This window comes from Schistocerca americana, chromosome 2 (genome assembly GCF_021461395.2).
Source record: "Schistocerca americana isolate TAMUIC-IGC-003095 chromosome 2, iqSchAmer2.1, whole genome shotgun sequence".
In the NCBI taxonomy this organism is placed as follows: domain Eukaryota; kingdom Metazoa; phylum Arthropoda; class Insecta; order Orthoptera; family Acrididae; genus Schistocerca; species Schistocerca americana.
Genome location: NC_060120.1, coordinates 731006983 through 731151161, shown reverse-complemented (window position 1 = coordinate 731151161; position 144179 = coordinate 731006983). Strand labels below are relative to the sequence as shown.

At 42.5% G+C, this 144179-nt stretch overlaps 1 protein-coding gene across 2 annotated transcripts; it reads left to right on the top strand.

Moving 5' to 3' along the window:
• Positions 1–29035: 29035 nt before the first annotated feature.
• LOC124595808 (circadian clock-controlled protein daywake) lies at positions 29036–116179 on the top strand. 2 transcript variants are annotated; one of them, XM_047134703.1, is made up of 8 exons: positions 29036–29152; positions 53765–53868; positions 68523–68615; positions 87235–87382; positions 97704–97837; positions 99196–99345; positions 115652–115851; positions 115882–116179. In XM_047134703.1, exons 2-7 carry the CDS (start codon positions 53793–53795, stop codon positions 115819–115821), a joined length of 771 nt encoding a protein of 256 aa, XP_046990659.1. In that variant the 5' UTR covers positions 29036–29152; positions 53765–53792; the 3' UTR covers positions 115822–115851; positions 115882–116179. The 2 variants fall into 2 exon arrangements, with proteins under 2 accessions (XP_046990659.1, XP_046990658.1); XM_047134702.1 differs by having other exon boundaries at positions 115652–116179.
• Positions 116180–144179: the final 28000 nt, after the last annotated feature.

Sequence of the window (144179 nt, the reverse complement as noted above, 5' to 3'; positions counted from 1 at the left end):
ACGTGCTGTCATAGGAGTTGCCTGTGCAATAGGCGAAAGCGAAGACTCGAACCTGCATTGCCGCATCTCGCGTTATATATTTGACACCATCATGACCAATAATGTAATGCTATGTAGTCACCAAGTAAATGACAAAACAACTCTTTCAGTGTAACGTAATTTTTCTCAGTCTCTTATAATCTACAGTTTCCTCAGTATTTTCAGTAAGTTATCGAATGTTATCACTTTCCCCTGTTAGACTGTATTTACAAGATAAAGGTCTACATGCGTGAATTTTTTTAATAATAGGTACAGTTTAACAATAAAAAATACCATCACTTGTGCTCAGGAGTATGTGACGGTAGTTGCTAACAGATGAGGTAGTGTATAGTAGTTTGGTAACACCAAAGAAACAGACTCTTCAAAAGTGAACGATTGAGAACTGTTCGGAATGTGTAAATATTATACTGTTAAATCATTTCACTAAATATATAAAAGAGATTCAGATAATGATCGGAAAATATCAAATACGTTCGAAACTACGGCATTTTCAACTCAAATGTGAATGCATGTAAGACAGACAAACCAAGATACAATAAACAAACTCTTTTAGATATTCGTTCGTTCTGCGAATAGCATTCTGCTATGTGGTTTTCACTTTGAGTAAAAGTTCTTATCCCGGATCGTGCACATGATGGATAACTGGTTTATTCAGACGGTGCTCACATTCTGAGAACAAGTGAAATGCATAATTTTTACTTGAAAAATGTATGACACATTGCTGTCTTGTGATATTTATTATGACCGATTTCGGTCATTGACCATCCACCAAGTGAGAAAGTATTCAATCTTTCTTACTTGGGGGATGGTCAATGGCGGAAAGAAGTCACAATGAAAAAATATTACAACATTCTACCATACATTTTTCCAAGTATATAGGATGTAGCGGGTGTAGGTGTATATTTTTCTATTGGTGTCTGAGGACGGTGTATTGAACAACATTACATCAATATTTACGTCATTTGCAGGCTAAAAGTTGCAGCTATACTCGCATATTTTTAGGTTAGGTAGTACCTCCGAATACATGTAGCAAGAACAAGCCAGTGATGCTTATTTTCTCCCGGGCAGCAGGCGTTGAAGTTAGGATTTGTGGATAAAAAACAGGTAGTCTATACCGTCAGGCGTCGTTCACTTTGCAGCCCAGATACAGCCGTACAGAAAACATCATGTCGTGAAGTTTGTGACGTGTTTGTGGGAAACCTGTTCAACACATAGAAAATACAACCAAACACACAAATATCTGCATTCATACCTGTCACCTGAGAAAGAAATAATTTTAAGTTACGTAAATGACTGCAGTTTCGCCTCTTTCTTCAGTATACAGAAGACTCCCACAAGTTGGCACGTAAAAGTTTTCGTTTTGCATCACAATTAACATGGATCCGTTGCAAGATACAGCTTACAGCTGGTTGAATGAACCATTGTGACTCGAAACGAGTTATAGAGTTGTCAAGGGGAATTTTTTCTGCCACATGCTGTACGTTGCTTATCTTCTTCTTCTGCTACTTCTTCAATCACAATAATGTGCAATGATAGATCACTGAAAATTATGATAGATCATTTTCATAAATTGGTGACACAGTAAGTAACACATTAGATTCGTAGTGGACAACCAAAGAAACCCTATACTTAATTTAATATTTCGAACTATACCTTACGGTCAGCTTCTGAATGAGCCAACAGACGGAAGCTACAGCTCTCTTTCGGTCCTTTTAAGCCCGGCGACCTCGTCTCTGTGCATGTGGTCACAGATACACAGGCGCCATAAACATAGTTCAGCTGCAAATAATTATACGGTCCATGCACACTGGGATATCGTACTATGATTACCAGCTGCACTGTAGAAACTTCTTTATGAGTTTATCGAAGAAAGCGCCAGAGTTTATGTTCTGTCTAGGCTGAAGCCGCTATCTCTACGTACTAAATTCTTCGCCAAAGGAGTTTCGATTGCTTCTTTCTGAACCGATCCCAAGCAGTTGAAGTCGACGCTAGAATTTTAACTTTGTTACATTGTCACTTATTCACTTTTGTCGGCGGAGTGTCCTGTCACAGCCGGTTTATCGGCTGCAGGAGTCGGTAATAGGATTTTGTCCACAGTTTGTTATTTAAGAGACTATCTACAAATTTGTTATGACTTGTAGAGCACTCCGTCCGCATTGGATTCCTCATAAAGTAGGCATAGCAGCAGGTGTCGAACGATTCAGGGTGAAACGTCTCTGTGGAGTAGTTTCATAGACGCTTATCTCACTGGATTCTGTGCATCCTATTCTGTCCACCGCCTGATTGCGGTTTAATTTATTAACTCTCCCAGAAAGACTGAGCAATCTAAGTAAGGTATATTAATTGATATTAAGTTTGATTTTTTGCCTGAATGTATACGTCTATTTTTTTTTTTTTTTTTTTTTTTTTTTTTTTTTTTTTTTTTTTTTTTTTTTGAAATTTGCAAGGTGAAAAGCCTGTTGGGTAACGTCAAGGCATGGCAATGACGTTCCCTGCACAGTCTTTTTTCTTGGGGGGTGGGGGTGGGGGGGGAGGGTGTTCGGTGTGATGAAACGTCTCTGTGGAGTCATTTCATTTTTAAGTTAATCTGCTTGCTTGTGATGAACAAAAATGGGAGGAAAAAACAATATAATTAAACAAGCTCATTGATATACGACATACAATGCTGTTCATCTTGTTAGTGCCATTAAAAAATTGCATTCTTATAATTAAATTCTAGGTTCTACAGTCTGGAACCGCGCGACCACTACGGTCGCAGGTTCGAATCCTGCTTCGGGCTTGGATGTGTGTCATGTCCTGAGGTTAGTTAGGTTTAAGTAGTTCTAAGTTCTAGGGGACTGATGACCTCAGCAGTTAAGTCCTATAGTGTTCAGAGCCATTTTTTTGTTGAAGGTAACAATACATACAGACACAGTTTCTACACTTACAGCATAATCTACAAACTATATTGACGATATTGTCATGCCGATATTATAAGTGGAATGTCACCAACAGTTGTCTGAGGAGATACTTGCTGGTCAGACTACCTTAGGAGTACAGCTACGACATTCAAATATGTTTGGAAAAACAAAAGTGAGAATCAAACTAAAAGTCATATAATATGTTCAAAACTGTGAGCTGCTAGTGGAAAGCGCCTATGGATATGATACTCCAGAGTAACAAGTAGCATAGAAGATAAGTTGGATATTTTCATACATCAGTCGTACAACCACAATTATTTAAGACTAGCAGGTGTAGGACAGGAGCCAACATACAGCTGTATTTAATAAGATAATACAACAAAAACATAATTAGCAAATGATACAAAAGGTATACAGGACATCAGTATCATAGGTACTGCACAGCAGCAATTATTTAAGATTTTCAGCTTTGGATTATCAGAGGAACTAACATCCAGATGTATTTATTAAGAAAATCCGATGTAGGAGTGTGTCCCATGGATTAATACAGGAGCTAAATAAAAATAACCTGATTATGGTAGAGTGGAGATCCCTTTCGGAGTATTGCACTTTAAAATGCAACAGTAAGCAACAGTAATACAAAGGAAAACGCATATTAGTTGCTAGCGTTAGGTAAACTTAAAGTAAACATTCAGGCCTCTTCACTGGAATCTAGATTCCACTGAATATGACTTAACGAAAAAGGAGAATCGCATCCGGAAGAAGTAAAATTCACTGCAGCAAGAAAAGACAGCTTTTATTTACAAAACGAATATTTCTGCACATGCTGCGGATGATTAGATTTAACTGTTGCTTTACTGCCATCAGACATTCATGTTACTGAGCAAGTGACAATATGATACAATTCTAATCGTCTCTAGCACGAGATCGACCTATTTACAAGCGTCAACTCTGGGACGAAATCTACCTATTCACAAGCGCCTATCATTTCCAGGACACGGTCTATGCAATCGTATATTCATACTTATAGTTGTTTCTCTCCATACAAGACACTTCAGACGCAGATGTAAAAATCGCAGCATAGTCATCCAGTTGATACTGAATACTAATGTCCGCAACTTTAATATTTTTATGTTCTTACAAAACTATAGATGGGTCTCGCACATACAGATCAAACGAAATATGTTTTACTGGTGTTGATTGGTGCAGGATGCATGTGACGATCAGTTACCCAGGCGGGTCTTCCCGGCGCTTGTCATTGTATTTGAGTCATGTGTTAATGGATGGGGCTTTGAACGTTGCGACGCTGTTACTGCATCCCCTGAGCATATTACAAGTGATTATACATTGCAAAGTCTCGCCCCTGGCCACATCCTCTGATCAGAATCAGGTGTGCAGTGCTACACTGTGTCGACTGGAGTGGGGCCGACGCTACTGACTTCGCTGTCGACAGAACGTTAAACAGTAATTTATTTATTTTTTAAAACTGACATATTGTCAACTGGAAGTATGTAACCCATGTAATATTTGTATAATAATTTATTACGTCAACGATCCCTTACAGATATAAAAAATATTCACAACACTGGTTTCGGCAGATAATTGCCATCTTCAGATGCGCTTAATTCACAAAAAGCTTCGTACAGGCAAACAAATATAAACCGAGGGAAAAACAATGCAACGTGATAAAGGAGTTGTTCGTGATAAACCATTGCTAGGCATGTTTCTACATCTAAAAGATGACGTCTAATCAAATATCGCATCACCAGCATAAGAGTGGCGCTAGTAGCGCCAATATGAGATTTCAAATCAAGATTTTTTTTTAAACATACACTGTAACGGCCGTGAGCTTAGCTACCTGTGAGTTGATGTTACCCGTAGCGGTAGTATTTGACTAATATTACACGTACAAAACCTCCTCGTCTGGATTCATTTAAGCCGGCCTACCTGACTGGTAAGAGAGAGTTTTAGGAACCAGGTTTTAAATTATAAGACATTTCCAGGGGCAGATGTGGACTCTGACCACAATCTATTGGTTATGAACTGTAGATTAAAACTGAAGAAACTGCAAAAAGGTGGGAAATTAAGGAGATGGGACCTGCATAAACTGAATAAAGCAGAGGTTATACAGGGAGAGCATAAGGGAACAATTGACAGGAATGGGGGAAATAAATACAGTAGAAGAAGAATGGGTAGCTCTGAGGGATGGAGTAGTGAAGGCAGCAGAGGATCAGGTTGGTAAAAAGAAGAGGGCAAGTAGAAACCCCTGAGTAACAGAAGAAACATTGAATTTAATTGATGAAACGCGAAAATATAAAAATGCAGTAAATGAAACAGGCAAAAAGGAATACAAATGTCTCAAAAATGAGATCGACAGGAAGTGCAAAACGGCTAAGCAGGGATGGCTAGAGGACAAATGTAAGGATGTAGAGGCTTATCTGACTAGGGGTAAGATAGATACTGCCTACAGGAAAATTAAAGAGACCTTTGGAGAAAAGAGAGCCGCTTGTATGAATATCAAGACCTCAGATGGAAACCCAGTTTTAAGCAAAGAAGGGAAAGCAGTAATATGGAAGGAGTATATAGAGGGTCTATACAAGGGCGATGTACTTGAGGACAATATTATAGAAATGGAAGAGGTTGTAGATGAAATGGGAGATACGATACTGCGTGAAGAGTTTGACAGAGCACTGAAAGACCTGAGTCGAAACAAGGCCCCGGGAGTAGACAACATTCCATTAGAATTAGTGACGGCCTTGGGAGAGCCATTCCTGACAAAACTCTACCATCTGGTGAGCAAGATGTATGAGACAGGCGAAATACTCTCAGACTTCAAGAAGAATATAATAATTCCAATCCCAAAGAAAGCAGGTGTTGACAGATGTGAAAATTACCGAACTATCAGTTTAATAAGTCACAGCTGCAAAATACTAACGCAAATTATTTACAGACGAATGGAAAAACTGGTAGAAGCCGACCTTGGGGAAGATCAGTTTGGATTCTCATGAACTGTTGGAACACGTGAGCCAATACTGACCTTACGACTTATCTTAGAAGAGAGATTAAGGAAAGGCAAACCTATGTTTCTAGCATTTGTAGACTTAGAGAAAGCGTTTGACAATGTTGACTGGAATACTCTCTTTCAAATTGGGAAGGTGGCAGGGGTAAAATACAGGGAGCGAAAGGCTATTTACAATTTGTATAGAAACCAAATGGCAGTCATAAGAGTCGAGGGGCACGAAAGGGAAGCAGTGGTTGGGAAGGGAGTGAGACAGGGTTGTAGCCTCTCCCCGATGTTATTCAATCCGTATATCGAGCAAGCAGTAAAGTAAACAAAAGAAAAATTCGGAGTGGGAATTAAAATCCATGGAGAAGAAATAAAAACTTTGAGGTTCGCCGATGACATTGTAATTCTGTCAGACACAGCAAGGGACCTGGAAGAGTAGTTGAACGGAAAGGATAGTGTCTTGAAAGGAGGATATAAGATGAACATAAAAAAAACAAAACGAGGATAATCGAATGTAGTTTAATTAAATCAGGTGATGCTGAGGGAATTAGACTAGAAAATGAGACACTTAAAGTAGTAAAAGAATTTTGCTATTTGGGGAGCAAAATAACTGATGATGGTCGAGGTAGAGAAGATATAAAATGTAGACTGGCAATGGGAAGGAAAGCGTTTCTGAAGAGAAATTTGTTCACATCGAGTATAGATTTAAGTGTTAGGAAGTCATTTCTGAAAGTATTTGTATGGAGTGTAGCCATGTATGGAAGTGAAACACGGACGATAAATAGTTTGGTCAAGAAGAGAATAGAAGCTCTCGAAATGTGGTGCTACTGAAGAATGCTGAAGATTAGATAGGTAGATCACATAACTAATGACGAGGTATTGAATAGAATTGGGGAGAAGAGGAGTTTGTGGCATAACTTGACTGGAAGAGGTGATCGGTTGGTAGGACATGTTCTGAGGCATCAGGGGATCACACATTTAGCATTCGAGGGCAGTGTGGAGGGTAAAAATCGTAGAGGGAGACCAGGAGATGAATACACTAAGCAGATTCAGAAGGATGTAGGTTGCAGTAAGTACTGGGAGATGAAGAAGCTTGCACAGGATAGAGAAGTATGGAGATCTGCATCTAACCAGTCTCAGGCCTGAAGACCACAACAACAAAAACAACCTGGCTGGTGAAAACATTTGCAATTCCACGACTGCATCTGAAAAGTGAAATGTAGAGGCTCAATCTTGACATATTGTGGATCAGTGAAGTGAAATGGAAAGAAGAACAAAGGTAGAGAGTTTGTTACTGTGAACAGTTCAGTGCTGGGATGCGTTTCGTCATACTCCACAGCAAATCAATACCAACTACAATAAATCAGGTATAAACACCGATTCCGCAAGCATAAGACGAAGAAATGGAGAAAGTTTATGAGGATAGTGAATGGGTAACTCAGAATGTAAAGGGAGATGGTAATCTAATAGTCATGGGGGACTAGAATGCGGTTGTAGGAGTAAGAAAAGGTTACGGGAGAATATGGGATTTTTAATAGGAATGAAAAAACAGAAAGACTAAGTGAGCTATACAATACATTTAAGCTAGTAATAGCGAATACTCTGTTCAAGAATCATGAGAGGATGAGGTATACATGGTCCAGGCCCGGACACACTTAAAGATTCCAACTGAATCACGTCATGGTCAGACAGAGATTTGGAAATAAGATATTGTATTTGAGACGTACTTACGAGCAGTTGTAGACTCATATCACGATTCAGTAATATTAAAGAGTAAAGTGAAGCTTAAGAGAGTCTTGCCTAAGAAGCAGGAATTGGGATACAGAAGTAATGAGAATGATGAGACGCGTTTGAAGTTCGGTAAATGTGTGGATACTGGTATTAGGAGTATCACAGCAAGTAATTCAACTGAAGAGAAATGGGCATCTCAAAGAGCAGCAGTCATAGATGGTGGACATAGAAACATAGGTAGAAGGTAGATAACTGCGAAGAAATTTTGCATAGCGGAAGGAATCAGCTGATTGACGAAAGAAGGAAACAGAAAAATGCTCAGGGAAAGAGAGGAATATAGAAACAGAAATCAGTTAACAATGAATCAAATAGGAAGCGCAGGGAAGCCAAAGCGAAATGTCGGCGGGGAAAGTGTAAAGAAATCGGAAAGAACGATTATCGGAACGACTGATTCTGCATCGGCCTATAGAAAAGTAAAAACAACTTTCGGTGAAACGTATGGTGCCAACCTCGAGATTGCAATGGGAATCCCACTGCTAAACGCACAAAAAGCAGCGGATTGGAATACATTAAAGACCCATATAAGGAGGATGGAACGTCTGTAGACGTAACAGAACAAAAAATTCGAGTTTGTATGGAAAAAATAGGGGATGCACTATTAGAGTCATATCGCAACTGGGTTTTGGGATACTTGAGTTCAAATAAGGCAGAAGAGGTAAATAAAATTCCATCGGAATTTCAAAATTCACTGGAGGACGTGCTAGACAAACGACTATTCAGTTTGGTGCGTAAAATCTATGAGACAGGTGCTATACCGTCAGATTTGCGGAAAAGCACCATCCACACAATTCCGAAGATAGCAAAGGCAGATGAGTGCAAGAACTATAGCACAATCACTTAACAGCTGATGCATTCAAATTGCTGACAACAATAATGTACAGAATAACGGAAAGGAAAATTGAAGATCTCTTAGGTGGCAGTCAGTAAGGCTTTAGGAATGGTAAAGATGCCAGAGGTGCAGTCCTGGCATTTCAGTTGATAATGGGAACAAGACTGAAGAAAAGTCAAGACACATTCATAGTATCTGTTACCCTGCAAAGTGTAAAAGGGTGCAAGATGCTCGAAATTCAGAGGAAATAGAAGTACACTATAGGGAACGACAGGGAATATACGATATGTAAAAGAACCAAGAGGAAATAAGGAGACTGGAAGACCAAGAACGAAGTGCTCAGATAAAAATGATGTAAGACAGGAATGCAGTCTTTTGCCGCTGCTGTTTAATCTGTACAAAGTAGAAGCGATTACGGAAACAAAATATTTTCAAGAAGGGATTAAAATTCAGGGTGAAAAGATACCATGGATAAGATAAGCTGACGGCAATGCTAACCTCAGTGTGAAGAATAATCACAAAATCTGTTAAATGGAATAAAAAGTTTCATGTGTACAAAATATGCACTGAGAGTAAATTGAAGAAAGACGAAAGTAATGAGAAATAGCAGGAAGTAGAACAGCGAGAAACTCACCATCTGAATTGTAGTTCACGAGGTACACAAAGTTAGGGAATTCTCCTACTTTGGGAGCAAAGTAACCAGAAATGAGTGAAACAAAGAGGACATTAAAAGCAGACTAGCACAGCAAAGCGGGCGTTCCTGGCCAAGAGAAGTCCGCAAGTTTCAAACATAGGTAATAATTTGACGAAGAAATTTCTGGGAATGTACGTTTGAAGCACAGCGCTGTATGGTAGTGAATCATAGACTGTGGGAAAAAGAAAATACAAGAGAATCTAAGCGTTTGAAGTGTGGTGCTACGAAAGAACGTTGAAAAAGGTGGACTGTTAAAGTAAGGAATTAGCACGTCCTGTGCAGAAACGCTGACAAGAAGACCGGGCAGGATGACAGCACATGTGTTAAGACTTCAAGGAAATAACCTCAGTGGTACTGGAGGGGGCTGGACGGGGCTGCAGAGGGTAGAAACTGAAGAGGAAGATAGAAATTGGAATACATCCAGCAAATAACTGAGAACGTAGGTTGCAAGTGCCACTCTGAGATGAAGAGGTTGGCACAGAAGAGGAATTCGTGACGGACCGCATCAACCCAGACAGATGACTGATGACCAGAAAGACAAAGTGTTGAGATAATAAATGTAAACGACAATAATGGAAGGACTGTAGGTTGAATAGGGTCTGAAGGGAGTGGTGAATTGTGTAGCGGAGCGATGTTGCAAGAGTAATTGTTTAGAAAGTAGACGTAATGAGGTGTTCGGTAAGAAACGCACGCAGTGATAGGCGGCAGCAGCGTGCGACGTGAGCAGAGGAAGCGCGTCGGTCACGCTCCGCGACGGTGACGAGCCAGCAGGTGCAGGTAATGGTCAGCGGGCAGCGCATTGGGCAAGGCGGTGCGAGGGCCCCACTTTCTCCTGGTCCGCCCAGCCCGGTAGCAAGGCTGTTGTGCAACCGCCGGGCTCCCTACACACACCACCCACGCAATGTCCTCTGCTCGCAGCACTTGCACGGTTCTTCTGCCGTGTCCTGCTGGAGGAAAACAAGTAGGAACAGTTGTCATTACAATAACAACTGGCTACATTCAGCGTATGAGTTCGCAATAAACTTGCTCCGTATTGATGACCACCGCCGAGTACATCTGCCAAAAACCTTCGAATCGTTATACAGTGAGGTGAAAATAGTGATGGAATAGAGATATGCACATATGCAGATGACGGGAGTATCGTGTACTCAATGTATAAAAGGGATGTGCATTGGAGGACCTGTCATTTGTTCTCGGGTGATTCACGTGAAAAGATTTCCGACTTGATTATGGCTGCACGACGGGAATTAATAAGCTTTGAAAACATAATTCTTGTTGGAGGTAGACGCATGGGACTTTTCATTTCGGAAATCGTTAGGGAATTCAATATTCCATGATCCACCATGCCAAGAGAGTGCCTCTGCTGGGCTCGTTACCATATCTGGAGGACTGTAATCCGTGGCCTGGTTAGATGAGCCCCGATTTCAGTTGGTAAGAGCTGATGGTTTGGTACGAGTTTGGTGCACACTGAACGATGCCAGGGACCTAAGATGTCAATGGTGCACATTGAACGATGCCAGGGACCTAAGATGTCAACAATGTACTGTGCAAGCTGGTGGTGGCTCCATAGTGATGTGGGCTGTGTTTACATGGACTGGACTGGGTCCTCTGGTCCAAATGGGTCGATCACTGACAGGAAATGGTTATATTCGGATACTTGGAGACCAGTTGCAGCCATACGTGGACTATGTTCCCAAACAACGATGTCATGACGCCTGACCACAAGTGTTCGTGATTTGTTTGAAGAACATTCTGGACTTTTCGAGCGAAATACTTGGCCAACCAGATCGTCCGACATGAATCCTATCGAAGATTTATGGGACAGAATCGTGAACAAAATCTTGCACCAGCTACACTTTCGCAATCATGGACGGTTGTAGAGGCAGCAAGGCTCAATATTTCTGCAGAAGATTTCCAACGACATGTTGAGGACATGTCACGTCGAGTTCCTGCAGAACGCCTGTCAAAAGGAGGCGATATTAGGAACTACACCAAGCATTTGGTTACCTCAGTAAGGATGGAAGGAAGGAAGATTGGGTTTAACGTACCGCCAACATCGAGGTCGTTAAACACGGAGCACAAAATGGTTCAAATGGCTCTGAGCACTATGGGACTTAACATCTAAGGTCATCAGTCCCCTAGAACTTAAAACTACTTAAACCTAACTAACCTAAGGACATCACACACATCCATGCCCGAGGCAGGATTCGAACCCGCTACCGTAGCAGTAGCGCGGTTCCAGACTGAAGCGCCTAGAACCGTTCGGCCACACCAGCCGGCTGACGTAGCAAAAGCTCGGGTTGTGTGGCGTTTGAAAGGAACTATCCCGGCATTTGGCTGGAGCGTTATAGGGAACTCACGGACAACTTAAATCTTGATGCATGACGAGGGTTTGAACCGTAATCCTCCCGAACGCGAGTCCAGTGAACTAACCACTCGCTCGGTCCGCAGCAGTATACGTCCGTGCGGCTGTCACGAAATAAAGTAATCGATGCAGTTTTTAACAACTGTTAGTTGTATTGCCTTAACACATATTTTTCGGATGAGTCTGTTGTTTACTTGAGTGTTATTATACTTGAACGTTTGGTGCATATAAAAAATTACTGTCGTGCATTAGCTCCAGTGTGTGTGTGTGTGTGTGTGTGTGTGTGTGTGTGTGTGTGTGTGCGTGGTGTGTGCACGCGTGTGTATGTGCATTTGTTTGTGTTAATTGGGTTGAAGTCGTTTTTCCCATTACACGAGGTCGCCCTGAAAAGTAAAGCTTCCAAACGTGTTCTTAAACTTCTTAAATAATACAAGCGTTATTAACATTCTGCATCTTTATTCTTCACATCTACTTATTTCCAGCGCTCTGCCTCTAGAGGGCTCAGAACTTAGAGTGGCGTTGTCTGATGTAACTATGGCAGTGCGTGAGAAGCAGCGTGCTGTAATCGATTTTCGAGTTCGTCCACAGATGGAGCACTGTGTTCTTCAGAATGACAATACCAGACCACAGACGTGCGCTGTGGCATCTGAACAATCCGACGCCTTAGGTTTACTGTCATCCATCATACTGTATAGACTCACGACTTGGCCCCATCCGATTTTCATCAGTTTCCAAAACTTAAAGTACACCTTCATGGACTCTTTGGATAGCCATGAAGGAGTGCAGTCAGAGATGGTTTTCTGGCTCCGTCAAACAAAGTTAAACATTCTGCAATTACGATATCAACAAACTGATCTCTCGTTGGGGGGAAATGTGTTGCTCGCCAGGTTGACTACATTGAGGAACGAACATGTAGATATGGGGAATAAAGATGTAGGACGTTAATAACGTTTGTTTTACTGAAAAACATTTAAGTGTTTTCACATAAAAAATTTGGAGGCATTAGTTTTCGCCACCCACCCGTATATTAAGCTCTTATCCATCTGATCAGACTCGTCTCGATTTATGATGACTTAGTATTTAATCTCGTTAATGCTGACAAACAACTACTTTTTGTAACAATGATCCCTCTTCTCGCGTTTTGCTCTATGATATATATCTCCGTCCAGAGTTACATTGCAAACAAATTATGTGTGGTCGGTATTTGATATTTTCCTTCTATGTCGTAATTACTGAGTTACCTTCGGTTATATCATTAACTTTGCTATGGTTTAATGCACCCAACTGATTCTTCTTTACATATAGTATTCAGTCTCTGTCAGCCGGGTTTACTACTTTCCCTGTTAGTTTTATAATATTTCCCATTTTGTGTATCTACATTACATCAATTTAGACTGTTCAGCTGTTCAGTCGTGCACAGAATGATTAATGAAGATCATTGTGATATCTGTCTCGATGTTTACAGAAGCAAGTATCAAGTGGAGTACACAACCTTAGACAGTATAGACAGGTGAGCTGGCAATTAGTCAAAGTTACCGACCTTCACATCAAGGCAGCGGGGGCAATGACATCGAGAATCTTATGCACTGGTCACGTAAGACCCTGACCTCCGTACACCCCATGTTCATTCATACAGCACCTCGTCACATACGATGAATACATTTTAAAGTAGTCTTCTGCGTGATCTGATAGTATGGTGAACGTGTCCAGTATGAGGTTATCCTGGCATTTCCTTTTAACCCCTGCCAAAGGCTCCTGGAGGAACGGAAACGTACCCATTTATAAGTTATGACAACAGGATGTACACTACTAGTTTCAGGGGGTGTCAAAATTTGTGCTGGTGATATTAACATGTAAAAATATTCTCTCTTATCAAGCAGAAACGGAAATTTTTCTCCAGGCAAAATGGTTCAAATGGCTCTGAGAACTATGGGACTAAACATCTGTGGTCATCAGTCCCCTAGAACTTAGAACTACTTCAACAGAACTAACCTAAGGACATCACACACATCCATGCCCGAGGCAGGATTCGAACCTGCGACCGTAGCAGTCGCGCGGTTCCGGACTGAGCGCCTAGAACCGTGAGACCACCGCGGCCGGCTTTCTCCAGGCAAATGAGACGTTTTAGAAAGAAAACAACGGTCATAGCATGTAACACTTACGGCAACAACTGTTCTGTAATGAAATTGTGTTTCAAACTACAAGTTTATTAGACGTGAATATGCATCAAGTGGCTACAAGTTGCGAAGTGCTCATTCTGCAACGAAATGGACGTGGTCCTCGGAGCCATGTGACATTGTAAGGATATTGTACAGCTCTTGCTCGCTGTTTTAAGGATGCAGCAGCTGCAGTGTTAGCTGGTCTGTGGATGAAGTGACTCCAACTGTGGATGAAGTGACTTCATCACCACAGAACGCAGCAGAAGACGCCACTAAACTCAACGGTACAGAGTGGCCCTAGAACGTTCTTCTACGTGCAAACTGCTTTCAACTCTATTTTCACGTCTTACTTTGCGCTAATACTTTTTCGTCTTAATACCTACGTCGAAACATTCTCAACAGTCTTTCACTGCGCTTCCAATTTTCTCGTCAGCTGCTCCTTCGGTTTACTGTGGCATCTAATAATTCGTCTGTGACATTTCTTGCGAAGAGGGTTTTCCATGTATTTCATCTCTCGGCATTTATATCTGGAACCTACTCATTTTTTGCTTTACACTTACGCATAATGTTTAAATTCCCCGTTACTGCCGTGTTTGAAATGCATCTGTTTTCCGCTTGCTGGATGTTCTTACGCACCATGTTTTATATCCATACAATACTGTGCGCCAGAAATACAATTTCAGAAACAACGGCCTCACTCCATGCGAATATTTCATTTCTGGAGAGACTTTTGTTGAAAATTTTCTTCGCCTGACCGAATAGATTCTACTGACTTCCAGACGTCGACCCATCTCTGTGCTAAGTATACCAAGATTGTACTCAACAGTTCTAAGAGCTGCCTACTCATCGATGCCTCAAGAAGAGCCTCACAGGGCTCATCCACAAATCTTTGGCCCTGGGAACGTGGCTGACTATCAACAACATTTTTACAATGCGGTCCAACTACTGTAATTTCCGATAACGGCTCATAGTTAAACATTGTAAAAAATGAAACAAGAAAGCACGTTTTCGTTGCTACGCTCACACTTTTTATGTTACTTTAGCAACGTTTCCAGTTACGCGCCCATTCTCAAGTCGTGATCTTTGTTACAATAACACAAGGAAATCATGGTCGGCTATGAAACAAAGAATCACTAGATAAAGGGTTTGAACCCGAAACCTTAGACAATTAAAATAGACAAGTTTGTGAAATGTAGGCAAAAATATGTTTTGTGCAATTACGTTACACATATATTTTTGTTTTCCGTAAACCGCAACTTTCTATATCGCAATTTTCTTGAGATTGTAGCAACTATAATAACATGCAAATTCAAACAAAGGTTAATGCAATAGTAATAATAAAGAGAAGAGTTCGTTAGGCAAAATTGTAAGTATCTCAGTGTAAAGAAATTGATCAAATTTACAAAAATACTATTAAAAGACCATGAAATTTCATGGGAAAGCTTTATAAGCTTAACAGTAGACGAAACTGGAATGAAAATGATACCTTTTAAAATAATAAAATAATAAAAAAAAATAAAATAATGAAATCAGCAGGGGAATCGTTATTTATCAGCAATTTAGAAGGACCTTTGGTATGAAAAGTTAAAGCAAGTTCACAATTACTTAAATGAAAGGTGCCCTAAATCAGTGGAGGATCTGGATATCGCCGGCCGTTATAGCCGAGCGGTTCTAGGGGCCTGGAATCACGCTGCTGCTACGGTCGCAGGTTCGAATCCTGCCTCGGGCATGGATGTGTGTGATGTCCTTAGGTTAGTTAGGTTTAAGTAGTTCTAAGTCTAGGGGACTGATGACCTCAGATGTTAAGTCCCATATTGCTTAGAGACATTTGAACCTTTTTTTTTTTTTATCTGGATGTCGAAGAGCTGATGGCAGCCATGAATGCATTCATGCCAGAAAGTTGACGGGCGTAAATAATATAAACCATGAGCTTTTGAAATCCTGCAGTCTACTCTCACATCTCATGTTTGTACATTCATTTAACACGCGTTAGATAAATAACTTGTAGTGGCAACGGTTTGGCAACAGGCAGAAGTAATCTCCCTCGTCCTACGGCATTTACAGATTACTGGGAGAATCAGATGGACACTTCATTATAAATTGTGCGGTAAGCATCTTAGTAACAGTCCGAACACGATGTAGGAATATCTCTCTAAAATATGCGAATTTATGAAAAGGAAGCTGTATAGCAATCGCCACGTTTGTGTTAAAACAAATAATTGGTAAGCTTATTATAATATTAAAAGAAGCAATTTATGTAGTACAATGCAAAAAGAATCTGTCCATTATAATTCTTTGGTGGATTCTATGGGACCCCTGTAAAAATACTCCACTATAGTCCTAGATTTAAGTGCTAAATATACACAACCAACACTGATAAAGGAAGGGATCAAAATGAGTGATCCATGTTCATATCGCTTATCTGGGATATACAATACGAGAGTGAAACGTCCGATTTGTTGAACTCGTTACCTTAAACTGAGTCATATTCTACCGATGCCACAATTGACGTACAAAAAGGATTATCGGCGAAAATAAATTTACTCGTGGAAAGAAATTTCGTATAAATTGGAACAGGAAGAAGTAAAGCTTTAATTTGAAACAGAAAAGACTTCAAAAGAACGAAAGATATGGTTGAAAATAAAAGAATAAATCAAACACCTTAATGACCTGGGTTGTGACGTAACGTATAATTTAATACGAATACAGAAAGGAATTATCTAAGTAACGTATTTGCAACAATAACTAGCTCGCTGAATGATACAGGTAGAAAGATACAAGATTTCAATACGATAAGCTCGGGGCAGTTCCTGTATTATTGATGGGTGTGTGGTGGTGCATTGGCAAACGACACGAAGGTTGAATTCAGCATAGAGAAATGAGGTATAAAGGCGGTATAAGAGTAAACGGAATTGTGAATGATGATATGATGAATAAAATTAAGATTTACAAATTAAGAAATAAAACCCTCTAAAGTATTACAAAATGACGAGAGCGTATGTCATCAAGATATAAACCTGAAAGATGAAGGAGTCGGGGAAGACGGAGAAGAAATGGGTATAACAACGGATAAATGTTTAATGCTTAAGTCTGGAATGACAATGACAGTAATATTCTCTAACATTTTATGCGTCTAGCAAAACAAAACAATTTCGAAGTGAAGTCATTTGTTTTAAGACGGAAACCGCGTCCTGTTGTACTTTCCGAAGTAAAGGTTCCGAATTGCCTCGTCCTACGTGAAGTAAGAGCAACACTCAATGCACTAAGTGTGCTTGCCTTATGCGTTCTATGAACACAATCCGCCGAACAACCATATCTTGTATTCATAACCGAGCAGCGATCGTTAATATAATGCAGCCAACACAAAAGAATTGTGTAGATATTAAAATTAGTAACTTGTAAGTTAATACTTAAATGAGATTAGTTAACGGAGAAAACATACTTAGTTTTTATCTGTAAATGAGGCAAAAACAATTAAGAACACATAATTGCGATTACATAGCAAATACAACGTGACTAGTACATTTGTAAACAAAGTTGTTGACGTCTTTGAAAAAAAAAGCGTATTTTTATGCGTATGGACTGTTAGGAATGTATGGGGCATTTTTAAATGTACAGCAGTTGTTTCGTAATACTTTCACATGTTTCCAAATAACATTTTTGTACAACAACACTGAGGCAGGAGCATCACAATCAGTTGTATCTACCCAATTTTCTGTTATCAGTATAACTTCAAGATCAAATTCGGCGGCTTGAATTTTGTTCAACGAAACTCCTAGAATAAGCCGTCATTTAATAGGATTATCAGTCATAATACACAATAAATAACAGTCTCATACAGATCACACAGCACAACGAGTTTTTTACAGCCAACACGTTGTTGATACAACACGACAGCTGCTGACTTTCTCCGCTCCTCGCTGACATCACAGCTTCGAGTCCTCGCAGCTGTTCGTCCTTTCCATGTAAATGGTGTTGGTTCTAACTAGTTTAGTCACGAAACATTTACGATACTTCAGTTCTTTTTCTACTTTTATTCCCATGCCCTCGATTAACAATATATTTTGAAGTTAAATGGTGGATAATCCGGATAAGCAGCTGGACGTGTTAGGTGTTACAATTTATTCAAAAACAGGGGAGGCAGTCGTGGGAGGCGGCGGCAGGTGTCGGCAGCCAGGTGCAGACAGCATCCGTGGGCGTCACGCCAGAAACTGCGTGCCGCTCTCTCTTCCACGTTTCTTGCAGTGCCTCTCCCAACTTTCTTCTCCAACAGTAGTTAGTCAGTTGGGCGCCCGATTCTTTCTTCTCGGAAGGTCTGGGTCAGCGACACTTTCTTCGTAAGGCCGTCACTTTCCCACTCGCTCCGAACAGTGTCCGACATGCATACAATACTGAACAGTAACCTGGCAGTCCACATTGTGAGGACGCTGACTGGCGTTTTCCCTGAAAGGATCTCCCGGGTAGTTGGCACGGGCGCCACTTCAGACTCATGACTGCCGCATTTATCCTAGTAGTGCCATAATGGTCAGTCTTGTGCCTGCTAATGTTATCAGTGTATGTCAAAGTAGCGTTTTTTTTTATTTCGATAACCTCAGGTTTCACTGAAGTGGCAGGAATGAAGACTTGAATACGTTCACTGTCCAGATGGAAGCAAAACCTGGGCCTAAAATAAGTTGGGAAGAAGTTCCAAATAATTTTGGTAAATCAGAAGTTACGTTATCCTAAATTTCACGGACAATATTACCCTATTCTTATTGGCGGTACCCAAATATCACACCAGAAAAAAATGAAGAACTTGTCTACTTAAACTAGTTGGGAACACTGTCGCCACGTTCATGAAGTCTTCCACTTTTCCCTAAGACATCCCGAAACTTCGGATCACGTTTCCATAAGATTTGAAACAATAGCTGGTAAAGTCAATCGTTCCACCTATTCTCGCTGTTGTGAGCTGAAATGAAATGACTGTATGGCATATCGCCTTCGGGGTTCGGCCGCCGTACTTCAAGTCTTTTTAGTTGACGCCACTTCGGCAACTTGCATGTCAATGATGATTAAAATCTACATCTACATCTACACCCATACTCCACAAGCCACCTCACGGTGTGTGGCGGAGGGTACCTTTAGTACCCCTATCGGTTCTCCATTCTATTCCACTCTCGTATTGTTCGTGCAAAGAAAGATTGTCAGTTTGCCTCTCTGTGGGCTATAATCTCTCTGATTTTTCCTCATGGTCTCTTCATGAGATATATGTAGGAGGGAGCAATATACTGCTTGACTCCTCGGTGAAGGTATGTTCTCGAAACTTCAACAAAAGCCCGTACCGAGCTAATGAGCTCTCTCTTGCAGAGTCTTCCACTCGAGTTCATCTATCATCTCCGTAACGCTTTCGCGATTACTAAATGATCCTGTAACGAAGCGCGCTGCTCTCCGTTGGATCTTCTCTATCTCTTCTGTCAACCCTATCTGGTACGGATCCCACACCGGTGAGTAGTGTTCAAGCAGTGGGCGAATAAGTGTACTGTAACCTACTTCCTTTGCTTTCGGACCGCAGTTCCTTAAGATTCTTCCAATGAATCTCAGTCTGGCATCTGCTTTACCGACGATTAATTTATATGATCATTCCATTGTAAATCACTCCTAATGCCTACTCCCAGATAATTTATGGAATTAACTGCTTCCAGTTGCTGACCTGCTATATTGTAGCTAAATGATAAAAGATCTTTCTTTCTATGTATTCGCAGCACATTACACTTGTCTACATTGAGATTCAATTGCCAATCCCTGCACCAAGCGTCAATTCGTTGCAGATCCTCCTGCATTTCAGTACAATTTTCCATTGTTACAACCTCTCGATATACTATAGCATCATCCGCAAAAAGCCTCAGTGAACTTCCGATGTTATCCACAAGGTCATTTATATATATTGTGAAGAGCAACGGTCCTACGACACTCCCCTGCGGCACACCTGAAATCACTCTTACTTCGGAAGACGTCTCTCCTTTGAGAATGACATGCTGCGTTCTGTTATCTAGGAACTCTTCAATCCAATCACACGTTGGTGTGGTAGTCCATATGCTCTTACTTTGTTCATTAAACGACTGTGGGGAACTGTATCAAACGCCCTGCGGAAGTCAAGAAACACGGCATCTACCTGGGAACCCGCGTTTATGGCCCTCGGAGACCCGTGGACGAAAAGCCCAACGGAGGAGACACAATACCCAGTCGCCTGCCGGGAATCGAACCCGGGCTCCCTTGTGTGACAGGCGGTAACGCTACCGCAGAGCTACTTTTTTTTCGCTATACAAACTGGTATTGACGCAGTCGATGAAAGATTGTGGCAGAAGCGATGCAAACAGTAAAATATGCGAATCTAGAACTTCAAATTAGCACACGAATCTTGTACACGAGGTTTCACACAAAACAAAATTTCGAAATCGGATACACGTGGGTGTTGCACGGATTTTTCACTTTGGTGTTTCTGTGGACATTTCGACACTGGGGTGCTGAAGAAGAATACTGCAACGTGAGTTTGTCTCAATAAGATCACCAAAATATATAGCACCAACAAAGTACTTCTTCTGCCTGTTGCAGCTGACAATGACTTAAAGGGGAAAACCCTGTTAAGTGAAGAAGGCCAAAGAAATCCAGATGAAGCTGCATATCACGATTTTTCCTATGTCTATAAGGAGCGCATTAATGGAGATGTACAAATACAGGATGTTCCGATGTCAACCGGCGCGCTTGACATTGCATAACGTCACCAGCAGACGTCTTATTATCCTTTAAAAACGAATTGGCTACTACAGGGAAGGCACATGACAACACATTGCTAGAGATAATAAGTTATTAACTGATTGACTGCTTTCTTGCTTGTTTTCCAGAACGACTGTTGTATATTGTCAACAAATATAAAACAAAATGAAATTCATTGATTCTGTTGTATTACATTTAAAAGTCAGTAGAAGTATAATCAGTCAGGTTTTCTCCTAACCAACTGCGAAGGGACGCTAATGAGTAGGTAGAGGTTCTTTAAGGTGTTAAACTAGCTGCAATTAGGAGAAGAAAACTGCATCGGCCGAGAATCGAACCCGGGACGGCCATGTGGCAGGCGAGCATTCTACCAATTTTATTTCTTTTTACCTTTTTTCGTATTTCATGCTAAACTTTTAAAAAATATAACATCATTCTATGATTCGAACCCGTGTTGCTCTTGGCCGCAGTCACATGCCCTTTTTCTCCAAAGCACTTATTTAAGTCAATCAATTAAAATAAAACAAAAGAAGTCATTTCTAAAAAAAAAACAAAAGGGTTAATCAGAAAAACGTATGTGAAAGAATATAGCGTTAATTTTAACGTGTCCATACCTTCTTTCCTCCGACACTTCTACATAGTAGAATATTTTAAATACAAACAAGAGTGTCCACAAAAAAAGAGGGGGGGGGGGGGGGGATTTCAACTCATCCAACTCCTTGTCGATGAAAAACAAGATACAGCATATTAGAAAAAAGCTCACGATAACGTGGCATGCTGAGCCACGTCCAATGGGCTGTGGCTATAGGTTGCGAAAAGGTACACGGATCTGCTTTAGTATATCCACTCACCATCACATAATGGACATAATGTCCAACAAGCCGCGTGATGGTGCTTTTCTTCGATCGGGGAAAGAAGGTTGAATCGGGACGCACGAGAATCTCCCCTGAGATAGCCGCCTCCGACGTCCTGAGGAGAAAAGCCAGTTGTCGGCGAAGCCATCTCCAATGGCCATGACCGCCGATCAACCGATTATATAATGTATCAGTTTCACGGCAACGATTGCAACGATCCGTCACATTGAGGCCAATACGAAAAAGTCGCACGTTGGTAGGTACAATATCATGAACAACTTGGTACCACGAGGACGCCACTTCCATGGGGAAAATCTGGAGGCTAACGTTAGGCCAAACAATCTTCCAATTCCTTTCTGGCGACAGTGCTTCCACAGAGGGAATACTATGAGGAATTGGCCAGCGGCTTAACAGCATTTTTAAGGAGAGATTCGTTTGGGAAAGGATATTTACTCCTAAATAACTGACTTCAAGAATAAATTCCTTAACGTGCCGTAGTTTATAACTAATCCTACCAATATTAAAGTCGCCGGTCGGACACTGTCATGAAGGCGAGCTGTAAGTGACTGGCAGGCGCGTAGACATGTTAAAACGGTGCGACGGGTGAATAAGGCAGAAGCCTTAACCCGAATGTCAGGGAGACCCAACCTCCCAGCAGACGGGGGCGTGCCATGACCCCATAAACGCACGCGAAATATAGAGTTGCGCCAGATAAACCTACCAGTTAAATGAAATTACAACGAAATGAATACCCCTAGCTGCATACAGTCATTAATATTAGTCAACGAGGACAGTTGAAAATATGTGCCCCGATCGGGACTAGAAAACGGGAACTCTTTCTTACATGGCAGACGCTCTATCCATCTCTTTTTTTTTCCTTTTATCTCATTTTGTTCGCTTTAGTGCATTGCATCTGCTCGGGGCGGACGTCTTAAGATACCCTTTCAGTTCGTTGTTGATCGATTAACACATTTTTTTTTTTTATTACAAAGGGTAGCTAATCCTCTGACCGAACACGCTGAGCTACCGTGCCGGCTTCTGAGCCACATATATATACGGAAAGATTACATTTAAAAGTCAGTAGTAGAAAGATTTGTGCAATAAAATAAGCCTTACTTAACACATACGTTTCCATGGCCCGGTCCTTATGGAGAAGTGAGAGGGAGCGACGCTCGTGTTCAATGATTGCTCCCTGAATCTTATCAGTGACAGACTTCCAGCTTATCGTAGCCATCTTTAGCACACAACTGTCATTTATAGCACCTAACGATCGATATCGGGTAACCTTCAAAGCCCATGGAATTTCGACAGCGTCACATCATCGCAAACTGAGTAAGCGACAATTCTGATCATCAACCCGCGCTCTCGTAAGACAACAAAAGGCATCCAAATTGTCCTTCTGCAGTGGTATATCATCACGGGTACGAAGAAGAACGCTAACGTCATCAACATATGCACGAACGGTAAACCCTTCTCCCAACAGCGACCAGCCATCCAAACGAGGAGCTATAGATCGCAATAAGGGTTCCAGAAACAGCACGTAGAGCGACATAGATAATGGACTCCCTTGAAGGACGCCCTGACACACTGCGATGGGGGAAGTAAGAAGGCCATTTACGTCAATGGACTCCCGAATACCAGTAATTAGAGAGCTAAACAGCCATCGCGCAGCATTGTTAAAACCAACAGTCGTCAATACTCGCGTAAGGAATCCGTGATTAACGCAGTCGAACGCGTGGCGAAAATCAATGAAAAGCAAAGCGCTTGGCATGGGAATGGTGGAAGCAAGCGAAGTCAGATCACTACATTCAGCAACGAGACTCAGGAGAGTACGACCCGGAAGACAACTTTGATGGCTCGCGATGATGGTAGCCAACAATATCGATAGTCGGCTATTTACCGCCCGAGCCACTATTTTATAATCATGGTTGAAGATGGATGTCGGGCGGACCTGGTCCACAGGCAAACGTCCCGGATTTTTGGGGATCAGGTCAATTTTAGCAACCTTAAATCTGGGCAGGAGAAGGCCTCCGTGGAATACTTCGTTCAGTACAGAAGTTATCGTATCTCCTATCAGGGGCCAAAATCGAATATAAAATTCTTTGGGCAGGCGATCGCAGCCAGGCGATTTGTGGAAGGGAGAACGAGCCACAATATCCTGGAGAGTTGGAGTAACAACACTATCAAGGATGGAGGTAAAATCAACAGACGGTGGACCGTCTGAATCCACTTCAGTATAAAGTTCGGAAAAGTACTGGTGAAGTTCACGGGTGATATCAGATTGGGAGGACCAATCACGCCCATCTAGAGAACGAATGGTAGAAAGACACGTCCTTTGAGATCGCTTATGAAGCCGAAGAAGATGATAGAGAGAGGTTAACTCATCCTGTAGGATTGAACGAGGCTGGGAACGCAATGTGACACCATCCATTTGCCTACCTTCGAGTTGTAGAAGTTTTGCCTTCTCACGGTGGACGTCGACGACTCTCAAGTGGGCATCACGAGCATTATTGTAAAGATCGCTAAGGACAGCATAATAAAATTCCCTAGTTCGCCTTATTTCAGCCCCTTTTTCAGGGCTAAAATGCTTGAGTGTTTTTCGAATCCGGGGTTTATCAAAGGTAACCCACCATTATAGAAGTGAGGAATAGCGCTCGTGGGACTTGGTTGTCCGCCGCCATACGTCTGCGATGATGCCTTCCAGAGGCGTCCGTGAGATGTAGAGTGTTTGGCTTCCACAAAGGGCGCGAAAGATGGACCCGCTGCGAGACGTGGTTAAAAGTCATTGAAACAACACTGTGATCAGTAAAACTGATAGGAATCACATCAGTCAATAGAAGCTGACTACATATGGGGGCAGATAAATAAAAACGGTCCAGTCGGCTGCTTGAAGTAGCTGTAAGAAACGTAAACCGCATCAATGTAGGATATCTGCAAACCCAAGCGTCTTGGAGATTCAAGGACGTCACCATATCATTAAGTTCACGATAGTATGTATAATTGGGGGTCTGATCTACATCACGTAAGGCGCAGTTAAAATCGCCCCCCAACAAAACCTTCCGCGAGTGTCGTCTGTGTAAATAAACAACTTCCTCCTTATAAAACCTCACGCGATCGGATGAACGACCGGATCCAGACGGAGCGTAAAGAAAAATTAAGGTGGGGTCATAAAAAAACTACAGCCTATACCGCGACCATCATCTAGCGTTTCGAAGTCCGTCAGCGGGATTCCATCTCGATAAAGCAAAGCCATACCAGTAGAATTTTCAGGAGCGACATTGGAAAACATGGAGTATCCAGGAAGACAAAACACGTCAAATAATACCTCTTGCAAACAAACGATGAGCTTGAGAATCATAAGTAAACTGGTGTAACGCAGCAAGCCCTAATTGGGAACATATCCTACTAACATTGAGGGTTAGAAATGTATATACCTGCATCCATAGCACATGAAATGTCAATGAAACAGCACTAAGGAAAAAGCAAAGCACTCATCACGTCCTTCTCTCCACAACGTCCGGAGACGGGGGAAAGAAGGTATAATTCCAGTCCCCCCCCCCCCCACCCCGGAAGCCGAGGAATCCTCGTTTCTCCTTTTACGACGCGCCGCTGCGCGTGCATGTTGAAAACGCTGTTTCACAGCACTCCGTGGAAACATACACTCTTGGTGTGGAAAGGTTGGGGGCACGTCAAGCTCCGATTTGATAGAGGAACCAACGCACTCATCGGAAATCGGGGAACACAACTCAGAACGACTAACAGCAACATAAGGTACAGAAGAGACAGGTAATGCAGTGCCGGTGTCGGATGGCATCTCCTGATCATCAGGAAGTGAACCCGTAGAATCCTGTTGCTCCACCGTCTCAGCGGAGAGGAGAGGTGGTATTTCACTGGAACACTGTAAAGACTGGCCAGCAGGCAACGTCTCTGCCGGAACGTCTGAACGAACGGGAACCGTCGCGTCTACGAGTGAAGTGGGGGAGGCAGATTCAAGACACGTTTCATCATCAACAGAAGCAGCTACATCACTCTGTTATTACTGGAATCGCAATTAACGTCAGTGGACAGCTTATTACCGCCAGAAGGCACACCCTCTGTCAATGCCGTATCAGAAGAACGAGACTGGTGTGGGGGGTCCTCGAAATCTGTACCGTCCTCAGTCCGCCGGCGTTTGACTTGCGCTGCAGGAGCGGTCGTCCCCTCATGGATAGACAGAATCAAAGTAAGCAGTATCTATCTGATCAGGTGTAACGCGGATAAATCAGTCAACCAATTGTTAATTTCTAAAGTGCCAGGTTGAACATGACCCGTACTCTTGTCAAAACTGAAACGAACAGTAGCTCGAAGAGGAACAAACTTAGGAGACTCGACGGACACCACGGCGCGGGCAGAAAACACCGCCACCAAGAGAAAAACGACAACCAACTCCGCTACGCAAGTACTATGTGACTCAGGCCGATACAGCGACAAGACTAAGTAGCTTCGAGACAAGCGTCGCTGCGGCACAGGGCGGAAGTCAACGAAGACCTGCTCGCTGGACGCGCAAGGCGACACTGAACGCAACGGAGGCGGACTGTTCTGAGTTATTCCAATACGATTCGAGTAGTGAAAATTCTGGACGGACAGACCTAATTACGAAGCCTCGTGTATGTTCCTTTTTGACCATGTCAGAATATTTACGGCCAGAAAAGTTACATGAATAGTTGGGTTGTTTGGGGGAAGAGACCAAACTACGAGGTCATCGGTCTCGTCGGATTAGGGAAGGACGGGAAAGGAAGTCGGCCGTGCCCTTTCAAAGGAATCATCCCGGCATTTGCCTGGAGCAATTTTGGGAAATCACGGAAAACCTAAATCAGGATGGCCGGACCCGGAATTGAACCGTCATCCTTCAGAATGCGAGTCCAGTGGGCTAACCATTGCGCCACCTCGCTCCGTAGTTAACTGAATACCATATTCTCCGCGTTATCGGCTTCTCAACGTGGGCGCCCCTTAGTACCTTCAGTAGAATCATATTGCCACAATCTCAGCACAACATATAGACAAACACATAACATGGTCCGGCGAAACAGGTAGTAGACTGCTGAGGAAACAAAATATCTGTAGCAATAAGAGACACTATCTCTCTCTTTCCCAGCATTAATCCCGACTTGCGGGGTCTGCTGGTTAATCGGATGTGATTGTTAATTTTAAAGTGTGGCCGGATGCCCTTCCTGTGGCCACCCCGTACCCTCCCCCCCCCCCCCCCCCCCCCTGCCCCCAGGAAGGAATTAGTGTACCCCAACTGTCTGCATCTAGTGTAATCCATGGAATAGTGCGAATATGTTGGGTTGTCTGCGAACCGTGTAAATGAGGCGGAACGAGGGGGCCAGCCCGGCATTCACCTAGGGGAATGTGGAAAACCGCCTAAAAACCACATCCAGGCTGGTCGGCACACTGGCCTCTGGGCGGATTCGATCCGGGGCCGGCGCACCTACCCGAGTTCAGGAAACAGCGCGTTAGCGCTCTCGGTTACCTTGGCGGGTAGCAATAAGAGCACTGATCAACCAGAAGTACGACCACCGACCAACTATCGAATGGGGAAGGTGCGCGATCTATCTGAGTTTGACCGAGGGCAGATTGATGGCCCAGAGGCTCAGGACTAGCATTTCGGGAATTGCACGACTTCTCGGTTGTTCGAGGAGTGCTGTGGCGAGTATCTTCAGTACATGAAGAAACCAAGGTGAAGCCACGTCCAGACGTCGTGAGGTTGGGCGGCCACCACTCACTACAGATCTCGGACGTCGTAGGTTGGACAGATTGGTTAAACAGTAGAGGCGGCGAGCTGTGTCGCAACTGACATCTGACTTTAATGTTAGGAAGAGACAGAATGACACAGAAAAAAGTTTGTACAAACAACAGCTTTCTCAGAAATATGGCCTCATCGTCAATGAACAGTTATATCTACGTAACAAATGTTTTTTCAATGGTTTCAATCCACTGCTCGCTGAATTTTGATTCCTCTATTTTTATACTATATTTTCCCTGCTTCTGGTTTCCAAACATCACTTTCCTCTAATCTCGTAGGTATGTGCTACTGAAGTTACAGTAATGCAAATATTTTCTGGATTTTAGAACTGTTTGTAAAAAATTCTGTTCTTTAAGTAATAGTACTTTCTGTTAAGCCTGGCAGATGACTACATTATACTTAATCTGCTTGACTTCTTTGCCTTTCCAAAAAGACATTAAGCTCCCTTTATATTTTGTTTTTAAAATTAACTGCTATAATGTTTCAAACGAGCACATGCCAGAGACAGCTCCTGATGGGCGGCGCAACTTGTGTTGTTTTCGTGGCAGCACTGTAAGCCACTGGGCCGATGAGTCTGGTGTTGTTCGCAGCTGGGAATACGTGGGAAAGGCTAGAACTTTATATTTAACTTTTTATAGGAGCATAGCTGCTCGAAATTCTGACTATTGCTTTTTAACATCGTAATTTTACGTAAGTAACGTTTGCACGTCATAAATATTGTCATCTTGGTTAATACGTTTTTGGTTATACCTCATTTCCTATGTATCATTTTATAGGATCTAGCAACATTTATTCTGATGAAGACACCCCTAGTAGGTGTCGAAACATAGGTCAATGTACCTACAGTTTTGGAGCAACGGGTGGGCTGTTTAATCCCGTGTCGGCAGTAATGACACCCACGTTCAAAACTGTAATCATCGGACTTCGTTTGCTTTTGGTGATGTTCATTTTGTAATTAGCGTTCCCTATCTCAATCGGTAAAAACCGAAACCTTATAGTATCCCTTTTTGTTCGTGCGTCTGTCTGTTTCTCTCTACGTCCGTCTGTTAAGAAACCTTTTTCTGAGGAGGTCTATGGCCGCTTGCTGTGTAAAAAGCTTAGTACTATACGCAAATGCAATAAAAAAATATGGCCATTTACATCACGTATTTTGTTATCTGCCCACTATCGATATCGATAACAGGCAAAAATCGGCGAAATTTTCGATTCCAGAGATGGATGAACTATCTATAATAGTAATTAATTCTCGGTGCGCGAATGCTACTTGCACGTGTCCAGATTTTCTCCCTTCAAGACACTATCAATTTTGCTCCAGTGCTCTTTTATCTCTAACTCTTTTGTTCTGAAAGAAATGCATTCTCATCGGCAAACCTCGAAATACTATTTCTGCTCCCTGAACTTAAATTCCGTTTCGTAATTTCTCCTTGGTCCTCTTTACTGTTTGTCCAGTGTACAGGCTGAATATCATCGGGGACTGACCGTGGTGTTACGATATTCGTGCCACCTAGAACGGGTGAATTTCTGCCTGTTTAAACAATTACGAAACAGTATGAAAATTTGGAATAAAGGTAATGTATTGAAAAGTGGTTAGAAGACCCATCGTCTAGAATTTAACGAGTTTCCTTTTCCATGTGATGAAAACGAGAGTCTAGTGAACGAGAGTCTAGTGAATCAAATTGAGCATTACCAACCTTTGTATGTAGGCACATTTAGATTTAGTGCGTGAGAGGCCGGTGGTGCGCGGGTGGGGGAGCACCACTCGTATGTTTGTGCGGATGCTCGTTGAGCCGTGTCGGGGGGAGCGGGGCCCGTGGGAGAGTAGAGCGGCGGGCGGAGAGGGCTGCCGCGGGAGAGAGCTTAGGTCCGCAGTCGCCGCCGCACGCCCCTGCCTGCAGCACAGCACAGCACAGCACAGCAGCGCTCCTACACCACCAGCACAGGGCAGCCCGGCTCCTAGGCTCAGCTCAGCACGGCACACGGTGAGTGGTACCATCCCTTCTCGCTTACTGACTCTTGGCCCTCACAGGACACCTTCTCAGTGTTGAAATACTCAATCTGAGATCGCGGTGTGCCGATATAGGCGTTGGCTTACATGTCGTTTCACTGCCATCGATCGAACTGACAGTTCGTCAACTGAACTGACAGAGCGACGGTCAATAGGTGCATTTCAGCAATCGTGTTGACGAACTGCGCGGCAATATCCTCGTATTATAGGTTCTCGAAATTCAACCTGCGTCAGTCGTGGATTTTCTATCTTTTTTTTCAGAATCGGCTGGATTCTCTTCATAAGGAGCATGTTGTTGTTGTTGTTGTCTTCAGTCCTGAGACTGGTTTGATGAAGCTCTCTATGCTACTCTATCCTGTACAAGCTTCTTCAACACCCAGTACCTACTGCAACCTACATCCTTCTGAATCTGCTTGGTGTACTCATCTCTTGTTCTTCCTCTACGATTCTTATCCTCCACGCTGCCCTCCAATACTAAATTGGTGATCCCTTGATGCCTCAGAACATGTCCTACCAACCGATCCCTTCTTCTAGTCAAGTTGTGCCACAAACTTCTCCCCAATCCTATTCAACACCTCCTAATTAGTTATGTGATCTACCCATCTAATCTTCAGCATTCATCTGTAGCACCACATTTCGAAAGCTTCTATCCTCTTCTTGACCAAACTATTTATCGTCCATGTTTCACTTCCATACATGGCTACACTCCATACAAATACTTTCAGAAACGACTTCCTGACATTTAAATCTATATTCGATGTTAACAAATTTCTCTTCTTCAGAAACACTTTCCTTCCCATTGCCAGTCTACATTTGATATCCTCTCTACTTCGACAATCATCAGTTATTTTCCTCCCCTAATAGCATAACTCCTTTACTACTTTAAGTGTCTCATTTCATAATCTAATACCCTCAGCATCACCCGACTTAATTCGACTACATTCCATTATCCTCGTTTTGCTTTTGTTGATGTTCATCTTATATCCTCCTTTCGTGACACTATCCATTCCGATCAACTGCTCTTCCAAGTCCTTTGCTGTCTCTGACAGAATTAAAATGTCATCGGCGAACCTCAAAGTTTTTATTTCTTCTTCATGGATTTTAATACCTACTCCGAATTTTTCTTTTGTTTCCTTCACTGCTTGCTCAGTATACAGATTGAATAACATCGGGGAGAGGCTACAAACCTGTCTCACTCCCTTCCCAACCACTGCTTCCCTTTCATGGCCCTCGACTCTTATAACTGCCATTTGGTTTCTATACAAATTGTAAATAGCCTTTCGCTCCCTATATTTTACCCCTGCCACCTTCACAATTTGAAAGAGAGTATTCCAGTCAACATTGTCAAAAGCTTTCTCTAAGTCTACAAATGCTAGAAACGTAGGTTTGCCTTTCTTTAATCTATCTTCTAAGATAAGTCGTAGGGTCAGTATTGCCTCAAGTGTTCCAATATTTCTTCGGAATCCAAACTGATCTTTCCCAAGGTCGGCTTCTACGAGTTTTTCCATTCGTCTGCAAAGAATTCACGTTAGTATTTTGCAGCCGTCAGTTATGAAACTGATAGTTCGGTAATTTTCACATCTGTCAACACATGCTTCCTTTGGGATTGAAATTATTATGTTCTTCTTGAAGTCTGAGGGTATTTCGCCTGTCTCATACATCTTATTCACCAGTTGGTAGAGTTTTGTCAGGACTGGCTCTCCCAAGGCCGTCAGTAGTTCTAATGGAATATTGTCTACTCCCGGGGCCTTGTTTCGACTCAGGTCTTTCAGTGCTCTGTCAAACTCTTCGCGCAGTTTCATATCTCCCATTTCATCTTCATCTACATCCTCTTCCATTTCCATAATACTGTCCTCAAGTACATCACCCTTGTATAGACCCTCTATATACTCCTTCCACCTTTCTGCTTTTCCTTCTTTGCTTATAACTGGGTTTCCATCTGAGCTCTTGATATTCATACAAGTGGTTCTCTTTTCTCCAAAGGTCTCTTTAATTTTCCTGTAGGCAGTATGTATCTTACCCCTAGTCAGATAAGCTTCTACGTCCTTACATTTATCCTCTAGCCATACCTGCTTAGCCATTTTGCACTTCCTGTCGATCTCATTTTTGAGACGGTTGTATTTCTTTTTGCCTGCTTCATTTACTGCATTTTTATATTTTCTCCTTTCATCAATTAAATTGTATATTTCTTCTGTTACTCAAGGATTTCTAGTAGCCCTCGTCTTTTTACCTACTTGATCCTCTGCTGCCTTCACTACTTCATCCTTCAAAGCTACCAATTCTTCTTCTACTGTATTTCTTTTCCCCATTCCTGCCATTTGTTCCCTTACGCTCTCCCCCCTGAAACTCTGTACAACCTCTGGTTTAGTCAGTTTATCCAGGTCCCATCTTCTTAAATTCCCACCTTTTTGCAGTTTCTTCAGTTTTAATCTACAGTTCATAACCAGTAGATTGTGGTCAGAGTCCACATCTGCCCCTGGAAATGTCTTGCAGTTTAAAACCTGGTTCCTAAATCTCTATCTTACCAAGAAATCTCTGTCTTACCAATAAGGAGCATAGCTGTTAGCAATTTTCGCTCGTAATGAAGAATGGAGTTAGTCATCGACACACGCAGTCTAATACTCACGAGAAGCGGGGATCCAATTTTCAGTAAATATTCACTAGAGAAAGAGAAGCAGGGATCAAATTTTCAATAAATATTCACTGCAGGACTACTACAATGGAGTCCGCTCCATTACCTAGGTCGTCAAGGCGTCTGACAGACATGCAGTGGGCCCGGGTTCGATTCCCGGACGGGTTGGAGATATTCTCCGCTATGGGACTGGGTATTGTGTTATCTTCACCATTATTTCATCCTCATCAACATGCAAGTCATCCAGTGTACATTTACATTTACATTTATACTCCGCAAGCCACACAACGGCGTGTGGCGGAGGGCACTTTACGTGCCACTGTCATTACCTCCCTTTCCTGTTCCAGTCGCGTATGGTTCGCGGGAAGAACGACTGCCGGAAACCCTCCGTGCGCCCTCGAATCTCTCTAATTTTACATTCGTGATCTCCTCGGGAGATATAAGTAGGGGGAAGCAATATATTCTATACCTCATCCAGAAACGCACCCTCTCGAAACCTGGACATCAAGCTACACCGCGATGCAGAGCGCCTCTCTTGCAGGGTCTGCCACTTGAGTTTGCTAAACATCTCCGTAACGCTAAGACGGTTACCAAATAACCCTGTGACGAAACGCGCCGCTCTTCTTTGGATCTTCTCTATCTCCTTTGTCAACCCGATCTGGTACGGATCCCATACTGATGAGCAATACGAACGAGTGTTTTGTAAGCCACCTCCTTTGTCGATGGACTACATTTTCTGAGGACTCTCCCAATGAATATCAACCTGGTACCCGCCTTACCAGCAATTAATTTTATATGATCGTTCTCCTTCAAATCGTTCCGTACGCATACTCCCAGATATTTTACAGAAGTATCTGCTACCAGTGTTTGTTCCGCTATCATATAATCATACAACAAGGGATCCTTCTTTCTTTGTATTCGCAATACATTACATTTGTCTATGTTAAGGGTCAGTTACCACTCCCTGCACCAAGTGCCTATCCGCTGCAGATCTTCCTGCATTTCGCTGCAATTTTCTAATGCTGCAACTTCTCTGTATACTACAGCATCATCCGCGAAAAGCCGCATGGAACTTCCGACACTATCTACTATTTGTAGTGTCAACTGAAAGGACTAGCAGTTCGGTGGCCGAACGCCTCAGGTGGGACTCCCGGCCATCAAAGCCGTACGATCATTTCATTTCTCTACGAGGGAGGCTTTTTAAATTGTCGTGAACGGTGGCAGCAGTAAAGTCATCTCCTACCGAATTATAGGGCCGTCCATTTAGGACAGTCCAATAGAGCTGCCAGTTCCCCGACTCGTCTACTCTTACTCTGGGTAAAATGAAATCTCTCCTTGTTTTACACTGCCAGTATCCTGTCGTAGGACAGACACTAATTTTGAGCTGCTCAAATAGCGTATGTTCTACCAGGCACACCATCTCATATTAGGTAACTGCATTATTAGGCACAGCAAACACCTCAGTTACAAATCGTGTTGGTGTTTTGGTTCCTTCAATTTACCCTTTCAGTGTTATCTGTTAATTGCTTTATTCATTCCCGCTGGGAGTTTTCCAAGGTTTTCCTTTGCCAAATGAGTTAAACCACTTTCCTTCAATTTACTGTCTACACATACTGCTTTTATTGTTTACTCCTTCACTTTTGCAAACGCCATAACCTTATCTGAAAGTACTTGGTCTCGATAAACAGGCAACTTGTAAACACGGAGATGACTACACTGCGCCATCCCACACCCATCGATCACTTCTCTCTATAAGCAATTAGTTTCCTCTCGTTTCCTTGAGTTCTTCATTCGAGGCAGTAACTTTTGTAAAAATATGTTACCGAATGACTAAATAATTTTTCAAGCGACATGGAAACTGCAAACGGGAAAAGTTTAATTTCAATTCTTTTCGGATGTTGAGACAGTCTGACTGTTCAGATAAGTGAGTGCGTTCGGTAGTACTCCAAACTACCACCATTAGTCTGCCTATCTTGTATAATCAATAATGTGTCTTCATACTCGTAATAAGAAATTCGTGCCCAGTAACACTTTCTTCGCCAATACTATTTTTTCTGCCTGTTTGTGAGAACAGTTATGGAGCGTCACGTGTGCACTATATTGTGGCCGAAGACTGTGATGAGTACTTTCGCACTATGATGCCGTCCACATGCTTTGTAAGGGAGTGTTACATCGAGTTCGACGCACAGTTCGCTCCTCTTGTAGACCATTAAGGTGTTTGTGGAGCTCAAAGTCCCCCTATGGAGCATATGTTTGGCAGTTATCCTAAGAAAGGACACACATTCTGGTGACGAACAGCTTCATCTTGCGGGCCGTGACCAAGCACCAGGATTCCAGTGGGCAGTCATCCCGCAAGCAAGTGCTACTGATTTTGGATACGGAGACAGAAAACTAACAATAACGCCGTTAGAAACAGTATTATCGAACAGTTGCTTATAACTTTGATTCGTGTTATTTAACTAAGACTGGTCAGACTTCTAGTGCATCGAAGTATTAGACGAACTTTCTTGAATTACTTTGTCGAAAATTAATCAAATGCTGCTAACTAGGCTGAACTGGTATGACGTACAGACTATAAACAGACTTTAGGATTGGTAAGTCGGTTAACAAAACCTAAACATTAAAGGTGGACGTTTAATCTAGTGAATTAATTTTGGAATTCGTCGTCGATCTTTCCACGACAAACATATTAGGACTAACGCTTTGCATGTAGTTTGTACTAGAGTAAAGCTGCACATATAAGTCATACCGACCTTCCGTATACTGTTACGCCTCTCAGAGAACGGCAGCGCTGCAATCTAGCGGCTTTCTCCCGGTGAAATAAGAAGCGCAGCACAAAGTGCCGGCTTCCGCTGTGGAGCGGTGCTTTCTCTTCTTCGCGAAGCTGTACTGTTCGCGGCGCTCTTAATGACTTAGCTGTTTCAGAAAAGACGCAGACAGCACCTCGGTACCTAGTGTATGAACGTCGCAACAGCTTTCACTATGAAACAGTTTCCATTCCGACTGAATCTGTGATCACTGATATTGTGGTCGGTTCCTGATCGTTTTTGTTAGGTATTCTTGTATTTCTGGATCTAAAAATCATGCTCATGGGCATAAAGCGTTCTAACTGTGATAGGACCACTATTGTTTTCTATATACACTGAAGGAAAAAAGTCGTAACACCAAGAAATTATTAATGTAGAGTAATGAAATTTCTGGAATGCATTTGCCTAGGTAACATATTTAAATGATTAACATTGCAAGTTCACAGGTTAATGGTAGCGAAAGATAAGCCATTGCAAATGATGAAATGCTGGCACATTAATAACCAGTGTAACTGCTAGAATATTGAATACAAGCCTGCGAATGTGCTTGCAGTGTGATGTTAAAGTTCCGGATGTTGGTATGTGTGATGCAGTTCCATGCCTGTTGCGCTTGGTCGATCAGTGTAGGAACGGTTAATGCCGTTAGTGGGTATTGATGGAGTTGTCCGATTATGTCCCATATGTGCTCGATTGGAGACAGATCTGATGAGCGAGCAGGCCAAAGCTACATGTCGACACGCAATAGAGCATGTTGGGTTAAAACAGTGATATGTGAGCGAACGTTATTCTGTTGGAAAACACCCATAGGAATGCTGTTCATGAATGACACCACAACAGGCTGAATCACCAGACTGACGTACAAATTTGCAGTCAGGCTGCGTAGGATAACCAGGATGCACAGCATAACCACGACAGTGCTCCTGCTGGCATACGAAATAGCCCCCCCCCCCCCCCGGTCATTACTCAAGTGTGTCTAGCAGACAGGTAGGTTCGTTGCGGACCTCCAACTGGCCTCCTTCTAACCACCACACCACCATCACTAGCACCGAAGCAGAACGAATTCTCATCAGAAAACACAACAGAGCTCCACTCTGCCCTCACTTGACACCACTTAAGCTGTAAATGACAATGGTTTGGGGTCAGAAGAGTGAACGTTATGAAGTGTCTGGCTGGGAGCTACCCCTGAAGTGACCGATTTGTAAGAGTTCGTTGTGTCACTGTGGTACCAACTGCTGCTCAGATTGCTGCAGCAGATGCAGTACGATGCGCCAGAGTCATACGCCAATCACGGCGCTCACGGTAGCGCCACATAGCTGTCCGAAACTCGGTCTTCTTGCGACCGTACATTATCGTGACCACCTCTGCCAACTGTCATGCGCAATGTCTGCATTCCTGCCAAGGATTTATGGAGTATCGCAGAAGAAACATCCAGCTTCTCGCATCCCTGTTACACGAACTCGTTCAAACTTGGTGAGGTGTTGATAAAGGCCTCTTCATAGTCTTAAAGGCATCCTTAAACTAACATCAACTCACGACGTCCAATCTCAAAGATAACTATCGCTCACGACCGTCACAGCGGGTATTTAAAGCGAACCTGACTTGCATCCTCATAGTGGTGCTGCTGGCACCACTTTTGCGAGACTGGCGCGAAATTTGAATATACATCATGCTTCAAATGTAGAAACATGCCGACCAACTTTCGTATGTCCTTCTTAGTGTCGCGATTTCTTTCTCCTTACGTGTAAATAAATGATCTGGCGGACAGAGTGGCCAGCAGTCTGACGTTTTTTGCTGATGGCGTTGTGGTGTACGGGAAGGTGTCGAAGACGACTGATTGTAGTATGACACAAGACGGCGTATACAAAATTTCTCGTTGGCGTGATGGATGGCAGCTGGCTCTCAATGTTGAAAAACGCAAGTTAATGGGGATGATTGGAAAAAATAAATCGATATTGTTTTCATAAGTTGCTAGTAGCGTCTTGGCTAGCAAAGTGACGCCGTTTAAAGATTTTGCCGTAACGTAGCAAAGCGATATGAAATGGAACGAGCACGTAGGGTTTGCGGTAGGAAAAGCGAATTCTCGACTTCGATTTATTAGGGGAATTTTAGGAAAGTGTGGTTTATCTGGAAAGGAGACCGCACATAGGATGCTTGTGTGACCTGTTTTTGGGTGCTACTTGAGTGTTTGGGATCCACTACACGTCGGGTCAAAGGAAAATATCGAAACAGTTCAGAGGCGCGCTGCTAGCTTTATTACCGGTACGTTCGGAACACACGCAAGTCAGGAGTCGAACCGCTGCTGAGTGGGAAAAAGAAAATGCTTCCAGCGCCCAAACTATCTTGACCTATAGCCTGAGGTGACATATGCTGTGCGACAGCAAACACAACAGTTTAGATTTATCCAAGCCTTGAAGAATTCGTTCTGCTACTACGCTGTACAGTCACATTAATCTGAGCATCTGCAAAAAGCCTGAGTAACCACCTTTTGAAGAGCAGTCTGCGGTGTGACGTGCCCAGAGTCATTGAGATTCTGGAAGGTACTGTCAGAGATATGGAGCTATGTCAACTCCTGTACCGTGGCCACCTGCCCTAGGTTTCTCTGTTAAGGTTCAATAACGCGATCAGCTCGATCGATTTGGTTGCGCAGATTCTCGATTGAGTTAAAATCCGGAGAGTTTGGTGGCAAGAAGAGTACGGTAAACTCATCCCGGTGCTCGCCGAATCACGCACGTCCACTGCGAACTGTATGACATGTCGCATTGTCCTGCTAATAGATGCAATCCTGCAGAAGAAAACCTAACTGTATGTGAGGATAGGCGTGGTGCATACCTGCGTTTATCCATTGTGACCTCCAGAATGACGTGATCACCCAGGGAATGCCACTAGAACATTTCTCAGACTATAAAGCTTCCCCCTCCCGCCTCGACCCTTCGGACAGTTGTTGCAGACGTCATCTGACATCTGAAAAGGTCACCTGTCGCCACTCAGTGGTCGTCCCGTGCATTGGCGAGCACATTCCAGCGTTCGTCGCCGATGAACGGCACTCAACATGAGTGCGCCAACCAGGCGCCTGCTGTGGAGGTCCATACGCAGCAACATTCGCTTAATGACCTTTCAAGAGGTGCTGTTGGAAGCCTCTTGTTTCATCTGGACTGACAGTTGCTCAGTAGTTGTACGTCTTTCGTCCGCACACCGTCATTCATCCTTGTCACCTATGGCCCGTGGTGCACCACATCTGTCTCCGCGTCGGATATGGATATGAGATAAATCTCTCCATTTCCGCAACATGATGACAACTGTGATGTTTTGCGCCACTGCTAGTGATGCCACCTGCCGTTGGACCGTGTATCTTGCTCGTTAACTAAAATGTGTGTCAAGGATGTTAGCTGTCGTGCTCGAGATGAACTTTCTCACGAACTCAAATTATTGATGTATCATACGGGAAAACTGCGTACTTCAGGAAATACTTCCAGATCAACTTCTCATTTTCTCCATTATTTAACGGAAAATCGGAAATGCATGTCTTAATTGTCGTGTTGGTTGCTTGACATGAACAGTTGTGATTGTTGTTCCTGAAAACTAGCCCAAATGAAGTATGATCGTTTATGAGAACTTTCACTCGCTCGATCAGGAAGGAGCTTCCCTGCAGTGTTGTGTTGGAAAAATACAAAATGGTTACAATGGCTCTGAGCATTATGGGACATAACTTCTTAGGTCATCAGTCCCCTAGAACTTAGAACTACTAAAACCTAACTAACCTAAGGACATCACACACATCCATGCCCGAGGCAGGATTCGAACCGGAGACGGCAACTGTCGTGCGGCTCCAGACTGTAGCGTCTAGAACCGCTCGGCTAATCTGGCCGGCTATTCACGTATGTCCTGATTTTGTTTGAATAAAATGTTCACCTCAACACAAATTCTCAGAACATTTACGTAAAGAGTCAAAAAAATTTGCTGTCGTAAATAATACTAAACTGAAAACTGAGCGCACCTCTTCTAGAAGACAATGAATTAACTTTCAGGTTACGCGTGGGATCAACGCCGAAGGCCCACTCGTATACCTCGATGACTGCACGCTACAAAGCCTTACGCCTCACCTGGGCCCATCAACACCGACGTTGTTGTGTTGATGACTGAAAATATGTTTCCTGGTCGGACGAGACTCGTTTCAAATTGTACAGAGCGGATGGACGTGTACGGATATGAAGACACCCTCATGAATCCATTGATCCTGCAAGCCAGCAGGGAGTTGTTCAGGCTGGTGAACGCTCTGTAATGGTATCGGCGTGTGAAATTGGAGTGATATAGGCCCCTTGATACACCTAGTAACGACTCTGACAGGCGACACGTACGTAAGCATTCTGTCTGATTACCTGCGTCCAATAATGTCCATTGTACATTCCGACGGACTTGGGCAAAATGCGACACCCCACACCTGCAGAACTGCTAAAGAGTGGCTCCAGAAACACTCTTCTGAGTTTGAACACTTCCGCTGGCTACCAGACTCTCTTGACATGAATATTATTGAGCATTTCTGGGATGCCTTGCTACGTGCTTTTCAGGAGAGGTCTCCTCGCCCTCGTACTCTTACGGATTTATGGACGCCCACGCAGGATTCATGGTGTCAGTGGCCTACAGAGCTACCTCATACTTTAGTTGAATCCAGGCCACGTCATGTTGCGGCCCTTCTGCGTGCTCGCAGGAGCTCTACAAGATATTAGGAGGGAGTAGCAGATTCTTTGTTTCTTTAGTGTAGTAGGGTACATTCGAGCCAATTGTCAGCACAGCGAAAAGATCTCAGAGCTGTAAGCTAAGGGGCCTGGGGTCGAGTCCGGATGAAGATTTTTTTTTTTTTATTTTCTGCTTGCAGCAGTGCCCACTGCTATACAGGACGTTTAATATCTGCCACACGAAGTGACTGGCCCTGTGCCTTGTTGGTATTCATAACGAAAGCAAGCCATATGGGAAACTGCAACCTCCTTAAATAGAGGGGCATATTTAAATCACTGGGTATGAGCGGACTGCGAGAACTGAATACGTCTTCACCTGCGCCAAACCACGTGATGATAATGGCCTGTGTCACTCTCAGCAATAGGTTCTTCTCGGGCAGCTTTGTTGCATTGGATATAACGGTAACTAATCAATATACAATAGCTAGCAGTCATGTTTCTGTCAAATTCTCGAGCTTCCGCTCGTCCCGCTATCTAGTGATTTGTTATGGTACTATCTTCAAGACGGCAATTGCCACAGTCATGTCCACAGGCACTTTGCAGCGTAATTCGGAATGGCACAGGCACCGCAGTACCGCACTCTTGAAATGGTGCAGCGCAATCTACCTACCAGCACACGGCGACTTTCTGCACGTATCAGCGTCCCACCAACAGGCGTATGGCGAACATTAGATGCTAAAAACTTGTGCTCATTCCACATACAGCGTCTGCAAAATCTTCACATTTTCGGTAATGCCACACGAACTGATTTTGTCAGTCATCAAGTGACAATGGTCATTGGCATCCATTAAGATTACTCACTGATAAAGTCACACTTACACGGTATGAAATCAACAACACACTAAATAATCATCAGGGGTCGCAGCGAAATCTGCACGCTACAGTGGAAACTCCGATCAATGTTTGGTGCAACACTATCGGAAACGCCACATCTTCATAGGCTCAGTCATTTTATAAGAGCGAACAACGAGACAGAACTACCCACATGTTTTGGAAAATACGTTTGTTGAACACCTTAAGGATGGTCATGCGTACTGCAATGTACTTCCAGCATGACGGAACCACTCCACATTTTACCAGATGTGTGAAGAAACATTTCAACTTCAGTTATAATAATCACTGGATTCGTCACGGTATTGGCCACCAACATCGCCCCCATTATATTTTTGATTATGCGGTAGGACGAAGTCTGAGGCGTACAAACGAAAGGTGAAAATGAGAAGTGAGCGCCTTTATTGCATTACGGACGCTGCTGCCCTCGTTAGGGATTGCGTAAGGGCACACAGGCAAGCAACACAACATGATCTCCCATGAGTGCACAAATGCACTGAAGTTGACGGTGAGATATTCGAATATTTATTGTGAACTCTATGACAACTGTATTGTGACGTGTACGACAATGCTTAGAGACGAATGTTCTAACAAACGTATTTTTCAGTCATTACTATGTAAAACGCATGTTGTAATGTTTACGAGCTATTGTACACGTGTACATGTGTAAACTGGTATTGAATAATACAGAAAAAATAACTACGTAAATTAAATGTGTTCGGAATACGGCATATGTCCATATGAAGTTCCTTGCTTCACACGATTTTTGTGTCATATCCCTGAATATTGACCATTCTGTTGTGATAGTTAGGTGCATGTTATGATAAATCTGTTAATCAAAAAATAGTCCTCAACAGTATTAGTGTCGCCATGAATGTCTTAGAATGGCAACGAACTTAGTAGTTCATAATTTCGGACAATATGGTCCAGAGGAGTAACAGCGATCTGCTAATACAGCTGAGTTAAAACAGCAATACAGATCGCAATAATACTTTATTAAGGACCGGTTTCCACTTCATGCAGAAGTCATCTTGACAAAATGAACAAATATAGTTGCTGTTGGCGGCTCCTCGTTTGCTCTCGCAACAACATCATTATTGCGATCTATGCTGTTGTCTTAACCCAATTTAGAAGTATCTCAAAAGCAGCTGTCGTCGCCTGTAAGCTGTTGTTTCGAGTTACTGTAACTGTAATGTGTACATGCTTTGCGAGAGGCGTTTTAGTTTTATGATGACTCAGTTACGGGAGACATCAATGATTCAGTGGTCATTCGCTAGTTGTATTATAAGGACTTTTACTTTTCAACAGCTAAGGCACCAATGACCAAACGGAAAATGATATCGTTCTTGTTTGCTTGTTCCTGTGGTTGTATTCTACTAAATAAGCTAATGAACTGTTCGTATTGTGGAATGCGACCAATAATTGATGAGGCATCTAAATTAAAGTGGAGCCCTAACAGAACCCACACTGTGGATTAGTCGCCAGTGTTACAGTACACCAAGCAGTTTTTGTTGCCCTATTCCATTACAAAAACTTAATACGAAGCAATTATACACAGAATACAACGTACGTAGTCTCACTTCCATGACATACGACTATCTTTTTTTTTTTTTTTTTACTATGCTAATGGTATCAAAATGCCGACAAGATCATCGGAGATAGAAATCGATAGAGGATGTTTACATGATGCGTACCTCGCAGTTCAGTGAGGATACTGCTAACAACAAAACATACACGTTATATAACCACGCAAGTGGGTGGCGGTTCATTTACCCCTGTGTACACTGAAGTTTTCTTGGGGTCTACAAGTAAATCGAAATACTGCTTGAAAATAGAGGATTTTTCGCACAGAAACAGCAGCCATCCGAGTCGTAATTTCTATCTTGTTCTGACTAGTTTCCCTATTTCTTAACCCAATACTGTTAGGACAGATTCGAACAGCTTTACTCGTAGTGGAATAATGAGACATACAAGTAGCATTTAAGTGTTACATGTGTATAATTTCGTATGTTTCTACAAAAGAAATGGTCATATTAATGTTCTGTAGCTTTAGCCTCGATCATTCTTACGAAAAATAGGAGAAGAGGAACGTGGCGCTGATCGATTCTGTCTGCTGTTGCTGCTAGAAGTGCAGTGACCTATTACTCTCCTTGCAATACACGCCCTTTGTTTGTGAAGTACACTTAGGCAGTACATAAACTTATGGGGACAAAATGAAGCTACTGATCAGAAAAAGAAAATGCGTCGTGTTGACATAGTTCTGTTGAATACAAACGTCCTTAGCACTATTACAGCAAATATTTGTACGACACAAGGAGAGATTCCGTTCTCTTCAGTTCCCGGTACATGCGTGAGCAACACCACAAAAACATTAAACTCTGCAGAAAACGATGCTTGCCGTCCTATCGTACAAACGTTTGTTGTAATAGTGCTAAGGACTTTTCTCGGAAAGGGAAAAGGTCATTTAGCAAATCTAGGAAAAGCGCGGCCACGTTCACGGCTCATTGCACAAATAAGTAAATACACGGATCTGGCTAAATATGCACAACCATAGAACTGCACTCGCACGACCCTTATGCTGAAACACAAGGTTTCGGATAATGCCCGGACAGTTGCTGGGCTACATTATCGTGTAGAGTAAGAATAAAAATCAGTGTTTTTACTCTTTTTTTACTAGTGCAGTGAGGTGACAGAAGTAGTGGGATATCACCTAATGTTGCGCCGCGCCTCATTTTGCCCGGCGCATTGCGGCAGTTCGACGTGACATGGATTCAACAAGTTGTTGGAAGTCCCCTACATAAATGTTGAGCCATGTTTTTCCTATAGCCGTCCATAATTACGGAATTGTTACCGCTGCAGGATTTTTTGCACGAACTGAGCTCTCCATTACGTAACATAAATGTTCTATGGGATCCATGTCGCGCGATCTGGTTCGGCAAATCACTGACTCGAATTGTCCAGAATGTTCTTGAAACCAATCGCGAACAGTTCAAGCCCAGTGACACGGTGCATCGTCATCCATAAAAATTTCGCAGTTGTTTGGGAACATAAAATCCATGAATGGCTGCAGATGATCTCCAACTAACCGAATATAACCGTTTAAAATCTATGATTGGTTTAGTTGGAGCAGAGGACCCAGTCCATGCCATGTAAACACAGTCCACACCATTATGGAGTCAGCACCAGCTTGCACAGTGCCTCGGTGGTGGTGGTGGTGGGTAGTGTTTAACGTCCCATCGACAACGAGGTCATTAGAGACGGAGCGCAAGCTCGGGTTAGGGAAGGATTGGGAAGGAAAGCGGCCGTGCCCTTTCAAAGGAACCATCCCGGCATTTGCCTGAAACGATTTAGGGAAATCACGGAAAACCTAAATCAGGATGGCCGGAGACGGGATTGAACCGTCGTCCTCCCGAATGCGAGTCCAGTGTGCTAACCACTGCGCCACCTCGCTCGGTACACAGTGCCTCGTTGACAATTTCTATCCACGGCTTCGTAAGGCCTGCTTCACATTCGAATCCTACCATCAGCTCTTACCAACTAAAATCAGGACTCATGTCACCAGGCCACGGTTTTCCAGTCGTCTAGAGTCCAACTGATTCGGTCACGAGCCCAGTAGAGGCTCTGCTGGCGACGTCGTGCTGTTAGCAAGAGTGCCCTGTACGCGATACTACCGCGTTCTATGTATGTGAATGTCGCTATCTAATGGCTTTAGTCATCTCAGTATACCTTTTGGCACTTCAGGTAGTCATCATAAGCAAATGTTCACGTATTATCAATTAGTGGAGAGTTACTGTCATAGGTGTATACTAATTTGTGTATAAATAAGTGGAATCAGAACACGAACCCAGTGATGCAATGGTACCAAACGAGTGCAGATTTATCCATATGCTGTACTGGTTGTACATTGAGTTGGTGATAACAGAGTAATACATCATACATCTATGGACAATATGTCATGCCAAACTCTTTTAGTATCTAGTCCAGCCTTCTCTACGTACAATAAACCTCTGGAGACATCTAAAAACTCTTAGAATTATGATATGTCGGAAGCTAATGTTTCACATTACTTTTAGTTACTGTCGTAACTGATGGAGGTTTCTTAAGTGTAATGCAGATCATAGCCTTCATATTCCGCACATTCTTAATGACGGCGGCTAAGGTCAATAGGATGACTTCTCCAGCGTCACAATCACGAGCACAAGCACTGGACTGCAGAACGATACATCATCTGACGTTGTACAGCACTAGTTCAGTATGTCACAAATTGAGTTCGCAAAGCAAAAGTTATACATATCGGGTTTCAAATGTACTCATTTGAATGTGGCGTCCAAAGTAATACGCCGTTTGCCTTCGAGATAGCAAAATATTGACACATGATCAACGCGTCAATGAATTCGAAAGCATTCTCATACCGTTCAGGATATCTGGTGTCAAAGCGGTACACTAGTATACTTTTTAAATTCCACCTGTTATCCCTTGGCGTAACTAAATATTATTAGTTGTTTTTCCGAACAGTTTTTCCTTATTTACTCATAATACATCACCATATGTGCAATCAGTTCTTCGAAGGAAGGACTTGGGATAAGAATTCACGACTTTCAAGAACTAATGGCACGATATGCCAATATAGCTTATTTTTTAGAGATGCATATGGGGCGTGAAGATGGCATAACAGAATGCCGAAACTGGTAGCAAAAATAAAATAAAATAACATCTCGCCTGCACGGCTATTGGCGAATTTCATCGTTAAATTTCATACAATGTTTATACAATTTTCTCAAGTTCCATTCAGAACAACATTAAGAAGTTTCGTTTATGTGTTTGTAATGCATGTTCGAAGTTATGCAGCGATAAATGGTTAGGACTCTGTGTGAGGTATTTATCGTGCAACAACTGTTGCGGCGAAACAAACAGGTTTCACGACATAGCATACCAATACCGTTTCTCTCCAGACTGGTAGAAACAGGCTGTTAATCACGACAGGGACGAATGGAATGAAATGACCATGCATCATATGCAATGCTGAGAAAAGAGAAACTTCTAGTGATCTTTAAGGCGGGTCACACATCAAGTTTATTAGTGATTTTTACTAAATCCTTGATGGCCATTTACTGTGTCTCACGAAGCCTTAAATTACACTTAGTGCGACTGCAAATATCGAATCTACTTGAAGGTATCTGAATATTCTAGAAATAGAAGCACGAATGTGAAGAACTAGAAATAGGTCTCGCATTTATGTTTCCAGGAGTGGTCTTTCATTATAAAGAAGTTCTCCCCCTCTGACTGTGACTCTGTCGAGCGCCACATCTGATACCATTAGCTTAATATTATTAGTTTTATCTTCAGTTTACGTCGTAGGTGCGGTTGCAAGTTTCATCAGCATTCGATATATTCTTCCCTAAACCTGTGACTCTACAACACTAGCCACCGCGCTACCATTTAGGCTTATGTTATCGCGTGCTGAATGGCACCTAAAGCACCTCGGAAACTTTGACTGCCGTTCTCTCAGAAACGGTAGAGTATCTACGGATTGAAACTGTAAACCGTTTAATCCCTGCTGTGGAATGTGATAATTAACGACAACGATTACCTTCGCAGCCACTCCTCCAGTCCTTAAGGTGAATAATACTAGAACGTAATCTCATCCAAAAATTCGGTTGCTTATAACGGCAGACAGAAGCGAAGGGCAGAATTTGCAAGTTAGAAATGGTGCCCAAGGCTGCCTGTGAGTCGCGACCGCCGGGGCTGTGCCGGTTGCCTCATCGCCTCCACTGTACGCGACGCTCACGCGCCGTGTTGAAACGGCCATCAGCCTTACGGCGCGTCGCCGTTTCCCCACAGCACTGTCGCTCATTGTCAACCGTTTGTTTTCTCCCGCTGGTGCATCGTCGTCGGTTCAGGCTGTTGGCTAACGTGAAAGGCGTAACTCCTTCTCTAGCAACCCAGTACGACTACCGCTATTCTCGGGTGGGTAAGGCCTCTTGTGTTGTGAGGCCTTGGCCCGAAGCTCACGTGCCTCAGTTGCAACCGAGCATTCAGCAGGTGGCGTAATCTGTCTGTTGTTTCCTCACAGTGTTTCCCGCACTCACTGTTATTCCACGAGTCATTTTGAACAACTGTCTTGAGCACAAATTCCAACGCCAGAGTTTCAGGAATTTTGTCGGGATCGGTTGCTGAATATCTTGAAGTAAAAAAATCTGGTGTAGGTAAAGCCGAGACGAATAGATTTATATAGGATAGTCTATCAAGCCGGGAAAAATCTCAGACTGGCGTAAGCTATAACGCAGGCGAGCTAGCTGCCAGAGCTTTTGGCTGATATGACCATTCAATATTAAAAACTCCTTGTCCTAGCACTTACAAAATGTATAATTGACGGTTGCGTAAATATTACCTCAAAATATTGTGAACTAAATCGTTTAGTATGTCGATACTACTGTGCTTGTAAGGGTCTAGTATAGATCGAATTGTAAACATGGGTCTTTTTACGTAACTTTTACATTTTTTTTTTCCTTTTGTTACATTCACCAGAAAGTTGAAATCAATAATGTTAACGAAATAGCCGACTAAGTCGGTGACATAACAGAGCGAAAGAATATTGAAAATCTCACGTGACGCGCATGCGCTGTAGCTTAGGTGATTTTTGTAAGAATATTTTGAAATTATTTCCCGTCCGCAAGTGGCAACAAGTGTCCTATATCAAACTGTTCCCCATGACCACCGCTGTGGTACATTGTAAACAGTTGTCGTTTACACCCTATATATACCTTGCGAATGCAGTGTACCTGTTCACTAGTGCACTAGTGCAGAGAGACGATACATATTTCATGAGTCATATTTAAGTCTTATTTCTTTTGACTTATGGTATTCACTGTGGATGACGCTGTCAAGACACCTTTGGTCTCCATTCTCAGATTTCAGCTGTGAACTGCTCTGTTCTTTCTCGGATTTTGGTTCCAAAAAATGGTTCAAATGGCTCTGAGCACTATGGGACTCAACATCTTAGGTCATAAGTCCCCTAGAACTTAGAACTACTTAAACCTAACTAACCTAAGGACATCACACACACCCATGCCCGAGGCAGGATTCGAACCTGCGACCGTAGCAGTCCCGCGGTTCCGGACTGCAGCGCCAGAACCGCTAGACCACCGCGGCCGGCAGGATTTTGGTTCCGTAAGTGGTAATTGTATGTAAGCAGTGTTATAGTTTACGCACGTTTACGCATGCGGAGATAACCACTGTACAGCGCTTGTGTGTGTTACATAGAGTTCAATGGATACAACCTTCCAATAAGAAGCGTGACGAAATGTACCCATCCGATATTGAAAAGTATATCGTAAACAATGCCGTAGCCGGTGCAATGTACGCGATATGAACATTACGTGTAATATTTTTTTGAGAATCTTACATGAACGGCACCTGAACTCGAGTCGTCAGCTGAAGGGGCAAGCATTGCTACCAAAGAGCTTTCCACGTGGAATATAATTCGAAATTGCTTCTTACAGCATCCTTCCGTCATTTTTCAGTTTACATATTTTATTCAGATTGGGTCACGTATGCAACAGTAGTAACAGTCACGTGTAGGATGATGAAACCCCGTACATATTGACAATTTTTCAATTATTCTTTTTTCTACATTCATCCCAACAGAATTGACAAAGTCCTCTACAAAACATATCATGAGAGTTACCTTCCTGGGATGTTAGAAGATGTGAACTAATAACTCGTCGGCTTTGGTGATTTAAAAATGACGGGCTGCCGACGTGTGGGTACAATATGAACAATGATGTGGCGATACTGTTTCATGACCGTATTCTTTAAAAGACGTGGTGCCGATGGACCTCTCGGTGATGAACCATGTTAACAACTTCGACAGTTCAGTCGCATGGTTATGGTTGCCACGAACCTCGCTGCAACTGAAGATTACGAACTTCAAGAATTCTTCATCGCGTACGTAGTCACCACACAACCTGTTGTGAAAATTGCGGCCGACATATTGAGCATCTTCTGTAAGAAAATAACACTATGTTATTGTATAACATACTTTTTAAATTATTCAACTTTTTTACGTTTCAGGTAGCTGAACCTGAACATATGATAACGTTCCATAATCCACAGTTCAAGCCTAAGGGAATTATAAGTTTGCTGTTAACAACGAGTACTCCTAATTTTATTTATAAACGCAATATACGTTCAATGTTAAACTAATCTGCACCGATGTGCCGGTTTCGTCAGTTGTTGTTGTTGTTGTTGTGGTCTTCAGTCCTGAGAATGGTTTGATGCAGCTCTCCATGCTACTCTATCCTGTGCAGGCTTCTTCATCTCCCAGTACTTACTGCAACAGTACCAGTCAATAATGTAATTTGAGTAAATATTTATTAATATTCATCATGTAATGAGTCGCTGGATACCGAGGACTCATCGTATCTAAACATTAATCAGGCAGCGGTGACAAACTTTGTAAGTTCATCGTCAGCACTGGAGCAGATCCTATACACACTCTAAGGTAAATTGAAGTGCTTATAAAAGAGTAATATGACAGAGAACGACACTACTACATTACAAACAAATGAGCAGAAAAGAGTGAAATCTGCTAACTCTCCGCACATGACTAATAGTAGCGTAAGTATAGACTACTACATAATTTGCAGTAACTAAAAAGTCCTTCTCTCATCCATCCCAATATGCACTTATAAATTTCGCATATGATAGTACGAATTTTATTGTGTTTATCTAGTTCATTCCCACATGCTGTAATTCTGATACGGAAATCTGCAGGAAACACTGAAGTTAACTGTAAACAGGCATTTTTCCATGACTTAAGCATCACTTATTAACTGTTGAGAATTTCGATGCGGCCATGACACACCGTATTATCACGCCTGCATTTCATCTAATAAAAAGGCTCGCAAGTGTACGTTGAAGCTTAGGAATCACGTGAAGCGTATTACACAGCAATTACGGGAAAAGTTATGTAATATTTGACCGACAATGCGATTTAAAAATATGTATGGGGATATAATTCCAAATTTTCGACGTCACAGACTACAATGTAGACAAGAAAGATAAGATACAGATCTTTTTCATAATATATAACGACGACGTTTTCTTGCCTGCATTGTAGTCTGAGGCTTTGACTATCCAGGATGTATCGTGGTAAATTTGCTCAAATGTGGTACATGCGTCACGCTGTAGGTAATCATTGCTTCTCGACACCGCCCGAGATGCTTCAAACCTCCGTGATGTCGAGAGCGCTACAGTAGAAGATCTGACATTTATCTACCTTTCGGCCATTTACGTCACTTGCTGAACATGTACGTCTTATGGCAGTTCGCAAATGCCGTAAGAGGGTGCACAAGCTCGGATAGTTTTCGGAATGGAGAAGAAAATTGGCTGTATCCTTTCGAAGAAGCCTTCCCGGGATTTCCCTGGAGTGATCTAGGGAAATCACGGAAAACATAAATCTGTATGATGGAACGCAGATGTGAGCCTAGTTTGCTAACCACTGCGCCACATCACTCGGTAAATCAGTATCAAGGAGCTGAACACAGACATTCCGACGCAGTTTTTAAAATACATCAGACATTTCTTTATGAGAAGTTCGAAGCCTCAAGAGCGTAGTTTTTCACATTTCTGTTGGTGGTAAGATTTTGTATCGGTAAAACGACCAAAACGGAGTGAAACTAATCGTTTATGTAATCCAACACTGAGCTGTGGTGGCATATTACACATAATTTTCTGACGATGTATTTTGCCAGAGACAGACTTTTTACAGATATGCTGTACATCTGCTGAAGTTTCAGGCACAGAGTGACAGTGAAAATTTGGGTGTGTTCTGTCGTCCACTTTCGTACTACAATGACGTGGTTAAACGGCTTTGCAACAGTTTAAGAAATCGGAGTACACACGTGCTGACTAAATAGGGCAATTCGCTATTTGTTATATAATCATTAGTTCTCGTCAGCCGCCTGCCGAGTCAGCAAGTTCAATCTTTTCACAGCAACCCAGGAGAGTTCAGAAACCAATAGTCAACGACATTGCCATTGTCTGAGCGCTTTCAGAACTTTCCGTCTGCTTCAGCCCCTAAACACTAAGCTAAACTGATGAATGAACATCAGGTATATTTCACTGAGGTGACAACAATCATGGAATAGCGATTTGCCCATACAGGGTGTTTCCGTGTGACTGTGCAAAAATTTAACAGGACATAGACATGCTCCACTGAACAATTTGAGGTAGGAAACCTGCGCTCGGAGAAGCCAGCTTAAGGAAATAACTTGAAGAAAATCCCATTACTCTGTACCTTTTTATTTACATTAGTTTTAGTGAACTGCAAAAACCATCATTCACACAATAAGTGTATCATTTATTTACTGTATCTTACAAAATGTACTGAAACTGTCGGCGATCAACCTCACTGCAACGATAACATCGCCGAACAAGATTCAGACGCATCATGACAAATATCCCTGGTGTATTTCGAATCACATCACGGGCAGCTACAATTATGTCATTCGTCAATCGAGAGAAATAAACACTCGTCGTAACGGATGATGCCTGTTAGGAAGTTGTTCAATGTACAGCCTTTCAGCAACGAGAGCATTGAAATGTACTTCCCCATACACAAGGTTCGTGTCAGTGAGTTCTGCGAAACTGTACTGGTACTGCTCTATCGTACTGTACTGTATGTCTCTGAATAGCACCGAGTAATGAATAGGTCTGTCGTTGATTCATAGCACTTTATGTCATGTGCCAATATAAATACAACAGGGCCATCTTATGGACAAGTAAAGTAGACAAAATCTGCATGAAGACTTCCAAGCACTCAGGCTCGTTCTCCTTGTTTCCTTGAAGGAAATAAAGAATGTACATGTAAATAAACAGTACGTGTAAACTCCTTCGCATGATAGTTGTAAATACGTTGGAAAATAGCAACGCTAGACAGAGCGGTAGAGAAGTTTACTTCCATATCTCCTTCAGCTAGCTTCTCCGACCTCAGGTTCCCTACCTCAAACTGGAAAATTAGGAAATTTGTGGTAAGGTCTTATGGGACCGAACGGCTGAGGTCATCTGTCCTTAAGCTTACACACTACCTAACCTAACTTATACTAAGGACAATACATTCACCCATGCCCGAGGGAGGACTCAAACCTCCGACGGGGGATAGCCACGCGAACCGTACAAGGCGCCTAAGACCGCTCGGCTACCCCACGCATCACCTCAAATTGTTCAGTGGAGCATTCTCCAAGTCAGGTTACACTTTTGCACGTTCTTACGGAAACACCATGCATACAGATGGCGATAGTATTGCGTACACAAGACATAAAAAATGGCTCTGAACACTATGGGACTTAACTTCTGAGGTCATCAGTCCCCTAGGACTTAGAACTACTTTAACTTAACTAACCTAAGAACATCACACACATCCATGTTCGAGGCAGGATTCGAACCTGCGACCGTAGCGGTCGCGCGGTTCCAGACGGTAGCGCCTAGAACCGCTCGGACACTCTGGCCGGGTGGTTAGACACTGGACTCGCATTCGGGAGGACGACGGTTCAATCCCGCGTCCGGCCATCCTGATTTAGGTTTTCCGTGATTTCCCTAAATCACTCCAGGCAAATGCCGGGATGGTTCCTCTGAAAGGGCACGGCCGACTTCCTTCCCAATCCTTCCCTAATCCGATGAGACCGATGACCACGCTGTCTGGTCTTCTTCCCCAAACAACCAACCGACCAACCAACTCTGGCCGGCAAGACATAAAAGGTCAGTGCACTGGCAGAGCTGTCATTTTTGGTCGGGTGATTCGTGTGAAACGGTTTCCGACGTGATTATGGCCGCACGACGGGAATTAACAGACTATTAACGCGGAATGATAGTGGAGTAGACATATGGGACATTCCATTTCGGAAATCTTTAGGGCATTCAGTATGCCGAGATCCACGTTGTCAAGCATAAGGATACCAAATTTCAGGCATTACCTGTCACCATGGAAAACGCAATGGCCGATAACTTTCACTTAACGACCGAGTGCAGCTACCTTTATGTAGAGATATCAGTGCTAACAGACAAGCAACTCTGCTTGAAATAATGGCAGAAATCAATGTGGGACTTACCACGAACTTATGCGTTAGGACAGTATGCGGGAAATTTGGCGTTAATGGGCTATGGCAGCACACGAACGACGCAGTGCTTTACTAATGGCACGACGTCGCCCGCGGCACCTCTCCGGAGGTCGTGACCACAAAGGTTGGTCCATAGACGACTGGAAAACCGTGGCCTGGTTAGATGAGTCTCGATTTTGAGTCCAAATTGCAATCGGTAAGAGCTTATGGTAGGGTTCGAGAGTGGCGCATACCCCGCGAAGTTGACATCAAGACACTGTAGAAGCTGGTGATGGCTCCATAATGGTGTGGACTGTGTTTACATGGAATGGACTGGGTCGTCTTGTCCAATGAAATTGATCATTGACTGTAAATGGTTATGCTCGGCTACTTGGAGACCACTTGCAGCCATTCATGACTTCATGTTCCACTAACAACTATGTCACGTCACTGGGCCACAACGATTCGCGATGGTCTGAACAACATTCTGGTTAATTTGATCGAACGATTTGTACACCAAGAACGCCAGACATTAACCCAATCGAACATTTATGGGACATAATCTAGAAGTCGGTTAGTGCAAAAAATCCTGTACCGGCAACACTGTCGCTTTTATCGGCGTCTATAGAGGCAGCATGGCTCAATATTTCTGCAGGGGCTTCCAAGGACTTGTTGAGTCCATGCCACGTCGAGTCGCTGCACTACGCCTGGAAAGAGGAGGTCCGACCCGATATTAGCAGGTAGACCATGACTTCTGTCATCTCAGTGTGTAATCGGTTTTCGTTAATATTTCATTATTTTTCTTACAGATTCTTCGAATTGTGGTTCTGTGTGTAGAAGGAAGTTCTAACGAACATTACAGAATCTTGTCATCGAATGCCATGAAGTATCATGTTTAAGGAAATGAAGAGCTGCACGTTTATGGACAGTGCCACAGAAAAGCTGCGCACTCGCATGATACAGCCTTATCAGCACCTGATATAGACGTGTACGTAACTCTGAGAGCAGTCTAAACGTTATGTCCCACTTTTTACACATTGAGAAGGTATTTCCATTTTCATGTAGTTCACAAAGAGGAGAATTTTATATGAAATTAATTAATTCATTGGTAATATGATCACACTGTAAATAATTCATGTAGCTGTTCCTTCTAAACGAAGCACATTGGTCGCAAAATGCAGGGAAAAGTGCTAGTTGTGAAATAAGCGAAGGAGAGTCGTATCTTTGGAAACGCCGTGCTCTCTCTGTGTCTGGGAGGCAACGCCTCTCGCGGAATGTCTTTGGGCGAGTTTGGCATACTCTTCTTCGCACGTATCTGATATTTATTGTCAAAATCAATCAAGAAGTACCCTTCACAATTCGTGTCCTGATGCATGTGCACAACTCCTTGTTCTCCACCAAATTGTTTTCGAACGTAGTTCCTATTAACAAAACAAAAAAGGATCCAGTCGTATAAATGATTGATAAAGTTTCGTCCTGTTTCAGGAACAGAAAACCGCATAAGCTGGTCACGATGGAAGCGATATTTCTGCTGTTATCTGCACTGCTGCTTCTAGTAGATGTTCAGTCTGCACCCAGCAACAACATCCGTGAGTACAATTCCAATTCACTCTTTTCAGTGATTGTCTTCGTATTTTTTTTTATTTTTTATTTCAAAGAATGTAGAATTTGTCCACCATTGTTTTAAGCCGTATATATTCCAGCCCTGAGCTTATACGAAGACTACTGTTTGCGAGTACGTAGAAGCGTTCTACGCAACATTTGTACTATTGACAATGTGGTTAACTAGCAACGTTCCATAATATCCCCTCTGCGGTGGTGGTATACGGAACCTGAAGCTCGTTCAACTTCACGGTATGGTTGAAGATAAATTTCGTCTTTAATCGTTTTTTACAGTTAGCATACGAGAAACTACGACCCACTGAATGAACGTGAGAGTAGCAGGACAACAGATTTGTTGTAAGACACGATTGGCCGTACTCTGTTCCTGTCCTCATCACTCGTCATAAGCTATGCTTCTCGAATCTAGTCAGCTCGGCATCGTAGACCTTCACAGCCGGTCTACAAGCCAGGTTTCCCTCATCTGGCATGTCAACAGCTAGAGTGAAGCACGTGTCCCATAGGTAGTGACACCATCTCTGATTTTGTTCACACCTGAATGACAGGGTTACAGCTAGTGTCTTATCCCTGACGTAGTGGGACCTTATTTGGAGTACATTACAGTCTTCGGCGTATTATGGTTTGCGTTTTTGCTGCGTAAATGCAGGAAGATGCCGAAAGGCTCATATGTGACCGAGTATCATGAGATAAAGTGTGAGCAGCCGTACCGGACGTGGTATTGCTATCCATGAATATCTAGGACAGAGTATGAGCTGCTGTCCAAGTCGCCTTGCCATGGTCCACTGGTTCTCTCTAGCAGAAAATCTGATCAAGAAAGCTTTGAAGTACGGGGATATGTACTTCCTCTGCAAGGGTGCCCATACATGGCGTCAAAGGCCCCCACCCCCCGAAACTTAAGGGAATGGAAAAAATATAGTGCAGCCGGGTGACTTTCTTTCAAGAAAATGATTTAAAATTTGGTATTACACAGGTTATAGCAATGCTGAAACTCTTTTATGGATGCTTACAAGTCGCCGTTCATCTTTAAAAATACACTCCTGGAAATGGAAAAAAGAACACATTGACACCGGTGTGTCAGACCCACCATACTTGCTCCCGACACTGCGAGAGGGCTGTACAAGCAATGATCACACGCACGGCACAGCGGACACACCAGGAACCGCGGTGTTGGCCGTCGAATGGCGCTAGCTGCGCAGCATTTGTGCACCGCCGCCGTCAGTGTCAGCCAGTTTGCCGTGGCATACGGAGCTCCATCGCAGTCTTTAACACTGGTAGCATGCCGCGGCAGCGTGGACGTGAACCGTATGTGCAGCTGACGGACTTTGAGCGAGGGCGTATAGTGGGCATGCGGGAGGCCGGGTGGACGTACCGCCGAATTGCTCAACACGTGGGGCGTGAGGTCTCCACAGTACATCGATGTTGTCGCCAGTGGTCGGCGGAAGGTGCACGTGCCCGTCGACCTGGGACCGGACCGCAGCGACGCACGGATGCACGCCAAGACCGTAGGATCCTACGCAGTGACGTAGGGGACCGCGCCGCCACATCCCAGCAAATTAGGGACACTGTTGCTCCTGGGGTATCGGCGAGGACCATTCGCAACCGTCTCCATGAAGCTGGGCTACGGTCCCGCACACCGTTAGGCCGTCTTCCGCTCACGCCCCAACATCGTGCAGCCCGCCTCCAGTGGTGTCGCGACAGGCGTGAATGGAGGGACGAATGGAGACGTGTCGTCTTCAGCGATGACAGTCGCTTCTGCCTTGGTGCCAATGATGGTCGATTGCGTGTTTGGCGCCGTGCAGGTGAACGCCACAATCAGGACTGCATACGACCGAGGCACACAGGGCCAACACCCGGCATCATGGTGTGGGGAACTTGCTGTTCCAACAGGACAATGCACGTCCGCATGTATCCCGTGCCACTCAACGTGCTCTAGAAGGTGTAAGTCAACTACCCTGGCCAGCAAGATCTCCGGATCTGTCCCCCATTGAGCATGTTTGGGACTGGATGAAGCGTCGTCTCACGCGGTCTGCACGTCCAGCACGAACGCTGGTCCAACTGAGGCGCCAGGTGGAAATGGCATGGCAAGCCGTTCCACAGGACTACATCCAGCATCTCTACGATCGTCTCCATGGGAGAATAGCAGCCTGCATTGCTGCGAAAGGTGGATATACACTGTACTAGTGCCGACATTGTGCATGCTCTGTTGCCTGTGTCTATGTGCCTGTGGGTCTGTCAGTGTGATCATGTGATGTATCTGACCCCAGGAATGTGTCAATAAAGTTTCCCCTTCCTGGGACAATGAATTCACGGTGTTCTTATTTCAATTTCCAGTAGTGTATTTCGTATCCCCAGCCCTTGCCCTCTCCCCTTACGAACTGGGCCCCAGCGATGATCCTTTATGGCCTCTCATCACACATTATCAGAGAGGGAATCCAGTTGCCTCATGCCATAAATTGTCAATGATTCCTTCAAAAAAGTTGTGTAGCAGCCCAGGATGTGTGTCTCTTGTTACAATATGTTCCACACAGTTGTCTTAACTCATTCATAATCTTTTCACTGGGATATCCATGTGGGAAGTGAGGAGAGATTTAGATATATTGAATCTGGTGACTTCCTAACGCTTGTTCAAACTTGTTAGCTAATCACTTCGGACCGTCAAGAGATAGGATACACTTTGATTGCCCTCTATGAACAAAACCGTCTTTGACCAGTTTATCGCCGGCCGAAGTGGCCGTGCGGTTATAGGCGCTGCAGTCTGGAACCGCAAGACCGGTACGGTCGCAGGTTCGAATCCTGCCTTGGGCATGGATGTTTGTGATGTCCTTAGGTTAGTTAGGTTTAACTAGTTCTAAGTTCTAGGGGACTAATGACCTCAGCAGTTGAGTCCCATAGTGCTCAGAGCCATTTGAACCATTTGAACCGGTTTATCTATTACTACTGTTGTTGCTGATACGACACAGCTTCGTATTTACATTATCTATATAACCCAACAGACTGCCTCCATAGCCATATGGTTCATGTTACTGCCTTTGGAACTGGGTTTAAATGATTCAAATGGCTCTGAGCGCTAAGGGACTTAACTTCTGAGGTCATCAGTCCCCTAGAACTTAGAACTACTTAAACCTAACTAACCTAAGCACATCACACACATCCATGCCCGAGGCAGGATTCGGACCTGCGACCGTAGCGGTCAGGCGGTTCCAGATTGCAGCGCCTAGAACCGCTCGGCTACCCCGGCCGGCGATCTGGGTTTAATTCCCGATATCTTCCCAGAGTTTCTTTCTTAATTAGGGAATCTGTAATGAGATATACTCAGCGTTGTGAGGCTAAACGAGAAGCTGCTTGAATAAAGAAGTTGCAGCAACATCAGGATTCATCTACCGGCAGTAAAGTCTGGAAGGATTGGCAAAATGGAGTTCACACCTCCCACGATAATAAATCATTCCCTGTACTGCCTAACGCGCCAGTTTGACAGAATTTGGCACGATTTTCCTCAGGAGGACATCCAATAATCAGTCAATCCCAAGCCCTTTAACTGCTTGCATAAGGGACAGTGTTGAATCAGCGTGTTGTTGACTTGTTCAATTTGTGAAGCTCTTTCTCTTAAATGTCTCATCCAATTTTCCTAAAATTATAACGTTTATCTGCACATTACATCACATCTACCGATTTTCGTTCCATTCGGGTAAGTCCTCCGCGGTTCTTTGTTTTTTTTTCTTATTTCTTTTTTAGTTTTTATTTTTGTATTTATTTGCCTTAGAGCGTATCAAAGTTGCGGTTAAAATGCTCGCAGTTGTCTTTGTGCCCCACGCTGTTGGGTCCCAGCCAGTCCGTGTTTAACTGCCGTGTGTCTTGGTATGTCCTGCTGGCGAGACGAGCCAAGGCGCGCGGCCACCTCGTGCCTGCCCGTGAATCCCGAGACGGACGCCGTTGAAATTCTAACGCATTGCTCTTTATCGAGAGTCGAGGTCGGCCGACTCGTTTACTCTGAACAAATTAGAGTGCTTAAAGCAGGAGAGCCCGCGTGAATTCTGCGTGCATGGAATAATGGAATACGACCTCTGTTCTATTGTGTTGGTTTTAACAGGGCTGGCAGAGGCTTTCGTATTGCGACGTCAGAGGTGAAATTCTTGCATCGTCGCTGCACGAACTGAAGCTAAATAATTTATTCGTTGGTCAAGAACGAATGTTAGAGGTTCGAAGGCGATCAGATATCGCCCTAGTACTAACCACAAACGATGCCTGCCAGTTCAAATGGTTCAAATGGCTCTGAGCACTATGGGACTTAACATCTGTGGTCATTAGTCCCCTAGAACTTACAACTACTTAAATCTAACTAATCTAGGGACATCACACACATCCATGCCCGAGGCAGGATTCGAACCTGCAACCGTAGCGGTCACGCGGTTCCAGACTGAAGCGCCTAGAACCGCTCGACCACACCGGCCGGCTGCCTGCCAGTGATCCGCCGCAGTTTCTCCGATGATTCGGCTGGCGGCTTCCGAGAAACCAACACCTTTTGGTTCCGAGGGAAGTTTTGTTGCAAAGCTGAAACTGGTTTCAGCGGTAAATACTTGGAAAGGGGGGGCTATCTGGGGTGAAAAGTCAACTTACCCAGCGAGTGTTCCTCTTGTAGCTCGTCGCTACGTATTGCTTCATTACTATACTCTCTTCTACTATCGCTCTGGGGATTGTCATTGAATATGACCTCGTAAATTTCCTCATTTTGCACCGCCATTAGTTGGTCCAGTAGTAAGGAGTAGTAACCTCCGGCTGACGTTCCGAACTTGCGGAGTAAATCTGAAAGCAGCACAAAAGTATGGAACTGGTTTTTTTTTTCTTCCAGCCACTGCTACGGTTGGACTCTGGAGTGTAAACACAACCCTTGTTTCATCAACATTTATGAAACTTTAAGGAGAAATTCACTAGATATGCGTTCGGAGAAATGTATGCATCTCCAAGTGAAGCTCGCTGGCCATAACCAGTCTGCATATTTGTAATGTCAGCAAACTTCTGTACTTGTAATGAAACGGGGGAAGGGAGGGGGGGGGGGGGCAGAGATAGGGACGACCCAAGCAGCGCCCTCAAGTTTCGCGGGGCAGACAGCAGGCAGCCACAGGTCAGCGACCTGGCGCCAGCACTTTCTCCGCGTGGCCTCCGCCGTAGAAAGCGAAGCCGCCAGCTGGCTGCGCGGCCTGCCGTGCCGCCTCCACGGCAGAGACAGCGCGAGACCTTTACAGGGAAAGCAAAGCGTCCGCAGCATCTCCTTGGAGCACTTGTGGGAGGTTCACGGCTTGGAGCGTTGGACTTACAGCTGAATGCACGTATACCAACTGAATTTGTCTTGAAATATGTAAAAGCAATACACCTTTTAGTGCTGTATACAAGTCCACAAAATTTGTGCATTATGTACTTGCGGCGACATCTATTTACGAAATTTCAATCACCAACTTTCTCTTCCGAATGCGAAAATATTTTGTTGACACCCACCTACGTAGGGAGAATAGATCATCATAATAAAATGAGAGAAATCAGAGCTCCAGCGGAATGATTTAGGTGCTCCTTTTTCCCGCGCGCCATTCGAGAGTGGAATGGTAGAGAAGTAGTATGAAAATGGTTCGATGAACCCTCTGCCAGGCACTTAAGTGTGAATTGCAGAGTAACCGTGTAGATGTAGATGTAGGTGTAAATGATATGTGAACCGTTATCCCCATGGCACATAGTCCACTTCGCCCTACACTCGCTCACAAAGTCTCCTCATTGACATCAGTCACAGTTGTCCAGTTATGTTCGTCTTTACAAAGACATCGTGTTTCCGTAAACTTCTGTACCCACTCTAACCATGTTAGAGGTGGTCCTGAGTTTACGACGCACTGCATTTGTGGACTCGGTGTTGCTAAACTCCATCACGGGAAACGCTTTCCCGGTTTGTCTGGAATCTATGTTGCTGGAAATCACTGTAACCAAAAAAACTTCTTGAGTTACTGTATCCATACAGGTAATCATATAATAACTCAACTAAATACAAACGTTTTTTACTGTTACTTGAACATGTGTAGAACATTTGAATAACCCTGTATTTTATTCAACCACGCCATTCAGTGCTATGTTAGACATTCCAGTAAGCCAAACTTCTTCTGGCACCGGTACTATTTTTTCAGTAGCCTGACGAGAGAGGTCCGCAGTGGTTCAACAATGCCTCGATCGAACCTACTGTGGCCTTCCTCCATTTTTACTGAAGTGAAAAATAGCTCCACCGCTGACGGTCTCATGTCGACGTAGAGTTATACTGTAATTTTCTCTCCATAAACCACAGAATCACGTGCTCTCGTATTCTCCCTAGCAGCCTTTCAGCAATTTTTGATCTGTCCACTTACATTCCTCAATAACTTATGAACAGATAACTACGACAATGTTACATGTATAAGAGCAGATTTTATTGGAACTATGTATGACTAACCCATTTGACGCTTACTGTACAGCCCACACGAAGCAACAAGAACGCCAGTAGTGCATTAAAATTTTTTATTTGAGAATAATTTACGAGTGAGAGTTACCAAAGTAATGTGGTGTATTTGATCGGCTTATTGCTGATTATGTATTGTATCCAATTACTGATTTCGAGCGGATGTTTTAATGAAATAAGTTAACGCATGTCGATGGTGCGTCTTACTTTGAATACTGTTTGTACTTACTTGGTATAATGGCATGTCCACATTCAATGCAAACTAAATTGCCACTTGATACTTTCGCACGTCAAAACTATTGAAAGTAACTACGTTCACATTTGAAAAATGCCACAAATAAAGTCAAAGGTGTGATGTAACTAACATTTTTTTGAAATTTAATTTTTGCGAGGTCGACAGCGTCAGCGTGTTTTGAGAATGAAAACGTAGGCTGTAATCTTTTAGTTATCTGTGCGATTGGCCTGTTTCAAGCTTTGGTAATTTTCAAGCTCGTACCTTAAGCTACCAGCTTCATTTTACATTTTAATACATCGCTGATGCATGTAATAACATTTTTACACAGACCACCAGAACCATACAATAAAATATTATTGTCATACAGGTAGTCTCCAGTATTTCGTTAACATCTTGCTGACACGGATAAATACTTATAAAAACACTCAATGTTTCTGAAGGAAAGAAGATGTACAGGGTGTTTAAAAAAGTGTCACGTATTCATACAAAAGTTTGTGGAGGTCAAAACCAGAAAAAAGTTCCTGTAATTATATTTGCGGAAACCAGTGCCTGTAGAGATATGGGAAAATCTGTCCTCTCATTTCCATCAGTCTGTTACGTAGAAGTAGACACTATTGGCAGGGCTGCATCCTGACACGTCCTTCAGCCCTTCTTCGCAGTGAATCACGCACTCTTTACAAATACACCTGGCTCCATTCGGACTGAGTCATATAAATTGAGGACACGGTCTTCTAACGTCTGCACATTGTCGATAAACAGGTGCTGCGTACCACAGACGTATGCGCTACTGGAGAAAGTTGGCCTTCCAGCAAGAGACAACGACTGTAGTTTATGCACGACGGGGCACCTTCCCATTTTCTGCGGACCATGTGACGGTACTCACGACAACTTTTCATGGACGATGGATTGATCGAGGAGGTCCAGTAGCATGACCTCCTAGTTCACCGGACCCAAATCCGTGAGATTTCTGGCAATGGCGGCATATAAGGTAATGGTGTATTACTATCCCATTAAAATATACATACATTACAGGGGCACGTGTCCTATTAATGTGAAACAGTCCGAATGGAACCGCACTTATTCGAAAGAGTGCGTGATTCACTGAGAAGATGGGCGGGAGGATGTGTCAGGATGCGCCATAGTCATACGCAGCACCTCGATAGCGTCCTGCTTAACAGACAGATGGGAATGAGGGTACAGACTGACGCATGTCTCAACCGGTATTTTCTTCCGGCCTATCATTACTTGAACTTTTCTTCTATTTCTGACAAATCCTACCCCCTTTGGGAATATGGTTCAAATGGCTCTGAGCGCTATGGGACTTAACATCTGAGGTCATCAGTCCCCTAGACTTAGAACTACTTAAACCTAACTAACCTAAGAACATCAGACACATCCATGCCCGAGGCAGGATTCGAACCTGCGACCGTAGCAGCAGCACGGTTCCGAACTGAAGCGCCTAGAACCGCTCGGCCACAGTGGCTGGCTAGGGATATGTGACAACTTTTTAAACATACTGTATAATACTATAATCGTGGTATAATGTTAGGTACATTCTTTTAAGCGCAGAATATACACTTCCAAGTGACGATGAATTGGAACTACTTTTAATAAAATAAGTTTTCCCAACGCTAAGGAGCACAACTTAAATTACATTTTTTTCTTTTTTGGTTCTTTTAACAAAGCTTGACCGTCTGAGTGCAGCTACCACTCATAGGCCATATCAAGTCATCAACTTCAATTAAGAATATGGCCCACATCACAACTATTAAAAAAAAAATTGAGTGCCTTTCTCATCTCGTCTCTTCTCTGCTAATCTGAGATAAAACATTATCAGATCTGAGGCAGGCCAATTTTTCTCATTCACTCTTACGTTTATCATTTCTGCTGAACGTCCCACTATCAGAGGTTTATTTCTACATTGTATCTACCATGACTACACTCAATTTCGACGTAGTGGCGAAGAGACACATAAACAGACGTTTTATGCAAAGCATAAGCTGTTAAAATTTATTATATCGGTAGCCATACCGTGCAAAAACAGCGAGGGAGCTATCATTCGAGATATAAAAGATTTGTCGTTTGCTGAAAGACATTTAAATATACACTGATGACCCATAAACATTATGAGCGAGACTGAATGCAGCTTGGTGGCGTTGCAGAAGTGTGCCTCGGTAAGGAACGTACAGGTATATGAGCGCAGCAGAGAGGAATAGCGTATCGTTCTAGCGACGATATGGTGAGTAGATGGGGAAATTTATTGACATAGCGACATTGGCAAAAGGTCGTTAGGGCCGGGCGCCTGGCAACGATATCGCGGAAACGACGACGCTGGTCGGCTGTTCACGTGCTGCTGTCGCGAGCATCTATAGAAAATGGTTGAAGGACACTGCAATCCACAAGATGTTGGACGTCTGCGCCTCATCACAGAACGTGGAGTTCCGACGGTTGTCCGTCTGTCTGTGGGAGAGGCGCTGATCTGTGGAAGATCTGACGACAAGGTACAGTGCCAGCGCAAGCACAAGCGTTACGAAACACGACGTTCAGCATACGTTCTTGTACATGGGGCTTGGCAGCTGGCGGCCTCTAAGTGTTTCCATGTGGACCCAAAGAGCTCGTCAATTATGGCTGCAATGGGCACGGAAAAATAGAGAGTGGATCGTGAATCAATAAAGCTTGTTGCCTGGTCGGATGCATTGAGTTCCTCGTTGTCCCAGGTCAATGGTCCTGCCCGGATACGCTGCCATCTAGGCGTACCACTGCTCGAAACATGCACCGCGCCTCGGACGCAGGCCTTTGAGTGCACTGTTATGGTACCGCGGACATTCAACTGGGCTTACATGACAGTAGCAACTGAAGCTTTCATAACAGTTGTGGACTACGTGAACACTGTTGCAGGCCACCTGCATCCGTTCATGGTATACGTTTTTCCTGACGGTTCCAGTGATGGCAAGTTCCAGTGGATAACTGTCCGTGTCACGAGGCTACACTCGTGCTACGGTGGTTTGAGGATCATTATAGTGATATCATGTTTATGTTAGCCACCTAACTTGTTTAATCTGAAACCGATGTAACACGTCTTGGACGCTATCTGGTGACAGCTCCGCAGCGACAAGCCACCACCTCGTAATTGTGTGATCCGTGCGTAAATACCTCCAGAAACCTATTGAGGACTTTTCGAATCTATGTCGCTTAGGATCGCTGCTGTTTTGCGTTCCAGTGTTCTTTCAAAATGATATTAAGCATGTGGTCGTAATGTTTTGGCCCATCAGTATATACACTGACGAAAAAAATCGCAACACCAAAAAATAATAAACGTAGAGTTCTGAAATTTCGTCAATACATTTGCCATGGTAACATATTTAAGTGATTAACCGTGCAAGTGCACAGGTTAATGTAACCGCTAGGTAAACCACTGCAAATGTGGAATGTTGGCACGCTAATAAGCGGTCGCCAGAATGTTGAATACAAGTATGAAAACGTACACGCTATGTGTTGTACATATTTCGGATGTCAGTTTGTTGGATGAAATTGCATGCCTGTTCTACTTGGCCGATCAATACAGGAACGGTTAGTGCTTCTTCTGGATGACACTGGAGTTGTCGTCCGATCATGTCCCATATGTGCTCTATTGGAGACATATCTGGTGATCGAGCAGGCCAAGACATCAGGTCGATACCCTGTACAGCATTATCGGTTACAACAGCGGTATGCGAGTAAGAGTAATCCAATTGGAAAACATCCCGTGGAATGCTCTTCATGAATGGGAGCACAGCAGGTCGAATTACCAGACTGACGTACAAATTGGCAGTCAGGGTGCGTGTGGGACCACCACGAGAGTGCTCCTGCTGTCATATAAAAACGCAACACTCTGCTATCCAATGACTCTCGCTTGATGACACCATCAAAGTCGCGAACGAGGTCAGTGAAACGCAGTGCTCGGAGCTGTCCTTGAAGCAACCGATTTGTAACAGTTCGTTGTGTCACTGTGGTGCCAACTGCTGCTCGAATTGCTGTTACGGATGCAGTACGATGAGCCAGAGCCGTACGTCGAACACGATGGTGTTCCCTCTCGGTAGTGTCACATGGCCGGGCGGAGCCTGGTCTTCTTACGATCATACATTCTGGTGACAACCGCTGCTAGCAATCATATACAGTGGCTACATTCCAGCCAGGTCTTTCTGCAGTATCACAGAAGAAACATCCAGCTTGTCGTACCCCTATTACACGATCTCGTTCAAACTCAGTGAGATGTTGAAAATGGCGCCCTTGTCGCCACAAAGGCATTTTTGAATAACATCAAATCACCATGTTCGATCACAAAGAGAACTAACGCTCACGACCAATACAGCGTGTATTTAAAACAAACCTGATTTGCGTCCTCATAGTGGCGTTACTAGCGCCACTGTTATGCGAGTGGCGCGATTTTGGATAGACATCATGTTTCAGATGCAGAAACACGCCTACCAACTTTCGTTTATGTTGCCATTTTTTCCGTCAGTGTGTATCTATGAAAATATTACAGCGGAAAGTTGCTAATTGAAGTCACGACGATGTTATGTCAGTCATTTTTGGAATGGAGGATGTAAAGGCGGTCGCCAGTTACAATAAAAGTTACCCCAGGAAGAGATTTCCAGGACATTGGTGGGAACGATGCAAAAACAGTTCTGGGTGTATTACGGTTGTGAACCCCTACAAAGTATTAAAAAAAGTATCTGTCTGTTTCTTACTCTCCTGTGAAACTCTGTTGCAGATTTATAAAGTGGGCTTCAGCCACTTCAGTTATTGTGGCGCCCACAAAACAAAATGTACAGGACATCACTGCATTAAACACGGAGTCCAACGTGAAGCAATGTTGCTTTTGTCGACTGATTAAATGCATTACATCACCGAATGTTTTGCATGTTTATACCTTATTCTACGATGGTATGCCAGTGAAGTAAAGGTAAATCTCACAATGCAAAGACTGCTTCAAAATAATGTTGCAACTGTGATAATTTGGAGTGGCACATATCCATGATGATGGCAAACTTTTGATTATTCGAGTGCATATTGTGTAAATCTGGTTCACGATACGTAGTCTTAGCGATTTGAACAGGGCCACATACATTTAACATAAGGATAACGTTGGGACACGGAATCTTGCAAGAGACGGCCGACCACCGTTATATGATAGTGTAGTACTGTAGTGGAGCTGAATAGCTCTCTTAAAAAAATGTCATATGGTCAGTGAAAAATCACTTACTCAAAGAGTTCTCTTGACGCGTCTCGTATTTATTTTCATAATCAGATATCCAAGAGCACAGAAAGTCGCAGGATACGAGCGTTACTAAATGAACGTGTCACATAACTGACAAACCAGCAGCTTTAGCTGTCTGTCAGCTTATGTTACATGTAAATTTATCAACGCTCGTATCCTGTAACCTTTTGCGCAGTTGGATACCTGATGATGGAAATAAATCCAAAACGCGTCGAGTGAGCTATTTGAGTAATAAAGTCATTTTTCAGTGCGTGTACGACTTTTTTGAGTGAGATATTCAGCTCCAATAGAGCACTATACAATAATTTTGTATAACGTTTGTATCGATCCTTTGCATCCGAGCAGCTAGCGAACTGGTGTTTGTTTATCTGCGACCACGTGGGATAGTTTCTTCGTAGATACGCCCCATTCTAAACACCGTTGAAGTGTACTGGAATTCAGGAAATCAAAGGTCTGCTGGGATAACAAGTTGGGATTTAGGTCTCTACGCGTCGATGGCAAGCTACTGTTGGAAATTACCTGCTCCAGTTGCTTTCGGTGACGTTTTCGAAAGAATGCTTCTGAAGAATGAACATATACCTGCACCACTTTGCATATCGTTTTCCACAATGTGTACAAAAGAACCAAACTCATCTAAGAGGCTGTGTTCTAGCTATTCCAGACAGACTGTGTCTCAAGTACCCAGAGCAAAGGCTAGCAGCGAGCACTGATGGTCAGGTGGCCGTGATAGTGAGCACACTGATTTGCAGCTAAGCCACTGGAGGAACCGGTGTGCGCATAAACCAATGTTACTTCGCAAGTGCGCGCTACAGTACGATACATTAATTATTACCTAAACATTTCCACTAATCCGTTCCAGAATGTCTTACGTAACGCTCACAACTTACATACAGGTTTGGTATAATCGCTCAAGTACATCAGCCTTGCATGAAATAAGAGTATGTTATAGGATCACTCTCTCAAGCCGTGAACAATCGTCTCTTCGCCTAGAACACTCCCGTGGACATGTGAAATTTTTGCAAGCCAGTGCACCAGCCCGAAATGTAGTGTAATTCTGTCGTCTTCAGAATGGTGGCCCAGTACTCTAAGATTCTTCACCCCTACTGCACTGAGCACAATGGGATTACTGTCGCGGTGTTGATGTGATGAAAACCACTGTGAGTAACAGATGGTAAACAAGCTTTAGTGAATCAGCTTGGTTTCCAAGAAAATTCCTGTGCCTTGTGGAGCAAACGTGGCTCTCGATAATGGTGAAAATTATTGCAGCCGTCCGGTTCACGCTGAAAAAACATCTTACAGCGCCAGGTATCGGTGTGGACAACTGTGAAAAGCTGGCCCGTAAGCAGCGGCTCTGAACCAGTTTAGAAAGTTTTCCACCTTATTGCTCAATCAAAACGAATGAAACCAAGCATTCATTAACTTACCTCGCCTTATAGGCTTTTAGCTTCACTTCTTTCTCAACGTTCAGAGGACAGATGCTCATCACCAAAGTGTGGGTGATTGTAGGGAGGAGAAGTTTCGGTGAAACCTGCAACACTGAAGCACCTTGCACAAAGTAACAGGGGTCATAAATTCCCTACACGAGAATACCACAGTGATGGGGAAAACCTAATATTCGCCTGTAGTCTCTGGAAAGTGAAAAAACGTGTGTCTCCAGTTCAATTTAGATTTTATTTTCCTGTGTCGGTATCTAAGGAAACTGCATAGTTAATATTTTATGTACCCAGTGAAATGAGATGCCTGAGTACACAGCAAATATGATACCCTACGGCAACATCCACTGCTGCGTCTTAATGGTACCAACAATTTACTTCACGTCACATTTCAGTAGTTGCTAAGTACTGTGTGGAAGAGCATGGTTCAAGTGCATTAGTTTATTTGGTATGGATGTCAGAGGAGAAACACGTTCAGTGATCGCTAGAGTCTGACATAAGATATACGCAAGCCTACGCACCTGCGAGGGGAGCAATCCACGTAATTCGAGTACCTACAAAAACTATCCGGATTGAAATGGATGGCTGCCTTTCTGTAACAAAATTTTAACGGTGAAAAAGCTTATGTACCAATGAGTAACATTCAGCTCATTCGCACTTGCTGTTTTCCATCTAAACAGGAATGAACCCACAATGCTTTACTTGAAAAAAAAAAAAACACAAATTTCCACAATCTCTTGCTGTTCCTCAAGTGACCCTGAGCTCAACGTAACTGAGAAAACACATGACCTAATCTCCCGGAATAAGCGTTAGAAGTCGACGTTGTGAAATAATAATAAGAATAACAATAATAATGATGGCAAAATGATCAATACTTTTATATGCACGCTATACTTGTTCTAAAATTAAATCTTCTCTATGTTGTAAAAAGCACTATTTGCAAACAGCTATTATAGCACAAAAGAGCCTGGTGTGCGAGAGAAATCGCTGTAAGTTAGAAAAAAAACCTAGGAGTTTTTTAGTTATTGTTTCTATGATACATACACTATGATGTATCAAGTGAGATCATAAAGTATTACTTCTACCAATTTTTCTTGGGGACTGTTACTAAACAACACTAATATTTCTAACAGTGAAGTTCCTAAAATTGTGGTACTTACGTATGAGACACTTGCTGACTGTAAATCAAGGCTTATACAGTATAATACTAATTGCTTTTTTTGTTTCAGCTCCATATGTCAAACAATGCCGGATGGGTGACCCGAAGATCATAGACTGCTTCATCGAGGCCTTGCACCACACGAGGCCGTATCTGGCGAAAGGTAAATAGAGAACATCATACGTTTCAAATAAACGCCGTCAGGAGCCACAGTGAGATCAAACTTTACATACGAATCTAAAACAACCATAATAAGGCAACCCCTTCTCCAAACGTGGAATGTAAACACCCAATTTATGCCTCTTTAGACACTAAAATATCTAACTTCCTTTGGTGCCGGGCGAGACTAGTACACTTCGAGTTTCTACTATTACCTAAGTAATTAAGTAACAGTTAAAAATAAATGTCACATATCTTGTATCAAAAAGTGATCGACTTGTAATCTGTAACTTTCTAATCGACCTATGTCTTTTGGTAGTATAACCCAGACAGGGCATGGAGGAATGCATCTGGAAGTTGCATGTGGCCTCCAACACATTACGCTGAACAATTTCATTTGATATAGTTGTGTAAGCGTGCCAATCAGAAACCGATAAACAGAAAATATGTTGAAACTGGCTCAAAGTTTCCAGGTGTAAATGAAACTGTTGATTTTGCATTACGCTCTAAGTGGCAGATGTTTGCAGTCAACAGATCTCTGAGTTTGAAATCGGACGAATAGGGGTGTATCAAGGACAATTTTAACATTCTTTCTGACTGACTGACTGACGTGCAGAAGGCTACATGTGTGAAATTGGTAGGACTTACAATAAACTTTCTTGAGACTGAGAAGCTTAAGTGCAGGAATCACAATGGTTTTAGAAGGCATGGTTCGTACGAAACTCAGCTTGCCCTTTTCTCACATGATATACTGCGAACTATCGATGAAGGGCAACGACTTGTGAAAAGCATTTGACATGGTGCCCCATTGCAGGCTATTAACGAAGGTATATGGAATAAGTTCACACATATGTGAGTGCCTCGAAGGCTTCATAAGTAATGGAATCCAGTATGTTGTCCTCGACGGCGAGTGTTCATTGGAGACAAGGATATCGTCAGGAGTGCGCCAGGGAAGTGTGATAGGACCGCTTTTGTTCTGTGTATACATAAATGATTTGGCGGACGGTGGGCAGTAATCTGCGGCTGTTTCCTGATGATGCCGTGGTGTACGGTAAGGTTTCGAAGTTGAGTAACTGTAGGAAGATACAAGGCGACTTAGACAAAATTTCCAGTTGGTGTGATGAATGGCAGTTAGGCCTAAATGTGGAAAAATGTACGTTAATGCGGATGAATAGGAAGAAGAAACCTGTAATATTTGGATAGAGTATTAGTAGTGTCCTGCTGGTGCGACATATTCTTGACTACTGCTCGATTGTTTGGGATCCGTACCAGGTCGAATTGAAGGTGAAGGAAGGCATTGAAGCAGTTCAGAGGCGGGCTGCTCTATTTGTTACCGGTACGTTTGAACAACGCGTAAGTCTAACGGAGATGCTTCGGGAAGTGAAATGGGAAGGGGACGTTCTTCGCGAGAAACACTGGTGAGAAAATTTAGAAAACCGATATTTGAAGCTGACTGCCGAACGATTCGACTGCCGCCAACATATATTGCGCATAACGACCACGAAGATAAGATACAAGAAATTTGGGCTCATACGGAGGCATATAGACAGTCGTTTTCCCCTCTGTCTATTTGCGAGAGGAACAAGAAAGGAAATGATTAGCAGTGGTACAGAGCCACGTACCGTGCGGTGGCTTGCAGAGTATCTATGTAGATATAGATGTAGATATTTCAGTTCTTCCGCCGGCCGAAGTGGCCGTGCGGTTAAAGGCGCTGCAGTCTGGAACCGCAAGACCGCTACGGTCGCAGGTTCGAATCCTGCCTCGGGCATGGATGTTTGTGAAGTCCTTAGGTTAGTTAGGTTTAACTAGTTCTAAGTTCTAGGGGACTAATGACCTCAGCAGTTGAGTCCCATAGTGCTCAGAGCCATTTGAACCATTTTTTATTTCAGTTCTATCGCTGACCGACATGATTCTACAGAACGTTATCGCAAGGGATGACTCTTGAGTCATCACTTCCATTGCGAGCACGACAGGTAGCACCACTGTCACAGTGCATAACTAAATCAAATTTGGTTTGGACAAACGTCTAATGAGGTGTGGCACCAGTGCTTCAATGGATTGAAGAAAAAAGCCTCTGCTGCTAGTTTTACAAAGGCTGATAAAAGGATAATGTGGCATTTGTGGAACATAACGAACAATAAGTTTAATAAGTAATGGTTGCAAAATACCGGTAAGGTTTATTTACAGAAACTGATAGAAAGTGAGCTCTCGGAAGATCAGTTTGTGTTAAGGGGAAATGTAGAAACGCGTGAGGCCATAGTGACCTTAAGACTACCTTAGAACATAGGCTGAAGAAAGGCAAACCTATGTTTACAACATTTTGAGATTTAGAAGTAGTTTTTGACCATGTTGTGCAGAGTTAAGTCTTTGAAATTCTGAAGGTAGCATGGATAAAATACGTAAATGTTGTACAGAAATCAAACTGCACTTGCAAGATTTGAAGGCCATGAAAGGGGAGCAGAAGTTGAGAAGAGAGTGAGACGGGGTTACAGCGTCTCCTCGATGTTATTCTGTGTCTGCATTCAGCAAGCAATAAGGGAAAATAAGGAGAAATATCAGACGAGACAGATAAGAAAGAAGAAATAAAAACTTTTCCGTATGCCGATAACATTGTAATTGTCACAGGTGACAAAGGCCTTGGAAGAGCAGTTGAACATAATCAACAGTGTCTTGACAAGAGCTTATGAGATAATCATCAACAAAAGTAAAACAAGGGTAGTGCAATGTTGTAGAAATAAATCAAGTGATGGTGACAGGATTAGCTTAGCAAATAAGACACTAAAAACAGTAGTTGAGTTTTTCTATTTTGGTAGCAAAATAATAGGTGGACTGCAATCTCAAAGGGTGCATGGCACATACAGGACGCGCTTGGATCAAGGAACAGTCGGAATTGTAGTTGTAAATTGTTGTAGTTGTGCTGCGAAAGTCCCTGAGCTTCAAGCGCTAATAGAACGCACAGAAGCTGAAATCGTTATAGGTACAGAAAGCTGGCTAAAGCCCGAAATAAGTTCTGCAGAATTTTTTACGAAGTCTCAGACGGTGTTCAGGAAAGATAGATTAGGCAGAATTGGTAGTGGAGTGTTTGTGTCTGTCAGTAGTGGTTTATCTTGTAGTGAAGTCGAAGTAGATACTCCGTGCGAATTGGTATGGGTGGAGATTATGCTTAACAGCCGAACTAAGTTAATAATTGACTCCTTCTACCGACCCCCAGACACCGATGATATACACTCCTGGAAATTGAAATAAGAACACCGCGAATTCATTGTCCCAGGAAGGGGAAACTTTATTGACACATTCCTGGGGTCAGATACATCACATGATCACACTGACAGAACCACAGGCACATAGACACAGGCAACAGAGCATGCACAATGTCGGCACTAGTACAGTGTATATCCACCTTTCGCAGCAATGCAGGCTGCTATTCTCCCATGGAGACGATCGTAGAGATGCTGGATGTAGTCCTGTGGAACGGCTTGCCATGCCATTTCCACCTGGCGCCTCAGTTGGACCAGCGTTCGTGCTGGACGTGCAGACCGCGTGAGACGACGCTTCATCCAGTCCCAAACATGCTCAATGGGGGACAGATCCGGAGATCTTGCTGGCCAGGGTAGTTGACTTACACCTTCTAGAGCACGTTGGGTGGCACGGGATACATGCGGACGTGCATTGTCCTGTTGGAACAGCAAGTTCCCTTGCCGGTCTAGGAATGGTAGGACGATGGGTTCGATGACGGTTTGGATGTACCGTGCACTATTCAGTGTCCCCTCGACGATCACCAGTGGTGTACGGCCAGTGTAGGAGATCGCTCCCCACACCATGATGCCGGGTGTTGGCCCTGTGTGCCTCGGTCGTATGCAGTCCTGATTGTGGCGCTCACCTGCACGGCGCCAAACACGCATACGACCGTCATTGGCACCAAGGCAGAAGCGACTCTTATCGCTGAAGACGACACGTCTCCATTCGTCCCTCCATTCACGCCTGTCGCGACACCACTGGAGGCGGGCTGCACGATGTTTGGGCGTGAGCGGAAGACGGCCTAACGGTGTGCGGGACCGTAGCCCAGCTTCATGGAGACGGTTGCGAATGGTCCTCGCCGATACCCCAGGAGCAACAGTGTCCCTAATTTGCTGGGAAGTGGCGGTGCGGTCCCCTACGGCACTGCGTAGGATTCTACGGTCTTGGCGTGCATCCGTGCGTCGCTGCGGTCCGGTCCCAGGTCGACGGGCACGTGCACCTTCCGCCGACCACTGGCGACAACATCGATGTACTGTGGAGACCTCACGCCCCACGTGTTGAGCAATTCGGCGGTACGTCCACCCGGCCTCCCGCAGCCCACTATACGCCCTCCCTCAAAGTCCGTCAACTGCACATACGGTTCACGTCCACGCTGTCGCGGCATGCTACCAGTGTTAAAGACTGCGATGGAGCTCCGTATGCCACGGCAAACTGGCTGACACTGACGGCGGCGGTGCACAAATGCTGCGCAGCTAGCGCCATTCGACGGCCAACACCGCGGTTCCTGGTGTGTCCGCTGTGCCGTGTGTGTGATCATTGCTTGTACAGCCCTCTCGCAGTGTCCGGAGCAAGTATGGTGGGTCTGACACACCGGTGTCAATGTGTTCTTTTTTCCATTTCCAGGAGTGTAGTTGCTGAACAGTTCTGAGAAAATTTGATTCTCGTAACAAATAAATACCCCACTCATACGGTTATAGTTGGTGGGGACTTCAACCTTCCCTCGATATGTTGGCAAAAATACTTGTTCAAAACCGGTGGTAGGCAGAAAACATCTTCCGAGATTGTCCTAAATGCTGTCTCCGAAAATTATTTCTAGCAGTTAGTCCACGAATCCATGCGAATTGTAAATGGTTGTGAAAACACACTTGACCTCTTAGCCAGAAACAATACAGAGCTAATAGAGAGCATCATGACTGATACAGGGATTAGTGATCACAAGGTCGTTGTAGCTAGGCTCAATACCGTTTCTTCGAAATCCACCAGAAACCAACGCAAAATAATTTTATTTAAAAAAGCGGATGAAGTGTCACTAGAAGCCTTCCTAAGAGAAGAGACAATCTCCATTCCTTCCGAACTGACTATGCAAATGTAGACGAGATGTAGCTCAAATTCAAAGCTTTAGTAGCAATAGCAATTGAGAGATTCATACCTCATAAATTGGTAAGAGAAGGAACTGATCCCCCATGGTACACAAAACAGGTCCGAACGCTGTTGCAGAGGCAACGGAAAAAGGATGCGAAGTTCAGGAGAACGCGAAATCCCGAAGATTGGCTAAAATTTACAGACGCGCGAAATTTGGCACGGACTTCAATGCGAGATGCCTTTAATAGGTTCCACAACGAGACATTGTCTCGAAATTTGGTAGAAAATCCGAAGAAATTCTGGTCGTATGTAAAGTACACAAGCGGCAAGACGCAGTCAATACCTTCGCTGCGCAGTGCCGATGGTACTGTTACCGACGACTGTGCCACTAAAGCGGAGTTATTGAACGCAGTTTTCCGAAATTCCTTCACCAGGGATGACGAATGGAATATTCCAGAATGCTTTCATGAGTTTCTTAGAAGTAGATACCTTAGGGGTTGCGAAGCAACTCAAAGCGCTTGATACGGGCAAGTCTTCAGGTCCAGATTGTATACCGATTAGGTTCCTTTCAGATTACGCTGATACAATAGCTCCCTACTTAGCAATCATATACAACAGTTCGCTCACCGATAGATCTGTACCTACAGATTGGAAAATTGCGCAGTTCGCGCCAGTGTTTAAGAAGGGCAGTAGGAGTAATCCATCGAACTACAGACCTATATCATTGACTTCGGTTTGCAGTAGAGTTTTGGAGCATATACTGTATTCAAACATTATGAATCACCTCGAAGGGAACGATCTATGGATACGTAATCAGCATGGTTTCAGAAAACTTCGTTCTTGTGCAACGCAGCTAGCTCTTTATTCGCACGAAGTAATGGCCGCTATCGACAGGGGATCTCAAGTTGATTCCGTATTTCTAGATTTCCGGACAGCTTTTGACACCGTTCCTCACAAGCGACTTCTAATCAAGCTGCGGGCCTATGGGGTATCGTCTCAGTTGTGTGACTGGATTCGTGATTTCCTGTCAGGAAGGAAGCAGTTCGTAGTAATAGACGGAAAATCATCGAGTAAAACTGAAGTGATATCAGGTGTTCCCCAGGGAAGCGTCATGGGACCTTTGCTGTTCCTGATCTATATAAATGACCTGGGTGACAATCTGAGCAGTTATCTTAGGTTGTTCGCAGATGATGCTGTAATTTACCGTCTAGTATGGTCATCCGAAGACCAGTATCAGTTGCAAAGCGATTTAGAAAAGATCGCTGTATGGTGTGGCAAGTGGCATTTGACGCTAAATAACGAAAAGTGTGAGGTGATCCACATAAGTTCCAAAAGAAATCCGTTGGAATTCGATTACTCGATAAATAGTACAATTCTCAAGGTTGTCAATTCAACTAAGTGCCTGGGAGTAAAAATTACGAACAACTTCAGTTGGAAAGACCACATAGATGATATTGTGGAGGAGGCGAGCCAAAGGTTGCGTTTCATTGGCAGGACACTTAGAAGATGCAACAAGTCCACTAAAGAGACAGCTTACACTACACTGGTTCATCCTCTGTTAGAATATTGCTGCGCGGTGTGGGATCCTTACCAGGTGGGATTGACGGAGGACATCGAAAGGGTGCAAAAAAGGGCAGCTCGTTTTGTATTATCAAGTAATATGGGAGAGAGTGTGGCAGGTATGATACGCGAGTTGACCGAGCGAGGTGGCGCATTGGTTAGACACTGGACTCGCATTCGGGAGGACGACGGTTCAATTCCGCGTCCGGCCATCCTGATTTAGGTTTTCCGTGATTTCCCTAAATCACTCCAGGTAAATGCCGGGATGGTTCTTCTGAAAGGGCACGGCCTACTTCCTTCCCCATCCTTCCATTATCCGATGAGACCGATAACCACGCTGTCTGGTCTCCTTCCCCAAAACCAACCAACCAATACGCGAGTTGGGATGGACGTCATTAAAGCAAAGACGTTTTTCGTCGCGGCGAGATCTTCTTACGAAGTTTCAGTCACCAACTTTCTCTTCCGAATGCGAAAATATTTTGTTGAGCCCAACCTACATAGGTAGGAATGATCATCAAAATAAAATAAGAGAAATCAGAGCTCGAACAGAAAGGTTTAGGTGCTCGTTTTTCCCGCGCGCTGTTCGGGAGTGGAATAGTAGGGAGATAGTATTTTTCTGGTTCGATGAACCCTCTGCCAAGCACTTAAATGTGAATTGCAGAGTAATCATGTAGATGTAGATGTAGATGTAACTGACTTGTCCGAAGTACAGCGGATCTAAAACGCAAACTGGCAATATTGAGAAAATAATTACTGAAGATGATAAATTTGTTAAGGCCAAATATAAATTTAAATCTGATATAAATTTAAGATCTAGGATATCTTTTTTGGTGGTATTTGCCTGGAGTACAGCCTCGGACAGAGGTGAAACACGGGCGATAATTAGTTCACTCAAGAAGAGAATAGAAACTTTGGAAATGTGTGACTACAAAAGAACATTGAAACTTAGATGGGTACATCGAATAATTAATGAGGAGGCACTAAATCGAAGTACGGAAAAACCCACCCTTACGAATGAAGTAGACGCAGCGCTTAATGAAACTGCAACGGCAATTGCTAGATGTCTAAAACCAACTCCTGTTTTGATAAATGGTACTGCATGGCAGACAATACCTCACCTGTGAATCGTTGCAAAGTAGCCACAATGCTAAAAGAAGAAAGTCGAAGAAAATGAGTTACACCTTGTGCATGGACATGATACTCTATGATCCACGTTAAAATGTAGGAATACCATTTTACAGTCAACATCTGAACCAAATACTCCATCAGGAAAGACAACGAAAAACCGTGGGAAGTCAAAGTGAGTCATCTTAAAGCAGGGGTAAAGCCATCAGAATGCATATCAGCCAGATACCACTTGGACTGGACATGGATATTAGTGAACAAATTTCGAATGGGTATTGGGAAATCTAAGGACAGTATAATGAAGTAGGGGATTTTAAAAAAGACCAGCGCGTTGTTATACAGAAAAGGAAACATTTGTGTCAGTATTCATGTTTTCCTGAGTCTTGCAGCGAAGAGGAGTTGTTCAAGGCACAAGAGAATGCTGCAGCAGTTGCTCATTTCTGGGAAAATATTGATTTCAGCTTTATTAGTAAATACGGGAGGCGTTCAATAAGCAATGCAGTACGAGGGGCATTTGAAAAGTCCGTGCAAAGTCCGAGAGATGGCACCACCGGTGCGTATCGAGGACTTGTTTACTTAGTAGCATCTTTAGAAAGAACGCACACCAAGTTTCAGCCACATTGGTCTATTTCTTTGTGTTTGGCATTCATGTGAATAAAGGCAGTGGAGTGATTGTCAAAAAATGGACGAAAAAGAATTTCATGTGGTGATTAAACATTACTTTATGAAAGACAAAACGCCTCAGGAAAACTAAAGAGAAGCTTGATAAACATTTTGGTGACTCTACACCTTCGATTAGAACAGTTGGTAAGTAGTTTCAAAATTTTCGGATTTGCCATATGGGCACAAATGATGCTGAACGTTCTGGACGCCCTGTGGAGGTTACGACTCCAGATATCATTGATAAAATCCATGATATGGTGATGGTTAACAGAAGAGTTAAGGTGTATGAGATTGCTAGCGCTGTGGGCATCTTGAATGAACGGGTAGATAATATTTTGTATAAACATTTAGACATGAGAAATCTATCTGCAAGATGGGTTCCGCGATTGCTCACGCTTGACCAAAACGAAATTGTGTGAAGTGTTGCAGGGATGCTTTGCAGCTGCTCAGGAAGAATTCGCAGGACTTGAAGCGTCGTTTCGTCACTGTGGATGAAACATGGATACATTAATATACGCCTGAGACCAAACAACTATCTAAACAATGGGTTACCAAGGGAGAATCTGCACCAAAAAAGGCGAAGACCATTCGTTCGGCCGGAAAGGTTATGGCGACTGTCTTTTGAGATTCGCAAGGGATAATCCTCATCGACTATCTGGAAAAGGGTAAAACTATTACAGATGCATGTTATTCATTGTTATTGAACCGTTTGAAAACCGAGCTGCAAAAAAACGCCGGCGATTGGACCGCAAAAAAGTCCTTTTCTATCACGACAATACACCAGTACACACCTCAGCAACTGTAGTCGCAAATGTAACGGAAACAGGATTCCAACTCGTTTCTCATCCCCGCTGCTCTTCAGACATAGCTCCCTCGGACGACTATTTGTTCCCTAATTTGAAGAAATGGCTGGTGGGACAAAGATTTTATTCAAACGAGGAGGTGATTGCAGCAAGTAATAGGTATTTTGCACACTTGGACAATTCCTATTATTCGGAAGGGATCAACAAATTAGAACAGCGATGGACGAAGTGTATAAGTCTCAAAGGAGACTAATTCGAAAAATAAAAAAAAAATGGTTTACCCCAAACACGTAAGTAGTTTTTATTTTTGCACGGACTTTTCAAATGCCCCTCGTACATTTCCTTCCTCGGCTACTTTCGGCTCAAAGAACTCGGAATTTGTTGTGAGATATCGTGGAATATTCCCACTTCAGCAACTGTAGCATCATGTAGCCTACAAAATGGTGTCTGCAACAAAGGTGCCTTCCAAGCAGAAAGTTGTCATTCACTTTCTTTTGGCGGAAAAAGAGAGCAATGCAGATATTCATAGCTGCTTGCTCAGTGTCAACGTATACATGGCAGTGAGCAAAAGTACGATGAGTCGTCGGGCGATGCATCTCTTACCAACTCAAGATGGTCGCGCAGACCTGTCCGACCTCCAGAGTGCCGGCCGGTCGCACACGGTTGTGACTTCCACAACGTTGGAACGTGCGGACACTAATTCGAGGTGATCGACGGATCACAATCAAACACCTCGTCTGCACAAATGGACGTATGTTGTTAGTGTTGATACACTCGTCATCCAATTGGGCTACTCAAAGGTGTGTGTACGATCTTCCGACTTCCACTGTCTGGCCTAATGAAGGATGCACACCGTGGCAAGCAGTACGTGGATGAGGGAGAGGATATTGATGCATCACAGCGTTGGCTCCGACGTTTGCATTTAGAGTCGTACCATGTGTGCATATAAGACCTCCCATAAAGCTCGCATAAGGCCGTCACACTGAACGGAGACTATGTTGAAAAATAGGATTTTGTAGCCAAACGAGTGGGAAATAATACGGTGTATTTGAATCCTGCATAAACCCAGCCCGCTTTCAGAAAAAAAAATGTGTTGCATTGTGCCCATCGTATATGTATAAATTCATTCCATTTCCTTACCTGACATTTGTCTTGATATACGAACACAATTCACAGAAAGTTTAGGACGTTTTCATTGCGCACGAATGTCGAGAGTCAAACCCCAGGCCATCTGTCTTCTAAGCCTACTGTGAAAGGACAAGTGAAACCGACATTACTCGCAGTCTTCATTACGCGAGTGAGCTTGCTGCAGGGTCTCCTCCTGCGAGATGTCGACACGTCACTCGCAGATGCAGGCGCGCAGGGGGCAATGACTCCCCCTGCAGCAGCGCACTGCTCTTACCTTACGCAACGCCGTTTTATGTAACTGCTGACCACCGCGGCTTGCAAGCATATAAAAACGCTTCAGCTCAGCGGCACAGTGAAAGCACGTGTTAGCTGTTTTGCAGACTACTGCAAAACGAAATGCTGACCTTTTGCAGCGCAACATACTTACCGCACTGTATGTATCCATATTTGGCTTTGCTCTGAGAACGGGTACGACCTGTACTTATTAAATACCTGTAGAGGCAGGAAGTTCACGATTAGAACCGCACAGAGAGATCAAGTTCCGGCCGCTTCCACTTCCTGCTCTTGTTGATCTTCGCCATCTAAGACAACACTTCGGCTTTCACTTTCGACTCTGATGTAATCGTTATTTCGTCGAGTCGCTAACAAAAGATCGTAAGAAGTGCAAATGCGGATACTGAAGGGCTATGGCTAAGAATGTTTTATGAGTACTTCAAAATTCGTGTTATATCAATTAAGTTCACTACATACACTAAAACTCTTTGAAATTCTATTCGTTAATGTCAGTTATTGTTAAAAACCATTAGCGATAGAGCGACTGGCCGCAGTTTTTTACTCGAAGCGCAAATGTAGAAATATTTCGACTATTCCATAATACGGTCTACTCTGGTAGCTCATCTAGACGATATGCATGTTTGTCTTGTTCTTTTAATCAGAATATCATTTGATTCTTCTACACCACAGTTTCACAAATTTGAATTCACCTCAAAGACTACTCCACAAATCATTTTCAGATTTCTATTTAATTAAATAAAACATCATACGAGGAGCGCTCAATTTTCTGAAAGCAGGTTGGTTTTAATCAGGATTGCAACACACCATGGTGTTCCTCAATCTTCTGTCTACAAACCCGTATTTTTAAACGTAATCTGTGTTCAATTCGACGGCCCTGCGACACCTTAGTGGGAGGATCTGTGTACTCTCATGGTACCACTCTACTGGCCGACGTTGGAGGCAACATCTTGCTGCATCAAACTTCCTCATCATGCATGTACTGCTTCTCGCAGAGTGCGTCTTTCACTGGGCCAAACAGATGGAAGGCGAAAGGCGCAAGGTCCGGACGATAGGGTGGATGAGGTAGAAGAGGAAAATGAAGTTTTGTGAGTTCCTCTCGGAGGCGCAGACTTGTGTGGGGCTTCGTTGGCATGGGGAAGGAGACGTTCATTTGCATTTTTGTGGTGACGAACACGCTGAAGTCGTTTCTTCAGTTTCCTGAGGGTAGCACAATACACTTCAGAGTTGATCGTTGCATTATGAGGGAGGACATTAAAGAGAACAATCCCTTCAGAGTCCCAGAGGAAGATTGCCGTAATTTTATCAACTGAGGGTGCGGCTTTGAAATTTTTCTTGGAAGGAGAGGTTGTGTGGCGATGCTCCATGCACTACCGTTTTGTTTTGGATCCATGTGACGATGTTCGACCAAAAACTGTCACATAGAAACTCATAACCTACAACCAGTTCCGCCAGATAGTCCTTCGTTGTCATTCATGGTTTTCGTTTGTGCGCCGAGGAACCCAGCACGCCAGATAGTCCTTCGTTGTCATTCATGGTTTTCGTTTGTGCGCCGAGGAACCCAGCAGGCACACGCCATTCGAGTATTACAACTATTAGATGAGGGTGTCAGCATTACCAAGAGAGAGCAACAGTTAGCCAGAGTGGTGTTTGCTTGTGATACGTCGATCACCTCGAATGAGAGTGTTTTCATGTTCCAACATTGCAGAATCCACAGTTGTGTGCGGCCAGCCGGCATGCGGAAAATCGGACAGGTTTGAGCTGTCATCTTGAGATGATGAGAGGCGTCTCGCCCAACGACTCAACGCGCTTTTGTTCACTGCCATGTTTTCATTCTGCAAACGCCTATAAGAATTTGCAATGCTCTTGTTTTCCGGCAAATAAACTCAATGACAGCTCTCTGCTTAGAAGTCTCTTCTATTACAGACGCCATTTTGAATGCTACTTACAGCTCCATCACCTGTGGGAACGTCACGATACAACAGTTGCTGAAGTGGGAATATTCCACAACATATTAGAAGAAATTTCGCATTTTTTGAACTGAAACTGCCCGAGAAAGAAAATGTGTTGCATTATTTATTGAACGGTCCTCGTAATCTGATGTAAAGAAAATCTCAACAATAAGGAAAGTTCCCATAGGAGTAATATAAAATATTTAACGCAGTTAGAAATTCTAAGCACAGCTCTTTCTGTCGGGTGCCGAGATTGTTAAGCAATATGACCAATACGACAAGACAGTTCCAATAGCGAGCAACCAATTCCGCTAAAGCGCATCACTAATGTTAGAAAATAAATAAATAAGACCTGAAAATGGTTCTATCGCGTAGTCGTACGATGAAAATGAAGAAACAGAGGATGAGAGTGGGTGGCGGTGCATGTAGCACGACGGCGAGCCGCACACTTTCTCACGCATGATTTCGGGTAGCCTTTTTCTGTCCTACAGGAGAATATCACGATGCATTAGGCGTGCAGGTTCTTGGCTCTAGCAGATTCACCGGCGTTCCAAATCGTTGATAATTTTACCACGGAATCATAGGGTCCTGTAAAGCACGACCTATTGAGGGCGTACTCAGTGTCAGGTGCGGCTGCGTCTCGCCGGTGAAGAGACATCTATCTCAAACAATGTTCCCTATCTTCATTTTATTCTCTTCTCAAAACAAAAATTGGCCAGGTGCAAGTAGAACTCGCACTGTGGGGGTACTGTACGAACTTAATTGTGTATACAGACAGTAGAATCGAGAATCACGATGATTTTACTTGTTATCAACGTTGATACTGGCAAGATACCCGTCCCAAGGATTCCAAGAGTTTAGAGAGATTTTTTAATTTCAACTTTGAAATTGGATTATAAAGGAGAAAAGAAATTTTTTTTCTTCTAATATAATTTCAGATTAGTAATTTTCAGATATTTTTCCCTTTACTTTTACTGTGAAACTTTCCTTCTTTCCAAATTTCATGATTCTACGTCAAGGGGACGTACCCTGTAGGTTTTAATGAGTGAGTTTGCGAGTATCAAAACATGTGAAATGAATGATCGTACCTTTTGATTGCATTGACTTGGATTCTCATATTTATACCGCCAAGGAACTATAGACTTTAATATGTCACATATATTTCAACTTAATGCGTCTACCCGTTCCTGAGAATACGGAACAGCCAGACACACAGACACATAGAGAAACAGACAGGCAGACAGATGGACAACGAAGTGACCCTGTAAGGGTTCCATTTCTACCGTTTCAGCTGTAGAACCCTAAAAATCATGAAATATGTCCACACTGTAACACCACCGCGTGCTGAATGCGCAACGGCGCCCGCGGCCTGTGCTGCGTACGTGGTCAAATTTCGTTGCCCGGTGGGGGCAAGTGTAGCGGCTAAGTGGACTGAATGGAAAACTACGGCCAGCGCAAAATTATCGGACGGTGAGATCTAGTTATCTAATTAGCCTGAATGATGGTTTAGGGCCCAAGATATAACTGAATAATTTCGATATTTTAATAGGCACCGAACTCAAAAGACGATATGTATCTAAGCGTAGGGACTCTCATGACCACCCTTTCGTTTTCCCTTAGCGTGTTCTCAAGATCTGTTTACGGAATTAATTTGTGACATTTGATTTAGACTTAGATGTAGTCTTGAGCTTACTAGAACAGATGGAACGGTTCGTCCTACGATATGCGTCTTCTGCCCTGATTTTCTAGACTGATCGATATAATGCAGCGATTAAGAAGCTGTATTCGCATTTTGGAGGAGCGGGCTTCCAGTTCGGCTCTTTTCTACGAAAAGAGTATAGTCAATCGACACAACACTTACTGCTCTAACGATAGTGTCGAGACATGTGGTGTGCTTCTGTTTTGCAAGTTAAGGATTAACATATATTTTAAGTAACCTCTTTTTTTTTTAACTTTACGTAAGAAGACTACTGTAGCCCTTGTCATTTACTTTAGAAGGTGCGAATATGGTACGAATACAATTAGGCGACAGTTTTATACCTTGCAATACTCTCAGACTATCCCTCTAACCAGCTCCGTAACAGAAGTTTAATATACACAGACGGAAATAATCACAACACCAGGAAGGAGTTGTCGACATAAACTAAAATTGGTAGGCATGTTTACACATCTGAAAGACGATGACTTTTCATATTTTACGCCAGTCGCATAATAGTGGAGCTGGTACCGCCATTATTGAGGGTGAAAATCAGTTTTGCTTTAATTTACGCTCTATAACGGTCGTGAATGTTTCTTACCTTTGGGATAGGATGTGGTAAGTTGATGTTAGTCAATAATGCCTTTAAGGCAACAAAGGTGCTATTAACATTACCTCACTGAGTTTGAAGTGAGCCATGTATTAGGGTTACGAAAAGCTAGATGTTCCTTCTGCGTTACTGCATAGATCCTTGGCTTGGATGTAGCCACCTTATCTGATTGCTGCCAGCGGTGGTCACGAGAGTGTACGCTCAGAAGAAGATAGGGTTTCTGACGGCCACGTGGCCCTACAGAGAGAGAACAACATCATGTTCGACGTGTGGCTCTGTTGCATGGCACTGCTTCTGCAGGAGCAATTTGAGCAGCAGCTAGCACCACAGTGATACAATGAACTGTTATAAATCGTTTACTTTAATGACTACTCCGAGTGAGACGCCCTGTAACGTGCATTCCACTCTGACCCCCAAGCACCTCCACTTGCGACTGCAGTGGTGTCAAGCCAGAGCTCATTAGATGGTAGGGTGGAGGTCTGTTGAGTTTTCTCATGAAAGCTGTTTCTGCCTCAGTGCCAGTGAGGGCCGTGTGTTGCTTAGAAGCAGGCCAGCCGAGGGCTTGCAACCAACCTGCCTGCGTGCTAGACACTCTGGACCATCACCTGGAGTTATGGTCTGGAGTGCGACTTCGTCCAACAGCAGGAGCACTCTCGCCGTTATCCCAAGTAGCCTAATTCCAAATCTGTACGTAAATCCGGTTATTCGATTCGTTGTGCTGCCATTCATGAACAGCGTTTCAGGACGTGTTTCACAACTGGATAATGTCCACCCACAAGCCGTTGTTCTAACTCAACATGCTCTACAAATATTGGCATGTTGCCTTGGTGTGCTCGATCACCAGCTCTGTCTCCAATCGAGCACATATGGGACGTCATTGGACGGCAAATGCAGCATCGTCCACAAACACCATTGACCGTGTTTGCATTGTCCGACCAAGTGCAACAGGCATAGAACTCCATCCCACAAACTGACATCCGGCACATGTACAACACACGGCGTGCACATTTGGATGCTTGTATTCAACATTCTGCCGGTTACACCGGTTATTAACGTGTCAACATTTCACATTTGCAATGGTTTACGTAATGCTTACATTAACTTGTAATCTTGCAATGTTAATCACTTAAATATGTTATCTTGACAAATTTATTCACAAAATTTCAGTACTCTACCTTAAATATTTTTTGGTGCTGTGATATTTTTCGTCAGGGTGTTTTCTCATTTCATTTTTAAATGATAGATTTCACTTTATGTATGCTGTCTTTTTCTGAAATTACGAAACTTTCTCTTCAAATGCAATGTTTCTCTAAATGTGAAACAATATTCCAAGGTACAATACAGTCACGTACCTGGGAACAAACATTCTGTTGAAATTTAAAAATGTTTCAGTCGAGAAAATCTTGTCTGTGCTGTATTTAATAGCTTATCTGTTGCTTTGCTACTGTACTACATGCTATTAATCAGTAAGTGAAAGCAAATTAAGTAGACGTGTTATTAAAGAACTAATTATAAGTGGACAACGCGTCGTAATAGACGCTATGGAAAACCAACACAAATTTCCATATTCAAGACAGGTAAAATTTGTAAGACATTAAAGAAAATCAGGTCATTTGCATGTATCCCATAATCCATGGCAGAAAACGTTCTTCCCTTTCAGTGTACGCGATTGTACAAAACCGACGAAGTATGGCTTAGCAGTCCATACGTTATATAACTAGTTTTAAAACTACATACAGCCGCGCGGGATTAGCCGAGCGGTCTCAGGTGCTGCAGTCATGGACTGCGCAGCTGGTCCCGGCGGAGTTTCGAGTCCTCCCTCGGGCATGGGTGTGTGTGTTTCTCCTTAGGATACTTTAGGTTAAGTAGTCTGTAAGCTTAGCGACTGATGACCTTAGCATTTAAGTCCCATAAGATTTCACACACATTTGAACAAAACTACATACAGTTTTGCTCACTACAAATTCTATAACTAAAGGATTAACAAAACCTTCCAAATAGTTTTGATATATTAAATGTGTAAAACTAAAAATACTTAGAAGTGGTGCGCAAAACACAACCTCAGGTCCCATTACAACAAAAACAGCAGAAAATGCCGGAAACTGCTTATGACGGTTAGTACTGGACACTCTTTCATGTGAGTCGAAATTAGGTTATTGATTAGACCGCCGACCGCGAAATATCACGTATTTCTAGATACACCATGGTGCAGGTACAGCACTCTCCCCTACGTACGACCTGCTTTTCATGTTGTTATAATTTTAATTACCAAGGTGTATGATTCATCCATGTGATACGACAGCCATAATTTACGCGACACAAAACATCACAGACAGTAAAGTAACATCAGATTTGAATCTTCTTAGCAGATTAAACGGGTCTACTGAACTGGGCCACGAACAAGACTCTTCCCATTCAGAAAATGCACTTACAGATTGTGATTCCAGGCATGCTGTATGGCACGTTAGGTCTTAAGCTATCAGTACTTCAGTTTTACTTTCCTGAATGGCTCTCAGACTATTGAATTCCTTTGTTTCATTTAATCTAAAAGATCATTTAAACGTAAACCGTGCAGCGTTGATAAATTCAATCTGCAATGAGATATATCTTCAGTAATTGAGGAGCTGATGATTTTGAGGCCTTGCACAACTTACGATTTCACTTCGAAGAGGTCATTAGAGGCTGATCACAAGTTGAGTAGGACAGAGATGAGGAAAGCTAATGGACGCGTATCTACTCAAGTTTTGGAATGTGGTGATGTAGGGGACGCACTGAAAAATTGAATTAGAATGGTCAGGCTGCAATTTGAACGCCAGAGTACATGTTTTCTGTGTTAACCGCGACGCCACCTATTCATCAGTTTTTCGGCACTAACAGAGTCGTAAAACTACCGTAGGCTATCATAAGTAAGCGTGGACTACGTAGTTTTCCTAGTAGCTTAGGCCAGTTAAGGTTGTACCCGCATTACCTGTACCTTAGGAGTGTTGCATACGTATCGATCATTAGCTCATAACGATTGCATTCTTTACATATGCAATCAGTGTCTTACTAGGTTCCCATAAAAATCGGAAGCGATGAACCGTCCAAAAAGTAAGTGAGGATATATATCTAAAGGGCTTGTTCTATATAGTCATCCTCCTGTCTGTTACATAAAAGTAGACAGTATTTATAACAAATTTGAAAGTGACATTGTTTAATTCAGGTATTGTTTATATGTAACGTGAAAAAAAGGATGTTATAGTAAATCATATATATAATGTTCGAACATCTAAACTCTAATTATATATATAATGTTTGAACGCCTAAACTCTAATTGCATCAAAAGTAATTGCTTTGGTTACATAAAAGTACAGAAGTTATACGATCATCGAAGTTTTAACACTTATAAGGTGAGGTTTATATTCTGTGACGATATAAAATACACAATGGACTAACACTGAATGATGTATGGTTCTAATTATGTGCTACACAAACAACTAAACAAGCAAAACAAAGAGTTCGTTGCTCCCAGTGTCTGTTTCACACATTCATTTACGTTTCTTTCCCTACCAATGCTACCAATACTGCTGGTAATCCTACCATTTACTACGTGATTTATGTAGCGTACCCAAACTACCGAATCGTAGTTTTGGTAGAGCGCAACTCTAGGCAGACTAACTACTAGTCGTGTGACCAGTGTGTTTTCCTGTGGCCAGGTATCCCGGAGATAGAGATGCCATCCGTGGAGCCGTTCCGCATGGACGAGCTGTCGCTGTCGCTGACGACTGGCCCCAACGGCTACCGCGTCACCCTGCGTGACGTCGACATCTATGGCGCCAGCAACTTCTCCGTCGACAGGCTCAGGTGAGCAGTCAGCAGACGTCGCACGTCGCACAACACCAGATGGACCTCGGCAAAGACGTCTGGTTTGATCAATCGGCCTCCTAGAGGAGATCGTTATAATTATGCTGTTTTCGCTCTGAAAACTTTCTGTCTTGGTTTAAAGAAGTTTCATCTTAATCAGTCCTGTGAGACAGATACTCACAATCTTCATTACACACATATAACTGGACTTTGTTTTCTTGGCTGTAGAGTTACTTATTTCCTACATCTTTATTATAGACATTAACTGTACAGATCTCTAGAGGATGCTGTTTCTCAACGACATGACAGCCCACCATAAGATTAGTACTAAACGGTCGGGGTAGGTATTCTGACGGATTTAGAAATTACTGTTTCTACGCCTATTCGATGTTTTTGTGGTGAAAAAACAAATTGAGAGTTGTGCTGTTGAGAAATACATAGCACTGTGCTGTACTGTATTTCTTATGTATTACTAACAGTTTAGGTCCTCGACCATCATCCACTTAACTCTGTCAACGTTGCTGTTGTGAACGTCAATCTGAAGACCGGTCTGATGCTGCTTTTGATGCTGCTCTGTCCTAGGCAAGCCTCTTCATCTCCCAATAATTACTGCAACTTACATTCCTCTGAATCTGCTTATTGTATACATTTATTAGACTCTCTATGATTTTTAGCCCCGACGCTCCCCTCCAGTACTAAACTGGTATTCCCTTGATGTCTCATAATCTATGCTATCAACCGATCTCTTCTTATAGTCAGGTTGTGCCACAAATTTCTTTTCTCCCCAGTTCTATTCAGTACCTCCAAGTTAGTTACTTAATTTGCCCACCTAATCTTCAACATTCTACTGTACCACATTTCAAAAGCTTCTGTTTTCTTCTTGTCTAAACTGTGTATCGTCCATGTTTCAGTTCCATACATGCCTACATGCCACATAAATACTTTCAAAAAAGATTTACTAACACCTAAAACTATGCTCTATAGTAACAAATTTCTTGTATTCAGAAACGATTTTCTTTCCATTGCCAGTCTACATTATATATTCTAAGAATTTTTATCATTTTGCAGCCCTGTCAGCAACTGTGATAAATTAATACGTCAAAGCTCTGCCTCAGTTGCGAAAAGTTACTGGTCTTTACCCAGGTTTCAGCTAGAGTAATCTAGCCTCCTTGAGAAGTATAAAATAAACTAATGAAAGCCAGAATAAGGCACGGTCAACTCAGCGTCCGCACCTAACCGACCGCTTTCCATGAAGTGGGGCCGGGGCTATTCATCAGCAAAATAACGTAGCTTGACATAGTATCACGGTACTTCAGCTTTTTATGTTTGACCGTTCCTTATTCTGGCATGTATTAGTTTATTTTATCCTTCTGGAGAAGGCTAGATTACTCTAGCTGAAACCTGGGTAAAGACCAGTAACTTTTCGCAACTGAGGCGGATCTTTGACGTATTATATATTCTCTTTACTTCGGCCATCATCAGTTATTTTACAGGCCAAATAACAAAACCCATATATAACCTTTAGTGTCTTGTTTCTTAACGTAATTCCCTTAGCACCACCTGATTTAATTCTGGTACATTCCATTATCCTTGTCACGCTTTTGTTAATATTTATCTGATATCCTCCTGAAAGGAGAACATTGTCCATTCCGTTCGACTGCTCTGCCACTCTAAATGTCTTACGACTTAAAATCTGGTTCTGAAATCTCTGAACTACCATTGTATAATCAATCTGAAATCTTCCGTTGTCTCCAGCTCTCTTCGTCGTGCACAATCTTCTTTCATTATTCTTAAACCATGTGTTAGAGATGATTAAATTGTATCCTGTGTAAAGTTCTACCAGGCGCCTTCCTCTTTCATTTCTTTCCCCCAGTCCATATTTATTCATTTTTTTTGTCTTACTTTTTCTACTGCCAAGTTTCATTCCCCCATAACTTTTAAATTTTCGTTTCCTTTATCTCTCTGAATAGCTTTTCTATCTCTGAACGTAAAGCATGGAAAACAATTCAGAAACACCAAATAACAAGATTTCATACAGCCAACTAACCATTTCATGTTACTTGCGAAAGAAAACAATAAAGACCACATGTCATACATAATTCCACACAAGAGGAACTTCTTGCGTATAGTTAGACTTTCAGTATAGTGTACAACGGAAAGAACAAAGTATTCAGAAGTGAATATTCGTGACCCATTCACTGCAGAGGAATAACTCGATACTAAGTCGCCGGACTGGAGCAAATCAAGTGTGAGAGATACATGACCAAAAGAGTTACATATTATAGACACAAAGAAGCAGTTAACATATCGATGTAGGCCCTGTCATAAAATAAAACATTTATAACCTAATACAACAGAGAAGCCCCACATGTTGCGACAACCACAGCAAAACGGCAAACTAACATAAATTAACATAATTTTACCCATTTTTGGATTAACGTCATTGTTCATGTCTATTGTTTGAAGTACAATAGTTTTATTATGTGATCCTACTTATTTCGAATTTTGTATTTTGTATTTCTTTAGTCATGAGTCTCGCACATCTTTTTTGTCGGCTTTAGAATCCTAGCATGTAGTTATTCCTCTGCCACTGAGCGGGGAACGGCATTTTCTTTTTGGCTGTTTTGTTCGTAAGCACGAAGTTTCTCTTTTATCGAGTTCCGTACGATATGTGAAGTTTTTATTGTTTCCTTTCGCAAGCGACACAAAACGATTAGTTGATTATATGTGACCTTGTTATTCGCCGTTTCTACACTGTGTTTTCCTTTGATTTGCGCTGATAGAGTTACCTGGATGATATTCGAGGACCGATACCGATGGCAATAAACAATAAATTCGACACAACACTGTGTTATTCATATCTCAAATTATATTTCTGTTATTGATTACACCTTGAAAAAAGTGACTGACGGTTATTTCTTTGTGATAAAATTTACTATCTTAATCTATATTTCACCAGCTGTCGTTTAGCAGATTCACAGCTGACAAACATGAAGACTGATGCACAAAATTCCTCGTGCATTTAATCACTGACTCACGTGGTTAAGCCTATCGTTCAGAATGCACCATCGCAGAGAAGCAGATTGTATCATCTATATGAGTCCAAATTGAAAACGGTCTTTAAATCTTTCGTTCTGACAAAAATCATTAGTTAAATTTTTACGTTATATCTCTGAATCTCTCATTACTAACTTATTGTAGAATGAGGACACCGGTACGAATTCACGAACATACCTTCCTTCTTACCTTGACGTTTTACCGAAGTGCTGAACATATGATGATGTTCTGCTATAGCTGCTGGTCTTCATTCTCTGTGAAACACAGTATTTCATTTGCCACACATCTTGAAGTGAACCATCGAGAATGTAGCAGAACTTATACCTTGAATAAAGCTTTCAACAAGTGCTAAATTTCTTCCCCCTGTCTTCTTACCTTCGGCCACTTTAAGTAACAGGCCGACCAGACAATATTCTCATGAATACCGAAATTTGTCCCTAAAACTTAATCCACACGTCAACAGTATTAAGCTAATACGTCTTTTGGATAACTAATCTTTATATGAGACCACATCAGTCCTAAATTTTTGCAAAACGCCATTTTAGTTGGTCACACCAGGAAAAATATCACGTCAAGCGCGATTAAATACCGCATAGTAAGACTTATTAATTTTTACTTTACGTAGTTCCTTTCACATTTAAATTTCGTTTGTGCTAACGTGCTAAATGATTAGATTGAGCTTCATCTAAAAACAGAATTTAACAATATAAATAACAAAATTAAAACGTTAAGTCCGCTGTTGAACAAGTAAAATCAAAAAGCAAGAAGATCAGCGTTTGCGTGAACTAATATCACGTAAATAATTATGTAAACTGTCCCATATGCTGTACTGCACATGGCTGCAGTACGTGCAATATACAAATCTGTGCGAAACTTATCGATCTTTGTTTTCAGATTCACCTCGCAGTAAGTGAACTTCTTATTTCGATTCAATAGCCATATCATCTAGTTCACGAGCGTCACACAAGCTGGTCAAATCTGATTCAAATTCTGATGATGAAAAATCAAGTTTTCTGTTGTTATTTGTACGGTTTTTCTTAGCATGACATGCTTTCTTCTTCGTAATTTGTTGTTCCTTCCTGATCTCCACGATACCACCCACTGTGCATGGCGCAGCCGTTAAAATTGTGGAGTACTGCGTTTCAGTATTTGATTACAAATTCAGAAAAACTGTATGGTTTATTAAAGAGAAAGCGCTACACTAATTCAGCAAGTCAGTAACACGTTGTTCCAACTTTCTCCCTCATGCAAGCAGTTATTTGGCTTGGCATTATAAAATCTCTAGATGGCTGGAGGGCCCTACCCATAATGCTCACTTGGGTAGCGATCCGGCGACCCTGCTAGCCAAGGTAGGGTTTGGCAAGCACGAAGACAAGCAGCATAAACTCGCCGTGAGCGAATGGCATTATCTTGGTGAAATGTAATCCCATGATGGCTTGTCATGAAGGGCATCAAAAATGGGCGTACAATATCTTCCACGTACCGCTGTGCTGTAAGTGTGTCGCGGATGACACCCAAAGTGGTCCTGCTATGAAAAGAAATGGCATCCCATACCTTTACTCCTGGTTGTCGGGTCGTATGGCAGGCGAGAGTTAGGTTGATATCCCATCGCTGTTCTCGGTATCTCCAGGCAATTCTTCGGCATGAAATCTTACTGACTGGAGTAGTACTGTCTTCAGTTATGTGTTTCGCTTCGAACTGAGTCCCGGTAACCAGAAAAGGGCACTCCAGCCACCTCGTGATTTGGACAATCCAATACGCTAATTGGACAGAATTTGGTACGATATCACTCAGGAGGACATCCAATAATTCCATTCGTCAATGCAAAGCCAAATAACTGTAACTATGAAAGTGAACCGAGATTTCAGGTCTGACTTACATTAAGCCGAATAACTGCTTGTATAAGGCGCAGAGTTGGACGAGCGAGTTATTGAATTGCTGAATTTGTATATTTCTTTCTCTTAAATAAACCACCCAATTTTTGTGAAACTGTAATCATTTGCTTGTCTGTATATGCACATCACGTCTACCGATTTCCGTTACATTTGGATAATTCATTCGTGTTGAGTCTTTTTTTTTCTTCCTTTTTTATTTTTGTCTTATAGTGTACATTTGTTAATATATTTGCAAACGTACAGTTATAATAACAAAGAAACAAGTAACACTGTGGGGCTGTAGGACGCAGCTAGCCATTGTGCGCCATTTCAGCTCGGCATTGACTAAATAGTTGCAATAAATAAGCATCAAATGCAGTGTATTAAGTATTCTATCTTCGGATGTAGAACCACATGACGATTATCCCTGTTGTACATGAATTTAATAATAACTTGCCTACTTGGTCTTGCCTTTTAAAATTCACGCTTGAAAAACTGCAACGAAGGGTGAAAAAACGTACATCATTTCATGCATCAACTGTACTGACTTCTTCATCCCACCGAACGAATAGTTTCAAAAATCACTAGCATCCTTCAGGATCTTACTGGTTTAAAAATGACAAAATAGAGAGATGCGTCGTATTCTATTTACAAAGTTGTACTGCTGCGTACGGGAACCAAGACCCACTCTTACATGCACAATGATACAGGCCTTTCGAGGGAAAAAAAATACAGATTACCGTCAATATTCTACCAAAGTTTGTGGACCAGGTTTTGACTTCCAACCACGGAAACTGGACCGCTGGTGGACCTGCAGAGGGCAGGCGGTGTCCATCGAGGGTCGGCAGCATACAGCGGCGTCATAGTGGAGCAGATGTCCGTTTGTAGCTCTGGCTCGACGTGATCTCGCTCTGCACGGCGGTGCGAGGGTCTAAAATACTTTCGCGCTTCAGGATATCAAAGGAACTATTCTAGGTCTCGGATGCAAATAGATTTCCCCCCCGCCTGCGTCCCCTGGTGACACTCCTAGGGCCACCTACAGGAACTGCTGCAGAACAGTGGCGGAGAGCGATAGTGTGGCATTTAGGCAACCCGCGGCATTTCTATGCCAGATTGGTTGCCGGCCGTACAGACGGAACGCTGCAACATGTCAGTCCTCTAAGGGAAACGAACTGGAGACATACGAAAAATAGTGACTTGCCTCAAGGCAGACATGAACTGCGTGAGAGGAAGAAAACACGTGAGTAAGGAAATATTTAAGGACGTAACGAGCTTCGTGGCATATTCATTACTCGGTAACTGATGCTCGGAATGTTGATCACCGTTGATCGTCACGAAACATATTTCCGTCATTGATTGTTTCACTTGATTATTTCATTACAGGATTGGTGATGGATTTTGTTTCCAGTATTTCACATAATTACTGACCCAATTACAAAATTTAAAATGCTGTTCAACATATTAATTTCTTGTTTACCAGTTTTGGTTTTGAATTTATAATTAGTGAATAATACGAAACGAATAAAACCGACGTAATAGAATTTTATGTCTTAAACATAAAGGTTTTACATGCTTAATGCCAAACATTTACTCATTTGTAAGGTTTCAGTTGTCTGAAGCTTTTCTACCACGGGAGTTCGATTCTTTAAAGAATCTTTACTGGTTGTTTACTAACCCACTAAGGTACTTGAAAGAGAAAATAACTGTTTCAGCAACTGAAAAGTATTTAGGCTTGGACTGATACATGATCCATCCGCAAACGGCTCTTTGAATCGTTCTCTTTTCTTCCATTTGTCAGTGTCTCACTCAAATATGGCTCTTCGATCTTTCTTCCTTGCTTGTGTATAATTCTTATTTTTCGTTTGTGCCTTGTAGGACTTCTACTGAGTACTGTCGAAATAAATTTTTGTTGCAGTGTCCCTGACCTATAACTACTTTGTTGGCAGTATTTCGCGACTACGTTGAGACGCCGTGGTTGTCAACTTGCAAAGCGCTGGAGAGCTCACCCATAGGACCGTTGAGACCAACAATTCCACAAGACTGTGCTTATTGTTGGACCGGAACAACGCAGAATTCTTTTAAATGCTTCATGTGGATAGGGTAAAAACTCATGAGATTAAATTTTTTCAGTAGTTTCATCTCTGCAGTCGCCCACCTATGGCGAATGTGACAAAGGCTGACACCAGACATAGAGTCTCACGTCACATTTATTCTTTTTATTAATGTTGACTACCTATGTGTTTTCAGCACCTACGACCATTTCAAAACGACATAATTTCCAAACTGCAATAGTGGATGGATTAATAAATAATGCAGTCGATGGCGGATATGAGGCCTTGTAAAAAAGATTTGCTCCTCTATCCTCACCGACATGTCTGCACAGTTTATAAATCCAATACCATACTCGTCACTATACGTCATTATTTCAGCAATTTTACGATCTCTGGGTGTTCACTCCGCTTCCTGTTCCGACTTCAAAATGGCGCTTTTAATGATATTGTTCATATCCCCCTGAAAGACATAAGTCGAAAAAGGCCTCGGGAGTAGACAACATTTTCTCAGCCGTGGGAGAGCCAGCCATGACAAAACTCTTCGTCTGGTGTGTAAGATATATGAGACAGGCGTAATGCTATTAAAATATCGTAGTAATTCCAACTCCAAAGAAAGGAGGTGCTGACAGGAGTGATTGTTACCGAACTATCAGTTTAGTAACACAAGATGGCAAGATACTAACACGAATTCCTTACAGGAGAATGGAAAACTGGTAGAAGCCGACTTCGAGAAAGATCAGTTTGGATTCCAAAGGAATGCAGGAGCACGCGAAGCAATACCGACTGTAAGATCCATCTTGGAAGATAGGTTAGGGAAAGACATTCTACGTTTTTAGTGTTTGTAGACTAAGAGAAAGCATTTGAGGATGTTGACTGGAATACTTTTTTTGGAATTATGAAGGGAGCAGGGGTAAAATGCTGACTTCGAAAGACTATTTATGGCTTTTACAGGAACAGTTATAAGAGTCGAGGTGCATTAAACTGAAGCAGTTGTTGAGAAGGGAGTGAGACAGTGTCATAGCCCATCCCCAGTTTTATTAAATCTGTGCATTGAGGAAGCAGTAAAGAAAATAAAAGAAAAATTTGGAATAATAGTTAAAGTTAAGGAAGAAGAAATAAAAACTTTGACATTTGGCGATGACGTAATTCTGTCACAAACAGCAAAGGATTTGGGAGAGCAGTTGACCGGAATGGAAAATGTAGTCCTTTCAGGAGGATATCACATAAACATCAACAAAAGCGGGACAAGGATAATGGAATGTTGTTGTTGTTGTTGTCTTCAGTCCTGAGACTGGTTTGATGCAGTTCTCCATGCTACCCTATACTGTGCAAGCTTCTTCATCTCCCAGTGCTTACTGCAACCTGCATCCTTCTGAATCTGCTTAGTGTATTCATATCTTGGTCTCCCTCTACGATTTTTACCCTCCACGCTACCCTCCAATGCTAAATTTGCGATCCCTTGATGCCTCAGAACATGTCCTACCAACCGGTCCCTTCTTCTTGTCAAGTTGTGCCACAAACTCCTCTTCTCCCCATTTCTATTCAATACCTCCTCATTAGTTATGTGATCTACCCATCTAATCTTCAGTATTCTTCTGTAGCACCACATTTCAAAAGCTTCTATTGTCTTCTTGTCCAAACTAGTTATCGTCCATGTTTCACTTCCATACATGGCTACACTCCATACAAATACTTTCAGAAACGACTTCCTGACACTTAAATCTATTCTCGATGTTAACAAATTTCTCTTCTTCAGAAACGCTTTCCTTGCCATTGCCAGTCTACATTTTATATCCTCTCTTCTTCGACCATCATCAGTTATTTTGCTCCCCAAATAGCAAAACTCATTTACTGCTTTAAGTGTCTCATTTCCTAATCTAATTCCCTCAGCATCACCCGACTTAATTCGACTACATTCCATTATCCTCGTTTTGCTCTTGTTGCTGTTCATCTTATATCCTCCTTTCAAGACACTGTCCATTCCGTTCAACTGCTCTTCCAAGTCCTTTGCTGTCTCTGACAGAATTACAATGTCATCGGCGAACCTCAAAGTTTTTATTTCTTCTCCATGGATTTTAATACTTACTCCGAATTTTTCTTTTGTTTCCTTTACTGCTTGCTCAATATACAGATTGAACAACATCGGCGAGAGGCTACAACACTGTCTCAGTCCCTTCCCAACCACTGCTTCCCTTTGATGTCCCTCGACTCTTATAACTGCAATCTGGTTTCTGTAAAAATTGTAAATAGCCTTTCGCTCCCTGTATTTTACCCCTGCCACCTTTAGTATTTATAAGAGAGTATTCCAGTCAACATTGTCAAAAGCTTTCTCTAAGTCTACAAATGCTAGAAATGTAGGTTTGCCTTTCCTTAATCTATTTTCTAAGATAAGATAAGATAAGAATGTATCAGAATTAAATCACGTGGTGCTAAGAGAATTAAATTAGGAAACAAAACGCTGATGAAGAGCAAAGTAAAGTGGATATAAATTGTAGAGTGGCAATGACAAGAAAATTGTTTCTGAAGAAGAGAAATTTGTTAATATCGAATATGGTTTTACGTGTTAGAAAACATTTTTGTATGGAGTGTAGTCATGTATGGAAGTGAAACAAGGACGAAAAACAATTTAGAAAGAAGAGGATAGAAACTTTTGATATGTAGTGTTACAGAAGTATGCTGAAGATTAGAAGCATACATCACGTAACTAATGAGGAGGTACTGAATAGAACTGGGAAGGAATAAATTTGTGGCACAACCTGATAGAAGGTAGATAGAAGGGATACGTTGACAGGACACGTTTTTAGACATCAAGGGATCAGCAGTTTAGTACTGAAGGAAAGGGGGGAGATAAAAATTTTTGGGGGAGGCCAAGAAATGAAAGCAGTAAGCACAGTCTGTAGGATCTTAGGTGTAGTATTTATTAGGTAATCAAAATGCTATTTGGCTCTGAGCACTATGTGAATTAACATCTGAGATCATCAGTCCCTTAGAACTTAGAACTAGTTAACCTAACTAACCTAAGGACATCACACACATCCAAGCCCGAAGCAGGATTCAAACCTGCGACCGTACCGGTGGCACGGTTCTAGACTGAAGCGCCTAGAACCGCTCGGTCACATCGGCAGATCAAAAGGCTTGCACGGGATAATCGTGGAAAGCCGCATCAAACCAATCTTCGGACTGAAGACCACAACAACGACACATCCCTCTATCAGTGTTCCTTGCGCTTGTACCTTACGTCTCTGGGCATTTTTTATTTTCCACTCGTATAATGTACAGTTTTGTAATGAACGGAGCCCAGTCAGATTCTTGAGCTGCGACAACTGTGGTGTTCCGCAGGCTGGGCAAGAACGGCGCGCCCTTCGAGAGCCGCATCCGCATCCCACAGCTGCGCATCAACGCGCGCTACACCAGCAGCGGCGTCCTCATCATCCTGCCAGCCTCCGGCAACGGCACCTTCCAGTCCACGCTCGGTGAGTACCGCACTCTACCGGCAAACACTGCGTCAGGGGCTACCGAAACCTGCGCCCACTTCTTCATGCTAGTTATTACCAGAACATACGTGATTGTCTGATACAATTAAGTGTCTTTGGTATGCTACGTGGCCTAACTTGTACGTATTTTCTTCAGACTGTACACCACATGTGTTTACAAAGTTTCGATGTGTTTCTCTACCTCCCAAATACGCAGCACCCAGTTTCCACACTTTTTGCACAAAAACCCTTCACTAAATTAATCTCGCTAAAAGATGACTTTGTCGTTTTAGGATAGCTAGCTTATCGCCGAGTATAGGGCAACCATTATAAATAATAAACCATTTTTGCTATCTTTGGTCTGTAAGAAGATTAAAAAAAATTTATTACTCGTATTGTCACAAGAGTGATAGATAGAATGAGATCACGGGTTACGTCAATAGAATACTAAGAGCGTACCCAGTGAATGGCATGGGAGGACAGTTGCCCACCCTCCTGTAGAAGGGGGAAAAGAAACGACTTGGCAATGCGAACGCGCTTCCCGCCCTGTCAAACAGACGGAAGGAAATGGAGGATAAGTAATGGATACCCACAGCCATTTGCCGTGAAATCTCAGACGTTCTTCGTCATTCACCATTACACTTACATGATTCCCTCTCCCGCCCCCCCCCCTTCTTACATACACACACACACACACACACACACACACACTCACACACACACACACACACACACTCTTTTATAGGTCGTGTCCCGAGTACTATGTTACGTTACACCCAGATATTCAGAACGTGGAAGCTGATGAATTTTTTAAAAAAACGGTCAACTGCTTTGTGAAATGATTTGTCCAAAAGTAACAAATTAGAAAAATATTTCACAAGCTTTTACGTTCTCCGTCGGCACCTCACGTGCTGTACGTAATTTCAAGCATCATTTAAAGGCCCGATAAATGTTTCTCTGATCTGTTTTATGCCTTACTTTGAGACAAATCATTTCACAAAGCAAATGACGGATTTTTTCCAATTTTTATTTTGTTTTATAGTTTTGTTCAGAAGCCATGAAATACAATCCATTTTAAAAATCCATGGTTATTATTATTAAGAGTATACATACCAACAAAAGCAGAGAAATTTCAATTTGTGACGATGAAATTTCGGCCAAAATTCCGTTACTTAATATCTAGGGAGTCTTTTTTGTGCTCCACTAAAACATTTGACCTCCTTGTGCTCACCCACACATATGTGCTAGATGATAAGAGAACAAAGCTATGAAGCTCATTGGTGAGGCGGTGGATGTGGGAGACAGAGTGAGCAGCGCCTACTCATGCCGTTTGTGTGTTTGTGTTTGTGTGCCTTCAGGCGACATCGTGGCAGTGGTGCGCGGCAAGGTGAGCACGCCGACGCGCGACGGCCGGCAGTACCTGCACGTCGATACGCTGGACGTTGACCTCAGCATCAAGACGGTGCGCATGGCCGTCAAGAAGGTCTTCAACAACAACCGCATACTCAGTGAGTACAACAACAGCAAGCGATTATTCCAGACAAGCTGTGTCTCATAGGCTCTCACGTCTTCCTTCTGACACTTCCTCAGTTTCTCTAACAATATCGACTGGAAACACTGAAAACTACTACATTATCGTTAATTATCTCCTTCTACATGTATCAGCGTCCTATGACCTCCATCACTGAGTGAAGAAGTCTGGGGAAGCAAATAAATATCTTAACTCTTCTGCCTCCTTGCAGCCTGTTAACATGTTACCGACTCTACGATTCTTGTTTTTAGTCAGAGACTAGTTTGATGCAGCTCTCCATGCTACTCTACACTGTGCAAGCTTCTTCATCTCCGAGTAACTACTGCAACCAACATCCCTCTGAATCCGTTTAGTGTGTTCTACATCTACATCTACATCTACATCCATACTCCGCAAGCCACCTGACGGTGTGTGGCAGGGGGTTACCTTGAGTACCTCTATCGGTTCTCCCTTCTATTCCTGTCTCGTATTCTTCGTGGAAAGAAGGATTGTCGGTATGCTTCTGTGTGGGCTATAATCTCTCTGATTTTATCCTCATGGTCTCTTCGCGAGATATACGTAGGAGGGAGCAATATACTGCTTGACTCCTCGGTGAAGGTATGTTCTCGAAACTTCAACAAAAGCCCGTACCGAGCAACTGAGCGTCTCTCCTGCAGAGTCTTCCACTAGAGTTTATCTATCATCTCCGTAACGCTTTTGGCGTTTACTAAATGATCCTCTAACGAAGCGCGCTGCTCTCCGTTGGATCTTCTCTATCTCTTCTGTCAACCCCATCTGGTACGAATCCTACACCGCTGAGCAGTATTCAAGCAGTGGGCGAACAAGCATACTGTAAACTACTTCCTTTGCTTTCGGATTGCATTTCCTTAGGATTCTTCCAATGAATCTCAGTCTGGCATCTGCTTTACCAACGATCAGCTTTATATCATCATTCCATTTTAAATCACTCCTAATGCGTACTCCCAGATAATTTATGGAATTAACTGATCCAGTTGCTGACATGCTATATTGTAGCTAAATGATAAGTGATCTTTCTTTCTATGTATTCGCAGCACATTACACTTGTCTACATTGAGATTCAATTGCCATTCCCTGCACCATGCGTCAATTCGCTGCAGATCCTCCTGCATTACAGTACAATTTTCCATTGTTCCAACCTCTCGATATACCACAGCATCATCCGCAAAAAGCCTCAGTGAACTTCCGATGTCATCCACAAGGTCATTTATGTATATTGTGAATAGCAACGGTCCTACGACACTCCCCTGCGGCACACCTGAAATCACTCTTACTTCGGAAGACTTCTCTCCTTTGAGAATGACACGCTGCGTTCTGTTATCTAGGACCTCTTCAATCCAATCACATAATTGGTCTGATAGTCCATATGCTCTTACTTTGTTCATTAAACGACTGTGGGGAACTGTGTTCATCTCTTGGTCTCCCTCTACGATTTTTACCCTCCGCACTTCCCTCCAATTCTAAACTGATAATCCCTTGGTGCCTCAGACGGTGTCCTACCAACTGATCCCTTCTTCTAGTCAAGTTATGCCATAAATTCCTCTTCTCCCCAATTCTATTCAGTACCTCCTCATTAATTAAGTGATCTACCCATCTAATCTTCAGCATTCTTCTGCAGCACAGCATTTCGAGAGCTTCCATTCTCTTCTTGTCTAAACTATTTACTGTCCACGTTTCACATCCATATGTAGCTACACTCAATGCGAATACTTTTAGAGAAGACTTCCTGTCACTTAAATCTATACTCGATGTTAACAAATTTCTCTTCTTCAGAAACGCTTTTCTTCCCACTGCTAGATTACATTTTATATCCCCTCTATTTCGACCATCATCATTTATTTTCCTCCCCAAATAGCAAAACTCATCCACTACTTTAAGTGTCCCATTTCCTAATCTAATTCCCTGAGCATCACCTTATTGAATTCGACTACATTCCATTATCCTTGTTTTGCGTTTGTTGATGTTCATCTTACATCCTCCTTTCAAGACACTGTCCATTCTGTTCAACTGCTCTTCCAAGTCCATTGATGTCTCTTACAGATTTACATGTCTTCGGCAAACCTCAAAGTTTTGACTTCTTCTCCGTGTAATTTAATTTCTATTCCTAATTTTTCTTCTGTTTCCTTTACTGCTTGCTCAATATACAGATTGAATAACATCGGAGATGGACTATCACCCTGTCTCACTCCATTCCCAACCACTGCTTCCCTTTCGTGCCCCTTGACTCTTATAACTGCTGTCTGGTTTCTGTACAAATTGTAAATAGCCTTTCGATCCTTGTATTTTACCCCTGCCTGCTTCAGAATTTGAAAGTGAGTATTCCAGTCAACATTGTCAAAAGCTTTCTCCAAATCTACGAATGCTAGAAACGTAGGTTTGCCTTTCCTTAATCTATTTTCTAAGATAAGTCGTAAGGTCAGTATTGCCTCATGTGTTCCAACATTTCTACAGAATCCAAACCGATCTTCCCCGAGGTTGGTTTCTTCACAGGTTTTCCATTCGCCTGTAAAGAATTCATGTTAGTATATTGCGGCCGTGAGTTATTACACTGATTTTCGCACCTATCAACACCTGCTTTCTTTGGTATTGGAATTATTATATTCTTCTTGAAGTCTGAGGGTATTTCGCCTGTCTCATACATCTTGTTCACCAGATGGTAGAGTTTCATCAGGGCTGGCTCTCCCCTGGCTAGCAGTAGTTACAATGGAATGTTGTCTACTCCTGGGGCTTTGTTTCGACTTAGGTCTTTCAGTGCTCTCTCAAATTCTTCACACGGTATCGTATCCCCCATCTCATCTTCATCTACATCCTCTGCCATTTCAAAAATATTGCCCTCAAGTACGTCGCCATTCTATAGACCCTCTACATACTCCTTCCACCTTCCTGCCTACCATTCTTCGCTTAGAACTGGTTTTCGATCTAAGCTCTTAATATTGATACAAGTGGTTCTCTTTTTTCCAAAGGGCTCTTTAATTTTCCTGTAGGCAGTATCTACCTTACCGCTAGTGATATATGCCTCTACATCCTTACATTTGTCCTGTAGCCATCCCTGCTTAGCCATTTTTCACTTCCTGTCGATCACATTTTTGAGACGTTTGTATTCCTTTTTGCCTGTTTCATTTACTGCACTATTATATTTTCTCCTTTCATAAATCAAATTCAATAACTCTTCTGTAAGCCAAGGGTTTCTACTAACCCTAGTCTTTTTACTACTTGATCCTCTGCTGCCTTTAGTATTTCATCCCTCAAAGTTACCCATTCTTCTTCTAATGTATTTCTTTCCTCCGTTCTTGTCAATTGTTTCCTAATGCTCTCTCTGAAACTCTCTACAGCTTCTGGTTCTTTCAATTTATGGAGGTCCCATCTCCTTAAATACCCACATTATTTTTATTTTTGTTCTTTGAGTAGCCGCGCGGTCTAGGGTGTCTTGTAGCGGTTCGCGCGGCTCTCCCCGTCGGAGGTTCGAGTCCTTCCACGGGCATGGGTGTGTGTGTTGTCCTTAGTGTAAGTTAGTTTAAGTTAGATTAAGTAGTGTGTAAGGTTAGGGACCGATTACCTCAGCTGTTTGGTCCCATAACATCTTACCACAAATTTACAAAATTTTCCCACCTTTTTGCAGTTTTTTCAGTTTTAATCTACAATTCATAACCAATAGATTGTAGTCAGAGTCCACATCTGGCCCTGGAAATGTCTTACAACTTAAAACCTGTTTCTTAAATCTCTGTCTTACCATCATATAGCCCATCTGAAACCTTCCAGTGTCTCTAGGTCTCTTCCACGGATACATGTTGCAAAGAATTATGTAATAGATTTACTGTGTAGGAAGTTCGTCCTCCATTCCCGTTTGCCTGGAAATCGTTTTCTTTATTCACTGTTTTATTATACAATGTAACATTAAATTTCCTGTTTTTATTGTTACCTGTGTATTTCTTCCAGAATGAAGCGGCGTGTGCGTTGATAGGAAATTTCCTGTCAGATTAAAATTGTGTGCCCAACCGAGACCCGAACTCAGGACATTTGCCTTTCGCGCACAAGGGTTCTACCATCGAGTTACCCGAGCTCGTTTCACGACAAGTCCACACAGCTTTAAATCCGCGAGTACCTCGTCTCCTAACTTCCAAACTTCAGAGAAGCTCTCCTGCAGATCTTGCAGAATAAGCACTCCTGGAAGAAAGGATGTTCAGGGACATGGCTTAGGCACAGCCTGGGAATGTTTTCAGAATAAAATTTTCACTCTGCGGCGGAGCGTGCGCTGATATGAAACTTCCTGGTAGATTAAAACTGTATGCCGGATGCAGATTCGAACTCGGGACATTCGCCTTTCCCCGGCAAGTGCTCTACCATCTGAGCTCGTGAGGAGAGCCATGTCTCCGGAATATCCTTTCTTCCAGGAGTGCTAGTTCTGCAAGGTCTGTAGGAGAGCTTCTGTGAAATTTTTAATGTAGGAGACGAGGCACTGGTGGAATAAAAGCTGTGCGGACGAGTTGTGAGAGGTACTTGGGTAGTTCAGATGGCAGAGCACTTACCCGCGAAAGGCGAAGGTTTCGAGTTCTAATTTCGGTCCGGAAAACAGCAGGAGAGCTTCTGTGAAGTTTGTAATGCCGGAAACGAGGTACTGGTGGAATTAAAGCTGTGAGTAGTGTTTGGATAACTCAGGTGGTAGAGCACTTGCCCCCGAAAAGCAAAGGTCCCGAGTTCGAGTATCTGTGCGGCACACAGTTTTAATCGGCCAGGAAGTTTTATGTATTTCTTAGTAACCTCCAGTTTCGCATTACAGTACGTATGATATGCGATAACAGCGGAGCATAATGGAAGGCGTGCAGGATGATTCCGTGATGATGTCACAGGGATGATGGAGAGGAGTCAATGTATCAGTTAGAGGTAAGGGACCCTTGTCAGGAAACAATTGAATCGAAAGCTAGAAGCAAAAATCGTTCTGAAACTTCTGATAGTCCACCTCTTCTGTTGACGACTCTCCGCTTTCCACATTTCGGGAGAAGCTAGTATAGACGAAAACGAGAAAAAATGGCTACCAAACATTGGTTATAAAATGCATACCTTAAGGGATATAAGCATTTCTTCTCTAGAAGAGATTTGTTTCACAGTAGGAAAGATGAACAAGAGCTCATAGCTGTGAAGATATACGCTTTGGATCCTATTTTGTCATGTTTTGGTGCATTTCATCTCTTTCCAAAATATGCAATGCAAAGATTTTGAGGTCCAGATGTAGCAAAACGATTTTCGCTCTTAACTTTCGACTCGGTCGTTTCGGGATCAGGGCCCTAACCTCAAATTGATACATTTATCCTTCTCCATCAACCCTAAAAAATTGTATCATCGTCACACTCTGTACTGAAGTGACCAGTAATATGTCATTCGCCCTCTTTCCTGTTTTGCTCTCTATTTTTTGTGTGGGTGTGAAAATAGTGATAGGGGAGGAATTTTCTGATTTTGTTTTCCCGTGTTTTCTAGGAAAACATCAATTTTCTATTTTGAATTATTAAATGTTTTAATATCATCTTCAAGAAGAATATTAATACAATTCTATTTCCTTTAGCCCATAACGTTAAAATCTTCGGTTAGTCTGCTAACAGTCACGTTTGTGCCATACCAGTAGGACATGACACTACATTTTCGGATTACGTGTGAAAATTTTGAGGATTAGAGAAGTGCTCTTTGGAATTATTTCGTTTGTAGCTCCCATTATCCATCTTCTATATCCTAGGATCTTCCTACCATTTTCCCTTCAATCTTTTGGTTCTCTTCTTGGCGTTCCATTACACTGCCCAGCACAGAGTATTGGCGATGTATTTTTATGTTTTTACTACGCCATTGTATCAGACGCAGGCGATTAAATTTTCTTGCGGGTATCGTAGGATAGAAGTATCGTCATCTCTCTGTCGTCTTCCTTTTTCATGTGTATGTTATGGGGACTGAGGTGATCTACACTGTATGCAATTTTAGTCCACCGGTTGGTTATCTATAAGGTGTAGTCTCCTTTCTTCGTAATTTCTCCCAAAACATTTGGTTCATGTCTACTTTGGTAGCCGAATGTTTATCGTCGCTGTTTTTAGTGCGGAAAGATCCGAGTTCGATTTGCGGTACCTCCTCGGATTTTTCTGAGTTAGGGAGATGTGGACCGTGGTCACCTCAGCCTCTTGGGTCCAAAGGAGGCATCACCAGGATTCATTTACCGGAAATGGTGGTTGGAGGAATTGTCGACATGTGACCGCAAGTCCCACGATCATAGATCGTACTCATACTGCCTAACAGGGAGCAGGCAGCAAGTGGAACGGGCCTAAGGCTTAGTCCGTGTGTTATGTTTACGTTTACATTTTGTTTAATCGTGTCTGAATTGTAAGCGGCAGTCAAATGAAAACGGCACGGATGGCGAAAAGTAAGTAAGCTGTTTATTATTTAGAAACTAATCTCCTTAACTGTTAAAACGTTTATCCCAATGTGAGACAAGATAGTCAGTGCCTTCATAGAAAAAGGTTTGCGTTTACCTAAGGAAACATGATCGTACCCAGGCGTAATTCTCTCCGTCCTAAGCAAATCCACTGCAAGGATGTCTTTCTGCAAGGCTCCAAAAACCTGGACATCGTGAGGGTGTGGATTGGGATTGCATGGAAGATATATAAAGGCTTTCCAGTCTCGCTTCTGCAGCGTAGTCGAAATAAACTTGCCAACATGTGGGAGGGCATTTTATTGGTAAGGTGATCCGGCTAAGCTGCAGAAGTTTTGCTAGGATGCCTTTACATCTCCTCCACACAATCTCCATCTATCTCCATGCGACTTCCATATTTCCGGAGCCCTGAAGAAAGACATCCGTCACCACTGATTTGCTTAGGATGAAGCGGTGCACGCCTGGGTACAGTCATGCTTCCGTAGGCACAAACATTTTCCCATGAAGGGCTTGGCCATCTTGTCTCACAGTGCGACAGACGTGTTAATTGTTATGGTGATTACTATCGAAATAATAAACAGTAACAGTAACATGCTACATTTTCAATTTATTGTTCGTGAGGAATAACTTCAAAATACCTACATAATGACTTGTAGTTACTGCTGGTTCAATTTTCTTTTCAAAATGTTATTAATTATTTGACCGCTGATTTCCTGACTTTTTGGTACGAGGGCAGTTCAATAAGTAATGCAACACATTTTTTTTCTCGGCCAATTTTGGTTGAAAATACCGGAAATTTCTTGTGGAATATTTTCAAACATTCCCGCTTCGTCTCGTATAGTTTCATTGACTTCCGACAGGTGGCAGCGCTGTACGGAGCTGTTAAAATGGCGTCTGTAATGGATGTGCGTTGCAAACAACGGGCAGTGATCGAGTTTCTTTTGGCGGAAAACCAGGGCATCTCAGATATTCATAGGCGCTTGCAGAGTGTCTACGGTGATCTGGCAGTGGACAAAAGCACGGTAAGTCGTTGGGCAAAGCGTGTGTCATCATCGCCGCAAGGTCAAGCAAGACTGATCTCCCGCGTGCGGGCCGGCCTTGCACACACTCGTCCAAGATGATCGACGGATCACCATCAAACAACTCAGTGCTCAACTTGACATCTCTGTCGGTAGTGCTGTCACAATTGTTCAGCAGTTGGGATATTCAAAGGTTTGTTCCCGCTGGGTCCCTCGTTGTCTAACCGAACACCATAAAGAGCAAAGGAGAACCATCTGTGCGGAATTGCTTGCTCGTCATGTGGCTGAGGGTGGCAATTTCTTGTCAAAGATTGTTACAGGCGATGAAACATGGGTTCATCACTTCTAAACTGAAACAAAACGGCAATTGATGGAGTGGCGCCACACCCACTCCCCTACCACGAAAAAGTTTAAAGCCATACCCTCAGCCGGTAAAGTCATGGTTACAGTCATCTGGGACGCTGAAGGGGTTATTCTGTTCGATGTCCTTCCCCATGGTCAAACGATCAACTCTGAAGTGTATTGTGCTACTCTTCAGAAATTGAAGAAACGACTTCAGCGTGTTCGTAGGCACAAAAATCTGAACGAACTTCTCCTTCTTCATGACAACGCAAGACCTCACACAAGTCTTCGCACCCGAGAGGAGCTCACAAAACTTCAGTGGACTGTTCTTCCTCATGCACCCTACAGCCCCGATCTCGCACCGTCGGATTTCCATATGTTTGGCCCAATGAAGGACGCAATCCGTGGGAGGCACTACGCGGATGATGAAGAAGTTATTGATGCAGTACGACGTTGGCTCCGACATCGACCAGTGGAATGGTACCGTGCAGGCATACAGGCCCTCATCTCAAGGTGGCGTAAGGCCGTAGCATTGAATGGAGATTACGTTGAAAAATAGTGTTGTGTAGCTAAAAGATTGGGGAATAACCTGGTGTATTTCAATGCTGAATAAAACAACCCCTGTTTCAGAAAAAAATGTGTTGCATTACTTATTGAACTGCCCTCGTAGTTTTAATATTTTTAAGTACCATTTCTTTCACGCTGGAATTGTGATGTGGAAATTTATTGCCTTGTGCGTTCTGATATCTGTGCTTCAAGTGTCCAATGCAAAATAATTATCGTCATGTGTTTCAGTGACTCTTCTTTAAGTAATAGGAATAATTCGCACGTTAAATGGTACCTCATGCTTTTGACCACTTCCTCCGTCATCATCGTCTGCAGTTGAACCGTCATAACTACTGCCGTGCAGGTAGTTTAACTGGCGCTGTGTTCATATTTGTGTGAAACGGACTACCGAAATACGTCGTGGTGACTTCAAGCAGAGACGAAGATGTGTTGCGGGTCATTCTGTCTAAGGAAGCCATCGACCCCGTTCGAAAGTAGTGCCTGAGTGTTGAAAATAGTTGCACGCCAGTCGTGGTACAGGTCTGATACATCTGTCCCTGGAGGTCACGAGAGCGGAAGCATCCTCTCCCTCCCCTCTCTGCCCTTCCCTCCTGCCCCTTCCCTGCTTCGTTCTAGTAAGGAGGGCACCGACATAGTGGCTCGTGGGACACGTTCCGATCCACAGGAGGCGTGGAGGGAGAAGTGGCTCGGGAAGTGGGAAATTACGTTTGCTTTCGCTCTCAGCGCAGCGAAAGTGGTGGACGACCTGTTAGCAGTTGCTTTTTCCTTGCCTTTCACTCTCCCAAAAGGCAAAGGTGACTTACAGCTGTCTCGGCGCGGATATATTTTGTGAGATCATTTTACATTAAGCTAATAAGTATCTATAAATCGTGGGATTAAGAAAGCTGTTTACAAGCAAGTCAAGAACACGCAATTGCCTCTAGGTGCTCTACCTCATTTAATCATTGTGAGGCGACCCAAGCGGAGGTATAATATATACTCGTAAATGTATTTTTCTTGTAATAATATAAAAAAATATAATTCTTGAAGGTCATTCTCAAGCACATAACGCACGTCTGCTCTTCTGAAATCTGAGAATTCTGTTAGGTCTAAGAATATAATCTTCTTCTAATTTACCTTACTAACAACAGTTATTTACCCTACTTATGATTTGTTGTGACGATGTTCACCTAGCATAAAATGAGAGAGGCTGTAGCGGATGTCACTTTACAGAACTACCACAAATGCTAAGTTTGTTTCTTAGCCTTGAGTTTTCGAGTTTTCTGTTGAAAGCTCACGTAGTTGCAAGAAGTTTCAGCACGAGAAAGGCCGCTTCAACGCACCCGAAAAGTCGTTTTTTTAACATTTTATTTTATATGATGATGCGGTATTCACACAGAAAGATTTGATGAGGTTTTGAGTTTATTCCTTTAGTGAATAAATTAAATTTTTCGAATAAGGAAGCATGCGGAGTAAATGTTCCTGGAAGGGTTTTGTTCCCCAGCATCAAAACGAACACATGTGTTTTCATTTTAAGTCCCCCATAACAGTGAAATATTGGTAAGCCTCCTGTACACTAGACTACACGGACAACATTGTTGAGTTTCATCGCCTATATTGGATCTTCACAGTTGTGGTAGAGAACCGGCAGAATTACTTCTAGGCATTCGAGTCTTCGTCGTCATCATATATATTGCGACCGTCATTTATGAAATTATAACAGGTATAGCGTGCAACTTTTTTCATTAGACCGGAAACAAAACATTCCTGCCGGTTGGGTGGCCGAGAGGTTCTAGGCGCTTCAGTCTGGAACCGCGCGACCGCTACGGTCGCAGGTTCGAATCCTGCCTCGGGCATGGATGTGTGTGATGTCCTTAGGTTAGTTAGGTTTAAGTATTTCTAACTTCTAGGGGACTGATGACCTTAGATGTTAAGTCCCATAGTGCTCAGAACCTTTAGAACCAAAACATTTCTACGTTTATTGGTACAAGTACTGAACGTAGCGTGTGGTGATAATTGTCACACTACAAGCAGTAATTTTCTTCTCTTGTTTTCCATACAGTATTCGTTAGATGGGATAACACGTTATGTTTATCGATGTAACAATTATCATTACAACACAGGAAAGTTAGTTTACACTTCAAATGTGGCATAAGCACTCCTAACGTTTAGAAGGAACACTACATAATTAAAATCCTTCCGTTCAAGAAAATTATAATGCAAAACCTCGTTTTCCACATATAGTATGTTGCCTGCTGGTCGCGTAATAGTGCAGTCAGTCACAAACAGTTACGGCGCGTTTACGCTGCCAGCTCGCTACTCGCTGGCATGGCCCGGCGATGATCGAACAGGCCTCTGAGTCCTACTGTGGCATTTAATCTGCACTATTACTGCTACCTACGAACCTCGCCAGGCGATGCTGTCAAGTTGGTTCCGTGTTTCTTGCCTCCACCGTCACCAAGTTTCCTGAAACTAGAGCCGTAATTGCTACTTGAAGGCCACACTACCATTTCCATGTTTGACTGTTCCTGAGTAGCGAGGCTCCGGCATAAACATACCCTTCGAACTCACATGACGTGGCGGCACCTGCAGTGTTTTATTGTTTACTCATACACCCTCACCATACACTTCTGAGAGGATTGTTTCACTCCGACAGTTTTTTTACTTCAGTAAATCAACTTACATTTTAACGCTTGAGCAACTGCATAGAATTCCGTGTTTTTGAAAACCATAACGATGAAAAAATCTTTGGAAGATATCCTTTATAACACAAAAAAGGATTAAAAAACTAAGATGTATTAGTTGTGTAAAATCGACCACAAGCTATCCCTATATTATTCCTCACTCCGTGGTCTAAATCTACATGCTTCTATAATGGTAAATTACAACGTACCCTGTACATAAACACTGTAGCTAAACATTCCAGCATTATGAAAACACACAACGTTGTTGACAGCAGAAGTCTTCTCGGTAAATTATGCTGCATCGGCAAATTATGCACATGCAGCCAGCGCACTAAGGCTTCCCCGCACTTGGGCAGCTGTTTGCGCTTAGTCTCCTGCATCAGCCACGCTAACACACGTCCACCAGCCATACTTTTGCGAGTGGCGGGTCGCATACAATCAAGGGGTTCGCGTGAACCAACAACGCTAACTACTCTAAACCCACTGATCCGTTTTAGCTACCAGCTACAGTACCCTAAGTATGCTTTATTGTTTCGAAGTTGTAAATCTGATTCGATTCTGCAATAACGGTTCTCAACGATCGTTGATCCCAATACCGAAATAATGTTTGTGACTATATCGTATTACAGTTTCCAAATTAATGTACTTCGAGCTGTTTCATTTCAGATGGTTATCTTGGCTGAATCTAGATAATATACAAAGATATTTTTTGCGAGATTATCGTCGTTATGATGTTTTGTATTGCGGATGTTATGCAATTCAACGCTGTCGATTGCGGGTCAGCGATACATCATTTCAGCCGCAGTAGGCAAAACACAGTCCGGTATCTGATTTCTAAGGCAAATTTCTGAAATTATGCACCGGCGGCAGTTGCTTAACCAGTACTAAGTGTGCAGTACATGTTTTTGTATCGCCTTATAGTATATATATATAATTTTCTTCGACACGGACTGGCAAGATGCTTAGTGAGCTGATTCATAACTTTCTACACTAGCGTTATCTTGGTCGAATATTGTGGCGTCTCTATACAGTACTTAGCTACGAATCTCGATAAATGTAATTGTTAGTTGTTAAATTTAGTAATTCATGTACAGTAATTAAAGTGACACCACAAATCCACTTTAAGAATTTGAAATGCCAGTATTTACCGAATATTCGTACTTTTTATGATATTTACGTGAGCGTGCTCTGAAGACGTCACATTTTTTCGAGCTCATGATATGAGCCTAGACGATTCTCAAGTTGTACGGAACATCATAAATAAGTAGCACTAAAATCGTTCGTCACGATATCGATCCTGTCAACTCTCCTACCATACACTTCGTTAAAGTTCAAAACATCCCCAGGTATTAAAAAACCACATCGAAATTTCGAAATGTGTCTTTCTGAAAACATAATGGTTGTGTGTAACGTGAACATTCTGTAAGACAAGACAGCTGAATGGACGTTACTTCCTCACTCATTGTGATCAACTCATAGCTCTGGAACTTGTGAAAGGTAATTTCTGCGGAAGAAGGAATACCCTTTGTAATAAAAGTTAAACACGCGGATAAGTGGTTTGTCGCTTTCAGAAGATCTTCGACTGATTAGTCATTGTCCAGGTTAAAGAATTAAAATCCCAAACCTCAAAATAGATGGATTCTTAAACAGTGGGAAGAAGACAAGCTGACATACAGTGGTACAAACCAACATACCTATCAATTAATGTTGAAGCGTATCACTCTCCTGGATATCTTTAGCAGAAAATTTCTAGTTCTCGTACATCTTTTTCAACTTCTGTGAACCACGTCCATTTAGTTTTCTTATCTTGAAAGGAGTAGTCTTTTAGTCATCCTTGTTGGGCTGATTCGTGAGACGTGGCCATACAATACTAACCTGTTGCGAATGGTGCCATCTACCTTCTCAGCGTACGTATGCAGTTCGTGGGTGTGACGTCTTCTATACTCCGTATTTACTTCGATGCAACCCTAGATTTTTCTCAAAATCGTTCTTTCTTTGGCTTTAAGTTTCTCTATTAGACCTTTCATGTTCGTTGTAAGAGTGTCTTCCGCATACAGAGCTTCCGGTCGAATAACCGTTCAGTGGTGTCTAATTTTGGCGTTTATGGATATCGATCTTACATGGCTTCAATTAGTTTCCATTTCGTTATTGCGTGATACTATGGCATCCTCCTCCGGTAGGTTATACCTATCCGTTCACCTAGGTATTTAAACTTTACTGCCTATTTAATTTTTCCTACTCTGACCTCGATTTCACTGATTTTATGTTTGTCGTAAATTGCGTCTTGTGAAAGGAGACATGAAACTCATTCTTCACTGCCTTGTCTATAGCTGGTTGTTTTTCTGCCGTATCTATGGACTCTGAAAGATCGCTAGATCGTCTGCATAGACAGTCGAGCGTAAGAGTCATATACCTCGACCTACTTTCTGCCCCTGAATTGTTCATTTCTTTTCGCCATTCTAGAATGACAGTTTCTAAATTTCAGGTGAAGAGCAGAGGTGATAGTCCATCTTCTTGTTCCACTCCTCGCCTGATTTCAAAGACATTAGACCCCTCTCCTGTAAACTTCACTTTGGAGGTGGTCATCGTCAGAGTCTGACTGATAATCACTTTTTTTTTTTTATTAATTGAGTCCAAGTTTTCAGTGATTTGAAATAGTTAGATGATGTAAGTTTGTCATTATCTTTCTCATCTACTTTGTTTACTGTCCTTTCTAAAGGAATATTTTTTTCTTTCGCAAACAATTCACCCGTCACGGAAGATAAGCTTCGTTAACAAGATTTGCACTTTTGAAATCGATCTCACAGTGAAAGAGAATATAACGCAAAAGCGAAATGGAGAAACAAGTAAGTCCATTTACTGTCCTTAGGAAGTATTGTAATGAAATGGATTGCGGTATTACAACATTAACAGGGCACTAGCATTTGTGAATTACTGTGTCCAAACTATTCAACATATTCAGCTTTCTCATAAAGTCCTCGCTTATGACATACCAGACCAATTACATAATTCTGTTGAAGACGTGCAATCAAACTCAGCATCTTGTCCACAGTGGAGAAAAACAGAAGCGTTAGTAGCATCTGGCGCACTGTTAATCATTGTGGAAGAACCTCTGCTGTTCTCCCAACAGACAACGGTCGTAGGTCTCTGAGTCTGTCTTTGGACGATGCAGTTTTCTACAGGGAGACTACATCATTAGACATGTCTCACAAAGTGCAACACGATCTGAAAATAAACAACACCTGGTAGAGGTTCTGGTAACTGGGAGTAAATAAATATACAGGAGTATCACTGGGTTTTAAAACAAAATTAACTACATATAGCTGTAAGAAACGTAGACACCATTGCTCGTGTATTAAGGAATTGTAATCTATGTTCAAAGAACCTCGCTTAGAAAACTTTCACTCTACCTGATGGTCACCTTCCATAGTAAGTTTGTATCCCTTTCCAGTTTCGATTAATGGGACATACAGAGAAGATTCAGGGAAGAGCGTCGCTAAGCGTCATGGGTTACTGTCGTTAGCGCGACGGCGGCACAAAAATTCTCAAAAAATTGCAGTGGGTCAGGCTACCAGACGTATATTGTGCGTCTTCTTAAAGTTGATTCGTAAAAAATTAACTACGTATATCCTAAGAGAAATTTGGTCCACACTTGGGGAATGGAAGAGCAAGTGGTGAATAGGAGCATTAAAAGTAAGAATGCAATAGCCTCTCACACACACAGTACTGTGGTTCGTATAGCACCCATGTGGATGTATCGTAAGTAGATAAACAGAAAAATGTGGCATCTAAAAGCTCTTATCTTTCACTTGTATTACTCAGAAGCTACAACCTCTCATTCCTGTGGCCCTACTTTTCTCCGTTTCAGTTTAACACTACACATTCATATAAAGTCGTGGCAACAAATATTAAGAGGTGATAGTTCACGTTATGGTAAACAACGGTCGTTACAGACAAAATGTTCTCTGAAATTTCTCGGGGAAACTACATTTCTTCTGTAATTAGTTACGCTCCGCGAGACAGAAGGCAGACCGAGCTTCCAAAACGTATTACTCGACTTAAATATATTGATTCTTAAGGTTTTCTTGGAACGAAACAAACCAAAGCTTTCCACGGACGCTGGGCGTTGTATGACAGATGTGATGAGCGGTATTTGTTTGGGCCGATCCCAGCTACACCCTTTTAAAACGAAATGTAAATATTTGATGAAACCTCAGAAAAAATGTACATGAGAACTGTTAGGAGGGACACCACATATATATATATTGTAAGGTGGGGTAAATCCAACCTAATAATTTCTTGTGGCTATGAAACGCTTATCCGAGGCCGATTCTGAACGTTATATACGTTAAATTATAGGTAATATAAAGGAGCAACTGTTTGCAAAATATTTTTGTTGTACCATCAATAGTTTTTGTGATATTCATATTTTAAGAAATGTCCATTTTTGACATTTGCAAACATGGTGGGGTAAATCCGCCCCCCTATTTGTTTGGCTGATTTTGCAAAGAAATAGTTCTAAATGATCGGTTTTTTGGGAAGTAATTATAAGCAATTATGTTTTTTACATAAATGAACAACATGTATTAAAAAAATAACAATGTTTAGAGTATTAAATGTAGTGAACGTTAAATGAATGTAAATTTTAATTGCAAAAAGATGATTTCATTGCACCCGATCGGATTTCCCCACCTTACGTACAGATATTGGGATAATTGGTAACTTATAGGTACAATGTCTTAGCTGTTTTTGCCTGCATCAAACAGTCTTCTCGCAGACATGTCGCACCAGATTGCTACCTGATGTTTTCTCCACAGTCGTAACAGCGCCGTGAAGAGAACTGTGCCTGTCAGTATAGACTGTTCTTTATGCGTCCACAGGGCTATAATCCAATACCTGACCTGCTGCCGAGAGGAAAATAAACATTAATGGCTTGTTTGTGTCATGTCTACTTGGGGGTATTAGCCAATCCAAAAACATACTCCTCGCAATAGCTATAATTATTAGTCTGCAGATGAATTAAATAGTGATGTAATGAGTTCAACACATTGCCCTCAGTCATCAATAGACATATCTACATTTGTACGCCTAACGCCCTGTATATAGTCGCGTGCTCAAGCTGGAGACAGGTTACGAATCTTGTTTGTCAATACTGCAACATGGGATAGTGGTAGGATGGGTTTTTTGTGTTCCCTATGCTAGTTTTGTAAGCTGGTGCAGAGTGCCAATGCGCTGCCGATGTGCTGACGTGTCGGCCGTTGTCCACAGCGGAGGCGACCAACCTGTTCCTGCGCGAGAACGGCCACGAGGTGCTGAACGCGATGATGCCGCAGCTGCGCACCAAGCTGGCCGGCGTCTTCATGAGCATCGCCAACCAGCTGCTCAAGCACGTGCCCACAGACGTCTTCCTGCTGCCGGCGGAGCACGCGGCCCGCTGAGGACGGCGCCCTGGCCGCCGCTGCCTGTGTGTGTGTGTGTGTGTGTGTGTGTGTGTGTATGTGTGTGTGCTCGTATCCAAAGACTTCACTGCTGCTGCAACTCCACTATCGTGGCTCGCAGCCAATTAGGGGCCCCACAAGAGAGTACTTTGTCGCCTACCTCCGGGCCACCTACTGAAAACTTATTTCCATTCCCGTTTCTTGTACCCAGTTTCAGCCTGTGCTGTTTACATGTACTGTTCGTGAACAAAAAATTATTAGTTTTTTTCAGCTCTTTCATTCTTTGAAGTAGAGTAAGTACTTTGTACTGACCCATTAGTAATTTTATTATTTAAATTAATAAAACTGTTTGTTTTTCCTTTCTTTGTTTTAAGTTACCAAATTAAAAAAATACCCTTAGATGTATTTCTGGCATATATAATGTTTTCCATGCTTTCTCCCTACTTGAGTAAGTACGAGTGCCTGAACAAAGATCTTGGTAGAATTTTCACGCCTCTGAAACCGCTTTTTATTCTGTTCATATCCTCGTGAGCTATTAAAGGATATTTCTTGAATTGCATACACCCTGTAAGCTCATACCGATTATGAAAAAATAGTTCCTACGTGCTGGATACACGTATATGACTGCAGTCAATAGTTCCTTGGACGCTTCGTTGAAGATGAGACTGAAAAGACTTTTGACTGCTTTTTTTTTTAATTTTCAATGCTAAAAGTTGCGTCAAGTAGAATATGCGCGGGTTGTTCAACAAATAACGCTCGATTTTTTTTTACAACCGTTACTGTATACAGGAAAATGTAGTTCTAAGTGCCTAAAATTTGACGTTTTTCTCCATGTAGGAGAAGTTTTGAAAAATTTTAACCGGTGGCAGAGCCACAGAGAACCATCGAAATGGCATCTACGCAAGACACTCGTTACAAGGATCTTGCGCTAACTAAATCTGAAAGGTTTATAAATCATGAGAAATGACAGTTTTGTTTGGAATATTTGTCACTATGTGCATCTTTGGGTACACGAACACATGAGTGATATAATGCTCTGCTACCAGAGGTTGCGTTAGGAATAAATGATGAGGAGTACCCGTGGTCTAGGGGTAGCGTCTTTGATTCATAATCAGCATTGACGGCCGAAGACTTCCGGCATAAGAAGTCAGCCTCATTCTGCCAACGGCCTTGTCAAAGAGGGTGGAGGAGCGGATAGAGGTTCAGGCCACTCTCTTGTCCTAGGGGTGGGAAATTGCCCCTAAAGGCGGAAGAATCAGCAATGATCAACGACATGAGGATGCAGAAGGCAATGGAAACCACTGCATTAAAGACACGTAACGTGTATCCACAGGACATGTGGCCTGTAATTGAAGAAGTGTCATGATGATCTCTCCATTGGCAAAAGATTCCGGAATAGTCCCCCATTCGGATCTCCGGGAGGGGACTGCCAATGGGGAGGTTACCATGAGAAAAAGATTGAATAATCCACGAAAGGATAACGTTCTACGAGTCGGGGCGTGGAATGTCAGAAGCTTGAACGTGGTAGGGAAACTAGACAATCTGAAAAGGGAAATGCAAAGGCTCAATCTAGATATAGTAGGGGTCAGTGAAGTGAAGTGGAAGGAAGACAAGGATTTCTGGTCAGATGAGTATCGGGTAATATCAACAGCAGCAGAAAATGGTATAACAGGTGTAGGATTCGTTATGAATAGGAAGGTAGGGCAGAGAGTGTGTTACTGTGAACAGTTCAGTGACCTGGTTGTTCTAATCAGAATCGACAGCAGACCAACACCGACAACAATAGTTCAGGTATACATGCCGACGTCGCAAGCTGAAGATGAACAGATAGAGAAAGTGTACGAGGATATTGAAAGGGTAATGCAGTATGTAAAGGGGGACGAAAATCTAATAGTCATGGGCGACTGGAATGCAGTTGTAGGGGAAGAAGTAGAAGAAAAGGTTACAGGAGAATATGGGCTTGGGACAAGGAATGAAAGAGGAGAAAGACTAATTGAGTTCTGTAACAAGTTTCAGCTAGTAACAGCGAATACCCTGTTCAAGAATCACAAGAGGAGGAGGTATACTTGGAAAAGGCCGGGAGATACGGAAAGGTTTCAATTAGATTACTTCATGGTCAGACAGAGATTCCGAAATCAGATACTGGATTGTAAGGCGTACCCAGGAGCAGATATGGACTCAGATCACATTGATGAAGAGTAGGCTGAAGTTCAAGACATTAGTCAGGAAGAATCAATATGCAAAGAAGTGGGATACGGAAGTACTAAGGAATGACGAGATACATTTGAAGTTCTCTAACGCTATAGATACAGCAATAAGGAATAGCGCAGTAGGCAGTACAGTTGAAGAGGAATGGACATCTCTAAAAAGGGCCATCACAGAAGTTGGGAAGGAAAACATAGGTACAAAGAAGGTAGCTGCGAAGAAACAATGGGTAACAGAAGAAATACTTCAGTAGATTGATGAAAGGAGAAAGTACATCATGTTCCGGGAAAATCAGGAATACAGAAATACAAGTTCCTGAGGTATGAAATAAATAGGAAGTGCAGGGAAGCTAAGACGAAATGGCTGCAGGAAAAATGTGAAGACATCGAAAAAGATATGATTGTCGGAAGGATAGACTCAGCATACAGGAAAGTCAAAACAACCTTTGTTGACATTAAAAGAAACGGTGGTAACATTAAGAGTGCAACGGGAATTCCACTGTTAAATGCAGAGGAGAGAGCAGATAGGTGGAAAGAATACATTGAAAGCCTCTATGAGGGTGAAGATTTGTCTGATGTGATAGAAGAAGAAACAGGAGTCGATTTAGAAGAGATAGGGGATCCAGTATTAGAATCGGAATTTAAAAGAGGTTTGGAGGACTTACGGTCAAATAAGGCAGAAGGGATAGATAACACTCCATCAGAATTTCTAAAATCATTGGGGGAAGTGGCAACAAAACGACTATTCACGTTGGTGTGTAGAATATATGAGTCTGGCGATATACCATCTGACTTTCGGAAAAGCATCATCCACACAATTCCGAAGACGGCAAGAGCTGACAAGTGCGAGAATTATCACACAATCAGCTTAACAGCTCAAGCATCGAAGCTGCTTACAAGAATAATATACAGAAGAATGGAAAAGAAAATTGAGAATGCGCTAGGTGACGATCAGTTTGGCTTTAGGAAAAGTAAAGGGACGAGAGAGGCAATTCTGACGTTACGGCTAATAATGGAAGCAAGGCTAAAGAAAAATCAAGACACTTTCATAGGATTTGTCGACCTGGAAAAAGCGTTCGACAATATAAAATGGTGCAAGCTGTTCGAGATTCTGAAAAAAGTAGGGGTAAGCAATAGGGAGAGACGGGTCATATACAATATGTACAACAACCAAGAGGGAATAATAAGAGTGGACGATCAAGAACGAAGTGCTCGTATTAAGAAGGGTGTGAGACAAGGCTGTAGCCTTTCGCCCCTACTCTTCAATCTGTACATCGAGGAAGCAATGATGGAAATAAAAGAAAGGTTCAGGAGTGGAATTAAAATACAAGGTGAAAGGATATCGATGATACGATTCGCTGATGACATTGCTATCCTGAGTGAAAGTGAAGAAGAAGTAAATGATCTGCTGAACGGAATGAACAGTCTAATGGGTACACAGTATGGTTTGAGAGTAAATCGGAGAAAGACGAAGGTAATGAGAAGTAGTAGAAATGAGAACAGCGAGAAACTTAACATCAGGATTGATGGTCACGAAGTCAATGAAGTTAAGGAATTCTGCTACCTAGGCAGTAAAATAACCAATGACGGACGGAGCAAGGAGAACATAAAAAGCAGACTCGCTATGGCAAAAAAGGCATTTCTGGCCAAGAGAAGTCTACTAATATCAAATACCGGCCTTAATTTGAGGAAGAAATTTCTGAGGATGTACGTCTGGAGTACAGCATTGTATGGTAGTGAAACATGGACTGTGGGAAAACCGGAACAGAAGAGAATCTAAGCATTTGAGATGTGGTGCTATAGACGAATGTTGAAAATTAGTTGGACTGATAAGGTAAGGAATGAGGAGGTTCTACGCAGAATCGGAGAGGAAAGGAATATGTGGAAAACACTGATAAGGAGAAGGGACAGGATGATAGGACATCTGCTAAGACATGAGGGAATGACTTCCGTGCTACTAGAGGGAGCTGTAGAGGGCAAAAACTGTAAAGACAGAGATTGGAATACGTCAAGCAAATAATTGAAGACGTAGGTTGCAGGTGCTACTCTGAGATGAAGAGGTTAGCAAAGGAAAGGAATTCGTGGCGGGCCGCATCAAACCAGTCACTAGACTGATGGCCAAAACAAAACAAAAAAAAAAAAAAAAAAAAAAAAAACAAAATGACACAGCCCGCTGCGAGAGAGAGTGTCGAGTGATTGGTGAGTGGCTAGCCGCGATGGCGGACATGGCCAACAAAGGATGATATCTGAGATATTCCCCAGTGTGGCTGAGAACAGAGGTTGATTTCTGAGATGCTTTCAAGGAGTAAGTGTATTTTTGGAAAAAGATAACATGAACAAAGTTATTATTTGCTACAATCGTTAATAGTGAATTATTTTACTGTAAGAATGCATTTTTGATCATGAGTATGTAAAAATTTAAATCCAGGGCAAGTTATCGGTCATGTGTCCAGAGTTTTAATAATTATTCTTCACTCCTCCCCTTTCCCTGAAGAGTATGTCACAAGACATACAAAGCAAAAATTTTGAGACTTACATACTGTTTGTTTCATTCAGTTTTCATTGCCAAAGGTAGACTATAGTTTTCACATTAATGTGATGAGTTCAGATTATTAAAAAACAGTAATAGAATTGCAATTTAAAGTCACCTTTTCATTTACTTTCCAAAATTCCACTAAGCTAATTCTCACGGTTTAAATTCAGATCTTAATACGACTGCGTTGTCATGATTTTTGGTAATAAAGCAGCTTTCGAAAAGCATCTCAAGGTAAAATACCCTCTAAGACAAAAAACACGACTCACAGAAAGGAAAGGAATTATCCAAACGGTGTGTAAATCGCTAAATGTCAAGTACATGTACAGACAAACAACTGATGACAATTTCAGAAAAATTGGATGAGTTAGTCAAGAGAAAGAGGTTCACAAATTGAGCAAGTCAATAACGTGTTGGTCCACCTCTGACCCTTATTTTTGATCATATTGGACAGAATCTGGCATAATATCCCTGTGGAGGAGATCCAACAACCAATCAGTTAATGCCAATCCGAGTAACAGCTTGCTTAAAGGCCAGAAATGGACAAACGCGTCATTGACTTGCTCAATTTGTAAAGCTCTTCCTCTTGAATAACTCATCCTATTTTTCTGAAATTGTAATCTTTTTCTGTACTTCTATATCACATTTACCGATTTCCCTCGCATTCGATAATTCCTTCGTCATGCGTCGCATTTTTTCCTAATTGTGTAATAAGGCAAACAGCTACGCAGAGATTTATATTAAGAACATGCAGTCAGCATTTTACATGAGTCAGTAATGCAGGATGGTACGGAGCAGAACTGTGTTGTCCGACGCGCAAGCAAGTATCAATAGTTGGGCCTAAACGAAATCTGTGAGATGGAGTTAGAAAATGGTACCCGTTGACAAACTTTTCGCATGATTCAGTAGATGTATTTTTCTAAGACATAGATTCAATACGAGAAAGCTAGCTACTGTGTTGCGATTATTTGATGAGAGAGCCACTCTGTATATTATTGATAACCATTCATTGTATTTAGTTTCATTTACAGAAGATCAGATTCAGTTTAGAGTAACTAGCACCACATGAACATGTAATGTAATTTACACAGCTATGTTCCTACTTAAAAGTAGTGTACCAAAGGTTATTGTAGATCAGAATACTGCATATGGGTGAAACTGTAATCGAAATTTAGAACACTAGCTTTCACATTCTTAGTAATACATTGAGACACTGTATTCTTGTCGAAACAAAAAATGTAAGTTTATAATACTGCTAAATTTTACTAACTATACAATAGTGGTGACAAGAAACATTCTTACGAAGAGGTTTTGTCACACACAGTCATCAACTTTCAGCCTCAAAGTTTCAGATTCTTGGTTGCGGAAGAAAATCGTGCTTTGTGTGCAGCTATGCTAATGACACAGATAATAAGAGTGCTGTTAGGCAGTGAGTAGAGTGTGTTAAAGTGTCAGGAGTTGCAAACACTGAGCTCCACCTTCGGCATCGTTCGGGACATCTTGCAACAGCCACAGCGCCCGACGTAATGAACCGTGCGGTTGTCATTACTCGTGCAGACCGGCACATCAAAACCTGATAACTGGCTCCGCAGTTGTCAATGAGCTATGGAAGAATGTTTGTGCGAGATCCTTGGAAGGTGTGTTCGAGATGGGTTCAACGAACTCTCAAACAACAATATTCAAAGAAAAGCCTTTTCATCCGAACTGTTGTGGCAGTTTCAGGCCAATGGGAAGAGCTTTCTGTCACGGCTCGTTGTAGGTGAGGAAGTCTGGGTGCGTCATTTCGAGCCGGAAACTAACAGGGAGTCACTGGTGTGTCACCACCCGAAGCGTCGTAAAAGGATAAAACTCAAGGCAGCTCCACTCTTCTGGCGAAGCGATGATGACAGTCTTTTGGGACAGTGAGTTTCGTTCTCTTGGATATGTTGCCAAAATGGTCAACCATTAATTCGGAGGTATATGTGTAGGTCCTTAACAACCTCAAGAACCATTAACGACGGCTTCAGTCAGAGAAAAATCCAAAGGAAATCTTGCTCTAACACAACAATGTACGCCCGCATTTAAGTGTCAGAATCCAGGAACACATCTCTATGCTGGGTATGACATCATTGCCTCATCCACCCCATAGCCCAGGACAAATAAAATGTATAATCACTATTGGCATCGCCAAATGGTACACAAACATGATAAAATTATGGTGTAAGAACTCGTAGTCTGTAATGTAAGACCGTCGTAATTTTTTGTGTAAATACTCTTTTGAACATGTTGCAGAAAAATAGAATCATTCGAATACTTTCTACCATGCCCAAGATGACTGTTCTGTGCCTACACTGTGATTGCTGTTTCATTTTAATGCCTGCTAAAATACTAACCTTGTCTTGCCTTGTCATTTAGTGGTTACGATGTTATTGACAAAGGTAATGGTGTCATGATGACGGTGTCACAGGTAAGATGATGAGGGTCGTGATGCCACAAATCTAAGCAAATTAAAACTTTTAAACTATGTGCACTGGGCCATATATGCCATACTAGTAATATTATTATTAATTTTGTGGCTGTAATTAATGAAATCAAGTAACTCATTTGCACAATTCGCATTATGCTTTCCTAGCGCTTACTGAATTAATTCTACAGGACAAAGAAACTATTTGTTGTACTAGGTAAAATAACGTCAATGTTCATGTTCTTAATTTTTAACTAACTCTTAATCAAATATCAGGGGGGAATGATGTGAGTGGTCACTTACACAATGCAGATCTGTTAAGTATCTTGGAAGCAACAGAAAATCAACACTTTACTGGCATGTTACGATGGCGAGCTTGCTTAATCTCACATATTCCCATTTCATTCCATACACAGAATCCTCACTAAAGAAAACATTCTGTGATTCACACCATTTCTCATCCCAGATCATGGAATGCAAGTGTAATGTAGTTTTTTATACTAGTGGCAGCAAATGCTTAACACTGCCCCTGTATGCCTCCTCACAGTGAAACTTGCCTCTTGACTATTTGGACCCCTGGTTATGGTTTATCCTAACTTTATCTTATCATTCTCCATATGAATAGTTCATATACTACCTTTATTTTCTATATACAGTCAGTTCACATTTTTGAGGACTAGTGTATTCCTTTCACATCTTCATCTCACATCAAATGTGTTCAGTGTGTTAAATTTCCATGAGGTGTTCCTGTAATATATTCTAACATTATAGACCTTACATTTTGCACTTGAATAAAATATTTCATATTCGTCCGTAATATAAAAAGATGTAAGAGTTATGCAAATTAAAGTTATGATCCCAACTGACTAACATTTATTTCATTTTCACTCTGTTTCATTCATTTCTAATTTGTACTTGATTATGTCTGTGGATATGACACAGCAAAGAAGAGAATACAAGATATTTATAAGCATTGCATAGTGCCACTTCATATGCAAAAATAGATGCAAAGCAAAGATGTTTTATTTATATATATATATATATATATATATATATATATATATATATATATATCCAAATACTAAAAAAAATGTCAAAACACCTTTTACTACTGCTGTTTCTATTCTTTGACTTTTAGTTTCAATGACTCATTTGTTTGCTCCACTCTCATTATAATTAAGGATAACGTTGTGTACAGGATGTTCTTTACTGAGACTTATAGCTGTTATTATGATAAACAAGATTATTAGTATTTCATTCAAACCTCTAAACAACATTATGAGAAGATTACTAACTGGTCCCCTCTACAACATCCTGCGTGCTACCTCCAACTATAAATCTTTATTTTCCGGCCGGCCGCAGTGGCCGAGCGGTTCTAGGCGCTACAGTCTGGAACCGCGCGATCGCTACGGTCGCAGATTCGAATCCTGCCTTGGGCATGAATGTGTGTGATGTCCTTACGTTAGTTAGGTTTAAGTAGTTCTAAGTTCTAGGGGACTGATGACCTCAGGTGTTATGTCCCATGGTGCTCAGAGCCATTTGAACCATTTTTATTTTCTGTTTCTCTTTATCTCAGTTTCCTAATGTTATCATTTCTCATGTCATCTTATCACTTTATCATTCTCCGCTATTCCTTCATTTCTCAATCATTCTAATAGCTGCTCGAAATTATTTCATTACCATTCCTCATCAAAATTCATAAATTCACTTGATATTATCCTATCAGTTTTCTTACAGACAAATTAACAAAGAAATTACTCTTATATATCCTTCTCCTCATGCATAGCATGGATAAAAATTCAAAACTCTGTCTTATTGCCATTCCTAATTTCCCTACAATGCTGTCACACTTTCATATCTATGGAATTACACAATGCAGTTCACTGGTGTTCATGTTACTGTAGCCATTTTATTCCTCTCCCCAAGCAGTTAAACTATCATTTCACCATCAGGATCTATGTCACGTTCAGGAATTTCGCTATATCATGATTAGTTAACTTATTTATCACTGATATGTGCAGTTTGGCCCTTAGTCTCAAAGGGTGGAATCGACTGATTGAGTTTAGGTTACCAGGACAATATTTATACATTTACTTATAACATGAACAAATAGAATCATAAGGCACACATTTGACTTGATCAGAAAATAGGCTACAATCACCGGATTCACAAACATAATCTTTTCAAGACCAAAGATTAATACTGAAATAAATTATTTTTCATACCAAATAAAATTTAAGTGAATTTAGCAACATAATTAGAACAGCAGCAGCATGCAAAAACGAGCTGGCACAAGGCAAATTAAGAAATATATTTGATGTAAAAGATCAAATATTTTCTATAAATGCTATAACTATTAATAGCATTAGTTTCCCATTCAAAGGACCATGGGTGTTTGCCGTTAGAAAACTACCATAAACATGTACCTTGTACACGAACCACTGTCTGCATCCTCACATACAATGCACAATAATATATCACGGAAACAAATCTGAAAAAGTTCAGTATTAGAAACAGAAACAACTGTGTGTCATTATATCAATACCATAAGCCACTTATAATACACACGACCAGTACGACAACACTGTTAATCATAACAAAAACAAACATCTAGCAAACTGACTTTCCAACTGATAGCATACAATCAATGCAAAATCTGTGGCCTATACAGCAAGCTTAATACACAGTGGGCAGCAACCTCCAATCATCAGTCATTAACACAATCTTGCGAGACACTGTCTATGAGTAGTTGTTAAATGATACCAGATTACAGTATAAAATGCTGTTTTGTGCGGCTAGTAGTATACATATCACAGACATACTATGATCTGTGTGCCTGATATGGAAGAAACACCGAAACACTTGAATCAATATTCATAATACACGGGTTCCAGCACCCCAAGTCTGCACAATTCAGCGGGCCCGCAATAACTACCGTCTGTGCGCATTACCTCACACGAAAACTCCCACTCTCGACTTGTGGCGAAATTCCTACCAGTGGCCGACCAACATCATCAACACCCACGGTTCTGCTTACAATCCTCTATCTCAGCTTGTGAGCTAATTGAACGAGTAAACGAGGACGCAAAATAGCATGCAGCAGAATGCAATTAGAAAACAGGCAAAGATGAATAATCCTGAAAGCATTTAACTGGAATGCACTCAATTGAAAAACAGTGATTAAAAACCTAGCTCTCACAGAATTAAGCAAGTCAGGACCAAAGGACACAACTTAGTTAGAAAAACGAGAATCAGTTCCAATATCTGCTGCACATACCATAGCAGAAGGGTTGCTATGGACAGGAAGTCGCCTCTTTGCTGGAATACGCTGTCTCCGAAGATACAAAGCGACGCTATTACGATAACACCAAGCTGGAGATTAAGTTGTCATATCTAAGAGGGAAAAGGGAACATATGATGGAATATGGACATATCTAGTCAGTTCAAAATGTCTCGAGACTGGACTAATAAAAATTATTTAAATAAAAATGAATTTTTGTGTATCACATTTTCAAACCTGATTCAAAAGTATCAAATGAATATTCATAGGCACATGCAGATTCCTAAACCCTTGCAGATAATACTAAAAATTTCTGATTGTGAATTACTAAAAGCTATGAAGATCGTTGTAAGATTTAAAATAAAAAATGTGGAGCACATGTAATGGATAATTAATAGTAAGGAGGTGACCTATTCATGCATCAATTATGTATTGCATGAGCCCTCTTTTAATCTACAAGTATTTTTAAAAATACTAAAAGTTCAGAATCACAGATTTTCGGAAATGTTCCTGTAGGCTTAGGGACAGGTATGGAAGTAGGAAAAATTATGTTGTACTTTCCAGTCTGATTAAAAAACGTGGCACATTAACCATTCTTTTTTCTTTAAATAACTATTTTCTGCTATTTATTCAAGTGTGTGAATGTTTTCAATCGACTTCAGACATTTTGATGAGGGTACAAGAGACATGCGGTGAATTTCAGGTTTATTTCTCTTTCTCTTCTCCTGATTCAATAACTATATCGCCTCCTCCTATGCATATCTCACGAAAAGGCTGTGAATGTAAAATTTGGGAGATTCGTGATCACATGAAGGCTTACCAACAAACTTTTTTTCTTGAAGCGATCTGCGACGAATAGGAAAAGAGGGAAATGGAGTGGAACACAAAATGATGTCTGCCACACACTAGAGAAAGCGAGTCACTATTACGTTGTCATCCATTTCTGAGCAATGTTGAAATTTCGAGCTTCTAGTTCACAGGGAACTTGGTTTACAATCAATTGCAGAACTTGTACCGAACAGACATATAAGGAAGCGACCTAATAAAAACGTGATAAAAATATTGAAACGTTAAGATTATGGTTTTAATGCTGCAGATATTATACATAGTCTCCCATCCCCCTCCCCCCTTGATTACAATACCCATAACGTTCCTACAACCATATTAAACTCTCAGAAAAATCGTTATTTGACATGTGCTCAACTCGCGCCTCAGTTAAGCTTGAATGTCAGTTATGTCACAAATTTTGAATTTCTGTACTTTGTCATTTTGTTGTAGGTTCGTAATGACAGCTCCGTTTCATCACCTGTGATGATTTTATTTTCCAGAAAAGAATTGTCCGCCTTTAGTATTTCAATCTCGTCACGGCAGGCAGCCAAACGCCGTTATTTTCGATCGCGAGTCAAGGAATGTAGGACAAACTTATCACAAATTTTTCTCTATTTCATCATCATGGAGAACGTTTTGAAAAGTTGACTTAGAAATTTTCAGTTCGTTGCTCCACTACAACTTGTGGAACAACAACTTTGACGTACTACGATCGCACTTCCACTACTTAACACTGCCTGCTCACAACTGACTGGCCAAATCCGCATAGTTACTGCGCTGACATCGTTTGTGTGCCAGTAATAAAATCAGTCTCGGAACCTTTTGTAAGACATTGTACAGATGTATGAAATAATCTGAAAGGACTTCCAAGAGGAAATTTTGAGATTAGAAGTTAGTCTGTACAGCTCAAAAAGATTCTAAATCTCGGGACAAGAACGGGTGAGGTTGGAAATTAATATGGATACTATTGTCGGCATAATGCAATCAGAGGGCAGAAACAATTAGATTCAGAGACAATATTCAGTTCAGTACTTTAAAAGCAAATGAAATAACTGATGTTTAGAAGTTGTTGGGAGAGGAACATGTTATTATGGGGCCAGTGGGACCGAATGGATTATTTATTGATAAGATCGTGGGGGAAGTGGGGCAGGAAGTAGCAGTTAACCTTTAACGCCAGCGAAAGCTGCACAGGTCACAGGCCACACATGGTACGGCATTGTTTGCTGTATATGGAAATACTTTGTCAGTGAGCGGATGCACAACACGAAAGTAGATGCGACGAAATTAATTACACGTCTCTCATTCTTCCTTTAAAACCGCATTTTGGACAAGCACCGGCCAACGTTGAACTACATATTTTTGTTGAATAGATATTTCTGTTCACTGTTATGTTTTAACTTACAGATGTTTACAAGTTACTACTGTTCACATGAAATATAGAAACAAAGGCAAATAGTTCTCTCTCCATTCTGAAAAAGAATGTCCAACTACGCTCAACAATAAAGAAATATTTTCCCCATCATTTGAGAGGTAGTTGAGTCACTATTTTTTCATTGTCACTGTTAGATATAAGCTCTGAAACTAATGCATTTTTATAGATGTACTCTGAACGTATCAAACAAGGGGCAAAATTTGTGAAGATGCTTGTTTCTGTCAAAAACAATATATATATATATATATATATATATATATATATATATATATATATATATATACTCCTGGAAATTGAAATAAGAACACCGTGAATTCATTGTCCCAGGAAGGGGAAACTTTATTGACACATTCCTGAGGTCAGATACATCACATGATCACACTGACAGAACCACAGGCACATAGACACAGGCAACAGAGCATGCACAATGTCGGCACTAGTACAGTGTATATCCACCTTTCGCAGCAATGCAGGCTGCTATTCTCCCATGGAGACGATCGTAGAGATGCTGGATGTAGTCCTGTGGAACGGCTTGCCATGCCATTTCCACCTGGCGCCTCAGTTGGACCAGCGTTCGTGCTAGACGTGCAGACCGCGTGAGACGACGCTTCATCCAGTCCCAAACATGCTCAATGGGGGACAGATCCGGAGATCTTGCTGGCCAGGGTAGTTGACTTACACCTTCTAGAGCACGTTGGGTGGCACGGGATGCATGCGGACGTGCATTGTCCTGTTGGAACAGCACGTTCCCTTGCCGGTCTAGGAATGGTAGAACGATGGGTTCGATGACGGTTTGGATGTACCGTGCACTATTCAGTGTCCCCTCGACGATCACCAGTGGTGTACGGCCAGTGTTGGAAATCGCTCCCCACACCATGATGCTGGGTGTTGGCCCTGTGTGCCTCGGTCGTATGCAGTCCTGATTGTGGCGCTCACCTGCACGGCGCCAAACACGCATACGACCATCATTGGCACCAAGGCAGAAGCGACTCTCATCGCTGAAGACGACACGTCTCCATTCGTCCCTCCATTCACGCCTGTCGCGACACCACTGGAGGCGGGCTGCACGATGTTGGGGCGTGAGCGGAAGACGGCCTAACGGTGTGCGGGACCGTAGCCCAGCTTCATGGAGACGGTTGCGAATGGTCCTCGCCGATACCCCAGGAGCAACAGTGTCCCTAATTTGCTGGGAAGTGGCGGTGCGGTCCCCTACGGCACTGCGTAGGATCCTACGGTCTTGGCGTGCATCCGTGCGTCGCTGCGGTCCGGTCCCAGGTCGACGTGCACGTGCACCTTCCGCCGACCACTGGCGACAACATCGATGTACTGTGGAGACCTCACGCCCCACGTGTTGAGCAATTCGGCGGTACGTCCACCCGGCCTCCCGCATGCCCACTATACGCCCTCGCTCAAAGTCCGTCAACTGCACATACGGTTCACGTCCACGCTGTCGCGGCATGCTACGAGTGTTAAAGACTGCGATGGAGCTCCGTATGCCACGGCAAACTGGCTGACACTGACGGCGGCGGTGCACAAATGCTGCGCAGCTAGCGCCATTCGACGGCCAACACCGCGGTTCCTGGTGTGTCCGCTGAGCCGTGCGTGTGATCATTGCTTGTACAGCCCTCTCGCAGTGTCCGGAGCAAGTATGGTGGGTCTGACACACCGGTGTCAATGTGTTCTTTTTCCATTTCCAGGAGTGTATATATATATATATATATATATATATATATATATATATATATATAGGTCTTGCAAGTGCAGCATTTTCAAAAAACAGTAGTGAATCATTTGAGAGCTGACATTTACTTTTCTTCCTTTTCTAATACATCTTTACATCACTCAGATTTCTTTTAGACTTAGGCTAAATCAAAAAATGTACATCTGATGTCGTATGTTGACATCTTAAAATTATTCCGTATAAACTTTGAGAAACTTAGAAATTTTAAAGTTCACAAGGCGTCATTTCCACCCATATGAACTCCGTTCCATCCCTTTTTCTTTCACTAATACTGTCTAATTACCGCGACACTCTTGTCACGATAAAACATTCTCTGTTAGCTCCTTGGATCACTCTAAATTCATTACATGTGAGTTAACACTAGACTTGTATGAGTATTGTTTCAGTAGCTCTTCCCATAAACACACATCAAAAGAAGTTTTGCATCACCCCGGTTCCCAGAACTATTGAAGAAAGACGTTGACTATCGGTATTGTATCACAGACACAGTCCCTTTGACTGTTCAGAGATGTCGCTGAACCCGCCCAAAGATATAAACAACCATGCACGAACAGCGACTATTAGACGGAGGGGGCCCGACAGCCGATCAGTTCCAGTCATTCCACCAGGAAGGAGGTACACGGCTAGTGTTGTCTGTAGTTCAACCATGCCTATACGGTCAACTCCGCGGTTCCATCGTGTCCGCATTGTTACTTTGTGCCAGGAAGGACTCTCAACAAGGGAAGTGTCCAGGCCTCTCGGTGTGAAACAAAGCGGTGTTGTTCGGACATGGAAGAGACACAGAGAGACAGGAACTGTCGATGACTTGCCTCGCTCAGGACGCCCAAGGGCTACTGCTGCAGTGGATGACCGATAACTACGGATTATGGATCGGAGGAACCCTGATGCATGATGCATGATGCGCAACTTCGCTCCCGGCGTCCATGACGAGGCCCATCTTTGCAACCACGACACCATGCAGCGCGGTATAGATGGGCCCAACAACATGCCGAATAGACCACTCAGGGTTGGAATCAAGTTCTCTTCACCGATGAATGTCGCATATGCCTTCACCAGACAGTCGTCGGAGACGTGTTTGAAGGTAATCCGGTCAGATTGAACGCCTTAGACACACAGACCAGCAAGTGCAGCAATGTGGAGGTTCCCTGCTGTTTCGTGGTGGCATTATGTGGGGCAGACGTACGCCGCTGATGGTCATGGAAGGCGCCGTAACGGCTGCACGACACGCGAATGCCATCCTCCGACGCGATAGTGCAACCAAATCGGCGGCATATTGGTGAGGCATTCCTCTTTATGGACGACAATTCGCGGCCCCATCGTGCACGTCTTGTGAATGACTTTCTTCAGGATTACAACATCGCTAGACTACAGCGGCCATCATGTTCTCCAGACATGAATCCTGTCGAACATGCCTAGGATAGATTGAAAAGGGCTCTTTATGGACGACGTGAGCCACCAACCACTCAGAGATCTACGCCGAATCGCCGTTGAAGGCTTTGACAATCTGGACCAACAGTGCCTTGATGAACTTGTGGATAGTATGCCACGACGATTACACGCATGCATCAAAGCAAGGGGACGTGCTACTGGGTATTAGAGGTACCGGGTGTACAGAAATCTGGACCAACACCTCTGAAGGTTTCGCTGTATGGTGCTACAACATGCAAAGTGTGGTTTTCATGAGTTATAAAAGGGGTGAAAATGATGTTTATGTTGATTTTTATTCCAATATTCTGTACAGATTCCGGAACTCTCAGAACCGAGGTGATGCAAAACTTTCTAAAACGTGTGTATCTTTTTCTACAAATCCTTCCTTCAGGAAATTCCTTGTAATTTCTTCCTGACGATTGTCCACTCTGTCACGAAATAGTCATTCACCTCTTTCTTCGGTTATTCAGCACGACATACTGAACCCTTTTACCTAATTATGCCAATCATCGAAGTTAGTTTCATCTTTCCTTAGCGAATCCCCTTTTCCAAAGATGTTGGTCTTTCAACTCATCGAAAGGGATGCAATCAGATTTCATTATTGACAGTTTCATGCATTTTTATACTTCGATATTGTTTCCTACCAGTCTTCTGTTTCCTATTGACCCAAGATAGACCATTACATTTCAGGCTTTTAAAAATTGATTGATTTCATCACTGTCAAATATGCTGTGCTAGATATAAGGGCAAAATATAACTAACACTCCTCTTTGACAAAACTGGGAACACCAGGCCGTTGCGCCGTTTGTTTCACTTTGCGTTCGGGAGACAAATTAGTGAGTTGGATAGCAGGTTTCCGATTAGTTTCGATTATTGACTCCACGATAGCCTCCATTAGTCACATTTCTACACCAGCCAGAATATCTGTTTGCATTTATGGCTTGGTATTCGTTCCAGATCTGTAACAATTGTGGTTACTGTCAAAATTACACTGAAGCGCCAAAGAAACTGGTATTGGCATGAGTCTTCAAATACCGAATATGGCGCTGAACAGGCAGAATACGACGCTGCGGTCGGCAACGCCTATATAAGACAAGTGCAGTTGTGAGTTCGGTTGCTGCTGCTACAATGACAGGACATCAAGATTTAAGTGAGTTGGATCATGTTGTTATGGTTGGTGCATAAGCGATGGGACACAGCATCTCCGAGATAGTGATGTAGTGGGGATTTTCTCGTAAGAAAATTTCACGAGAGTACCATGAATATCAGGAATCCGGTAAAACATCAAGTCTCCGACATCGCTAAGGGTGTTAAAGGATCCTGCAAGAACGGGACCAACGACGACTGAAGAGAATGGTTCAGCGTGACAGAAGTGCAACCCTTCCGCAAATTGCTGCAGATTTCAATGCTGGGACATCAACAAGTGTCAACGTGTGAACCATTCAATAAAACATCATCGATATGGGGTTTCAGAGTTGAAGGCCTACTCGGGTACCCTTGATGACTGCACGACACAAAGCTTTACACCTCGCCTGGACTTGTCCGCACCGATATTGATCTGTTGATGGCTACAAACACGTTGCTTAGTAGAACGAGTCTCGTTTCTAATTATATCGAGCAGATGGACGTGTACGGGTATGGAGACAAGCTCATGAATCCATAGACGCTGGATGTGAGCAGGGGTTGTTCAGCCTGGTGGAAGCTCTGTAATGGTGTGGGGCGTGTGCAGCTGGAGGCATATGGGACCCCTGATGCGTCTAGATACGACTCTAACAGGTGACACATACGCAAGCATCCTGTCTGATCATCTGCATCCATTCATGTCCATTGTACATTCCGACGGACGTGGGCAATTCCAGCAGGACGATCCGACATCCCACACGTCCAGAATTGCTGCAGAATGGCCCCAGGAACACTCATCTGAATTTAAACACTTTTTCTGGGCACCAGACTCCCCAGCCATGAACATTATTCAGCATATCTGCGATGGTCTGCAACGTGCTGTTCAGAGCATATCCCCACATCTCCACCCCCTCGTACTCTTACGGATTTATGGATAGCCCTGCAGGATTCATGGTGTCAGTTTCCTCCAGCACTAATTCAGAGTGGAGTCCATGCCAAGTCGTGTTGCGACACTTCTGCGTGCTCGCGTGGGCCCTACACGTTGTTAGGCAGGTGTACCAGTTTCTTTGGTTATTCAGTGTATCTGCTCGATACTAAGTATTGGAAGCTACTACATGACTAATATAGTTTTCCAGACTGCTGCTATTCATTCTCATCCTTCTTTGGGCATCCTGAAGCCATTCCCAACTTAGTTTCTTAATTAAATCTTTTTCTTCCCATGTCGTATCTAAGTGTTCAAGATTCTCTATCTCTCTCACACAATACACATGCTTTGCCTCGCTTGTTTCCGAGGGTAATGTATAGTATTTTAACCTCTCTTTGTTACAGGACTGTTTTTGTTTTCACCGATCTTTGGGTTTAAAACAGGGCTGTTTCTTTGAAAATGAACCCAACCGCGTGACTCACCAGCCAGAAATTGATCTAATGTAAACATTTTTCTGTGGTAGTATTAATTTTATGGATTCATCTATAAAAACGCGATGAACATCACTAACAGGCTCAAATTTCCTTTTCAGAGCAAGCTTACCACTAAATCATACATTCCAAGTGTTGGTTTAATCTTGTATTTTCGCTTTCCGTTCGTAGTAACAGACATTCACCTTCAATAGCTAAGTGGTCTGTATCTGTCTTTGCACTGCTGTACCATGCATCCTTTCAGCTGTTTCCATCGTTCCCTAACTTTTTCCTCCTTGTTACTAGATTTTACAGGTTGCAATATCCCATGAGCGTAATTTTTATTGATTCATCTCCATTTGGAGCTATATGACTGCTCTGAAATTCACGCTTATGTGCTTGGCAGATGGTTCATCGAACAACTTTCACAATATTTCTCTGCGGTTCCTCTCTCAGTACGCGAGAACAACGAACATTTATATTTCTCCGTACCAGCTCTGATTTATCTATTTTATTACAACGATAATTCCTCGCTGTGAAGGTGGGTGTGCCGGCCGTTGTGGCCGAGCGGTTCTAGGCGCTTCAGTCGGGAACCGCGCTGCTGCTACGGTCGCAGGTTCGAATCCTGCCTTGGGCATGGATGTGAGTACTCTCCTTAGGTAGTTCAAAGTCTAGGAGACTGATGACCTCAGATGTTAAGTCGCACAGTACTCAGAGCCATTTGGACCATTTGAAGGTGGGGATGTCAACAAAAAACTTTCGCTTTCGGAGGAGAACATTGGAGAGTGAAATTGCCTGAAAAGATCTCACAACAGCGAAAAAAGCATTTTTTTAATGATTGCCAGCCCAAACTGCGTATCATATCTGATCATTCTCTTTCTTGAAACTTCCTGGCAGATTAAAACTGTGTGTCGGACCGAGACTCGAACTCGGGAGCTTTGCCTTTCGCGGACAAGTGCTCTACCGACTGAGCTACCCTAGCACGACTCACGCCCGGTCCCCACAGCTTTACTTCTGCCAATACCTCACTGTGAGGATGGGACATGAGTCGTGCTTGGGTAGCTTAGTCGGTAGAGCACTTGCCCGCAAAAGGCACAGGTCCCGAGTTCGAGTCTCGGTCCGCTACAGAATTTTAATCTGCCAGGAAGTTTTATATCAGTGCACACTCTGCTGCAGAATGAAAATTTCATTCTGGAAACATCCCCAGGCTGTGGCTAAGCCATGTCTCCGCGATATCCTTTCTTTCACGAGTGCTAGTTCTGCAAGGTTCGCAGGAGAACTTCTGTAAGGTTTGGTAGGTAAGAGGCGAGGTACTGGCAGAAGTAAAGCTGTGGGGACTCGGCGTGAGTCGTGCTTGGGTAGCTCACTCGGTAGAGCACTTGCCCGCGAAAGGCAAAGGTCCCGAGTACAAGTCTCGGTCCGGCACAAAGTTTTAATCTGCCAGGAAGTTTCATATCAGCGCACACTCCGCTACAGATTGGAAATTTTATTCTGGAAACTCTCTTTCTTATTTCGTTATAGGACAAAACGAGATTCCCTTCTTTGAACTTAATCTCCTCCTTCAGTCCTGTCTGGCAAAGATCTCGTAACACATAGCAGTACTCCAGTAGCGGACGGACAATTGTAATTTAGGGTGTCTCTTTAGTAGACCTGGTGTATCTCCTAAGTTTCCTGTTAGCAAATTCTGTCTTTGGTTTGCACTACCCACTATCTATGTTACTGTTCCAATTGAAGCTGTTTAGCAGAATTGATAGCTTTTTGATTTGTCGTGTAAACGAAAGTTAACCAATTTCTTTTAGTGGTCATGTGGTTGACTTCGCAATTTTCATTATTCTTTTCGTACCACGCACGTGAACTTCTCACTTTCGCTGCCAGCTTTTTTATCCCTTTGTGCAAAACTTTACTAGCAGAATGTAACCATTTAGGAATCTCTATTCTCATTCAGTTGACCATTAATGTATTCATGTTATTTTATGTTATATATTCTAAAACATTATTTCCCACCCTCACCTAGGTAAATACCTGTCTGACACCTAAGACGTGCCTCAGATACAAGCTACGCAAACAATTAGGAAAACGTTCTTACACTTGAACATAAGTTTACTCTAGACGGAGACATATAGGCTGCACAGATTCCGTCCTAGCGACGCCAGGATGGACATCGGGCCACAAACTGCCATTAACATTGCCTGACCCATATAACATTCCTGACCCCGTATACGGTACGGAAAAACGCAAAAGAAGACAAAGAGGATTGTGAAACCCTTGCTCATATTTAGATTCTATTTGATCAAATAATTTATGCAAACATTTCAGGCTTTCGTTAAGAGCATTTAATTTTTTTTCTACTTTCCCATTGAACACCATTCTTCTACTCTCATCCAGCTCACATTTGCACTTGCAGACTACCATATTCTGTCCAGATGCACTTCAGTTTTCTTCTTTCGTTTTTATATACAAAATTACTTTGTGAATAAAATGAAAATTTCTGCTGTTGGCAACGTATGTCATCTGTGTCAAAATTCTCACAGTTCATCTCCGAAATTTTGTCTACTCTGCGTTGCCATTCTCTATTTATACTCGTACATGAAGTTGTTCTTCAATTTTCTGTTGTGCCACTGTTTCGTCTGCGTCGCCTGATAACTCGTGGTTTATAGTTTCCACACTGATGTCTTATTTGCCTTACGTTACTGAACTAATTATCTTTCAGATTTGGACTTTATTTCATTAAAAGCAACGCTGACCTGTCCTTTTGTCGCTACGGCTTTCTTAGTCCTCTGCGAAGGAGACTACAGAAACAAACTGCTTAATAACTACTTCATCTCTCCACCACCAGGTAAACAGAAAAGTAAGTTACACATGATTACTAAACGTCAAGTAGCTTACGTTTCCAAGTGACACAGGTACATGACACCATTTGTTTCAAATTTGTCGTCGAGTCTTTGAAAACAAAGATCGGGACGTCCAACAAGTCGTTTCATTCCTCGGCCATAGAAATCTGCTCCTTGGTTACGTAGCCATCAGAGAAACGCTATGTGAAAGTCCTCGTCTGTGAATAAATCTCTTTTCCATCACATATTTCGTCAGCTTTCAGGAAAGATGAAACTCATATGGTGCAGGGTCCGGACTTCCCGATCGCCATCACCCAAGTCTGTGCGGCCTTGGTGAAACTGTTGTCATCATTTCACCACAGCTATAAGCGAAATTGCATTTGGCCCTTCACCACAAGAATTTCACGGCGAAACTGTGTGCAATTTTGACGTTTTGCCCATGAGAGTCGTTCTATCCCTCGTACTTCAACTTTGGGGTACATTTACAGTGTGAGTCCGCAGCTCATGGTCTCGCTGTAGCGTTCTCGCTTCCCGAGCCCGAGGTCCCGGGTTCGATTCTCGGCGGGGTCAGGGCATTTTCATCGGCCTCGAGATGACTGGGTGCTGTCGTGTCGTGTTCTTCACCATTATCATTCATCCCCATTACGGTCGGAGGAAGGCAATGGCAAACCACCTCCGCTAGGACCTTGCCTAGTACAACGGTGCGGGTCTCCCGCATCATCCCCTATGCTCTGCCAAGGAGTATGGGGTTTTATCATCATCACAGTGTGATGCACCTGTTATCCGTAACGCAGCGGAACTGTGTATCCAGGAAACGTGGAACACGTAGTCTCTTATGACAATACGTCACTGTTGTTGCGCCCTCGCGTTAGCGTGAGACGACATGCGTAACTTACTTTCTGAAGTACTTACGCAAGTTTCCCGCTAACGGTGCACCAGTAAGTCTACGAAGAATTATCGTCAACAACATCTGAGACGTAGCAAAGTTTCCTGAAGTGCAGTGACACGCTTTACCGCTTAAAAAGCATATCGTCAGCAATGGGTGGCTACCTGACTGATCGCGTATCAGACAAATCGGTTGACTGTTACAGGCAACATTACTCAATGGAAGCACGATATACAATACAGTCTATACATACTTTGAGGTAACAGTCACATGTTGAAGCACTTTATACGCAATGATGATAAACGTTCTTCATTTATATTATGACGCCTGTTACAACGTCCTGTATTCATGTAAGACTGTAGAAACCAGTTCACTTTAACATTTAACCCCGTGTCGAGGAACTGCCTGAAAATACAAAGCTGTCCATTACAACTGCAACTCTATGGACGCGGCGTGCAGCAAGTCAAATAGGCATGTAGCCCACTACTTGCTACGGTCGCAGGTGCGAATCCTGCCTCGGGCATGGTTGTGTGTGATGTCCTTAGGTTAGTTAGGTTTAACTAGTTCTAAGTTCTAGGGGACTAATGACCTCAGAAGTTGAGTCCCATAGTGCTCAGAGCCATTTGAACCAACCCACTATTTGTTTGTAAATGCAAATGATCACTATTTAGGTACGACTACACAAAATACACTATAACATCAAAAGTATTGTGATACTCCTATATAACAGAGAATTAACCACTATATGCCACAAGAGGCGGACCCACTGTTATACAAGGATGGTGGGGGGGGGGGGGAGGGAGGAGTGATGTTTTGTCAGTAGGGAAGGAGTAACAGCAGAACGCGTCGTTCAGGAGAGTTCAGTGATTTCGAACGTGGTCCACTCATTGCATGTCACCTGAGCAATAAATTCATCGAGGACATTTCAACGCTTCTCTTAGCGAGTGGCGTGGCGCAGTGGTTAGCACACTGGACTAGCGCTCTCGTGGACGATGGTTAAAATCTGCATCCGATGATCAACATTTAGGTTTCCCCCGATTTTCCTAGCTTAGACCACGCAAATGTCTCGAGGGTTCTTTTGAAGTTTCACGGTCAATTTCCTACCTTATCCTTGAAACTATCCGAGCTCGTGCTCCGACTCCAAATTACTCATTGTCAACGGGTCGCTAAACCCTAATCTTCCTTCCTTCAACTGTTCTAAACCAGCTCATTTCGGCTGTTCGTGATGTGATTGTGAATTGGAAAGGCGAAGGAACAACCACAGCGTAACCAAGACGAAGCTGCCTCATGTATTGATGGTCTGGAAAGGGATTAGTCGTCAGATCAAATGGTTCAAATGGCTCTGAGCACCATGGGACTTAACCTCTAAGGTCATCAGTCCTCTAGAACTTAGAACTACTTAAACCTAACTAACCTAAGGACATCACACACATCCATGCCCGAGGCAGGATTCGAACCTGCGACCGTAGCGGTCGCGCGGTTCCAGACTATAGCGCCTAGAACCGCTCGGCCACCCCGGACGGCAGTCGTGAGATCCAAAGATTTAGAAACAGTACAATCTGCACAATGGCTATAATTAGGGAGTTAAAAGGAATGCGTAGAATGGTTGAGAACATTGTCATAGTTCATTCACGCATTCTGCAGCGGATGACTGTAAACGAGCTAGTTAGTTAGCAACATGTTCCCTGGATCATTTGCACGATAGATCGTAATGATGTGGAACAATTCATTATACATTAACATCGCAAATTAATTTGTACATACACTTACATTCTGAACAGTTTTAATTTTTCCCTTTTTTAATAGAAAGAAAAAAAGATATACTGATGTGAGTTAGTAATTCTTACCCACCACCTTTTACACAATCCAGCAGTAGAAATTCTTCGACGGATTAGGAGGAGTTGTCAGGAGAAACTTTGTCAGTTTGATAGCAAACTATCAAATTTTACGTTGTCTGTCAGATACTTTATATCACTGGGTAAAAGATCAAAATATTTATTGCAGCATTGTGCACCCCTTTTTATATTAAGTACAACCTTAATGTGGAGTAATGAATGTCTTTTTCCTTCTGGTATTATAATTATATACCTCACTTGAACTATAAGGGATTATTTAAAATAATGTTCATGAGGGAATTAATATACTGTGAATCAGTAGCGAGAATGCCCAACTCCTTAAACAGATATCTACAAAGACGATCGTGGGCGAGTACCACATATTATTCTATTAACTATATATGAAGGTAGTATCTGTTCGCGAAAGAACAGATACCATTGATGACCGTGCAGCTTCTCTAGAATGAAATGATAATCAAATCGACACCCTAGGCGTTGATATACACCACTGAAGACATGTTGAAAGTATGTGCCCCAACCGGGACTCGAACCCAGGATCTCCTGCTTACACGGCAGACGCTCTATCGATCTGAGCCACCAAAGGCACGGCGGAGAGTGCGCCTGCAGGGACTTATCCTTTGCACGCTCCCCGTGAGACCCACATTCCCAACATGTCCACTCCACTACATTCGTAGTGCTCCTAATAAATGTTTGCCCATCACGTTCATTACTCGTAGCAGATACTACCTTCATATATAGTTAAAATATGGCTACCCGGCCATTGACCTTCTTGTGCAAACGCACACATTATGCCACAACTCGTACGTGGCTTAGTACATTAATCTGCCACGAGTAATGAGTGTGATGAGCAAACATCTATTAGGAGCACTACGAATGTAGTGGTGTGGACATGTTGGGAATGTGGGTCCCACAGGGAGCATGCAAGGGATAAGTCCCTGCAGGCGTAGTATCCTCTGTGCCCTCAGTGGCTCATATGGATAGAGCGTCTGCCATGTAAGCAGGAGATACCAGGTTCGAATCGCAGTTGGTGCACACATTTTCAACATGTCCTCAATTATGTATATCAACGCCTGCTTACAGATAGTGTGTCGATTTTATTATCATTTTATTATTGTATTATACTCATAGCAAGTTTTTGCGCAATGAGGACTTTCTTTCTTAAAGATGAGTTACCCGAGAACATTATGTTATATGACGTTATTGAATGAAAATGTAAGAAATATAACAAGTTACTGATTTGTCTCTCCCCAAGATTTGGAATGATTCTAAGCGCACATGTGGCAGAATATTGAATTTGAATTCTCATCAATATGGACACCTCAAGAATTTTGAAGTTTCCAGCTTATTTATTATTTCCTGACAATGCGTTAGACTTATCATCGGTGTAGTACCTCTAGATGTGCAGAACTGAACATGTTGTGCCCTTTTAAAACTGAGGGTTAGACCGTTCACAGAAAACCAGTGAATGATACTTTTAAGAACTTTGTCTACGATTACTGTTCTTTTTGTTTGTATGCTTCGATGCATTACAAAACTAGTGTCATCTGCAAAAGCAACTAATTCTGCTTGTTGAATACTAGATGGAAGATCGTTTACATATATGAGAAACAGTACTGGACCTAAGGATGAACCTTGGGGAACTCCACACATGATTTCTCCTCAGTCAGAGTTATGTCCCTGGACTCTACTTCTTGACTGGCTAAGTACAATTTCCTGCATTTTGGTTATATACGACATTATCTACTTGTTGACTATGCCATCAAGCCCATAAAATGTTAATTTATCTAAGAGAATACTGCGATTCACACAGTCAAATGCCTTAGAGAGGTCGCGGAAAATATCAGCCGGTATTATTTTATTATTTAATGCTTGTAAAATCTGATGAGTGATCGTGGAAATGGCATTCTCAGTAGAACAACCCTTCTGAAACCCAAACAGTTATTTTCTAATGATATTATTGTTCTAGAATACATGACTTCCTCAAATATTTTGGGGAATGATGTCAGCAGTGAACCCGGTCGGTACTTATTGACATCTCTCTTGTCACCTTTCTTAAACAGGAGTTTAACAATGGCACATTTCAGTATCTCTGGAAAAATGCCTTGAGTTAGTGATGCATTCTATATTTTAGATAAGACTAGGCTTATTACATGGGAACAAATATTCAGTACTCTACTGAATACACCATCAGAATCAGATGTAATTTTGTTTTCGAGAGAATGTACAATTTTCTTGATTTCAGAAGAAGAAGTGGGTGATACCTTCATATGACTGAATTTTATGAAAGCTACGTTTTCAACACACTGGTACGATTTGGAGCTTGAACTGTTTGTCCCTATGCTTTCTACTATATCTAAGATATGATTATTAAATGCATTTGCTACATGTTACTCACCGTTTATAGCGTTTCCGCTCAGTTCAATAGTACTGCAGTGTCGTACTGTGGCTGAACGTCCTGTCACTTGCTTCGCTACATTCCGTATTGCCTTAAGTCTGCTGTCGGAAGTACTGATTTCTGACATTATGTACATGTTCTTTGATCTTTTAATAACCTTTCTTAGTAATTTTGTGTATTTTTTGTAGTATACAGCTACTGCAGGCCCTCCACTTGTTCCTGCCAAGAGGTACATTCCCCTATTCTTTTCACAAGACACTTTACTCCCTCTAGTAATCCACGGGTTTTTACTTGGCTGTTTACTGTCTTTTATGACTAGCTTACACAGAAAAATGTTTTGAAAAATTGATATGAATTTATCATGTAATATATCAAATTTTACTTTATTATCTGGTTCACTGATTACATTCCATGTCACGTCCTGTAAACAATTCTTAACAACATTTGTACTAGAGTCATTAATTATTCTAACTGTACAGTCCATATTTGCACAGGCCTCCTTGTGCTTTCTAGTAGAGGCACATAGAAGCATCTCATAATTAGTAGCAGAGCATGGTTTCGATCCACAGACCACTGTGTTATGGGCCCAGCGCACGTCCACTGCTCTGTTCTACACAAGCGAGAGGTTCATCTACTAGGAATGACAAGGAAGACCTGGGCAAATGGGGAGTGACACATCATTCGTTAATGCACATTTGAAGTACAGTTTATTAAGACTACAAGATTTAACTTAAGTCAGCAAGCAAGTTGAGAGCACTGCTAGGCAAAGATTTAGGTGTGATGAAATTTACCAAATGTTATTTCCATCAATGGGCATTTGAGAGTAAAAGTACGTAATCTTAACGGCACAGGTTTAAATAAGATCAAGCAGCTTGTAGCGTCCCACCGGTTAGTGAGTAGTTAAAATGGTTTAAATACCCGTGAATATCTTGCTTTTGGTGTCTCTCGACGACTGCATACATGAGCTAAAATATGCTTGTTCAATAAATACAGGATACCATAATGAATTGCGCTACAATGATGTAGGCCACAACTGAAGTAAAGTAAGTACGTAGACTTATTCATTTCAAAACCTGTATCTTATGAGTTCTTCTGTGTAATAAGCCTCGTTGTTACTAGTACAGTTGCCCGATGGTAGCACATACTACACTGGCAATATTAAATAGTCCAGATGCAGTAATTTGGTAGAAATGCGTGTGTGAGTTCCATTGCATTGTTCAACACTAATTTTCAACAAAGTACGAATATAAAGTCACACATCATTCTGCCTTTTGCGATATTAAATCAAACTGTTTAACACTCAGTGCACTGTTCTAGCATGCTGTTTTAGGCTATTTCCAACACACGTGTTGCTCTATTGTAAATCCAAACCTGAATTATGTACCAAGAACTTAGCTCAACTGTACACACAGATCTGTCCTCTAGAGGGTCCAACATTCATCTGCCCTAACAATACTCGAGGCCGAGTATTTATACTCTTCCTACAATGTACTACTGGTTATAATAATGCAAAACATAATTTATAATATGAAATAGTTTAACAACATTATCGAACACACTATAATATTCCCTACTTTGCTAGAACAAGTTTAAGACATTTTCTAAACACACAAAAGTCACATTAATATTGAAATTGCAGAAATAAGCATTCTAACAATGCTAAACGATCAATTATCTACACTCCTGGAAATTGAAATAAGAACACCGTGAATTCATTGTCCCAGGAAGGGGAAACTTTATTGACACATTCCTGGGGTCAGATACATCACATGATCACACTAACAGAACCACAGGCACATAGACACAGGCAACAGAGCATGCACAATGTCGGCACTAGTACAGTGTATATCCACCCTTCGCAGCAATGCAGGCTGCTATTCTCCCATGGAGACGATCGTAGAGATGCTGGATGTAGTCCTGTGGAACGGCTTGCCATGCCATTTCCACCTGGCGCCTCAGTTGGACCAGCGTTCGTGCTGGACGT

Bases quoted from the DNA above. Each gene is read 5' to 3' on its own strand.
- LOC124595808 (XM_047134703.1), top strand. From the start codon at position 53,793: ATGGAAGCGATATTTCTGCTGTTATCTGCACTGCTGCTTCTAGTAGAT. The intron at 68,616-87,234 runs GTAAATAGAGAA...TCCTGTGGCCAG, and splicing joins GAGGCCGTATCTGGCGAAAG to GTATCCCGGAGATAGAGATG. The intron at 97,838-99,195 runs GTGAGTACCGCA...GTGTGCCTTCAG, and splicing joins CACCTTCCAGTCCACGCTCG to GCGACATCGTGGCAGTGGTG.